The sequence below is a fragment of the Canis lupus genome, chromosome 1 (genome assembly GCF_011100685.1).
Source record: "Canis lupus familiaris isolate Mischka breed German Shepherd chromosome 1, alternate assembly UU_Cfam_GSD_1.0, whole genome shotgun sequence".
Classification (NCBI taxonomy): Eukaryota; Metazoa; Chordata; class Mammalia; order Carnivora; family Canidae; genus Canis; species Canis lupus.
Window position 1 is genome coordinate 37090846 of NC_049222.1, and position 144179 is coordinate 37235024.

At 37.6% G+C, this 144179-nt stretch overlaps 1 protein-coding gene and 1 pseudogene across 1 annotated transcript; one reads left to right on the forward strand and one right to left on the reverse strand.

The window, feature by feature from the left end:
• Positions 1-13926: 13926 nt before the first annotated feature.
• Positions 13927-111014, reverse strand: EPM2A (EPM2A glucan phosphatase, laforin). Its single transcript, XM_038526264.1, is given in 7 exon segments — positions 13927-14099; positions 15485-15735; positions 23901-24142; positions 76417-76591; positions 95596-95612; positions 98687-98688; positions 110709-111014. Coding segments are annotated over 7 exon segments (1083 nt in total). The 3' UTR covers positions 13927-14009.
• An 18159-nt stretch (positions 111015-129173) lies between these two features.
• LOC100688092 lies at positions 129174-129748 on the forward strand (annotated as a pseudogene).
• The last annotated feature ends 14431 nt before the right edge of the window (positions 129749-144179 follow it).

The following is a 144179-nucleotide window of genomic DNA, read 5'->3' on the forward strand; positions in this document are numbered from 1 at the left end:
AAATTCAAATTTGTTTCACTGACAGATTGAATTTTTGTCACATGTTTTAATGTGAAATCTTCATAAAGAATTCTGAATAAATATCTTACATGGAAAGTACATGGAGAAGATGATTTACACTCAATCAAGCCAGTTACTTAAACCCTACATGATTTCAGAGGCTGACTGCTGTGGCAAAGATGGCCATTTCATCTCTACTGGTTATGATCCTGCTTGTCTTTTAAAGTTCTTCTCACTGGGGACACCTGCATGGCTCAGCAGTTGAGCATCTGCCTTGGGCCTCAGGACGTGATCCTGGAGTCCTGGGATCAAGTCCCACATCAGGCTCCCCATGGGGAGCCTGCTTCTCCCTCTGCCTGTGTGTCTCTTCCTCTGTGTGTGTTTCTCATGAATAAATAAATAAAATATTTTTTAAAAGAAAGAAAAAAGTTCTTCTCATTGGAAAAACTAACCTCAGCTCACTCAATTTGGCCTCAGACAAGTTTATTGAAGGATTCCCGACACACATAATGTGAAACCCTCTACAAAGATACAGAATGTTCACACTTATTTAGGCTGCACATTCTCTTTATCCTGTCTTCTCTAACATCACTTGGAAGTGGTAAGAGCTGAGTGAGTATTCAGTTTCCTCTTTGAGCATCAAAGGAGTTTTGTGCTTTCCTCCCATGTCCTTTAGTTGTCTTAGTAAATGTTAATTTGTAGCTTTTACTGTTCAAGAAAAAAGAGGAAATTGAAAGTTGACCTAAATCAATAAAAATTTGAAGCATCGATTCTTATCTATGAAAAAGATCTCAGAAGTCATATGATCAAATTTTCCATCTAGTAATCAGTCCTCTTTAAAACATTTTTGGAGGGAAATTTTTCAACTTCTGGTTTAAACTAATTTAGTGATGGGAAGCTCATTATCTGACAAAGCAATCTGTTTTACCATCTTCCAATTCTATTTAGAAAGTCCTGTCTCAAAGGAAGAGGAAAGTTACCACCCTATAACTCCTGACCATGGATCTTACTTCTGCTCTCTGGGAACAGCAAGTGCTTATTTATACCAATCCCTCAAATATTTAAAGGTATTATTTCTTTCTATAGTCTCTTTTTCTCCAAGTGAATCCTCCTAAGCTCCTTTCCATATATTTTGATAAGTACATCCACTGAACAAAGCCACCATGATTGCTGAGTGAGTGAAGTCCCACCCAACACCTGGAAGACAGTAAGCATTTGCATGATTGTTCAAAATTTGGAAGTGATAGTACAAAAAGATCTGAGTCTTGTTTTCTCTATCTATACTTTGGAAGAAATCAGAAGTCCTTTTTGGAAAATTGTCTAATCTGGAAATGTCAATATCCTACTTCAAAGTTGACAGAACTGAAGATAATCCTTCAATTGATTAGTAGTCAGAGAAAGAGTTTTGCATTTTTTGTGGTCCGGACCTGAGCATTCCTTGTTTGTATGTTTTTGTGTATAACAAATGAGCTGTTATTTTGTCAGCCTTCTTAGCAGCAAAAAATAAAAAAAAAAAAAAAAATAGCTGGCTCATTTAAATAACCTAGATTGTTTTCACTTGAACAACCACTAATCCAGGTTTCTCCCTTCTGTATTTTTGCAAAATACTTTATTGATAACATTTCTACCATGAGCCACGGGAAGACTGACTCTGGACTAAAATGTGGATTTAGTTTATGTGTCCTTTATTTCTGTCACTAAAAATGATGATCAAAATTATATATCATAGGTCAAAAGTCCTTTTTTGTGATCTGAAAAAGAGACCACTGAGAGAGAAGATATATTCTGTACAAACCACAGCTATTTTTGTGAAAGTAATGCTTGGCGAAAGAAAATTGGCAAATGCTTCAAACTAAACTAGGACATTTGCTTAGGACATTTCAAAATCATCTTGCAGAAGAAATATGTTTTATATCATTTGTTATTGCTTATGCATATCCAGGACCACTTAGATATATAAATAATAAAATAGATAAATTTTCTTTGTACACAACTCCTACCCCTGCTTGCCAGTGACTGTAGGTAGGGTTCCTTTATCAATCTGGTTTGTGTATGTAATGATCCAGTATCTTCCAAAAAGTGTCACTTCCATTTTCTCATCATCAGCTTAATACATTGAAAATACTCAGGGTGCCTGTGTGGCTCAGTCAGTTGAGTGTGTTTGACTCTTGATCTCAGCTCAGGTCTTGATCTCAGGGTCATGAGTTTAAGCCCCACATTGGGCTCCTCACTGGGCATGGAGCCTACTTGAAAAACAAAAACTCACTAGGTATTATATGTAAGTGATGAATCACTAAATTCTACTCTTGAATCTAATATTACACTATATATTAACTAATTGGAATTTAAATAAAAACTTGAAAAATAAATAAATAAATAAATAACTTGAAACTAAATAAACAAAAAGACTTAAAATTTTCTGTGTACATAAATATAAATCGTTTCAAGGAATGAGTTAATTTTTTATTATCCTTGGAGGAAATAATTTACTATAAGTAGGGAAAAAATCAAAACTTGGTGCTAACTTTAAAAGAAAATACTGACGATGTAATGACACTCACTATAGAGTCTGCAGTTTTCTCTGGAAGAGAGCATTCCACTACTCAGACACCAAAAATGTAACAGGTCACTAGGTTTGCCTAATCTTTTAGCTGTGGGCTTTATTTATGACTTTCTGAGGCCTGCAGCTGTTTATATGCTCAACAATATATATGAAGGAAGAACAGGTGGTCACAACAGATTATTTACTCCCTGGATTATAAGAGAAATTATAGAAACTAGGCAAATTGTTGGATTAGTTGGAAAATACATTCCTTCATCTGTAAAATTCTAGATGTGCAGGAAACTTATGATGATGACCTAAATTCTAGCTCATCATCTTGCTCAGTCATGAGAATGCATCTATCAATCAAATTAACACATAAGTACGGAGACATTCTATAAGTTTGAGACACTGCTCTGATATTTGTGTCCATGAAGTGAAGGATAAAGGACAATACTATTTTCAGAGTATCTTTGTTTCCAAAAGTTAGAATTTTACCCTGAAAAATTTATGACATTTCACCTGGTTTTTTTACATTTGCACCAATAGTATTCATAATGTAAGCCTCTCTGTGGTGCAGGTGCTTCAATATGGCACTATTTCTTATATAAAATATGATTTTGATATTGCAAAATATACATATATCCACCCCTACAGATAGAAACAAGGGTTGGACTGAATATGACAAAATGTTAATAGTGTTTGTCTCTTCGTTATTCCTTTTTTGTTTCTTTGATTTTTTTTAATTTTTAATATTGAAATATAGTGATGTACAATGTTATATTAGTTTCAGGTGCACAACATAGTGATTTGACAGTTCTCTATATCATGCAACACTCACCATAATGAACGTAGTCACCATACAAAATTATCACAATATTATTGACTATATTGCTTAGGTTGTACTCTTCATACTTTCCATTCTCGTGACTTATTTATTGTATGACCGGAAGTTTGTACCTCTTAATCCTCTTCACCCATTTTAGCCATCGCCCATCCCCCCTTCTTCATTTTTTTTTAAATTCCAGTTAGTTAACATACAGTGTAATATTAGTTTCAGAGATTCCCCTCCCTTCTGGCAACCATCACTTTGTTCTATTTATGATTCTGTTTCCATTTTTTTGTTTGTTCATTTGTTTTGTTTTTTAAATTCCACATATAAGTGAAATAATACAGTGTGTGTCTTTCTTTCACTTATTTCACTTAACATAATACCCTCTGGGTTCCAACCATATTTTCATAAATGACAAGATCTCATTCTTTTTTGTGGTTGAGTAATATTCCATTCTATATATATATATATATACCACATCTTCTTCATCCATACATCTATGGATGGACACTTAGGTCACTTTCATAGCTTAGCTATGGTAAATAATGCTACAATAGCCACAGGGTGCATATCTTTCAGAATTATTGTTTTTAGTTTCTGTGGGTAAATACCCAGTGGTGGCATTACTGGACCATATGGTATTTCTACTTTTAGTTTTTTGAAGAATCTCCTTACTATTATCCACAGTGGCTGCACCAATTTATATTCCTACCAAGAGTACACAAGTGTTGCCCTTTCTTCACATCCTTGCCAACACTTGTTATTTCTTGTCATTTTGAGTTTAGCCATTCTGACTGGTGTGAAGCAGTATCTCATTGTAGTTTTGATTTGCATTTCCCTGATAATTTGTGATGTTAAACAACCTTTCATATGTCTTTTGGCCATCTGTATGTCTTCTTTGAAAGAATGTCTATTCAGATCATCTGTCCACTTTTTAAATTGGATTGTTCCGTTTTTTGGTATTGAGCTCTTTATATATTTGGGATATTAACCCTTTATCAGATATATCATTTGCAAATATCTTGTCTCAATCAGTAGGTTTTTCATTTTGTTGGTGGTTTCCTTTGCTGTGAAAAAGCTTTTTATTTTTTTGTAGTCCCAACAGTTTATTTTTGTTTTTCTCTTGCCTAAGGAGATATCTAGAAAAATGCTGCTATGGCGGATGTCAAAGAAATTACTGCCTATGCTTTCTTTTAGGAGTTTTATGGCTTCAGGTCTCACATTTAGGTCTTTAATTCATTTTGAGTTTATTATTTTGTATGGTGCTAGGAAGTGGTTTGATTTCATTCTTTGCACATAGCTGTCGAATTTTCCCAATACCATTTATTGTTAAAGGCTGTTTTCCCCCCTTGTATAATTCTTTCCTCCTTTGTCATAGATTAATTGACCATATAAACATGGGTTTGTTTTGGGGGTCTCTATACTATTCATTGATCTATTTGCTTATTTCTGTGCTAATATCACACTATTTTCATTACAACAGCTTTGCAGATATCTTAATAACTGGGATTGCGATGCTTCTGGGTCTGTTCATCTTTCTTAAAATTGCTTTGGCTATTTGGAGTCTTTTATGGTGGTTCCATACAAATCTTAGGATTATTTGTTCTAATTCTGTGAAAAATACTATTGCTATTTTGAGAGAGATTGCTTTGAATCTATAGACTGCATGGCAAGTATTTTATTTGTGTATTTATTTGTACCTCTCTTTCTCCAAAAGGAAATTAAGTATGATATTTTATAATGGATCAAACAATGTAGCAAAATGAAAATAAAATTTGAAATAAGAAAATGATGCAATGGGGTAAAAATGGATAGAAATACAAGGCAGGTCAAGGAGTATAGTTCAAAAACTTATACTACATGATCCCAATTGTTACTGAGAAAAGGAAAATATAATTATTAGTAACCTTCACAGTTGCATAAAGAATTGTTTTTTACTGCTCAGGAAAATAACAACTGTGCTTAATTCCTTGGCCATAAGGAAATTTCTTCCATGAGATCACTCACTGCGAAAATACCGTGGCAATGTAATACAATCAATACTCTTGGTGCACATAGTAATGCATTTCATAAGAATGTTCCTTTTGGAAGGCCATCTGTATTAGTGAATGATGGGAAACCAAAGAGGAATTGAATATAGCAACTGTCAGCAACAGATTGGGTTGAAAATGCAATTCAGTATTTTATAGGATCGTGGCTTTCTGAGGTTGATATATGATATTTGTTGTGATTAAATATCATTAAATACTGGTAGTATGTAGAGAAATAGTTATTAAAACGCTCAAAATAAAAAAAAGAACAAAAGAAAGTCTTTGATAGTATTTTCATTAAATAAATTACCCCAATCATTAACTTACATTTTAAAAGTTTTCATGAAATGTATTCCTCATATTTCTCTTAAAGTATAAATTAGATCTGGGCACAGGATCCAAAGAAGTATTTGACTTAAAGAATATGAGAGTGTACCAAAGCCCATGTTGCTAAACACTATTTATAAGTCCTACCACTATTTATAAGTCCTATAGTGCAGTGTGTTAAGTGCTTCAAGAGCAACCAACATGGGGTCCCATGAAAATGCCTGGGAGGAGCAAACTTGAAGACTCATGAAATATCTCAGAGAAGATCACCTTGGAGACCCATAGGTTGAATTCAATGCTGGCCAGCCATAGATGGGAGGAAAGAGGACTGCAGGCAGAGGAAACAGTAATGCGCAAAAACCAGAGAGTACAAAGGTCATAGAGCATTTAAGTAATTTGCCATCCTAAAGAGTACTCTTTGGGAACTTAGGAAAGACAAGAGAGACTGGAAGGAAAGGTGTGGTCTAGATCGTAAAGTGCCTTATATGCCACAATAAGAACTCCTTTACTTTTTCTCAAGAACAATAATAAGCAGCCATTGAGAAGTATTGAACAAGGAAGAGACAGTATCATAGTTGAGTTTTAGAATCATTTCTCTGATAGCAATGTAAAAAATGATCCAGAGAGGGATAAGGTAGAAAGATAAGTCAGAATCCCTTTAACAAACTGTCAGAGCTGATAGTTGGGAGTGGACACACTTAAGAAGTATGTAGGAGGTGTATTTGAAAGAACTTGTTGAGTGATTAGAAGGGGGTGAAAAATGGGAAGGGAGGTGGCAAAAATGACATTCCGTTTTCTGATGTGAGCAACTGGAGAGAAGGTGCTGCCACAGTCTGGCCAACAAACACAAAAACAATAACATGAGAGATTTGGCAAAAGAAAGAAAACTTCAGTATAAAAATGTGCAGGAAAAAAATTTGATACATAGCCCTAGTCCTCAAGACAGCTTTAGAATTGAGATTGAGCTTTGGGTGTCATTAGTTTAGATGATGATTGAGAAAATTCTGATTTAAAATGGCAAATACACTATTCCTCCTGACATATGAATGGAAATCACAACCTAAAATTTGAAGATAGAAATCCTCCTGCAACAATGAAGAGAAAGGTAAAAAGGATTACCCAGCAGATAAGATATTTCAGCATGAAAGAATGCTTTTGGAAGTGTGCTGATCAATGAACTAACTAAAGGAAAGAAAGCTGTGGCTAATGAGGAGATGCAGAACCCCAGGGGAAGTGGATAATAATATGCTCAGAGTGACTGGGCTTAAAGTTCTCAATTATAATGAAAGTTGGGAGACATAAGAAATCAAAAGTGGATGGAGTAGTCATTGTTAGTCTGGCAGTGAAGACTATGTCCTCACAAACATTTTCTTTGCAATCTCTAATAGATTTTTTTCTTAAAAGCTAAGAACAGAAAAGGGAAAGTATATCAAAAGCATCTCATAATTATCATTATAATAATGTCAGTATGAAGGAAGGTAAAGACCAGTGAATATAAGTCAATGTCAAAATTCTTTCCTTGTAAGGAAGAAGAAATAATTAAACTCAGTAATAAAAACAAGACAGGAGAAAAACAGAAAAAGCAAATAGAAATAAGATCAAATACATCAGTAATCACAATAAACAGAAAAGGCTTAAGTACTTGGAACTTGTGAGGTGCTGGGCAGATATAAGCTTTGCTTGAATACCACTCTGTAAGAAATAGAGGATGCTTACCTTGTTTGTCCACAATGGGTACAAAATCTTCACTGAAATTGTCTAGACCATAAATCCACTTTTGGACTTGTCATTTAACTTTAAGAAGGCAACAACAGAATTTCTATTGAATGAAAATATATTTCATTTTCTTCAACATCCATATAAAGCAAACTAAATTGCATTCAGTGAATTCTGAATTTTCACTAAGAACTCATGAAAGCCTTGATAGGTGTGACAATGGCAATTATCTATTCTGTTCTATTCTAGGTCCAGTTATCTATTCTTTCATCATCCATTTCCTTTTGAATTTCTCCTTTGTAATCCATACATTCTGACCCTATGCTAGACCATTTAATACTAATTGTTTACAGTTCAGGTTTTAAATGACAGCAAACCTATTCACTGAATGCTAAGCATTATTTACTGTAGTAATATTGGCACAATCCCTGACACAATTAAAGTACAGGAATTCATCCTGTCTTTTATTTGAATGGCCCCACATATCCTGTCTGCTTCTGACTACTCTTTCAGCTGTCTACAATTCATCCTAGTCTAATGAGAACTTCCAGATTGTACTAAGCTTAAAGTCTTTTCCACATGGACAGATTCTTGGAAATCCTATCATATCCTCTAACTACAGGAGCCCAATGCTTAACTATTCCATTCCTACTATAATGTATTTTAACCACATATTTCATGTCAACACCTAAATTAATGCTGAGAAATCAAAAATAAACAAACAAAAATGATTAAGAGAGTATCTTTAAAAGGTGATAAAAGAGCTTCTCAGTACAAGGTCAATGATAGGAAATATACAAACACATTTTTACCACACTCTGAATGACCTTACATGAGAAAAAATAGCTGATTATTCAACCAAAGAATGTTTTGAATGTGAATTGTACTAGATTTTTTAATATAAATTTTATTAGAAAGAACTTGTTCTGAGTTTATAATGTAAGTGTACAACTGGAAACACTGAACATTGTCATAGCAATCATCTTAAGTTTCTCTCATTTAAATTTCTACTTGAGAATTCTACTTTTAAATGTGCAAACCCAATTCATATGCTCAGGGGATAAGTAAGCATTCCATTTTTGAAAAGTCTATTATTTTTACTGTTTCTTCCTCTGCATACTACCTTTTTCTTCTTATTCTTTAAAAAAATCTTATTCTCAGTATAATTTCTGTCTAACGGTAGGGGAAAAGAAGTCATAAATGTCAAGCCAGCTCCATCCATTTCATTTTTTGTTAGCTTCTTGGCTAGATGCTAAGATTACCTATGTCATATAAGGCTTGGAGATTACCTGAAGGTGTAATTCTGTGGAGTGTATTTGTTTATTGCCAAGAATAAATGGAGAGAGTTTTCTCAGTATCTTCCATTTGAGGTTGGCTTTCAGCTAGCTAGATAAGAACTACTGCTTAAAGGACAATAACAAGAAATCACAAATATATACAGGTTCTGAAGTCTAATAGATTCACTACAAATTACTTTTCTCTGTCACAAAATTTGGATTTGATTATCATTCAAGAGCTCCATCTTCCTTTCAAGAACTATCCCCTGAAACCCACTTTTAGGCACTGTCCCCAAGAGAAGCAAAATGTAAAACATATGATGTTCAAATTATATCAGAAGACAATCAGAGAAAGATAATTATCATATGATCTCATTCATATGTGGAATTTAAGAAACAAAACAGAGGATCATAGGGAAAGAGAGGAAAAAATAAAACGAGATGAAATCAGAGAGAGAAGACAAACCATAAGAGACTTAATCATAGGAAACAAACTGAGGGTTGCTGGAGGGAAAAGGGGTGGAGGGATGGGGTAACTGGGTGATGGGCTTAAGGAGGTCACGTGAGGGAATGAGCATTAGGTGTTATATAAGACTGATGAATCACTGAACTCTACCACTGAAGCCAATAATACATTATATGTTAATTAATCGAATTTAATAAAAATTTTTTAAAAGAAATCAAAATGTGTTTTAATGCCACAAGTTATGACAAAAGTAGATACTGTTCTTAAAACTAGAATTTATGTATTGGTAGTGTACCAATGACAATGTCTTCCACTGTAAGCAATGGAAAGTACCACTCTACTGGCTCAAAACACAAAGAAGTGTCATCATACAAAACTAGAAGTCAAGAAAGTAGGCAGATTTCAAGGCTAACTTAACAAGGAACTCCAGCTTCCTCAGGCCCTTTCCTCTGTTGTTCTGTGTTGGCTTATTCCCAGGCTGGGAGGAAGATAGTGGGGAACACCCATCCACACACAATCACCACCAAAGGAAGCAAGAGCATCTCTTCCTATAGTTCTTTCTCCAGAGTGAAAAAACTGTACCCAGTAGCCCTCAGAAATTCTCCCAGTATCTCAGGGACCCCACAGAGAAAGTACATGTTTTTTCTACAACTAATCTCTGTCACCAAGGAAAGGCTTATTTTTTGGCCCAATTTTGGGTTCCTGAACCAAAAATGAGGTTTTCTGTCACTATTGTTTTGCTTCCTCAGTCACACTATAAATGTGGCCTGACATCAAGCTAAACCTGTAAAAAAGGAACCTGCAGCCATCCTGGTTCCTTCTTCCAAATTGCCACTCTACTCCAACCTACCTGGGTCTTTCACTCTCCATAGACTTCAGGTAGTTGTTGTTTGTAGTCTTATGGTTTGAATTATACCCCCCACCCTCCACCTCCAATTCACATGCTGAAGGTCTAACTTCCAATACCTCAGAATGTGACCTTATTTGGAAAGAAGGTCTTTGCAGATGTAACTAGTTAAGATGTCATACTGGAGTAGAGTGGACTCCCTAATCCAAAGTGACTTGTATCCTTACACAAAGGGGAAATTTAGACACAGACATACACACAGGGACAACACCATATGAAGATGAAGGGAGAGGTCAGGGTGACACTTCCATCAACCCAAGGAAGGCCAAAGATTGCCAGCAAACTAGGAGAGAGAGCCTGGAACATATCTCCCTCACATCCCTGAGAGGGAAACAACCCTGCTGATACCTTGACCTCACATCCGTAGCCTTCAAGACTGAAACAGTATAATTCTGCTGCTTAAATCACCCAATCTGTGGTATTTTAAGGTTACCCTAGCAAACCAACACATGTCCTATGCCCAGACTTTATACAGGGAGGTCATTAGGAGCTTACTTCCCCAAACCAGTGGTGAAATGGTCTTACTTGCCTGAAAACAAGTTAACATTTTTCTCTATGTCTCAAGGTTTCTTACCTGCAAAATAGGGGTAAAAATGATATCATAGCATTGTTGGGAAGACAAAATAAGCTGATATGTGTAAAGCATCAGAGAACAGTCCATGGAACATGTTTGCTCCCAGTAGTTATTAGCTATTCTTGTCCTGCACTCATTGGACTATATGCCAGGCACTCTAGGTGCCTCACCAAACAAAACAAATATAAATTTTGGCATTTCTGAAGTTTACATTGTAGTGAGAGGATGCAGACAATAAAACAAATAAGCAAATTATGTAACATGTTGTCCAGTACTAAGATCCATGAACAGAAATGAATCCGAGAAGGAGGAGAGGGAGGGCTAGGGTTGGGGATGGCATTTCTTTATAGGCTGGCCCAGAAAAGCATCATGGAGGAGGCTAGAGATTGAGCTGGTGCACACCAGGCAGACAGAATAGCAAGTGAAAGCGCCCTGTGGTAGGAGTTGGCTTGTAACACTCAACGAGCAAGAAGGCCAATGTGGCTACAGCAGAATGAGGTGGGAGGCAGTGGGAGAAGAGGTGAGAGACAAAACAGGGGACAGGTATATATGTCCTGGAAAGGCTTACACTTGCACTCTGAATGACACGGCAGGTCAGTGGAGGTTTTGAGCATAGGAATGACATGATCTGACATGCGTTTTTATAGGATCACCCTGGCCACTAGGAGAGAGTAGATTTGAGGAAGAAGAGAACAGAGAGACCAAGTTGGGATGCTGTTTCTGGAATCTAGTCAGTGGAGGAGGTAAAACATAATTAGGCTCTAGATGCTTTGACAAGAGAAGTGACCGTGTTTTCCTGATGGACTGAATGTGATGTTTGAATGAAAGGGAGGATTTAAGAATGACTCTGAGGTTCAAACCCAAACAATAGGAAGTATGTTTCCATTAAACGAATTAGGAAAGATGTTTGGAATAATGGGTTGAGGATGAAGAGGAGAGAATGAAGTTGTTATTATCATTGTCCTGACTCTTACCTTTAGTGTTTTGCCTTTATTATTAGAATGAATGAAGTAGTTACTGATATTATCCTTCCTCTTCCTATTACTGTTACTGCTGTTGTTAGAATGAATGAATTCTTTACTACAATTGTCCTTCTTCTTCCCATTACTATTATTACCATTATTATTATTGGAGTGAGGGGTAACTTAATCCACCCCTTCCTATTTATTCTCAATCCTGTCTTCTGTGGGACCTTTCTTTTTTTTTTTTTTTTTTTAACCTTCTTTTTTCCTTACAGGTAACAAGCCACTTGTGGTGAGCACATTCCATCCAGCTCCTCCTTTTTCTTCTCTTTTTTCTTAAAATTTTATTTATTTATTTGAGAGAGAGAGCATAAGCAGAGGGAGAAGCAGACTCCCTGAGTGTGGAGCCCAACACAGGGTTTGATCCCAACACCCCAAGATCATGCCAACTGACGCCCCCTCCACTACCCCTTTTTTAAGATTTCATTTATTTACAACTGATCCTTTTTCCTGATGTAATCTAGTCCCAAAGGGAAGTCAATGGCTACAGAACATGCCCCCCTCTAGGGAACATAATCTTGACTCATCCCTCGCTGTCATCACACCTTCCTTCTCAATTTCCCAAGGAAACCTTTGCCTTTTCTCCCTTTGAAAATTTCACTGTCATTTGCTTTTTTTCTCATTTTAGCCATTTTTCTTCCACTTACTTCAATTTCCATTAATCCTCACACCAATTCTTCCCCACTCTCAGAACTGGCTGTTCTTGTTCATGAATTCTGCTGTGGCCCCTCAGCGAATCTGAATAAATCCCCTGACATGTCTTCCTAGCTTTTCCCTCTCCTCTGGCCCTCAATTAAAACTCTTGCTACAGGAATTGTTGCTTGGTGTCTCTGGGTGTCAATTTGCTCCTCTGTAAATATAGGAATTAACTAGATTATCTGGAAAGATCCTCAGTTATAACTTTTGAACACATTGATTCAGTGTTTTTCCTGTGTGGAAAATTCTTGCTTCCATCTAACTCATCTTCAGAGCTAAGAGAGTAATCTTTCATTATTCTCTTAGTTTCTGAGGTCCCAATCATATTTTTTTCATCATTATCTCTTAGGCAAAGCCCAAGCTTTCACTCACACCTTAAGTTGGTCAAAAGAATGTGTTTATTTTTCTAGTTATCTCCTAACATTGCACAAAAAATATTTGAGGGACAATGACTCAAGTTTAAAGAAATAAACTTATTTAGATATTTCACAACCATGAGAGATTTCATGATTTTCTTTAAGAAATCTGTGACCTAAAAGTTTTGTTAATGCAAGTGACAAGCAGCTAATGGCATCATTTCTGCTTTGATTTTCTGTGACACCTTTTTGAGGTTTTCAGCCTCACTTCTTTGCGGGGCCCTCACCTCTGTCTTCCTTTTGCCCTGTAACTGCCAATTTTCATCAGCGATTGAGAAAATAAGAGTGCAAGGAAAAACAATTTAGCTCAGCTGACTACTTCTTCAAGGAAACACAGTTTGTTCTCCTAGATTTCAGACTAAGTTAATAAAATAAAAAAAAAGTTTTAATCCTATAATCAGAGGTCATTTTTAATGCTTTCATTCAGCAAAATTCCAGGTGGTTTTGAAATACACTGGACATCTATTTACTAAGAACATCTATTTACTAAGGTCATTTTTAATGCTTTCATTCAGCAAAATTCCAGGTGGTTTTGAAATACACTGGACATCTATTTACTAAGAACATCTATTTACTAAGAACTAAGAGAGGTTATTCCAAAACATTCTTTAATAGCCTTAAATTGATTTTGCCTATCAGAGGAAAAAGGAAAATCCACCCAAAAAGGTCTTTCTATAGTAGAGTTTACATAGCTGAGCTTCTTAGGCACTAAAGAAATTCTCTCTCTCTCTCTCTCTCTCTCTCACACACACACACACACAATCGTTAGAAATATTCCATTTTTAAGATTAAGTTCTACACAACACAGTATAACCATAAATGGGTTACTTGGATATAATTGTTATCTTTAGTTATTTTTAGTAAGGGAGCTATATTTCATAATATTCCATCCTGGCTTATAAATTTAACTTTGTAAACTTGCAGGAGAAATGTGAGCTGTTTAGCATTCCCTGACAAATTAAAAGCCACCCCCAACTCCCACAGTGAAGATATCTCTGCCTCCTCTGAACTCCTCTGGAGTTCAACTTACCTTGTGTCCTCCTTAGCCCCCATACTTCCTAATCTAGATCCTTTCACATCTATCAATAAACAAGTACGGAAGAAAAAAAGGAGCAGGAAAATAAGCAGGTATTACAGTTTAATAGAAAAAGCACAGGTGTTGAATTAGACGAATCCAGCTTTGTATCTCATTTCATCTATTTCTTCACCATGTGATGCTGGGCAGTTGACTGAACTCTCTGAACTTTGGTTTTCTCTCTAGGTATCGGAGGTAATGAAACAGCCTCATAGAGTACTGTGAAGGTTAAATTAAAATTGTAAAGCGCCTGGCACATATGAAGCACCCAATAAACCTACTTCTCCTTCCTCTATTCTAGCATAGCATTCATAGTTCAGTCCTGCGGTATGGTTGATTGAACCCTGGGCTGTTTCTGGGCTGTGAGCGTTTTGAAGGCAAAGACTTGTTCATGTCTATATTTCTTATGGAACCTAGGATAGTGAGCCACATATTCTGGAGGCACAGTAACTGTGTATTGTTTTAAATTGAGGGCTGAAACAGGATAGCTTCTAAGCTGTGCAACAATTATCTACAGATTTGGGCTTTCCTAGTAGGACAGCCCCTCTCATGAGCTATGTCTCAGACCACCTGGGTGTTGACACAGTCCATCATGTTTTAAATTAGGTTGCACAAAATATAACTACTTTCCTAAATTCCTTGGCAACTAATCAGAATGCTCTTCCATTTCTCACCATAGAAAGTGCTGCAGAAAAACTGACCTTACTCTAAGAGGGAGAAACACTACACTATGAATCCACTACATAATGCTGGAAAAACCATAAGTTGTGTTGAAAGCACTGAGTCACATAAACGTGAATTTTAAACACTGGCTGGTCCCTGACTAGCCATGAGACCTTGAGCAAGCTGTCTAACCTCAATGAGCCTCAATTAAACCAAAGAAAGGGACAATAACTCTACTGTGGTTGGCACGCAGGGTTGTGGGTAGAAAAGGTGATGCACAGGAACTGACTTGAATAAGTAGGAAGCAGGATGTCAACACAAAGTCTAGAAAGCCATCACTTTCAAGTCATGGGAGCTTCAGGCTTCTATCCATACTCCTTTCTTTGGCAACTGATCAGCTCTCATTTTATCATTTCAATTCAGCTGAGCAGAAAAGCTGTGCATATGTGTGTTTGTGTGTACATCAGTATGCAAGTGATCAAATCTACATATCCCCCCATCTTTTGTTCTGTGTGTCACATTACAATGCAATGAGAAGGTGCAGTCATTAATTCATAATCCCAAAAATGCAGCATCTGTAAAGCCAAGGGCTGGTCTGCCTACAGGCAGCAGGAACTGCACACATTGCTTTTCTATCCAATGCGAGAACACTGCACAGTCCAATTGCTTGTGGCTTTTTCTCGTGGGTCAGTCAGTCACAGCTTCCACTGCAAAATATTTCAAAGAAAAATACACCCCAACCAAAGCATAATAGAAAGCCAGCTCCAAACTCAAGGGGATGGGCTGTGGGAAAAGCCAAGTGAGCAGTCTTTTCAGTTCTGGTGGAATCATTGTTTCTAGGTCATTCTACTAATATCACCTAAGCAAATCGGGTTCCTAAAGAAATTGGGAGGGTAAGGAGGCAGACAGGCCACCTACACACTGCATACGGAAGAACGAACCTTCCCAAATTTCTGAAAAAAGTCTTCTTCTGCCCGGGCCAGTGCGTCTTCATCAATGTACACAGCTGGCCTTTTGGCCATGAGGAAGTACTGCACCTTCCTCAGATTCCAGCCCATCACATACTGGAGCCAGCCACAGACGGCCGCGGTGGACCTGCCGACCCCGGCGTTGCAGTGAACGTACACGGTGTGTCCATTCTCGAGCAGCGCGTGCAGGAGACAGACGGCTTGGGGCAGCATCTGTACTCGGCCTGGGATTGAGAAAGCACAGCACATACACATGAATAATGACACCCCAATATCACCACTAATAATAACTCTTCCGGTGCCTGGTGAAATTGGTGCCCTGCAGGGAGAGGCAGGGATATTGGGCTTGCTCCATCCCCTTGGTTCAATGGAAAAGGTGAGCCGATATCAAAGCCTGCAAGAATAAAGTAGAAAGAGCACTCCAGAGGCAATGGGTCAGCTTTGAGCCTTCCTTTGCTTTTGCTTTGAGTGACTCCTGCATCAGCGCAAATCTCCTTTCAAAGGAAAGTTAACCGTTGCCTATGGTCGGAAGAATGGATTCTTTCATCCATCAGAAAGGTTTGCACAGATTGAGCAGAGATTTAGAGGATTTCACCCGGACTTTCTTAAATCCAAACAGATCTTCCGGATCAATGCAAAACACACAATTAGTTCACACTGGTGAAAGGAGTCAATCTTATTTACTCAATGTATGCCAATTTTCATTTGGCCAATGGGATGGCAAACATTAAGTGACACACATGCAACAACCAATCACACATTCATTCTCTCACAATAGACTGAGTATTGGAATGATTCCATTTCTTCTTTTCTGGGCAATTGTGATTATAGTTATTTTTTTTAAGATTTTATGTATTTATTTGACAGAGAGAGAGCACAAGTAGGCAGAGCAACAGGCAGAGTGAAAGGGACAAGCAGGCTCTCTGCTGAGCAGGGAGCCTGATACTGGACTCTATCCCTAGACCCTGAGATCATGACCTGAGCCAAAGGGCAGATGTTTAACTGACTGAGACACTTATGGGCCCTGTGATGATAGTTGCTCTTACTTCATGACTACTATTTTGATTATTAGGTGATCAAATGTCTTCTCCTTTCCACACACTCAACACTCTGCTCCGGCCTGCCTGTCTCAAACTCTTAGATGTCTGGGATTTCTTCTGCACACAGGTTCTCAGAGCAAAGACAGTGGATTTTGGTGGGGAGTATGGACAATGGTCAATATAAATTACTTCAAAAGGAGATGAAAGAAGAAAACTGTACAGAGTCCTGGATTATGTGCCGGTGACTTTGTGACATTCGCTAGTTACTCTGTTCTTAATCCCAAAGGGGCACAATGGCACTTCACATTGCCATCCCACTGGATGATGGGAAAGGTGGGAAAAAAACCCTCAAATGATTTCACTGCAGATCCTAAGGCCTAGAATTCTATGGTGGGATGGAACCTGGAAGTTATGAGAGCCATTCAAGTAAATTTAGATTCCTCTCTTTGGATATCCTCTTTTAAATCCCCTAAGGGGCCAACACAACATACAGCAATCAGGCATAGCACTTTAGAAGGATGGATGTTGCAAGACCTCATCATGGTCTGAAGGCCCTCTCAGTTACCACTCCATCCAGGATGGGTCTCTTAGCTGCAGGCTCAGCCTGCTGTGAGTTAGTAGTAGAAAACCTACATGGAAGCCAAGATAATATTCTAATTTTGCTACCAGTGCTCTATTTATCTGTCTTCCCAAGGGACCTAATGCTACAGGTCCCACGCAGCAGTACAGAGACATTTTTAACTGAGATGCCTCTAGTCAGAGCACACCTCACAATTCCTCAGGCTCCATCTCTCCCTACTGCCTGTCGCCCTATGTTCACTGGTCTCTGAGTATATCTAAAGGAAGACACGCCAGCTCCTCTGTGCCACATGATTTCGCAGAGTCCAAACTCAGCCATAAACTATAACTGACTTGCACTTCCTTCCAGGTTGCAGGGACACTCTGAGGTTAGAGCTAGATGGACATGCCACATAGTCAGTTGCTCCTGGCACTCCTCTAGAGGCAGTAAAATGTCACCAGTGATGGAACAAAGTGTAAAGGCCCTATGTACCAGAGAGACATCTCACTATGTGTCTCAAGGAGCATACTGTATAGTTGATGCCACCATTTGAGCTGGGAGATTGGAGGAAGCAAACTTCCAAAGTATGTTTGAGCAACCCTGCCAGTAAGGGTGAGGCCTGCCCATGTGCAAGGCTTTTGCTCTGCTGAAGGGGTGTTAGAGGTAGAGTTCCCATAACATTGGCTTGAAAAGGAATGATCACTGATCAAACTGGGAACTGGTTCTTCCCGCCATGGCCCACATCACTGAACAAGCTCCCTGTTACAGTTGCCTCTCCAACTACCATATACATCTCCAGGGGGGGAGCAGGAAAAAAAAAATTCATTGAAATATAGTTGACATCCAGTGTTAGTTTCAGGTGTACTACATAGGGACTAGACAATTCTATACTGTATGCCATGCTCAGCACAGAAAGTGTAATCACCATCCATCACCATATAACGTTATTACAAGATTATTGACTCTATTCCCAATGCTGTACTTTCCATCCCTGAGAAGTATTTTTAACATGGATTTTCATTAAATGCCCAGCATACAAATAGACCACAGAGGCCATACGCATTAGGAGCTTCTAGAATCAGAGTCCCAGCCCCTGGTGTTCAGCGGCATCAGTGTCACCGACTTGCCCAAACCAGGGTTCACATGGACCCATTGGGATCCCTTCCCCCACCTGCTCTCTGGCCAGAGATTCCATGAGGAAGGGTCTCCATCAAATAGCCCAAATGATGCAGTATCTCTCCCTTTCCTTATCTGAAAAAGATTCTTTAAGAGGCATGTACATGGTTTAGAAGTTGAAAAGGGATGTGTGTGAGCTTGGAATTCTATGACCTCATACATGCAATCCATGCATAAATGACAGCTGCCACCAGGAAACTCCAGAAAGCTCCCAGCTTAAACATAGGTTTCACCTCACAGTGGTCTTCTCCTAGAATCACTTAGCCACCCCACTTAAGAACCATCAAACAAACATTTAAATAACATAAAGAATAAATAAATAATAGAAAAGAGCATCAGACAAAAAGACATGGTCCAGGATGCCTACCTGTTTCAGCCTGGCCTCAACTGGAGCTCTTGCTTATTTTGACGTCTAGGGACTATACATCACTCAGCTTTGATTGATGACTGAGTCCTTTCTACCCACCAAGTGCTGTTCTAAGCACTGTACATGCAATAGTTCATTCGTAATCACCTTTTAACAACTATGAGGTCAATACTATTATTATCCTCAGTTTATTTTTGAGAGAACTGAGGCAAGGAGATTTGCCCAGGGTTATTCCCCAGTGGCCATTCAAACCCAGCCAGCACAACTCCAAAGCCTCTGGTCTTAACCACTGTACTACTGCCCTTTTCTATCCTGCATGCTGGCCCCATTCTGTCAATCTGAATTCTTCATCAATCTCCACCACACCCTGCCCCCCAACCTAGTCACACTGTTGCTTTTAACCCAGGTGAAAGCAACATCTTCCTTGTGAGTTAGCCTCTGCCCTACTCTACAGGGGGCTCTCTCTGTGCCCAATGGGCCTTGTACCTCTGCTAGAAAACCCATTCTAGGGATCATGAGTTAGCTAATACATAACCCACCAAGGAATAAAAAATAGGGTGCCCAGAATCAGAGCTGGCACAATAAAGCCAGTGTCAACAAGACCCTCTAATTTTTTATGTTCCATGTATTTAGGCTCCATAGATAATTTAATTAGATAAAAAGTTTCCATTCATAAAAATCATAATACCTAAAGGCAAGACAGAAATTCAGAATTTTTATATAAAATAGTCCAAATTTTAACTGTTGGCAACTAAATTGAAAACTTTAAAACCTGTGCAAGTCTAACAGAACATTTTCAGTGTCTGTGATCCTTACTTTGGAATTTAAAACAGGCCTTGGCTCTCAGTAGATGCTCAATAAGCATTATTAAGTGCATGAATGAAAAATAAAATGAAACAAAATCCAGTAATACTGATTAGATCTGAGACACTACTAGACCCCTCTAATCTAACTTGCAGCCCACACTTCCTCTAGGCTAACCCAACTCTGGAATGATCAAAAGCTTCTGGAAAGCATGCATTGAGCAAACAAAGGTTGTAAGAAGGGGGAGAAGGACATGTTAGGGCAACCTGTGGCATTAGAACCTGAAATCAGGGAGAGGAGTGACAAGATGCCCTGTACCTAAGGTTGACCTTGAAAGAAATTATTTCTGGACCAAACTTTCAGCCTTTCCAACATACACACACACACATACATACACACACACACACACACACACACACACACACCCTTCCTTTTTTACTCTAGGCAGGTTCATGGCTGAATATATATTTTTTATTTGAGTGTATCTCCTTTTCCAACTTTGCAATGTAATACAGAAAAGGCCCATATTATCTAGCAGGTCCTTCAGTAAGAAACTTAAGAACTTAGGACCAAAAATAAAGCCCCGACTTTGTAATTTTCAAAGCCCTTACATATCAATCATCTTACTCTATTGTGATCCTGTAAGGCAGAAATGACTACCCCATACTCCAAATGCAGGAACTAACCTGCTCAAGATCACATATCTATGTGGTGGCAGCAAGGCTCAAGCCCAGGTGCTTGGAAGGTCAGCGTCCACATCACAGCAGAGCTGCACGCAGCTTGTTGAATCAGAGAGAACTCAGAGTGTGATGACACAGGGGTAGCCAAGGACTCTGGGAAGCATATGCCCTCACTTGGGAGGCTAGGGCAGACCATTTGTTATCACCAGCAGTGCCCTGACAGAGGTCAAAACACAATCTGAGTACTTCCTCTGAAGGAAAACTGAATTTTAATGAACAGATCTGTTTTGTTTGTTTGTTGTTTTTTGTTTTTTTTTTTCAGGTAAGGGCTAGATTTGGGAGCTTTGCATGTCTCAGGTGAAAAATACAAACCAAAATTTTTTTAAAAAAAGGAAAGAAAATAACCTAATTCCTCTGCATATGACAAAATGTACAAGAGTAAGGGATCGATAGTACAATTGATTGTAACAGGTCTGTGACAACTAGTGGTGACAGTCAGGCCTAACAAACTGTCTTCTTTCTCAGACTTTATCTGACAGCATTATGCTACAGCTCAAAACATTTCCAGATGGATTTTTCTCTGGAGTTCCAAAAATAGTCAGCTGAATTAATCTATATGCTCATTGTGCTAATATTGTCAGCCACACAGATTAATCTATTGGTCAAAACTTCCCCTGCAACTCAGGAATGGTCATTAACCCTTTGGTGACTACCCTGGTCATGCAGAACCAGAGAACTTTCATTTAGTCTTAGAGTTTGGTCTTTTCTCTTTTTTTAATATCTTATTTATTTGTTTGCTTGTTAGAGAGAGAGAGAGAGAGAGAGAATGCATGCACATAAGTAGGGAGAGGGAAAAGCAGACTCCCCCCACCCTGAGCAGACACCCTGACTTGGGGCTCAATCCCAGGACCCTGGGATCATGACCTGAGCTGAAGGCAGACACTTAACTGACTGAGCCACGAGGGTGCCCCAGAGTTTGGCCTTTTTTAGTGGGAACTTTCATTCTGCTGTCAGGTATGTTCCCAAACTGCCTCAGTGTGGAAGGTGCCCCACTGCTGTGGCTGGCTGAGATGGGACCTGGTGACCCTGTGACCCCAAAAAGATATTACCACAACTGCACCATGCCTTTGGGGATAGAGTTTTCCCTCAGGCTTCTGCATACCCCAAACTATGGAGCAAATATCTATTGGTCATGGGGTCCTTGGGCAGTCAGTGGAAAGCTGGAGTGGGATGCATGCCACAGTTAGCAGTTCAGCTACTTTAAGCTTCATCTCACATTTTACTCCATCAGGCAACATGCTATAAAATCAGAAGTAAAGAAGCAAAAATAAGAATGCCCTCTAGAAGCTACAGGCACGTGATCCTAACAATCTTCTCTGTTTTGAAACCAGAGAAACAAAGTGCTTTCATATCAATCATCTTACTCTATTGTTATGATCCTGTTATGCAGAAATTATTACCCCATTTTCCAAATGCAGTAACTAGCCTGCTTGATGTCACACAGCCACTCGGGAGCTCCCATTCTGCTGTCAGGGGTGCTGCCAAACTGCCTCAGTATGGAAGGTGCTCCATTGTATGGCTACAATGGGACCTGGTGACTGTGTGACCCCAAAAAGATTTTAGCACAACTACAGTGGGCCTAGATTCAACCAATGATCTTCCATGCAAGTAAAGTTATCTTTTTTCCTTGAAAACAAGCAGAGCTAAATCAAGTTTCTTTGGATCAACACTATCAAGAGGAGTAAACAAACTATCTCTTCCTCCAGGAACAAAATTTGTATCTCCTCCCCAGTGATGATTCAGTCCAGCTTGAAAACCACCTAAGACTCATAAAGGGCCAAAGTGGTCAACACCAGGCTCCCAGGTCTTCTGTCCCCACCCACATCTTGGACTGTTGACTCTGGAGAGATAAGCTACCACCCTAGCAACTCATGACTCTATCTCTAGGTGATCATGACTAGAAGGGATTAAAGTGGTCTGTAGAATATTCATGAAGAGCCCATATGAGCATGCAAGGAGAGGTGTCATAGCACAGAGTCTGTAGTAATGTTCTGAGTCTGACTGCCTGTGAAATCCAGGCTGTGACTCTTTCCTATGACCTTGACCACATTACTTCACATTTTTGTACCTATCCCTTCCTCTGCAAAATGGAGAGAACTACATCTGCCTGGAGTCTTGCTGTCAGAATTCAATGAGTTAAGGCATGGAATTTCTTAGCAGTGTCTGATATATTTTGTACTTTGAGGGGAAGAGAACTGATGGTAGAGATGTTTCCTGATGGGCAGGCACCATTGCCTTCCTTCCTTCCCCCAGGACTGTAGTTCACCAAATTCCCCTAGCCTGTGCCATTCCCACAGCTCTCTGCTGCCCCCTGCTGACCCTGGTTGATACTAGTAGTTGTAACTCCGTTCTCTCACCTTCAGATATCTCCTCCAATCCTTTCGCACAAGCACCCTCCTCTACCATCAAGCTGAAACAGAGCATTCCTGTAAAACCCCATGCCTTGGGACTTTAAGATGGTATTTCTTCCATCTGGCAAACCCTTCCGCCTTCCCTACTGACCTGTCAAAACCATGCCCACCTCAAATGCCATGACATTGATACAGCCTCCTTGTGCTTCCTCCCCCTACCCTATAACCCACCAGGAACACGACACTTCTTCATCACATCACATTGTTCTCTATACTGTAATTAGTTTGGAATGTCTCTTTCTGCCTCTTGCCATCAGATCAAAATGATGCCTTATTTGTCTCTCATTTCCCCAGCAGCACGCATAAGTCCTCTTCACAAAGACATGATCAGCCAGTACTTGTGCTATAACTACAATCTTGCCATTGCTACCTTGTCCCCTGCTGTGTCACCTCTTGTTAGCTCTCACTTAAACTCTTACCCCCTAACTGGTGTCCCCAGATCCACCCTGAGTCCACTTTCCATCCACTGCCCTCAGTGCCAACTGCACTTCTGAAGGAGGTAAAGAAGGTTATCTTGGCATATCCCAGCCTCCCCTCCTTTCCATTGCTTCTTACTACTTTTAAGGTAGAGTCTAAAATCCCTACTGTGGTCCAAATGTGCAGGTCGTTCCCTGACCTACACCGACACTGGCCTTCTTTGAGGTCCTGTAACACTCTACGTTCTCCTGCAGTGGAGACTACCCAAGCTGGGAGTGCCCTTACTGGGATCCTTCATCCCACTTCACCCCCTACCCTTCAGATGTAGCTCAAACATACCCAAGAAAACCTTTCTTGACGCTCTTCCTACTTCTGACTTGCCTGTGCATGCCTTCATAGCAATACCTTTCTAATAAAAATTTCATCACAGTTAAAAATTTCTATTTGTAGGCATTTGATTAATGCATGTCTTCCTTTAGGACTATAAGCTCCATGGGGACATGAGCTGTGCTTGCTTTTCCTCACCACTGTATTCCTAGCTGCCAGCATAATGCCACACATATATTAGAAACACAATAAATACATGTTTAGTAAACAAATCATGTTAAACAGAATCTTAGCCAAGGTGTCAAAATGGGTTAAATATATTAAGCCTAAAGCCTTATATTGATTCCGTTTCTATCATTCATATTTAAGTCATTCAGTTATAAACAGAAAGGTGGTAGGTAGGTAGGTAGGTAGGTAGGTAGGTAGGTAGGTTGGTAGGTAGGTTGGTAGGTAGGTTGGTAGGTAGATAGGCAGAGAGAAGAACAGACAGCAAGGACTTCTCTGAAACACATTCAACAAGAAGCCAGAAAGGTTCTTTTGGTGCTTACCTTCAGTGCTCATATCTGGTGTCGGCATCCAGATGTAGACCAAGCCTTCTTCCTTGTACAGTTTAATCATGGTGTCTGGAGTCATAGGTTCTGGGTAGCGGTTACAGCCTGAGGAATTCTGTACAATATCCCATTCAGTCTGGAAATTCATTACAGCTGTGATTCCCAATTCATGCTTCAGTTTGATGGTTATATGTTCCACTTGACGAGGGCAGCTACCCAGCCAGATATTTGGTAAAATTCTAATGAGAATATATAGAAGCAACAATTATTATTGTTATTGTTATGGTGTGAGATCCGAGGAGCTGCAGAAAACATGTAGTAATATAACGCAATTAACCTTTAAGTCTGGCACAGGAAAAGCTGCATTAACAATATTAGATGATACAACAATATTATTGATATAATAACAATGTTATTGAAAGAAAAAATACCGGTGGTATCATTTTTAGGGAAACAAATAATCCGGTTAACTAAAATACTAGGAAATAAGCATTAGCAAGCCAAATCTAGCAACATATTAAAATAAACCCACTATTTATTTATTCCTTGAATGTATATATGGTTTAACATTAGGAAACTCATCAAGATATTTCAAATACTAATAAGTTAAAGGCAAAACTCTAATGATTATATCAGTAAATCAGCCATTATTCCTGTTCAAAACTCTACATAAAAATTTCAAATAGTAGGAGAACTTTTAAACACCAGAAACTAAAAACCAACAACCTACAAGCTAAGAAGAAATATAATTATCTGGGGGGGTGGGGGGGACAAAGAAGACGTTGTCACTAATTTTTCAAATGTGTTCCTATATCTGATATCCCAAAGACTGGACCTCATCCTCAAAGTTTCTGAGTCAGTAGATCTGGGTCAAGAGTCCAAGAATTTGGACTTCTAATAAGTTCCCAGGCAATACTGATGCTACTAGTTCAGGGCAAAACCACTCCCTAAAGGATTCAATTACAAAAGCTATGCCAAGTATTAAAAGTATTAAGATATATAGATGAGGGGAAATGTACAGAAATCAAACAGCTTTTCTCTGTACTAGTAATAGCCAGATATAAATGGAGAGGTAGAAGTGAATCTCGTTCAAAAATAAAAACAAAATTATAAAACGTCTAGGAATACATTTAACCAGAAAGATTTATGAAATTTTATTGGACATTAAGAAAAAAAAAAACAAGAGATAAACAGGCATACCGTTCACTAGGTTCAATATAAAGCATTCAGATAACAGTTCATAAGTGATGATGGCAGACATCATTTGATGCTTACCAGTGTTCCCAGTTACCCTCCTTCAAGCATGGAGGACTAAACTAATTCTCTGCCTAAAAGTTAGCCCTCTCATTTATTTTTGTTCATAAAAAGTAAGCTGAAGTAACATGTGTCCCTTCTGGAGGGACATATTTAGGACCCCATAGACACTGCTTCATGCTCTGTGTCTTGCCCTGCTACAATGATCATGGAAACACATGTGGACATTGAGCCACTAAAAGACTAAAGTAGTTAAGAATGGTAAGGTACCCCAGGAGGCCAGCTGCCCTGGAAAGCCAATGGCTCATTGTATGTTCCCACTGTGTGTTCCCACAGCATAACCTGACTTGTTCTAATACAATGCCTAGAAAATTAATTCTTCAAAGTCCCTAATACACAGGAAAGAAGTTGAGCAGAGAGATTACACTTTTATTCAGTTACTTTCATATTAAGCTTAAAAGAAACCTTCTCAGTTGGAGACAATTTTGTTTCCCAAGGGATATCTGGCAATGATTATGGAGACATTGAAGATGATGACAGTGGCTGGTGCTAATGGTACCTCAGAGATAGAGATCAGGGATGCTTCTAAGCATCCTGCACAGGACAGCTTCCACAACAAAGAATTATCAAGTCCAAAATGCTAATAATTTTGGACTTGATAATAATTTTAAACCAAGGCTTTGATCAAGAAGCCTTGGTTTAGGGGAATAAAAGTGGAATAGAACTCCTTACTATATGGAGGAAGAAAGGGAATATAGGGCAGGAATAAGACCAACATATCTGACACACTTTGTGGTTCATCAGGTATATCATTCTGATGATAAAATGATATTCCATATCATATTTTAAAATGTATATGTATGCACATAAGAGAGAGAGGTAGAGAGTGAAGCAAAAGTCTATTATTACATAATCAAACAGTACGACAACATTTTAAGTGTGCTGTAATGGGAAGGGCATTAAAAATAATTCAGAAAAAAAAAGCCATTCACAGCATGATAATTTTAAAAGCATTTGGTAATAACTGTGTGACATTAGGCCAAGTTATTTATCATCTCTAAGCCTTTGGTGGGCTCATCTCTAAAATGGGTCTAAAAATAACTAATTTGTGAGAAGTAAAGACAATTAAATAAGGTATTTGAATAGGACTGATACTAGTGGATGTATAATAAATGCAAGTGCCACTTATGTCTCATTGTTATAATTTTCTTATTTTAGTAATTGATATTGTATTGTAATGACTATTCAGATAATTTTCCATTGTTCTGTGTATCCTTCATTTGAATGCTACAGAATTTAGAATACTCACTCTATTTTCTTAAATGCAATCTAGCTTGTTTTTGTGTTTTAGTTCTTTCTGTTCCTTTTGGCTGTTGTTGTTATCATTGTTAACACTAAGGTAGGAAGCCAAGTGACTAACACTCAAATAGGGATATTACTCCTCCTCAAGGAAAATATCTCTCAAGATCTAGCATCTCCTAAAACTCGAATCCTACTTACCCTCCAGGAAAAGATAAATTAACTTTTTATTGCTGCTTGGGCTCTAACAGGTTATTAGGCATTTCTTATGGGTTACTGAAGATGATTATGGAAAAAATAAAGACAATAAAATTTAAAATAAAGAAAAAATTTAGAAACACAGAAAAGACTTAATAGGATTGTGAAGAGAAGCATGGGATCCAAAAGCCTTTCACTTCATTCTTGACCCTAAAGAATTCTCAAATATCCCATTAGGCCAGTAGGCTAGCAGAAAAATCGTTAGTGGGGACACTTTTAGAGTGCTCAAGAGATGTGCTTGACCAGGACATTGTTAGCTGAGTATTCAGTCTTCACAGGATTAGAAATGACACACACCCTGGGTCACTGGCCCTTCCCTCTGGCTGTTGAGTGACAGCAGGAACCACCTCTACCTAAATGTTCCATCCCTCCTTTCACTATCCATTAAAGATTTCTCCTCCAGTTACCTGCTGACATCTTAGTGTGCGGCAGTGGTGAGCTGTCATACTATATTGTATGGTTTAACTGAACATACTAAAGTGTCTAAGCTGGAAAAGAGGGAAGTAGACACCCCAGTTATATAACCAAGAAATATAACCTTTTGGGCAACAATGGATTTTTATTGGTAAAATTGTGAAGTGGACTGGTAAAATATTAAAATGAATATTCATGACAGGCAAGCTAAATTCCAAACATTACCCAGAGTTCTCCTGAATATTGCACTCTTTGGGTGGGTAGCACTTAGTACATGGCTGGAGAAGAAATGCCAAAATAAGTGGCTGGCATGCAAGATGTGCATAAAGACAAAATAATAGTTCATAGAGATATACAAAGAGCAAATCATGCAAAATAACAAATCAGAATCCCAAACCAGAGTCAGTATATAGAATCACACTGTGTTCCTGGAGAAAAAAAAAAATATGGTGTTACTCTGCCATCTCATTCAGCCCTGGTCTTCAAGTGTATTTCAACTAATGGCGACTTTAAGAAACTCAGAACAAGTCAAAGGTAAACAGGCCCAAAGTTGATACCGTATATTTTCCACACCAAGATTCTAATGGACATAAGCCCTTGATATACACACTCATGCATTCCCACATACATATAAACGCATATAAACACTAGCTTCTGAATCAGATATTTCTAACCTTTTGATAATTAATTTTTCCTCTAGAAGTGCCAGAAATCAAAGTTCATATTTAAGAAATGAGTATAAATTCTTAAATTCCTGATTTTCTAAAGCAAGATATGCTGAACCTAGGAAATAGATCACTAAAGATAAATTCTGAAAACAAGTGCTGTGTTGAAGAACAGAGAATTAAAGTTATAAAGTAAATGGTACTGAACCATTATAGGAGATGTGAAACCAAAGGGTTGAGTTTGTTGGAAACACACAAATCAATGGATCTTGCCTCCTCAGACAGCTAAAGTGCCCTTTATATGCATCCTATTTCAGCTTGTTGTCTCTAATAATAGGTGATATATTTCTAGTTACATGATACATTGGAGGTAATAAGATGCATGATGTACTTTCTAAACAATAATTAGACTTTTACTTACCCACTCAAAAGAGAATGATTTGACACCATTAAAAATCAATTTTTATTCATCTCATCCTACTTTTAATCTTTTCAGCACCAGTGATACTTTAAACAATGTTAAAAATCAGTTGTTTTTAAGGAAAAAAGAAGCTTGTTGAAATATGGGATTTAGGAAATAAAAATTCTCTGTAAAGGTAGTTTCAATGCAAGACACACCAAATTTTGAAGATCTAATAATGAAATAAAAAATATATGGCTCACAATTATATTATAAATTACACTGTAAAACTTCTAAAGAATTACTTTATGAATAGCTCACTATTGATCATGAGTTATATCGGATTTCTGGCAGCTCAACTATAGATTATTTGGAAAGGTCAGAGGAATCCACAGTACCAAATGGGTATTGACACTCCATCAACCCAAAAGTTCCCAAATCTGACTTTGCATTCAAGCCACATAAATTTTTATAAAAACTTGTATTAACAACATCTTGTTCGGAGATGGTCATTAAGTGGCTATGGAGTGAGGCCTATGATTCTGTAGATTTTTTTTTTCAAGAAATTAACCAGGTTATGTATATTACATTTGCAGCCAGATTCCAAAGCCACTATCCTAACAGATCCCAATAAACATGTAGAAGTTTAGTATAGTGATCTCAATACCTTTTAACAGCAGCAAAATAAATATGGCAATGAGAGGGCATGGGTTGCTCAGCCCTACACACGCACAAGAGTTAAGTCCTTGTCTTTTTCCAAAAATACTTTCAAGACTAAAAATGATTCCCAGAGAATGGGGAATGGGAAACTATCTATTAGGAGATAGTAACTACGAGGATGTGTGTCTACGTGTTTAATGGGTAGTATCTTCTAAAGAGCCAAAACCAAATCTACTTCTGAGTCATGACAAATATTTAATATAGCAATATTCATTAAGAACATACTTTTGTAAAAAAAAAAACAAAAGAAGAAGAAGAAGAAGAATTTACTTTTGCAGATAAAAGGCTAATTTGAGTTTTGACTAGTGCCTCCATTATTCAACAAAATTATATTTAAATAAAATCCATCCTAGTAATATAACAGCTAAAGATGGGGGTGGGTCCAAGGGGTGGATGGATGGGTGGCATTCTGGAGCCTTACTTTGCTGGACTGCAAATCAAAATCAATTTCACTCATTTGGGTGAATCTGGATTTGTGGCTCCAGGTAATCACATCATAATACTACACTGTTCACTTCAGCCGTCAGACTAGGACCTATTTACAACAGCAACTGAAGCATATGAATCAGAGCCCTCTTGTTCCATCTCAGCTGTCAGTCAAAAGAGGCCTTACTGGCAATAATGAGTACATCAGACAGAATGAGCAAGCAAGCACTGCAAAAAATACCACTGGGTATTTATTAACAGGAAGAGGGGGCATGGGAAAAACAGAAGATATCAACAAATAGGCCAGTTGTGTGGACACCACATCACAAGTTCCATCATTAATGGCCTTGAAAAATGGCAGAATAACCTTTTCCTGAAGGTAAAAATTAGCATTATATTTTGTCATAAGAAAAAATGTTATGAAACACAAGATGATGGGATCAATGTATGACACAGGATTTGTTTATTTCTTATCACACCAAGAGACCACAACTATTGAAGGCAGTGCCCTCTTTCTAGCCAAATAAACACAGTACCATTTCAAAGAAGGAGAAAATAGATTTTACTGAGGTTCTTTATAAAACTAAGCTAATGATTTAAGAGCCAAAAAAAAAAAAAAAAAAAAAGATTAGTACATTTTCTAAGTTGGATAATTTTGCTGCATTTATCTTATTTAATATTTTATAGGCAATTCAATGTGAAATTAAAATGTGATCTGGCTTTTAAATAATGGGTAAAGAAAAAAGTCTATCAGCCCTATCATTTAGATCTCATTAGTGGGAAAGCAAGAGAAACGTTAAAATCAACCTCCAGTAAGCTCCAAGCTTCATTAGCACATGTAACTCCGTCTGCTAAAAATCTGTCCTCTAGTGTCAATTGTTATGTCATTAATACCAAATGTCTACATCAAAGGTTGTTTCTAACATACTCTAGTTAAGGCTGAATAACTGCCAAAGACAAATTTCAATTTAGAGAGTGATACTAATTTCTTTATTTAAAAAAATAGTTTTATTATAAGTTTGCTTCTAGGTTATATACAGTAGTATACAGAGAGCACATGCTAATTTCTACAGGTATCATTTCTTAGACTTTTTTTTTGATATGTTTTGTAGCTTATAGCCACACGAAGCAAATATTTTTGACATATGTTTTTATTTTCTATATTAAAAATACCATATAATTAATTATAGAGGTCTGTTATGGGTTGAATTGTGCTTCTCCAAAATTTGTGTTGAAGTCCTAACCCCCAGCACCTTAGATGTGAGCTCACTTGAGAGACAGGGTCTCTACAGAGATAATTACATTAAAATGAAGTCATTAGGGTATCAGTATACCTATTAATACTCTAATCCAGTATGACACATACAGAGAGAAGATGATGTGAAGATAAAAGAAGACGGCCATCTACAAGACCAGGAGAAAGATTTGGAACAGATTCTTCTCTCAAAGCCCTCAGAATAAATCAAGCCTGTAGACACATTGATCCCAAACATTTAGCCTCCAGAACAGAGGCAATAATTTTCTGTTGTTTAAAAGCCACCTGATTTGTGGTACTTTGTTAGAGCAGCCCCAGCAAACTAATACAAAATCTAAATATTCAGATTTAAAATACATACATTCAATCATCCAGATTCTTCAAATATCCATACATCAGGTATACTTAAAGTAAAACATTTTAATAGATATTTTTTCACCTTTCATCCTGATCTCTGAAATTCTACCATTAACTTTTGACTGTGGCATCCCAATTGTCCTCTCATACAACAGTACTACCTACTCTTAGTCCTTGATTCATGTTCTTCAGTCCATCACTTAAACATCTCCAACATGGCAGACAAAAATATCAGGCCCCTGTTGTGCTATTTGGGCTTCCTTCTTGATCTAATAACTCAGTTCTAAAGTTCTGAACTTTAGAACTAGATACCTAGTTTTGATAAATACACTATGTCTTGGGCCTTTTTGCTGGCTTTCAGAAAATGGATCTCAATGGACAATCACCTGAAATGCAGAAGAGCACAGGCTTCAGATTCACAACTTCTTAAGATTCTGAGTCCAAGGGGCCCCTTGGTGGCTCAGTCAGTTAAGCACCTGCCTTCAGCTCAAGTCATGATCCTGTGGTCCTGGAATTGAGCACCAAATAAGGCTCCCTGCTCAGCAGAGAGTCTGCTTCTTCCTTTCTCTCCCTCTCTGCCGCTTCCCCTGCTTGTGCTCACGCACTCTCTCTCTCTCTCTAATGAATAAATAAAATCTTTAAAAAGAAGAAGAAGAAGAAGAAGAAGAAGAAGAAGAAGAAGAAGAAGAAGAAGAAGAAGAAGAAGAAGAAGAAGAAGATGATTCTGAGTCCAAGGACTTTGGCTTTCTTGGTTTTGAGCATTTGTTGCCCTGAAATTTGGTTTATAGTCAAGGTAACACAAAGATTGAGGCGACTAACTAGGCTAAGCAGTCTCAGTTGGTTACTGTGATACAAATTTCAACAAAATGTTCTATTGAAATATCCTCTTGGCATGTTAATTTTGTTTCCAATGCTGAGCACTCCTTGAAAGAGTAAAATGTCATGTTTAATACTTTCTCACATAATGAACTTGAAAGGATTTGTTTAAAATTAATCACTTGCATAATGAACTAGGAACCACTGAAGATCAAGGAAGTAATTAAAAATTAAATGTAAGACTTTTTTTCCTGTATTTGTTTTAAAGTCATTCCATCTATTTAACAAATATGTAATGATGCCTGCTTTTTGCCAGGCACTTAACAATCAATGGTGAGCAAGACAAGTATGCCATCATTTAAGCCTACATTCTTTGAAGAAGACAGGCCATGAGCAAAGAAACACACAAAAATATATAAAATTTACTTGTAATGTGCTATTGAGGACACAAACAAGGAATTAAAATAGAGAATCATGGAAAAGCTAGATTTCAGATTAGACAGTCGGGAAGGTCCTCCCTGAAAAGGTGACATTACTCCCCTAATGTGGGAAAAGGAGTGAGACATTCAACATTCTTACAGTGAGAAAGAGTGAGGTATGCTTTTGGACCTGAGAGAAACCTAGAAACAGGGAGTGAGTGAGGTGAGCAAAAAAGGAATAGGGCACCAGTTAGACTGAGAAGACCCTGCCAGGCCTTATTGATGTGCTAGGGAATTTGTATAACAATACAAAAACCATGAAAAAGCAGTGACAGATTTTTAAGTAGAGTCGTCACTGGCACTTGTTTTAGCATTTTTAAAGGGTGACTGGAGCTGTTATGTGGGAAACATGGGCCAGAAGATAGAGCAGAAACTACAGAGGAAGAGGGAAGACCTTTGGGATAGTAATGGCTTGGAACACAGTTACTGGTGCAGAGAGAGAAGTGGATTAACTCAAAATGTAATGTAGTGCTGGTATTAGCAGGACTTGCACATTAATTAGATGAAAGAGTTGAGGGAAACTGAAAATTCAAAAATGATCCCAAGTTTACTAATATGATATTAAAATCTACAGGGCTTTTTTTTTTTTTAAGATTTTATTTATTTATTCATGAGCAACACAGAAAGAGAAGCAGAGACGCAGGCAGAGGGAGAAGCAGGCTCCATTCAGGGAGCCCGGACCTAGGACTCCATCCCAGGACCCCTCCCTCCCAGGACCCCAGCATCACAACCTGAGCTGAAGGCAGACGCTCAACCACTGAGCCACCCAGGTGCTCCAAAATCTAGTTTCTTAACCAGGTCTTCAGTGAAGCCTATAGCTAAGTTTGTTTACTATGTGTTTTTACAAGTTTCAGATTAACCAACATTTTCTGTACCAGGCATCATGCTAATGGCATCCACATGCCTAAAGGCTTGATGACATCAAACTATTGACACTTCCGGGAGGGGCACGATGGGGGAAGAGTAGGGACCCAAGTCACCCATCCCCACCAAATTACCTAGATACTTTCAAATCATCCTGAAAACCTCCGAATTTGGCCTAGGATCTAAAGAGAGAACAGCTGGAATGCTACAGTGAGAAGAATTCGGGCTTCTATCAAGGTAGGAAGACGGAAAAAAAATAAAGAAATAAAAAAGCCTCTAAGGGGGAGGGGCCCCGCGAGGAGCCGGGCTAAGGCCACGCGGGGAGAGCCCCCAGGACAGGAGAGACCCGTCCCGGAGAAGCAGGAGCTTCACCAACCTTCCCAGTCGGAAAGGCGCTCGCAGGGAGCTCGGGCAGAACCCCAGAAGGGGGAGGGTGCCCTCAGGCTCCCAGGGGCACTAACAGAGCACCTGCGCCCCGGGAAAGAGCAGGCCACACCCCGTGGCCGAGCTCCCTAAAGGGCCGCAGGGCACGCCCAGCTGGACCCGGGAGTAGCTCGGAGGCAGCTCGGGCGGAGGCTCCGCGGAGAGGGGGCTGTCGGGCCGGGAGCGATCCAGCTGCACAGACCCCGGAGCCCAGGGCACCGGGGGGACACAGCCCAAGATCTGGCACTCCCCCCAGGACAGGCGGAGGCCGGGAGGACACAGGGCAGCAAGAACGCTCCTGCCAACCGGCACCCCGGAGCTGTACAGATCGGTGCCCCCCACCGCCGGAGCGTCAGGCCCCCGCGGACCTGGAGACTGCGGTGGTTGCTCCTGGAGCTGACTCCAGGGGTGGAGAGCTGGCCTGCCACCACTGGTGGTATTCCTCCTGGTGTCACCTTGTGCCTGGGACTGAGCGGGGCTACCAGGGAGCAGGGGCCTCACAGGATAAACAGCTCCCACTGAGCCGTGCACCTGGCAGGGGGCGGGGCGGCTCCCCCAGGTGCACACACCTGAGAATCAGCACAGCAGGTCCCTCCCCCAGAAGACCAGCTGGAAGGACAGGGGAAGAGCAAATTCTTGACCGAGCAGCGCAGGAAAGTTCCAGGGGAAGTCTATGGACTTACAGTATATAGAATCAGAGGATACCCCCTTCTTGTTTTTTGTTTTTTGTTTCTTAACCCCCCCTTTTTTTTCTCTTTTTTTCCTTCCTTTTTCCAGTACAACTTGTTTTTAGCCACTCTGCACTGAGCAAAATGACTAGAAGGAAGAACTCACCACAAAAGAAAAAATCAGAAACAGTCCTCTCTCCCACAGAGTTACAGAATTTGAATTACAATTGGATGCTCAGAAAGCCAATTCAGAAGCACAATTATAAAGGTACTGGTGACTCTGGAAAAAAGCATAAAGGATTCAAGAGACTTCATGACTGCAGAATTTAGATCTAATCAGGCAGAAATTAAAAATCAATTAAATGACATGCAATCCAAACTGGAGGTCCTAAGGACGAGGATTAATGAGGTAGAAGAACAAGTGAGTAACATAGAAGACAAGCTGATGACAAGGAAGGAAGCTGAGGAAAAAAGAGAAAAACAACTAAAAGATCATGAGGAAAAGTTAAGAGAAATAAATGACAGCCTCAGAAGGAAAAATCTACATTTAATTGGGGTTCCAGAGGGCACTGAAAGGGACAGAGGACCAGAAACTATATTAGAACAAATCATAACTGAGAACTTCCCTAACTTGGGAAAGGAAACAGGCATTCAGATCCAGGAGATAGAGAGATTCCCCCACCCAAAAAAAAAATCAATAAAGCCATCCAACATCCTGACATTTAACAGTAAAACTTGCAAATTCCAAAGATAAAGAGAAGATCCTTAAAGCAGCAAGAGACAAGCGATCCCTAATCTTTATGGGGAGAAGTATTAGGTTAACAGCAGACCTCTCCACAGAGACCTGGCAGGCCAGAAAGGGCTGGCAGGATATATTCAGGGTCCTAAATGAGAAGAACCTGCAGCCAAGAATACTTTATCCAGCAAGGCTCTCATTCAGAATGGAAGGACAGATAAAGAGCTTCCTAGATAGGCAGAAACTGAAAGAATATGTGACCACCAACCCAGCTCTGCAAGAAATATTAAGGGAGACTCTGTAAAAGAAAGAGGAAGTCCAAGGAAGCAATCCACAAAAACAGGAACTGAATAGGTATTATGATGATACTAAATTCATGTCTTTCAATAGTAACTCTGAATGTGAATGGGCTTAATGATCCCATCAAAAGATGCAGGGTTTCAGACTGGATAAAAAAGCAAGACCCATCTATATGCTGTCTACAAGAGACGCATTTTAGACCTAAGGACCACTACAGCCAGAAAATAAAGGTTGGAGAACCATTTACCATTCAAATGGTCCTCAAAAGAAAGCAGGGGTAGCCATCCTCCTATCAAATAAATTAAAGTTTATCCCAAAGACTATAATAAGAGATGAAGAGGGACACTATATCATACTTAAAGGATCCATCCAACAAGAGGGCCTAACAATCATGAATATTTATGGCCCGAATGTGGGAGCTGCCAAGTATATCAACCAATTAATAACCAAATAACCAAACCATTAGTATCTAAATAACATACTTAGATAATAATACACTTATACTGGGAGACTTAACACAGTGCTTTCTACAATACACAGATCTTCTAAGCACAACATCTCCAAAGAAACGAGCTTTAAATGATACACCGGATCAGATGGATTTCACAGATATTTACGGAACTTTACTTCCAAATACAACTGAATACACATTCTTCTCAAGTGCACATGGAACTTTCTCCAGAATAGACCACACTGGGTCACAAATCAGGTCGTAACTGATACCAAAAGATTAGGATTGTCCCCTGCATTTTTTCAGACCATAATGCTTTGAAACTAGAACTAAACCACAAGAAGTTTGGAAGGAATTCAAACACGTGGAGATTAAATACCATCCTGCTAAAAGATGAAAGGTTCAACCAGAAAATTAGAGAAGAATTAAAAAGATTCATGGAAACTAATGAGAATGAAGATACTATCATTCAAAATCTTTGGGATACAGCAAAAACAGTCCTGAGGGGGAAATACATTACAATACAAGCATCCGTCAAAAAACTGGAAAGAACTCAAATACAAAATCTAACCTTGAACCTAAAGGAGCTGGAGAAAGAACAGCAAATAAATCCTACACCCAGGAAAAGAAGAGTATTAATGAAGATTCGAGCAGAACTCAATGAAATAGAGACCAGAAGAACTGTGGAACAGATCAACAGAACCAGGAGTTGGTTCTTTGAAAGAATTAATAAGATAGATAAACCATTAGCCAGCCTTATTAAAAACAAAAGATAAAAGAATCAAATTATTAAAATCATGAATGAAAAAGGAGAGATCACCACCAAATACCAAGGAAATACAAACGATTTTAAAACTTATTATGAGCAGCTATATACCAATAAATTAGGCAATCTAGAAGAAATGGACACATTTCTGGAAAACTACAAACTACCAAAACTGGAACAGGAAGAAACAGAAAACCTAAACAGGCCAATAACCAGGGAAGAAATTGGAGCAGTCATCAAAAATCTTCCAAGACACAAAAGTCCAGGGCCAGATGGCTTCCCAGGGGAATTCTATCAAACGTTTAAAGAAGAAACCATACCTATTCTACTAAAGCTGTTCAGAAAGACAGAAAGAGATGGAATACTTCCAAACTCATTCTATGAGGCCAGCATCACCTTAATTCCAAAAACAGACAAAGACCCCACCAAAAAGGAGAATTATAGACCAATATCCCTGATGAAGACAGAGGCAAAAATTCTCAACAAGATACTAGCCAATGGGGTCGAACAGTACATTAAGATTATTCACCATGACCAAGTGGGATTTATCCCCAGGATGCAAGGCTGGTTCAACACTTGTAAAGCAATCAATGTGATAGATCATATCAACAAGAGAAAAAACAAGAACCATATGATCCTCTCATTAGATGCAGAGAAAGCATTCGGCAAAATACAGCATCCATTCCTGATCAAAACTCTTCAGAGTGTATGGATAGAGGGAACATTCCTCAGCATCTTAAAAGCCATCTATGAAAAGCCCACAGAAAATATCATTCTCAATGGGGAAACACTGGGAGCCTTTCCCCTAAGATCAGAAACAAGACAGGGATGTCCACTCTCATCACTGCTATTCAACATAGTACTAGAAGTCCTAGCCTCAGCAATCAGGCAACCAAAAGAAACAAAAGGCATTCAAATTGGCAAAGAAGAAGTCAAACTCTCCCTCTTCGCAGATGACATGATACTGTACCTAGAAAACCCAAAAGACTCCACCCCAAGATTGCTAGAACTCATACAGCAATTCAGCAACGTGGCAGGATACAAAATCAATGACCAGAAGTCAGTGGCATTTCTATACACTAACAATGAGACTGAAGAAAGAGAAATTAAGGAGTCAATCCCATTTACAATTGCACCCAAAAGCATAAGATACCTAGGTATATACCTAACCAAAGAGGTAAAGGATCTCTACCCTAAAAAGTACAGAACACTTCTGAAAGAAATTGAGGAAGACATGAAGAGATGGGAAAATTATTCCATGCTCATGGATTGGAAGAATTAATATTGTGAAAATGTCTGTGCTACCCAGGGCAATTTATACATTCAATGCAATCCCTATCAAAATGCCATGGACTTTCTTCAGAGAGTTGGAACAAATCATCTTAAGATTTCTGTGGAATCAGAAAAGACCTCTATCCATCACAATGCCAGATTTCAGGTGATACTACAAAGCTGTAATCATCAAGACAGTGTGGTACTGGCACAAAAACAGACATATAGATCAATGGAACAGAATAGAGAATCCAGAAGTGGACCCTCAACTCTATGGTCAACTAATATTCGACAAAGCAGGAAAGACTACCCACTGGAAAAAAGACAGTCTCTTCAATAAATGGTGCTGGGAAAATTGGACAGCCACGTGCAGAAAAATGAAGCTAGACCATTCTCTTACATCATTCATACACAAAGATAAACTCAAAATGGATGAAAGATCTAAATGTGAGACAAGAATCCATCAAAATCCTAGAGGAGAACACAGGCAACACCCTTCTTGAACTTGGCCACAGCAACTTCTTGCAACATACATCCATGAAGGCAAGGGGAAGCAAAAGCAAAAATGAACTATTGGGTCTTCATCAAGATAAAAAGCTTCTGCATGGCAAAAGAAACAGTCAACAAAACTAAAAGACAACCTACAGAATAGGAGAAGATATTTGCAAATGACATATCAGATAAAGGGCTAGTATCAAGATCTATAAAGAACTTATTAAACTCAACAGCAAAAAAAAAAAAAAATCCAATCCTGAAATGGGCAAAAGACATGAACAGAAATCTCACAGAGGAAGACATAGACATGGCCAACAAGCACATGAGAAAATGCTCCACATCACTTGCCATCAGGGAAATACAAATCAAAACCACAATGAGATCCCACCTCACACCAGTGAGAATGGTGAAAATTAACAAGACAGGAAAGAACAAATGTTGGAGAGGATGTGAAGAAAGGGGAACCCTCTTGCACTGTTGGTGGGAATGTGAACTGGTGCAGCCACTCTGGAAAACTGTGTGGAGGTTCCTCAAAGAGTTAAAAATAGAGCTGCCCTACGACCCAGCAATTGCACTGCTGGGGATTTACCCCAAAGATACAGATGCAATGAAACGCGGGGACGCCTGCACCCCGATGTTTATAGCAGCAATGTCCACAATAGCCAAACTGTGGAAGGAGCCTCAGTGTCCATCAAAAGATGAATGGATAAAGAAGATATGGTCTATGTATACAATGGAATATTACTCAGCCATTAGAAATGACAAATACCCACTATTTGCTTCAACGTGGATGGAACTGGAGGGTATTATGCTGAGTGAAATAAGTCGATCGGAGAAAGACAAACATTATATGGTCTCATTCATTTGGGGAATATAAAAAATAGTGAAAGGAATGGAGGGGAAAGGAGAGAAAGTGAGTGAAAATATCAGTGAGGGTGACAAAACATGAGAGACACCTAACTCTGGGAAACAAACAAGGGGTAGTGGAAAGGGAGGTGGGCGGGGGGTTGGGGTGACTGGGTGATGGGCACAGAGGGGGCACTTGGCGGGATGAGCACTGGGTGTTATGCTATATGTTGGCAAATTGAACTCCAATAAAAATATATATATAAAAAAAACTATTCAAACTTCCTTTCGGTTTTCCACTCCAACAATTATTTCCATTTAAAAAGGGTTAATAATGTAGGGTTTTAGTGATGTATAAACTTTGTACACAGGATAAGTTGACCATCTACTAGATTTATCTTGTACCAAGGAAATATCCATTGCAGGTAAAGTGGTACAAACAAAATTGATTTACTTATTTAATCAATTCACTAAAGAGATAGTTTCTCAAATTTATTTTTTTGTATCCTGGGTCTTTATTTCAGCTCTAGACCAAAAAAGGAATTTATAACACATGACAGTAAATGAAAGAAAATCATGATTCTTCTTTTTTAACAATAATTCTTCATTACTGATCAATCATTTGATTGTTTAAAATACAAGGAATTTCTAGAGTGAAAAAAATTCTATTCAGTACTTTGAATACAATAGTTTTTTTCACTATAACTTTCTTGACAAAAACAAAAGTATGGGATAGTTATATGATTATTAATTTAGACCAATGCTTCTCAAATATTAATATGAAGACCCATCAACTGAGGATTATCTTAAGATGCAGATCGTGATTTGGTAAATCTAAGCTGCAGCCTACAATTCTGCATTTTCACAAGCTCCCCTGTAGTATCAAGGCTGCTGGCCCTTATAGCAAGGAGTATTCTAATAATGGTATTCAATCTAGATGCTATTATTATTTTATTATACTTCACAACAGTTCACTACAATTCAGTACTCAGTACTCAGATGCACTGATAAGTAACAGAAGTAAGATCGTCCTGCTAGAACAGAAACACAGCATTTTATCTGAACTATTGATGCTTATGTTAGAGGCCTAATATTAAGCATGCAGAGACTACCTTTTTTTTTAATTTGACTGATTATGGAACATTTTAAAATATTTTTTAAAATGTAAAAGCCCTCTTTCTTGATTGTCCAGTAAAGAATCTGTAAGAAGCCAAATGACTATCTTACATAACAACCTTCCTTGGCTCTAAGACATTCCTCTTGTCTCCATTTTATATTGCTCATCAGCTTCTTGATCAGTTTCCTTTCCCTTTGTATTATCTTTTTAAAATGTAGTTGGAGACTTTTTACATATACTTCCTGACAATTAGGGAAAATTCATATGAGACTTCAAATTTATGGATATCACAGGAATTAAATGATCAAAAACTACTGATGCCATTAGCAGTACTGCAGCCAGGGGTGTTAAAAATTAGATAAAACTCCAGAAAGACAAACAAACAATACCTCCTATTCCTCTATGAAATATTAGTAGTTAAGATGATAACAGAGGAGAGATGTTAAACTACAAACATTTTAATATTGAGACCTACAAAATCCCTAGGACATTTTGCTTCTTTCATTCAGCCTGACGTCAGGGCATATATATTTCACAATGTATAGAAAGAAGTCACGATAGCCAGTAAACCCTCCTGAGAATATGTAAATCAAAAAGGCCTCTATTTTAAGTTATCCAGAGATCCTGAAGATCCATAGATATGGGAAAAGAGTCCAGGTATTGGCAATATTTCTTCTCCTTATGTTATTCCTAACTATGAAAGGTCTTAAACAGTCAGACATGTAGTCTAATACAATTCACAAACAAAATAAGTATCGATCATACCCAAGCTAAAACTGTCTTATTTATTTATTTATCTATCTATCTCTTTATCTTGTAAAGATTTTATTTATTTGACAGAGAGAGAGAGCACTAGCAGGCAGAGCAGCAGAGGGAGAAAGAGAAGCAGACTCTCCACTAAGCAGGGAGCCCGATGTGGGGCTCAATTCCAGGATCCTGGGATCATGATCTGAGCTGAAGGCAAATGCTTAACCAACTGAGTCACCCAGGTGCCCCTAAAACTGTCATATTTAAATTAGTAATCATAAATAATTTTAGTCATCATGAGAGTGCATTCAGTTACATGGTGCTCTTATTTGCAGCTAATTTGTTCTGGCAAGACCTTCACAATACAATTTTATTTAAGATCATCCTTTCCACTGAGCACTCATTGAAGTGCTTAATTAATAGAAATTGGCCTTAATTTTTTTTTAAGCTAAAGTTGCCTCTTCCATGTTTCATAGCCCAGAACACTGTCATCTCTACCTTGTGTTATGCAAGTGCTTAGGTTTTTTTTTTAAAGACTATTGAAGATATTTATTCTGCATTCACAACTGGGCTTAATGGAGAAAGGTTTTGATCTCAAACTTTCGAAACATATCTGATATGTAAAGCATATGTCCCTTAAGCAATATGAACCACCCATGGGCTCCTATTAAGAGAATTCAATCTAGTGTCAGAGATCCAACACCTATCAAGTCCCATCTAGAACAACTGATAGTCACAGAGACAGTTTAATGTATTACTATTCAGTTCTATCTCTGTTTCAGATGGCATGCCTAGGTAGTAGCGTGCATCCTATTGATCACTTCCATTACCGCACATACATCCAGTTTATTTTTACTATGCTTCTCTCTCCTTCATAAACTCTGTGTCCTCTACAAGCCTTTTAAGTGTATTTCTCAGAGTCCCAGACTCTAAGTCATCTCCCTAATATACACTGCCATCTATAACTGCCATCTACATGCTGGTAAATTCCAGAACTATTGCCTGTACTCAGACCTCAGTGCTCTACTGGAATTTTCCATTCAATGTCCCATAATTACCACTGAACTCATCTTCACCCTCTTCCATTCTTTGCTCCCTACCCACAAATCTAATTTTCCTCTGGTATTCTTGATCTCTGTACATAATCTCACAGCTGCCCAGTCATCTAAGCTAGGAAACTACTTAATTCTTCTCTCTTCCCCTTCTTATAGTCATTAACCCATAGAAGTCAATCTCCTAAATAGCTGTAGAATTGTCCCCTTTTCTATGTTATCATTGCTTCCCTTCAGATCTTCAGCACTTAAGAAGTGAATTACACCAATGACCTCCTAAGTGACCTCCCAGTCTGTCTCCCTTCCACACTGGCTAGAGTAATCTTTCTAACACAAAAATCTGATCACGTGACTCCTCTGCCTAAAATAGTGAGAGGACTACCCATCATTTTCATATAAAGTCTGTAAGTTTTTGGCCTGATCTTTGGAATATGACCCCTACATACATCTCTGATTCCACATCCCCATGTAAACCCCACCTTCCAGGTTAGGAAAGATATTTGTTATTCTCCTAAAGGCCCTGTACTCTTTCCCTGCTGCTTAGCCTGCTATTCTTCCTCTTGAAATGCATTTTCAGTGTTCATCTATCTGATTAAGCCTATTCAGTCTTCTCTGATCCCCCATAGTCTCACCTAGGTCCTCCTTCTTTTTGTCCCTATAACAAATAAGTGACCACACACCTTTATTTCCAGCTCTAGCCTCTCTCACTTTGAAATGTTGGTTTTACTGAGCATTTCCTCCTCTGTACTGTGAACTTCTTGAGAGCAAGAATTATCTTATTGAGCACCATATTCCCAGAACTTAACAGTGCATCCGGTATATATCATTAGCACTTGAAAGCAAATAGGTGACTGACTGACTGAAAAAATGAATGAGTGAATGAACAACAATAGAAATGTCTTTACTTATTTTTTTTAATTTTATTTATTTATGACAGTCACACAGAGAGAGAGAGAGAGAGGCAGAGACATAGGCAGAGGGAGAAGCAGGCTCCATGCACCAGGAGCCCGATGTGGGATTCGATCCCGGGTCTCCAGGATCACACCCTGGGCCAAAGGCAGGCGCTAAACCGCTGCGCCACCCAGGGATCCCTGTCTTTACTTATTCATGATATTTGGTTCATTCAACTATATAAGGATTCATTCAACTATCATCAACTGATCAGAATTTCTATGATTTTTGCAAAACTGTGGTAAGGATATTTTAACTGTGCTATCCCAAAGATATATGTATTAAATTATTGGTTAAAATTAGTTCAAAAATAACAATTCTCTCTGCAAATGTGGAAGTCATTTTTAGCCAAAATGTACAACTATGTTCCTTAACGTGTTTCCTTTTTTTTTTTTTTTGCCTTTACTGCCAAAAAACCTAAAGACAAATTTAATATTTGATAGTAATAGTTACACCATCTCAAGTTCTGATAATTTCAATCCTATTTCATCTCATGGAGGTCTATTTCTATGCTAAACTCTTCTATACATTATTTCTAAAGTTTTCTCTCATAAATGATTACATTTGTAAGTAGTTGAAGAATGATAGAAAAACCCAATCCTCCAAAATACTTGTTTCTTCCACCATAAGTCCCAGGCATTAAACTATTTAAGCCATACAGACTTGTAGTAACCTACCAGAATCCTTCAGTTTGGAGTTAGTCTGGTTCTGCAGTTATGCATATCAATCTAAAGGTCCTACTCACATAAAATTGATTGAATATTATAGCTGCCAGCACAATTTATCTGCAATAATAAAGTTCCACTCATGCTTGGAATGTGGTCACATTTTTATTAATTATAACCCATGGCCCACATAAGTTTTGTTTCATTCCATGTAGTATTTTAAATGTTAGCTGATAATGTAGGTGGACAAATTTAGCAGACAATAACAAATGTGATTCTAGAGCAGTGATTCACAACCCTGGATATACTGGAATCTCTTGGAGACATCTTTAGAAATATTTAGGTCAGATCCTCAATTAAAACAGAATTTTGGAGCATGTGGGTGGTTTAGTCAGTTAAGCATCCAATTCTTGGTTTTGGCTCAGGTCGTGATCTCATGGGTCATGGGTCATGGGTCAAGCCCCATGTTGGGCTCTCCATTCAATGAGGAGTCTACTTGAAAATTCTCTCCCCTTCCTGCTCTCCCTCTACCCTGTGCTCTCTCTCTAAAATAAATAAATCTTTAAAAAACAACAACAACATAATTTCTAAGGTGGTGGGGTTGGGGCTCAGCATCATTTTTTCCAAGGATCCCAAGTGATTCTGATGTGCACTGAGTCAGGAATGCTGATTTGGAGCCTGAGAGAGAGATGAGAGAGACAAAGATTTGCCTATCCTGTTTTTTTAAGTGAAAATAATTCCACCTTTTAAAAATCAAACATTTACCTTACTGAAATGGAACTTGCTATAAAAACTTGAATTGGAAAAAAAAAAAAACTTGAATTGGAGAAAGGAAATTAGAGGTGATTACTCATTTTAAAAAGGATTTTCTGTCTTTATAAAGGATTGACCTAAACATTTCTTCAAGTGACAAGCAGTAATTTAATTGATTTGTAGACTTATCTCAGTTATTAATTATGCTTGTGACCCTTGCAAAGTCACTGGAATCTCTCTAGACCTCACTTTTCTAATGTATAAACTGAAGGAATTGGAGTAAAGAAGCACGTTCCTAGCTTACATGGTACTACACATTGGTGTCCAGATGTTACATGGAGGTGTAGCAGCCAGGGCACAGACTATGGAACCAGGCTGCCTATCTTTGAATCCCAGCCACACTAATTATGTTATACCTTGGAAGGTGCCTAGTTTAATCGACTATAAATGGCATTAATAATACTCTATATCTCACAGGAAGATTAAATGAAATAATACATGTCAGAGCATTTAGAACCATTTCAGGCACATAGTAAGCACTATTAAAACATTAGTTAGCTTTCCTATTAATAATGTTACACCCTGAAAAAGAGTCAGGGCCTTTAGTGTATTAATGCATTGGTGAGCCTTTAAGAAGGGAAAAATTATGTAGCATTTCAAAAATATATTTGACCAATTAACTTTGATGGCAGGAGTACCACTCTCTATGGAGCACATTTTTAGGAAAACTGTACTACATGATTGTTGTGTCCCTTTAAACTCTGATAAGGTATGATTCATCTGTCTTGGAGACCCAGAAAACTGTGGCCCATGGACCAAACCCAGCTCACCATCTGTTTTTGTAAATAAAGTTTCAATAGAAAACTGCCATGTTCATTCGATTACATATTGTCTATATCTACTTTCACGTTACAACAAAAGAGCTGACTACCTGCAACAGAAACCATACGATACAGCAAGCCTAAAATACATACTGCCCAACCCTTTACAGAAAAGCTTACTGAACACTGCCTTACATATGTAATGTATTGGGAAGCCTACAGCTCTACCCAGAATAACTTAATCATCAAGACAGACAAATTTGATTTTATGAATGGGCATATTTAGTACATAAACTCATTTGGCTGAAGGAACAAAGGAAACGTTCATCAATGTGGGATGGAAAGAGAGAGTGGCTATAAGGGTAGGAGGCTCTCAATAATTGGCTAGAAAGGATAAAAAGCAAGGATCACAGAGGAAGAACTGCTGATGGGAGACAAACAAAGCAATTGGGAAAACAGAAGGTGTCTTGAAGGTTTTGACCCTGGTTGAAGGTGCTAATGTATAACAGGAACTTTCTCCCATGTTCTCCCCCAAAGCCTATACATCCTCCCCAAAATATTATATTTCATTTATAATTACCACTATTAATCACATAAAATCCTAGAAAAAAATGTTTTTGTTAGGCTGCTTGATTTTTTTAGGATAGGTATTATTACAGGATAGGATAGTTTTATAGATGAATAAACCAAGCCATGCAAAGTTTAAGCAACTTCCCCATATCTAGTCAATGGTTGAGGCTGTAGTCACACCCAGTTTTTTGGTCTCAGATTTTCCATCACGCCTCAACTGAAGATTTTCAGTTCTAGAACTTCTCTTAAGTGAAAAAAAAAAAAAATGCTATCTAAAATTCTGATGACCAGGATTTCTTAGGCATGGTGCTAGGCCACTGTTCACCACTGGGCAAAGCTTTACTATTTCTACCCATACTAATAATCTGTTGCTTTCCACAAGTTTCATTCTTGGGTAGAGGTGAGAGACAATAGGAGATGAGGGGGCAAGGTGACTTAAGGCATCTTCCTATGTCCTGCATCGATGGCAACCCTGACGAAATTTATCTTGCCAAGAAAGATAAAGAAGGGGATTCATTCAATATGAATAAAAACACAGGAAGCTATTAAAGAATAGACAAAAATGACTGTTTGAAATGGCAGCTGCAAACCTTATCTCTTATACTTTGTTGCTATAAGGACTCGCCAGCTTTTCTTAGCCAAATGTGAATTAGAAGAAATATAATTTAGTGTTTAGAAAATATGCCTAGTTTTCCACCAAAGCTATACAATTTGTCTTGAAGTAAGGAATTCAACATCAGCTTTTTAAAATGATGGTGATTAAGTAGACTACAATATACTTCCAGTGTTCTGTTCTTTTCATTATTTGTGGCACCCTGATGAAAAGTAATTATGCTTGGGCGAATTTTCCTCTTAGATGTAATTTGGACCACTTATCTGAGATTCTCAGAAGGGAGCTGACTTGACAACTAAAAAAGAACACCTGTTTCTATCAATGTAAAGGAAGCTTTCCTGAGAGCCCTTACCTCTGCCTAGCAATGCATAGCATGTCTGCAGTGAGAAATATTGAGTGATACATTAATGAATTGCCTTCTCTTTCCAGCAAACAGAATCAGGAATTAAGTGGTGGGATTTTTTACATTTACACAAGGAAAGGAATAAGAACGGTCATGAATATAAAATAACCACAACAGAAGAGGGTGTGTGGCAGTGATTGAGAGCTCTGAGTAATATTGATGCCCACCCTAGTGACCAACACACCTGCTATAGTATGTCCCTCAGCAACTCAAGAGCTTTTTAAAAAAATTTCATAATTCGGGATGGTTATTTTATTAAATAGATCAAAGGGATCTGCAGAAAATGTTCATGTATGTTTTATTGTTTCCAACGCAAATTACGGAAGTGAAAATTCTATCCATCCACTTCTTGTTGATATTAAAAGTAGGCATGCAGCTGGCATGATACTTATAGTGCATAAAAGGATGATGGTCCCATGGCTTTATTGAATCACTAAAGAATTTCATTTTCTGACTAGGACCCATGAAGCTCCAAATATACTTTTAAGAGGCTTTGTTTCTTTTATGATCTATAAAAGGTTATACTGCTATTATGTTGGCTTTTCCAATGTGTTTTAGCAAACACTGGAAAGCACTTTAACAAATACAACCAATTGGCCTATCACATTCTTGAGATAAACATCAATAAGTAAAATAAGTACAGTATCACAGATCTAAAACACAATTTAAGTAGATCTACTGAAAATCAGTTAATGGACTTCAAAAAAATTTTGTTTTACTCTGCCTTTTATTTTACCATCCCTACTTGTTTGCTTTGAATGGGAACCTAATTTTCTGATGGAAACTACTGAAATGTTGCAACAAGTCATTTTGGTTGTTTATCTTTGTAACACATTTGGATTTTTTTCACTCTGTCAATTTTTTAAGTATTTGCAAGACTGGCTACATGAACTTTTAAAAACTTCCTATTGAAAATAGCATACATTAAAAATACATATAAGTCGACTGCTCAATAAATCTTTTTACAAACTGAATATAACCATATAGCCAGCACCCAAATCCAGATATTTGAACTAGAAACTACAAACCCTAGAAGACTTTCTTCTTACTGCTTTATAATCATTAGAAAGATATCCACTATCTTATCTTTCAGAATAAGAGAGATAAGGAGTTTACCAGACAAACAAAAGCTAAACAAGTTCATGACCACTAAACCAACCCTACAAGAAACATTAAAGGGGACTCTGAGTGGAAAAGAAAGATTATTAAGTAAAAGTAAGAAAAGTAGGAAGCACAAAAGCAGTAAAAGTAAGCATATCTATAAAAATCAAAGAACTCACCAAAAAAAGGACATAAAGTAAGACACTATATACCTAAAATGTAGAGAGGGGAGGAGCAAATAAATAGGTTCAAACTTAAGTGACCATCAACTTAATATAGACAGAAGATGTTATGAGACACCTGGGTGGCTCAGACCATGATCCCAGGATTCAGGATTGAGTCCTGCATTGGGCTCCTAAGAAGAGCCTGCTTATCCCTCTGCCTATGTCTCTGCCTCCCTTTCTGTGTGTCTCTCATGAATAAATAAATAAATCTTAAAAAAAAAAAGACAGAAGACGTTATATACAAACCTGATGCTAACCACAAACCAAAAACCAGTTAAGAGACACTCAAAAAATAAAGAGAAAGGAATATAAGTATATCACTAAAGAAAGCCAGCAAACCATAAGAGAAAACAGTAAGAGAAAAAAAGATCTGAGAAAAACTACAAAAATGACCACAAAACAGTAAGAAAATAGCAATAAATACCTATCAATAATTACTTTGTGTGGAAATGGCATTTAATTCATTCAAAGTAATGTAAATGGACTAAATGCTCCAATCAAAAACATAGGGTGATGGAAGGGATAAATAAATAAATAAATAAACCTATCTATATATCTAAATAAACAAACCTACAAGAGACTCATTTCAGACACCTGCACATTGAAAGCAAGGGGTTGAAGAAACATTAATCATGCAAATGGATGTCAAAAGAAAGTCAGAATAATACTAATAGTGGACAAAATAGAGTTTTGCAAGGACTCAAAATAGAGTTTTTTTACAAGGACTATAACAAGAGACAAAGAAGGACACTATATAATAAAAAGGAAGACAATCCAACAAGAAGATGTAACAATTGTAAATATTTATGTACCTAACATGGAAGCACTGAAATACATAAAACTTAATAACAAACATAAAGGAAGTAATGGATAGTAATACAATAATAGTAAGGGACTTTAACACCCCACTTATATCAATGAACAGATTATCTAAACAGAAAATCAACAAGGAAACACACTGGACCAGATGGATTTAACATACAAATTCAGAACAGTCCACCCTAAACAGCAGACTACACATTCTTTTCAAGTACACGTAGAACATCCTCAAGATAAAAAAACAAGAGAAAAAAGAAAAAAAAAAAAAGAACATCCTCAAGAACAGATCACAGATTTTCTGCACAGCGAAGGAAACCACCAACAAAACAATCTACCAAATAGGAGAAGACATCTGTAAATGACATATTCAATAAAGGGTTAATATCCAAAATATATAAAGCACTTTTACAGGGGCACTTGGGTGGCTCAGTCAGTTAAGTATCTGACTGTTAACTTCAGCTCAGGTCATGATCTCAGTGTCCTGAGATCAAGCCCCCAAATCAAGCTCTGTGCTGAGGGTGGAGTCTACTTAAGATTCTTTCCTCCCTCTCTCTCTCTCTGCCCCCCTCCCCCTGCTTGTGAAATATCTCTCTCTCCTCTCTCTCTCTCTCTCAAACAAAAAAAGAACTTACACAGCTCAATACCAAAATAATAATAATAATAATATCATTTAAAAATGGGCAGAAGACATGAACAGACATTTCTCCAAAGAAGACATCCAGATGGCCAACAGACACATGAAAAGAGGCTCAACATCACTGTAACAATGGCTAAAATAAAAAATACAAAAAACAAGTGTTAGTAAGAATATGGAGAGAAAAAGGAATCCACATGTACTGTTGGTGGAAATGCAAACTGGTGCAGCCACTGTGGAAGACAGTATGGAGTTCCCTCAAAAAGTTAAAAATAGAACTACCCAGTAATTGCACTACTAGGTATTTATGCTAAGAATACCAAAACATTATTTCAAAAGGCTATATGCATCCTATAGTTATTGCAAAATTTACAATAGCCAAATTAGGGGTGCCTGGCTGGCTCAGTCAGTAGAAAGTGAGACTCTTGATCTCAAGGTTATGAGTTTGAGCCACCTATTGGGCATTGAGATTACTTAAAAATAAAATCTTTTAAAAAACTAACAAATTATGGAAGTAGCCCAAGTGTCCATCAAAAAATAAATCTTTCCAATTACAGCAACGTGGATGATCTAGAGAATAAGACGCTAAGCGAAATAAGCCAGAGAAAGACCAATACCATATGATTCCACTCATATGTAGAATTTAAGAAACAAAACAAAGGAAAAAAAGAGACACAAACCAAAATACAAATTCTTAAATATAGAGATCAAATAGATAATTGCCAGCGGGGAGGTGGGTAGGGAGATGAGTGAAATAGTTGAAGAGGATTAAAGTACACTTATCTTGATGAGTACTGAGTAATATATGGAATTGTGGAATGACCATATTGTACATCTGAACCTAATATAACACTGTATGTTTACTACACTGGAATTCAATTTTTTTAAAAAATTATTTTTAGAGCATAGCCACTTTTTGGACTTTTAATGTATAGATTAGTTTTGCCTCTTTTGGTGGGTTCATGAACTTCTATTATCTTTGCTTAATTTATAAGCAGAAACGGAGGCCCAGTAACATAGGCCTATTTGTATAATGCCATGCAACTCTCGGAGAGTGAAGTCTAGACTTTTCATCTAATGTTTTCCAAAGGACTGCTTATTATTTCTAAAAGCCTCCTAATAACCAGTCAAGAGCAAAATCCATATGAGAAGCATAGCTTTTTTGTACATTAATCTCTGACTGCTTTAAACATAGGAATTAAAGGTTACTCTCCCTCAATGTCTTTATCCAAACTGCCCTTTGATATTGTTTGCACTGATCTCTAGGAGCTCATCATCTAGGAAGAAAGATTAAATACGGGAGAAGGAAGGAAGATATATATGACACTCAATCTTACAGCTAATTTTTTTTTTCAGCTCAAGTCACAGTACTTAATGGCCATTGGTACTATAGTGTTCACCATTCTATAGAGAAACAAAACAGAATTAACTGCATATGCACATAGAGAAACAGATTTATTCTCTGAAATCGGCTCAAGCAGCTAGAGGTGGGCAAGTCCAAAATGTACAGGGTAGGCCAGTAGGCTGGAGACTCAGAGAAGAGACAATATTGTAGTTAAAATCCAAAGGTCATCTGCTGGCAGAAGCCCCTCTTCTGGAAAGGTCAGTCTTTTTCTATTAAGGTCCTCAACTGACTGGATAAGGCCCACCCACATTGTAGACGGTAATATATTTTACTCAAAGTCTCCTGCTTTAAATGTTAATCTCATCTAAGAAGTACCTTCACAGAAATATCTAAAATAATAACTGACCAAATATCTGGGTGCTGTGGCCCAAGATACGAAATCCAATACATACGATTAATAATCACAGATGTATATCACATGCTACCTCTAGGAGCAAGTCTATTGTTCTCTTAACTTGTTTAATGTATACATTGTTACTAGAATGTTCAGACATTTAATGCCTTACCATTCCAATTGGGTAGTAAGCTCCAAGAAGTCAAGGAGCTTTTCTTTGGTCTTGCATCATTCTGATCTCAGAACCCCCTATATTTTTGTTGATCAAATGATATACTCTTAAAGTGTCAATTTTACCATTTTCTGCACAAGCTATGCAATTCTAATACTGCATAAAAGCACAGACAAGCATAAAATCATTTCAGGACCAAGAAATAATTAACTAAGAAATAATTAACTTGCTATGTTATTAAAAATTTTTGATTGTAGGAAATACAGAAAAGGTTTTGATCTACCATACTCAGAGCTCAACAGAAATTCCTGGCTGCCTTAGGAGCTTTACAAAGTTGATTTATCAAGTTTATCACCACCTGACCTAGATTCCAACTCACTTCTTTATTTTCCCAGCACTGGAAGGTATATGTGATCTATTCTCACTGATACCACTTCCTGATTACTCAAAGTTTAAAGGATAAAGTGAAGCAGAGAATTTGGCTTATAGTTTAACTAGCTACTGAATTGCTAAGATTAAAACCAATTTGGGATGCCTGGGTGACTTGGCAGTTAAGCCTTGGCTCAGGCCATGATCCTGGAGTCCAGGGATCTAGTCCCACATCAGGCTCCTCGTGGGGAGCCTGCTTCTCCCTCTGCCTATGCCTCTGTCTCTCTCTGTGTCTCTCATGAATAAATAAAATGTTTAAGAATAAAAATAAATAAATAAAACCAATTTCTGCTTAGTTTGAGTCTCAGGTGTCAATAGAATTGTTTTCTAAAGTTCCTAAAGTTTGGGGCAATCTCCCTGTTTCCATAATCCCTTACTTTACTTGTTTAATGTTAGATTTTTGCCATCACTGATTGGATGTTTATAAGTCTATTTCCTCCTTTAAACTGTCAGCTTCTTGAGGGTAACATTCTTACCATTGTGAGTTACTTTGTCACTACCCAAGACTGGATGGATTTCTTGATTTATTAGGTTTGATTTATTAGGTTTGATTAGGTTGTATGCACACACACATACACGCATGCTATTTTGATACTAAAGCATAACCGGACTTTTGGAAGTTCCAGGAACTTGGTATTCCAAACAGCAATGTTCCACTGTGAAATGAAAACAGGACTGGCCTTCCTAATGGTTTATTACCATTATATTCTATCATACAGTATTATTTAAATGCCTAAACATCTATTCCTGTACATACTAGAAACTGTCCAAAGCAGCTAGAGAAGTGCAAAACAGCTACTAAGTAAAAGCTACTCAGGTATAGCTACAATGATCAAGAAAAAAACAATCCAAGGAACTGCTTAGCATTTTAGACTATGTACTTAGTACCTAGTCACTGAAATGGGTTGCAAAAATATGGATGTAAATGAGGTAGAGTTCTTAACATGAAAGAACTCTCAAAACAGTGACACCCACCAGTCCTCTAAAATAATATTTGAGAGGTGGAAGTCATAATTTATTTTCAAGTTTACAAAACAAAATTACTCTAAAAATCATAATAACTTGAAATCTGAAGGACTCAAATATGCAAGAAATATGCTACTTGATGAAGATGTTGCTTGTCAGGCTTTAGATCTCCCTAAATCTTTAAAAGAGAATTTCTTCAGGGATTGGCATAGGTAAAAATCTTATGTCTATTGAAATGGTTCTGATGAAACCCAAAACACTACTTTAAAAAGAAGGAAAATAATAGAACATTGGCATTTACTAATTCAAAAGTTGTTTAAGTTGTTACAAATATATAAATTTATCTAATTAAAATTAACTATATCATAAAGCCAAAAACCAGCTTAATCCTTCATGTTGGGAAGATGTTTTTAAGAGTTGCTACTGCTGGATATCTTTAGGTTTTTGACTCAAAAATGCAGTCTGAGGATATAGCTAAGACCTATTTTTCCCACAATAATTGAAAAGGAAATGTTCCGAGCAAATCCAGAAATTTCCTAATATGCAAAAGAGTAAGGAAGTTATCAGTTAAGGTGTTAGACTTCAAAAGTCTATAATGATGATAAAAGTTAGGCCACAGAAACCACAATAAATTCTGCTACAAAAATCTCAGAAAGTATGACTTTAAAAGTCATAAAGTATGACTATATATGCTTTTAAATGAGCATATATAGCAAACATAGAGGTCTTCTTTCTTATCTCCTAATTTTCATTTCTGAAATTAGAATTAGTATTGACTTTCATTATGTTTTTCATAATGAGATAGCATAATACTTGGACAGTATTTAAGGACAGCAGTTCTTAAAACCAAGAGTCCTGTGTTTGAATCCCAGTTCTGCAATTTAGTGGCTACCTAATGTAGTGAATGGATTTAACTTGTCTTTGGGTTAGGGTCTTTATCATTAAAATATGGATATTAATATCCATGTTATAAAGTGTTGGAAGAATAAGATGAATTAGTCCAAGTAGTTACTTAACATAATAGTAGGTAGCAGATGCTCAGTAAAATTTTGTTTACTTACTTATTTTTATGTTTTCAATCATTTCCCTGCTACTAATGAACTAAGAAAAATATATAAGAAATAGAAGACTAATTAAATGTCAGCACCTTGTAGTTTCATTTATGGTATCAATTTTGAACATTTAAAAGTAGATTGATTTCCAGGAAAAATGGCAGCATGGACACAGGCTTGCAAAACCTGCCTCCAGAAACACAACTAACCCAAAGCCAATAGAGTGAATATATCACAGGTCTGCAACTAATAGAAGAGCCCAACCTTACACTACTAATCACAGGAAATGGTTGAAATAGAAAACCACTGAGCCAAGCCAAAAGAATCAGCACAATACTTTATCTCATTTCAGCTTGGCAATAGGCTATTAAAGTAAGTTTTATTATTATCATTATCTTACAGATGATGCACTACAGTTAAGTAATGTATCCAAAGTCCTACTGCTAGGAAATAGCAAAGCTGGAACTCAAACCTTGGCATCCCAACTCAGAGCCCATGCTTTTAATGCCCACGTTATAAAAGCAGAAATTAATTTTAAAATATAATGAAAAACCCACCTACACATTACAGGCACATATGTACCTTGGATTCATACTAGCTGACCAGATACTGGTCTAAGGCAAAATGGCTACCTATGCCCCTACTGATTGGTGGTGATGAGCCTTCTGATAGCCTGCAGTCATGGTCAGGACTGGCTCAAGACATTAGCTGGACTGGGTCCTACAGATTAGAGGTGCCACTCAAGACCATCGAAGGTTCTATGATTTGCTAGAAGATCGCATAGACTCAGCATATAGTTGTACTCACAGCTGAGATTTATTGCAATGAAAGGATATAAAACAAAATCAGCAAAGGGAAAAAGTGCACATGAGTTTGTCTAACCAGGTGCAAGATTCCAAGAGTCCTCCGCCCTCCTTATGCTTTATTCTTCTAGCAACAAGCTGTGACAATAAATAAGAAGTATTATCTACTAGAGTAGCTCATTAGAGACACTGCCAATGGTTTTTACTGTGGGGGGAGGGCGGGGACTGCTATGTAGGCACTCCCTGCAAAGCACAAACCAAAATTCTGGACTCCCAAAAGGAAGGCAAGAATTAAACATAAACACATTCTTTGCATATTTTAGGCACAGTGAGTACCACTTTTATTTAGGGAAAGTTTTCAATCAGTCCAAGGTACCATTTACTAGCCAAATCCTCAGAGAACACCAGAAGGGCCAAACTTGAAAGCAGGTTTCTCTAAGAACAGGCAATCTCAGGCCTACTCTGTTTTTGCACAGTGAACATGAAATATTCAACCACCTTAATCTGAGTTTCCCTCTATGATTCTGTAACATTGCCCCATAACATTCTAAAATTCTTTATAATTTTCTTATAATTTAGATTTCTTCACCCTTCTCTATGCCCATGGGCCCACTCTATCCACAGAAATTTGTACTCATCATAATTAAGCTACTTCTGAAAAAGATCCCCTCTGAATTGCCAACAATAGCAGGGGAGACTCTCTGGCACTGAGGGAAAAGAATCAAGGATGGGGAGAAGGCATTGGGCCTGATGATGGCCATGCTATAACTTTGTAACAATTCATTTGTTTTCCCCTCCACCCCACTTTGTGGCACCACATAAGACCTACCTATGAATTCCCAAAGTTTTGGGTAAGTTCCTAGATGGCAAATAATAATGATCCATTAAAGTTCATGAAGTTCACCGTTCAATCTACACATATAAAGTTATATGCAAGGCATTGTATTAAACGCAGTGAATAAATGTGAAGCTGAATTCAGACACATCCTGCACTGAAGGAGTATATTGTATTCCTGTCAGGATGCATTTTTAAATAACTTTCCCGTAAGATAAGAAGTGATCAACAAGCATATGTAACCAAAGGATAGGGAATACAAGCAAGGCTGGGAATACAATAGTGGATGAAATAGGCAGGTCTCTACACCCACTACCAGAGAAGGATCCGTGGGAGGTGGCATCAGAGAAAGGCCCTGGTCAATATCTAGATATATATATGTCTGTATGATGACATAATGTCAACATGATGGGAAATAGTTGATATGGTTACAATGCTCTTACCAAAGAAGCCATATGAAGTTGGATGGAACAATTTCCTGATCCAGGAAATTGTGACTACTGATGTTCTTATTCATAAAACGTCAAGCATGATATTTGATGTCTTAAAAAAAAAAATCCCTGCTCTACAAGGCTCTTCAACAATCCTTTGATAGCCTGGCAGCATGAAATTTGCCCAGTTTTGTAGATAAAAATGGACACAATTCAATATTGCACTGATGGGGTAAAATATTCTCTTGGATCTTAGGTTTATTACCTTACCTATTACCTTATTTAGTAGGAAATGCTAGAAATTTTTTGTGTCTACTAAGAAAATAAGGCAGGATTCATTTTAGAGAATGTCTCTAATAGGTTTAGAATCAACAATAAAATTTGAACAGTGATAAATTATAATAAACAAAAGAATATGCTCCATTTTTTTTATTTGAGAAACTGAATCCTTCTGATTCTAATTTTTCCAGGTATGTGCTGTAGTTTTTGTTGGAATTTTCTTTATGGAAGCTATACTTCCTGACAGATAGGATTTATTCTCATCATTAGGATATATTTAGTTTTTCTTTCTGTCCTTTGCTTTTTCTCATTTACATTCTTTTCTCTTCCCTTTCTCCCATTTGCTCCTTCTCTCTCTATGCTAGCTTCTTCTAAACACTTGATCCATAATCAAGGATCTGAGTTGCAACGTAAGTGGAATTTTTGTAAAAATTTGTTTGGTCAGTTGGATTCTGAGGCTGCTATAGAGAGGGTTTTTATTAGAAGTGGAAGAACAGGAAGTGGCCTTTTGTTAAGATTTTCAAGTTCATTTTAAGGACCAATGTCATGCTCTAATCAAAAGACTGTCATTTCACTCTTAAAACATCTGAAGATTTACAATCTCTGTGCCCAGCATCTGCTGAACTCAGACATATGGGCACACAGGTGGCATACTTCACTGGACTACCCTTCAACTTTCTCCAAAACTGATAATACCAAATTCCCACCAGCTTAGTATATCCTAAAACTCTTTCCTCAATTGTTTGCTTCATTTCCTTAATTTTGCTCAGTACCCTAGATACCTTGATGTGTATACACTCTGTATTTACTATTTTGATTTTCCAAAAACAACAAAAAAAGTATTTGCATTAGCAAGAAAGCATCCAAAAACAAACATCTTTAAATAAACTGAAGAAATTAGTCAACAAAATGAAACACTTTAAGCCATACTTGCATAGTAAATACTGTCTGCATCCGTCCAAGCATGCAGTCATATTTTACCCCTCTCTTTATTTTGCATTTTATTTATAGATATGTTCCATTAAATAACTGACCTTTTCTGCACTCTATAGAATTTTAAAATTTTACAGCCTTCTTATTTCTTCATGAAGATCTGTAGTTTGGACTCACCATTTACAACACCATAGGTGACTTTTGCTCCCAAACTCATTATTTCTCCTTATTACAATTACTAGAACTCTGAGATAGTTTCAGCCAGAGTTAGTTGTTTCTTACTTTTATTTCTAAAAGCAAAAATCCCAGCAGATGCCTTTCCTATTCTTTTCATTTAAAATACAACTAAAATATCTTATTTCAATCATATTCTGTAATGGCACAGTTCACTGAATTCCAGATGAAAGTTAGGTTGTTTCCATTAAAATCCAATTCATAATTAAGCAATAAAAAATTTACTCTGGGATGACATGTGCATTATAAGGCTATTTCAAAATCCTAAGTATTAGAAAAATCTATTTTGCCTTTTATAAATTAAAGCAGTGAAAAGCCATAATAGCTTTCTAAATTCAAAATCCAGAAGTAGTTTTGATTTTATGAAACTAATGTTAACTATTAATCTTGCCAATAGATTAAGTAATGTATTTTTTTAATCTCCATTTTCCTACAGTATTTAGAAACATTCTCTAAATGTTTCCTAGATATTTCTAGGTTTAGATACTTTTCCTATACAAGCTGCTGAATAATTTTTCAGACTGTTATTGTAAAGGAAAAATTTTTTCCTACTACCTTTCTATGTTATCCAGCTAGGGCTCTATAAATTAGACTGACAAAAGGCAGATTCACAGGAGAAAAGTGTACAAATATATCTCTATATTAATATGACTTTTTATATTTAATATAATATTTAATATGTTTTTATGACATAGAAGCCCTCAAAAGGAAATTAGGACCTACATAAAGTAGTTAAACCTGAGCATTTCACTACTCATTTTGATGAAGAATGGAAAGTGGTACGAAAATGTGAGGGCAAAAGGATATGAGGCAATGGTAAACTAGGAGAAACCTAACAAGGCCTATGCATTTGGAGTCCTCTCAGACTTCAAAAACAGATGCTCCTTTCCTCCAGGTGTAAGGAGGACACCTCTCACACAAGGGTCTTACGATCTACTTGGGGGGGAGATCAGAAAGTCCTTTCTGTACATGCTGTTTCTCAGATTTTTCCAGCTTAAAATATTCAATATGCTAGGGCACCTGAGTGGCTCAGTGGTTGAGTGTCTGCCTTCGGCTCAGGTTGTGATCCCAGGGTCCTGGGATTGAGTCCTGCATTAAGGTCTCTGTGGGGAGCCTGATTCTCCCTCTGCCCATGTCTCTGCCTCTCTCTCTGTGTCTCTCATGAATAAATAATTTAAACTCTTAAAAAAAATATTCAGTATGCCACGGTGGCATATTTTGGGTAGTGTGTTCTAAACCTCATCAATGTGAAGTTGGATATGCCTACAGATTAAATAACATAAGAGGCGTTAGCTCAAGCAGAGTCCCAGAGGAAATATGATGAACTATCAATCACTTGACTGACAATCTAAAACATATTAATGCAGGTAACTTCTTAGAACTTATGATATCTTGGGCCACAAATCTACTATAAAATTTTAAAGTATATATCAACCCAAAAGATAGACAAGGCCCACCAACTAGATCTCTATATGGTGTCTAAAATTATTACTGAACCAAGCCCTTTACCTACAGCAAAGTAGTCTTCACAAAGCACAAAGCAAGTGGAGCAAGAAAGTGAGGTCACATAGACTATGATATGAATCACATGCTCTGCCCTTGTGCAAGCCAGTGATCCTCTACCCAACCCTCTATGAAGTTTTACTTTTAATAATGATAAAAATTGAAAGCACGATTTTAAGCCAGCATTGTGCTTTACCCAGAAGGCATTTTCTATAACTCAGCAGTGTGATTACTGAAAAGATTTTATTAGGATGAGAAAGTAAGAATGTGAGGTAAATAAAACTGTAACTAATTTCCTTAATTCATAAAATGTTAAATACCATGGTCTCTCCCTATTAAAAAAAATAAGATTTTGTAAGCAAAGTCCCATTTTAAATGCAGTTCATCTGAGCCTGAATTTCAGCTTAAACTTCTCATTACTCATCCTTGAAATATAAATTCACTGGCTAATAACTGTTTACAGTTTTGAAACTTTTTTTTCTTTCTTACTTTCTCCCAGTCATAGTGACAGTGACCAGGACATAAACATCCCTTGGGTGCTATTAATTCAGGCCAGGGAGTGATGTGACACTTGGCTCTATGCTGGGAATGTTTTCCAGTCTAAATGTAAGGGAATCTTTTCACAAAGTGAAGAATGCTTCTGTGATATAAATAAATGCCGTATAATTTCATTATTATTTAAGTAGAAAATTTTTAACAGTACATAACACAGTACAGGGCACATGGTATAGAATCAAAAAGACACTTCTAAATTCAGCTTTTTGGGTTTGTTTCTTTTCAAGCAGGAAATAATGTTAAACAAGATCATAAAAAGGGTATTTTGGAATTTGGTCTTCTAATGTTTAAATCTATTTCTATAATCAATTAACCACATGTATTTCCAAATCTTGTGATACCATTTTTATTGACTCTGCCCTGACTTAATTAACAATATCTAATTTGAATATCCCAAATTAAAGAACAGCTTTCAAAACCCCAGCAACTGTAAACAGTGATTATTCTGGTGGAGAACCATTGATCAATGCATTGCTGATCCCTCTGAGAATGCATCTTCTTTCACTGCATCCCTGGGCTTTGTTTTCTTTGAAAAGACCTCACCATGGCTGTAAGCAGTAAGACAAATGAGAAGCCCTACTCCCAAACCTCTAGTAACACCAGAAACAATAGATTATTCAGAATGAACTTTCAAGGGACAGAGCATGCTTCAGAAGGAAATGGGATTGAAAAAATAATCCATGTTACCATCTGCTACCCTAGAAAAATTGAATGAAAAGTAGCCAAGCCACCCTCTCCCCACCCAAAAAAGTCAATTATATTCCTTCTTCCTTCCCACTATCTTCTCTGCCCTTCTTTCTTTTTTCTTCTTTTCTAATTTTTCTAGGATATAACTAAACATACAAGTAGCTTTACTGATACAGATACTTCACTTGCACAACAAAATGGCTTCTCATAATGTGTGTAAATCTATTTTTATAACAACTTCACCATGCTTCCTGTTGATTTGTCATTTTTGAGTTAAGTTTCACTCCTGATTGATCATTAATTTTAGCTTTAGGTTTCTCTTCCCTCCTAAAACTAAGCCAATAAATAAATAAATAAAACCTAGAAATAAACTCGTAAATCCCTGGGAAGATCACCATTTAAATGAATTTTCTGGTGACTTCCTATTAAATGTAAATATGTCTCTTTGAGCTTTGGGACTTTATATACTCAGTTTCCATAAAATTTAGCATGAGGAATCAGACCTCAATAATTAAGTTAGAGTAGCAGTAGAAAAACGAGACATAGTTTATACTGGAAGATCCTCTCATAAAATGCCTTCCTCTAAAACCAGAACACCTATTCATAATGGCAAGTGCAATAAACATTCTGAGGAAAGGGTGTAGCTATGGGAATGCTAGCAACTAACTTTAGAAGATTAATAATAATTGCCCAAGAAAAACAAAACAGGCCAAAAAAGGAGTCTTAGGGAAGAAAGAGGCGTTGGGACAGGATCTGCAATCTAGGAGAAGAAGGAATGAGATAAGCAACTGGCACAATAGTTCAAGATAAGGTGGAAAACGATAAGCAAGTGAGTTAAAACTATAAGGCAAAGAGGTGAGTAAATATCACTTTTCAAAAAATGGCATGAAAGTACTAGGAAAAAAAGAAAAGTTTTCAGGTTCTTCTTATAATTAATTTAACTTATCTAGATTTATGTGGACCATATAAACTTTAGAATTTGATTAGCAATGGGTGACGTAGTTGGTTAAGCATCCAACTCTTGATTTCAAATCAGGTTGTGATCTCAGGGTTGTGGGACTGAGCCCCATGTTGGGCTCCATGCTGAGTGAGGAGCCTGCTTGAGATGCTCTCCCCTCTCTCCTTCTGCCCCTCCCCCACTGCTTGCATACTCCCTCCCTCTCTCTAAAATAAATAAATAAAAGATTTCAAGACAACAAAATAAAATTTGATTAGCAAAAATAAATGGGCTTGTTTTGGTCATTTGTTTGCATTCCAAAATGTGTTTTGATCAGAAGTTGACAGTAAAATGCTCTAGCACAAGAAAATGGAGGCCCTCTCTTATGAGGGGAAGACAGCTACATGGAGGAGAATCTAGGAATGAAGTCAGCTATTATACAGCTTTGGTTCCTACTATGCTTCTCAGTAACATGAGATCATGCTGGGTAAGGTTCCCGTTCTCTCACACTCAGAAGTTGTCAAGGGGTTATAAAGCATTATGTTGGTTTTACTTGCTCATTACAATCCTTGTGCAACATCTAAAACTTGCTCTTATTACCCTGGGTCTTAATGTAGTCCTGTCCCAGCACTCTGTCAAACACGTGTGGCCTGCAGGTAGAAAACAATGAAGAACCTTTCCAAGTATACTTGTATGTGGTGTGTGTGTGAGTGTGTGGGTTGATACACCTGTATTTTTTCAGAGTAATGTTTACACATGCTAATGAATTAAGTTAATATGTTTGTTATTGATTCATTTATCAAGAAGCATAAATCTATATGACATTCAAAGAAAAAACTTTAAAGGACTTAGAAAAAGAAGAATGAGGATGGCATTTTGTAATTTATCAAAGTGTGAAAATAAAGATCTCATTTTTCAAAACAGAGGCTGTGAACAGAAAAGTCATGATAGAGTCTATATGATATGAAAATAGCCAACAGCAAAATTGATTCTCATATACAGTAACATATGCATTTCGACTATTTCTTTTTTTTTTAAGATTTATTTATTTATTCCTGATAGACATAGAGAGAGAGAGAGAGAGAGAGAGAGGCAGAGACACAAGCAGAAGGAGAAGCAGGCTCCATGCTGGGAGCCCTGACACGGGACTTGATCCTGGGACTCCAGGATCACACCCTGGGCCAAAGGCAGGCGCCAAACCACTGAGCCACCCAGGGATCCCCTTGACTACTATTTCTTAACTGAACCCTCCTCCATGGATTTGATAACCCTTCTATTCTGTTCAGCAAAGATGAAGCTATCATCTGAGAAACTAGTCAGTTACGACAACATGATCTAATATTCCAACCCCCTGACAACAAATAGAATTCCCTGATGTATTCACTGATTCTAATATAAATACATTCACTGGTCTTCCTGAAGTGGACCTTCCATAATGGCTAAACATAATAAATTTAATTATAGTTCTAAAAAACATGGTATATAATCCCCAACCTACCAAGACTCCATTTTAATATGTTAAATAGATTCCTTTCTGATCTGGCTAGAGTCACACAGAAACCATAAAAAAAAGTTTATCTCAGTTTGTCAAAAATATTCTGTCTTCTGTATTCACTTATTATGAGAGAATAACCCTTCTTTGGTTGTCATGGCCACAAGAATACTGGAATTGGGAAAGTCTTGTAAAAATTAAAATTCATGAATCAGTACATTTACATTCCATTAGTTACCTAGTGTCTATATCTCATCCAAAGCCAAAATTCCTCTCTCTTATCACTGTCATCTGATGACCTTGCTTCCTATTTCACTAAGAAAATAGAAGCAATGAAAAATTGAACTTCCACATGTTTTCACTATTACACTGACCTACCTGCACCCATGCCCAAACACTCTGCCTTCCTCCCATGACCATGCATGAACTGTTTGTTCTGGATTCAATTCACTCCTGCTTACACAAAGATTTTGTGCCTACAGCTCTCCTTTTTTGTAATCATTACTTTTTCTCAAACACCTATGAGATGCTCTCTAACATTGAAACATTCTACAGTAGCACTCATCTAATAAATTACTGTCCCTGGAGCACCAAGGTGGCTCAGTCAGTTAGGCATTGAGTCTTGATTTCAGCCCCAGTCATGATCTCAGGGTTGTGAGATCAAGCCAGCATCAGGTCTACACTCAGCACGGAGTCTGCTTATCTATCTCCCTCTGCTCCTCCCCCTGCTTTCTCTCTCTCTCTCTCTCTCTCATATAAGTAAAATCTTAAAATAAAATAAAATAATAATTACGGTCTCCTGCCCTATATATCCTCATTTCTCTGCTCTTTGGTGTAAAAATTCATATTTTTAAAGTAAATTTTTCATATTTTACCCACATAATGACTTAGTAATCCAGTTTGCTTAACTAGTATAACAGAATATTCCTCCTACTACAATTCCTACCATTCAGACACAAACTGAGATCTGACAACAGTTTCTTCCTTCAATCAAGCATTTCTCTCATTCAGTAGTGCTCAAGACATTTCAATCATAATTTAACAATGCTGTTGATAAAATTCAAGGCAGCACGGAATCCAGCTACATTTTTTAAAAAGACTTTATTTATTCACTCACGAAAGACACAGAGAGAGAGAGAGGCAGAGACACAGGCAGAGAGAGAAGCAGGCTCCATGCAGGGAGCCAGACATGGGACTCGATCCCAGGACCCCAGGATCATGACCTGAGCCGAAGGCAGCACTAAACCACTGAGCCACCCAGGCTGCCCAGAATCCAGCTACTTTTGTTATACTTGTAGGATTCCACAACAGCACACCAGCAAGAAGTTATATTACTAGATATGTTTTAAGTGACTCCTAAACAAGAATTAAGGAGTATGTTTGTATTTGTCCATACTATCATTAGAATGCTATTATCTGGGACGCCTGGGTGGCTCAACGTTTGACTATCTTGCCTTTGGCTCAGGGCGTGATCCTGGGATCCAGGATCCAGTCCTGCATTGGGCTCCTTGCAGGGAGCCTGTTTCTCCCTCTGCCTGTATCTCTGCCTCTCTCTGTGTGTCTCTCATGAATAAATAATAAAATCTTTAAAAAAAAAATAGAATGCTATTATCTATCACTAATATTTTTTGATATGACGTTGAAAAATAAATCATCCCAGTATAAATATACATATAAAATATCTATTTTATTTAACATATTTAAATGTTTCATATAAAATATATTTTAATATTAGAAAAAGAAGATATCCACCAATTAATTTGACCTTATAAAATATGAACAATTTTATTTATATAGAAAAAAGGAATTATTCGAGCCGTCTCACATATTCAGTTAATACTCAATAAAAATCATTGCCTAATCAGAAGAACTCAACAGAAAGGAAGATTATGCTTTTTTCTTCTCCTACTAGGATGAAGGCAATCTTGGCCTCAATGTTTAAAAAAATCTCAAATCATTCAATCAGACGTAAATGCCAAGTGAAACTAGATTCTTCCCTTAACCAATAATGTCTTGATTATGAACTACAGAAGTAGGACAATGTGATTGATCCTGTTGCGTACAAAATATTGTGGCTATTCTTTATTCCGAAAGAGATTTATTGTCAAAATTCTATTATAAATGTAAGCAATGTAAATATATTATTATATAAGTATATACATACTTGCTAATGAGTGTACACAGGCTATAAAATATGTGTATTTCTAAACATAGCTTCTGGAATTGGACTGAACGTACATCCTGGGCTACAGAAATTAGAGAAAGTACCACCTAGAGGCAGCAGTATGTTGCAGGTATTTGGTCTAAAACCAGAGAAGCTTATATTAAATGTAGTCATTGTTAGGCCAATGTAATATATTGGCAAAATGCTGCATAAGCCTTAGTTTTTAAACTTAATTTTATTCCTTGTTTATTTGCAGATTTGCCTTTAACAGTCATCTAGTTCAACGAGCTCACTTTGCAAATCAGGAAATTGAAATCCACAATTGTTACAATTGTTAGGATTGTCCTAAGGTTACCCAGCAATAAATGAAAGAGCTGGGCTGGCACCCAAATTCCTCACTCTCTCTCCAAAGTAATTAATTTCATTCATTTTAGAAAATGTGCTAGATACAACAGCATTTTTTAAAGTGCAAAATTATTGTTCTACAGTGTTTAAAATAATTTTGAGTTTTGAAAATCATGGTATATCTTTTCTTTATAAAACAAAGCAGCTACAAAGTAAAAGCATGCTTTCATAATATATTTTCTGAACCATAACTTTTTTAAAAGCATGTAAAGTGTGATTTTCATAAAGTCTAATTTATGTCTCCTGAAATGTGTTTATTTGGCAATAAGTCTTTTCAAAATACAGAAATTACAATCCCTTTCCACTAAAGCTTCATTAAATTAGTTATCTGTGTCTTTAATGAAAATATTCATTCTTTTCCATTGAAAAAAATCTATTGAAGATGGAGATATCGGTTGGTACCAAGTATAGCCTGAATGTGGCTGATTTTTAAAATCTTATTCCAGCAAGGTAGAATCTTACATGGACCAGAAGAACGGAATACAACCTAAATCCAAGAAATAATGAATGAATTTAATATTTATTGAGCTACTGTTTACCAAGTTTTATGTTCAACAAGTTGGTTCCACATATGTAACATGACATTTTCACCAAATCCCTTTAAAAAAAGAATCTAAAGAGATTTTGTGAAAAATTAAAAACATAAAGCCACAAGAAAGAAGAGGAAGAAAAAATGACAAGTTCGAAATTCTGGAAACTACAAAGCCAACAGTTAATTACTGAAAAACTTAGAAGACCTAAAAACACTAAATCCTAAGGCCAAGAGTGGAAAAAAGCTAAGAACAGACTGGAATTACATTACAGAATCCCCAACAGGTTCAGACACTGGTATTACCAGGCATTCTGGATGCAGGTGAAAGGAATAAAAACTAGTTGCAAGTTGTATGAGAAGCAGCTGGACCATCAGATTCATTTTCCCACTTTCCTCAGCTGGAAAACTTTCTCTCCCTAGTCCTGAATAAGACTGACAGTTTATTCTATGGCAAAAGTTAAACAAGTCTCTCATAATTGAATGAAGAGCTCCTAAAAAAAAATAAAATAAAAACTAAACAGCAGTGATAGAAGATAAAATGGATTGAAAGAAATATATTAGAAGAGAAAAAAAATAGACAAAGATATCCAAAATATGAAAGACTCAGCCCAGGGTTCCAATATTTGAATGATAGGAGTTCTAGAAAGAAAGGAAATAGAAATATTTCCTTTCAAAGAAAGGAAAGAAAAGAAATAACTCAAAGAAAAAAAAATAACTCAAATTTACTTTCAAAGAAGTATCTGAGTTTACAGAATTCAAAAGTCTACTCAATGAGCACTCAGCAAAATAGATAAATTAGACCTGTATCAAGATGTACCATCATGAAATTTCATAATATTAGAAATGAAAAGATTCTATAGGCTTCTCGGGTGGGGGAGGGAACAATTCAAACATAAAGGATAAAGAACCATAATGACTTTGACTTCTCAATAGCAACCATGAAAGCTCTACATCCTTCAAAGGAACTGTATGTATTTGTGAAGAGTTAGATGTGTTAAATAGCATTTACACAGGCATACAAATAAACATGTAAAGTACTGATTTTATCAAAATTATTGTATAACTATATTGGGAAGACAACAATAGAAGAGATGTCACTGAGATTTGTCGGGGGAAAGAACCAAAAAAAGATCTAAATCTTCACATTTTGTAGTGTGAGATCAATTGGTAATACCTAAAACTAAAACCAAGAAGTAGCAATATAATGACATTATCATTTACCTGAAGGTAATTAGCAAATAATTAGCTTAAGGATGTGAAAATGGTTGCCTGTACAAGACCAAATTGGGGGAGATATAGGGATATAGGAAGACTTCTTTTCATAATAAACCTTGTAGATCTACTAAATTTGTTGAATATGTGTATAACTTTGTTAAAATTGAAAACCAAGATGTACGACATATACTCCCTAAAAACAGATATATTACATAATGCATGTGGATTTCTATAAAAGAATATCCATAGTCCCAGAGTTTTTATCAGTGTATCTCTCTGGATCTGAATATTAAGAGGTACCAGAAGGTTCTCTTCTGGATGACATGTTCTTCAGGTTGCCCTATATTCTGGTGTGCCCAGAAGAGTCCTATTTTAACATGTTGTGCAGGCTAAGTATTAAAAGTACCTCTTTTTACTCTCAAAATTATCCCAACTGGATAAAATTATTTGGTCAGCTGAACATTATTCTCATACCTGCATATATTTGCACATGCTATTCTTACTTGACTTCCCTCCCCTAAATGTTCTCCTTCACGTTTCCATCTTTTTTAAAGATTTTATTTATTTATTCATGAAAGACATGGAGAGAAAGAGGCAGAGACACAGTCAGAGGGAGAAGCAGGCTCCCTGAAGGGATCCGAACTCAGGACTCAATCCCAGGACCCTGGGGTCACGACCTGAGCCAAACCAGATGCTCAACCACTGAGCCAACCAAGCACCCTTTCATTCAAGTTTTATTCATAAAGATTTCCTTGAACTAAAGACTTCTCCTCCCATCCTTCATTACACCACATATACAACTTCAGCAAAACAAGTTTCTCATTGTATTGCACCTGCTTACATTTTCATAAGAACATGAGTTTCTAAAAGCCGGGACCATAGGCTCTCCATCTTTGATTATCTAGCACTGAACATAGGGACTACACAGAATAACCCACACAATTTTCACTGGGTGAATGAATTTGCCACATTATGTAAAATTTAACTGTTAGATATTTGTATTCTTGAAAATCTTGTCATTATGAAGAATAGTGACAACTCAACAGTCTAATAAGATTTATCCCAACCATAAAAAAAAAGTACAGGCATAATTCCACTCCCATATTCAAACTAATGGATGATCATTTGAGATTACAAAATTACTAGGTAAGTTTGAGGATCTCTATTACATATGTTCAGACATATATTGTATCTATCTCAACAGCTATAATAAATTCACAAATTACCTTAGCATTATACATAGATGAATATAGTAAGCAAATAATTAGATGTTTTGAACTTAATAATGAAATATATGAATGTCTTTACAACTCTTATAAACTGAACTCACATCTTTATCTTGTCCAGTTTCACATGAAGATAAATGGTGGCTGGAATTAATTCATAAGGGCAGTTGAACTAAAATGACTGAAGATACATAAAACCATCCTTTTTTAAATTCTAAGTTACTGGGACACCTGGGTGGCTCAGTGGTTGAGCACTGGCCTTTGGCTCAGGTCCTGATCCCAGAGTGAGTCCTGGGATCCAGTCCTGCAACAGCCTCCTTGTGGGGAGCCTGCTTCACCCTCTGCCTACATTTCTGCCTCTCTCTGTGTCTCTCATGAATAAATAAACGAAATCTTTAAAAAATAAAAATAAATAAATTCTAAGCTACTGTCATTATTGAACTAATAACACATATTCTCAAACTTTTATGTCTAAGAGAATCATATGGAGAATTTAGAAAGAAAGATTCCCAGGACTCAGGGGACCCACAAATCTATATTTAAAAAAAATAGGGACAGGGGATCCCTGGGTGGCTCAGTGGTTTAGTGCCTGCCTTTGGCCTGGGGCATTGTCCTGGAGACCCGGGATTGAGTCATCGGGCTCCCTGCATGGAGCCTGCTTCTCCCTCTGCCTGTGTGTCTCTGCCTCTCTCTCTCTCTCTCCGTCACTCATGAATAAATAAATAAAATCTTTAAAAAATAAAATATAATATACAAAATAAAAAATAAAAAAATAGGGACACCTGGGTGGCTCAGCAGTTGAGCATCTGCCTGCAGCTCAGGGCGTGATCCTGGAGTCCTGGGATCGAGTCCCACATCAGGCTCCTGCATGGTGCCTGCTTCTCTCTCTGCCTGTGTCTCTGTCTCTCTCTCTCTGTGTCTCTCATGAATAGTCTTTTAAAAAAATAATGAGGCAAGTTCAGGATGGCAGTGTAGGAAGACCCTGAGCTCACCTCCTCCTACAGACACATCAAATCTACAGCTATATACACAACTTTCTTTGAAAAAGCCCTGAAAACTGGCTGATCAGCTCCTCTACAACAAAGGATTAAAAAGCCAAATTGAAATGGGTAAGAGAGGCAAAGACCTAGTCCTATAGGAGCTACACCTCTGCACAGCACAAACATATGGGATTTCACAAATACCAAGCACACTGTTCAAGCCCTACTTCAGTTTACACCAACCCTTGGGATCTACACTAGAGAGAGGAGCCTTCCAAACATCCAGCTTGGAAACCAACAGTTACATCCAGGAGACTCAAAGGGCTGCTGGAAAATGAGATTCTTAAAGGGGTCGTGCACAGACTCACTAACCTGGAGCCCCTAGTGAAAAAGTATCAGGGTGAAACACATCTAGACTATATGTGAAGGAGTTTCATTGGCTAATCTTAAAGCACCTGCCAAAGGGGCAGTTGGCTATTGGAGCTCTCTCTAGGGACAGAGGTGCTAGCAGGCATCATTTGTGCATTCTCCTTTGAACTTGACAATGCTGGCACTGGCAATCACCATTTTTGCACTCTCTCTCTCTAACTCACTAGCACCACTCACTGGGCCTGCACACTGTCCTGTGACCCTGCTCCACTAAATCCAGTTGGTAGGCATGCCCCAGCTCAATGGTCCCCTACAATTCTGTCCCGTTAGGTCTGGCAGATGAGTAACCCCAACCCAGTGCTCCCCCAGAGCCCTGCCAAAGCCAGCCATGCATGCAGACCACACAGAGGACTTTCTCCTGAATTCTGGCACTGATGGCTAGGGAAGCTTATATTTGTGAGCCCCACAGAGATGAAACATCAGAGAGATAGTTCTTGGCAGGTTACTACCTAGAGATAACTGCACGGAGAGCAGATTTAAACACACGACCGATCTTTCTGTGACCATGCCTTCAAGACTAAAAAAGATATCTGTTTCACCTAATACATAAAAACAAAAGAGAGTCAGGGCACCTGAGTGGCTTAGTTTAAGTGGCCAACTCTTGATTTCAGCTCAGGTCATGATCTCAGGGTCTGGAATCAAGCCCTGCATTGGGCTCCATGCTTAGAGTGGAGTTTGCTTGAGATTCATTCATTCTCTCTTTTCCCCCCATCACTTTCTCTCTCTCTCTCTCTTCCTCTGTCCCTCCTACCACTCATGTGTGCTCTCTCTCTCTCTCTCTCTTTTTCTCTCTTTCTCCAAAATAAAAAAAAATAATAATATCTTTTAAAAAATGAAATTGAGTCAAGCAAAATGAAGAAACAAAGGAAGCATGTTCCAAACAAAAGAACAAGATAAAATCCCAGGGAAAAAAAAAACCTTACTGAAATAAAGACAAGTAAATCACCTGATAAAGAGGTCATAAGATCCTCACCAATCTTGGAAGAATGAATGAACATAGAAAACTTCAAGTAAGTGATGGAAAATAGAAGAAAGTACCAAACAGAAGCCACAGAGCTACAGAATACAATAAATGAAGTGAAAAATACACTATTGAGTGGCTCAATAGCAAACTAGATGAAGCAGAAGAAAGGATCATTGACATAGAAAACAGAATAGTGGAATGCTCCTAAACAGAGCAGAAAAAAAAATTTTTTAAGTTTAAACAGCTTAAGGTATCTATAGGACAACATCAAGAGGAACAACATTCTTCTTACAGTGGTCCCAGAAGGAAGGGAGGTAAAGGGACAGAACCTATTTAAAGAAATAATGGCTGTAAACTTCCTTAACCTGGGGAAGTAAACAAACATCCATATCTAGGAAGTCAAGAAATTTCCAAGAAGAACTCAAAGAGATGCATAGCAAGACATGTTATAATTAAAATGTTAATTAATTTTAATCAAATAACTTATAATCAAAAGTTAAAGACAAAAAGAGAATTGTAAAAGTAACAAGAGAAAAATAATACAAGGGAAACTTGTATTATTACATACAAGGGAAACTACACACACTCACACACACACACACACAAACACACACACACGACTATCAGCAGATTTTTCAGCAAAAACTTTGCAGGCCAGAGAAAAGTGGCATGATATATTTAAAGTCCTAAAAGCAAAAAACTTCTAACCAAAAATGCTCTCTACCTGGCAAGATTATTCACTCAGAATTAAAAAAAAGATTAAAAGTTTTACAGACAAGCAAAAACTAAACCAGCCTTATAAGAAATGTTAAATGGACTTCTTTAAGCTAAAAATAAAGGACATTAATTAGTTATAAGAAAACATATGAAAGTAAAAATCTGTTAAAAATAAATATAGAGTAAAAGAAGTGTACTAATCACTTAAAAAGCTAGCATGAAGTTAAAAAGACAAAGGTAGTAAAAGTAATGAAAAATTAGTTAAGGTATACACAAAATAAAAAGGTGTCAAATGTGACATCAAAAACATAAACCATGTGCAGTCCGGTGGCCCAGAAGTTTAGCACTGCTTTCAGCCCAGGGCGTGATCCTGGAGACCCGGGATCAAGTCCTGCATCAGGTTCCCTGCATGGAGCCTGCTTTTCCTTCTCCCTCTGCCTGTGTCTCTGCCTCTTCTCTGTGTTTCTCATGAATAAATAAATAAAATCTTAAAAAAAAAAAAACATAAAACATGGGGGGCAATAAATTATGTAGAGTTTTAGACTGCATTCAAACTTAACTCACTATCAACTCAAAATAGACTGGCACAAATATAGATAGATTGATAGATGTAAGCCTCATGGTTATCACAAAGCAACAACCAATAGCAAATACACAAAAAATAAGAAGGGAACCTAAACATAACACTACAGAAAGTCATCACATCACAAGAGAAGAGAGTAAGAAAAGAAAGGAATAGAAAGAAACTATAAAACAGAAAACAACTGACAAAAGAATATCTATCTATAATTACTTTCACATAAATTCTCTAACCAAAATACATAGATTAAAAATCAAGACCCATCTATTTGCTGCCTACAAGTGACTCACCTCAGATATACAGACATACACAAACTGAAACTGAAAGGATAAAGATATTTCATGCAAGTGGATACCAAAAGAAACCTGAGGTAGCTCTATTTACAGCAGATAAAATAAACTTTAAAACAAAGAATGAAATAAAAGACAAAGATGGGCATTACATAATGATAAAGGGAAAAATCTGGCAAGATAATACAATAATAATAGAATTTAATACTCCACTATATACAGAATATTCCATGCAAAAGTAGCAAAATACACATTCTTCTCAAGTGCACATGGAACATTCTCTGGGGTAGATCATAATCCAGCCACAAAACAAGTCTCAACGAATTTAAAAAGATTGAAATCATACAAAACATTTTTTCAGACCACAATGATATGAAACTAGAAATTAATCACAAAAAGAAAACTGAACAAATGAGTCAACAAAGAAAGAAAAGGAGAAATAAAAAAATACCTCGAGGCAAACGAGAATTACAATACAATATACCAATATCTATGATCTATAGCAAAAGTAGTTCTAAGAGGAAAATTCATAGTGATATAGGCTAACCTCAAGACATAAGAAAAATCCAAATAAGCAAACATTACACCTAAGTAATTAGAAAAAAAAAAAAAAAAGGAAAAATTGAAACCCTGAATTAGTAAAAGGAAGGAACTAAAGCTCAGAAAAGAGATCAATGAAACAAAAACTAAAAAGACAATAGAAAAAAATAAACTAAGAGTTGGTTCTTTGAAAAAAAAATTTAATTTGATAAACCCTTAGCTAGACTCACTTTAAAAAAGAGGGAGAAGTCTTAAATAAATAACTTCTGAAATGAAAGAGGGAAAGTTATAAATGATACCAAAGAAATATAAAAAATCATAAAGGACTATTATGAAAAATTATATGACAACGAATTGACAACTGAGACAAAGTGGGTAAATTCCTTGAAACAGAATCTTTTAAGACTGAATCATGAAGAAATAGAAAATCTGAATACACTAATTACTAGCAAGGAGATTGAATCAGTAATCAAAAACCCCCCAATTAAACAAAGTCCAAGACCAGAGGCCTCACCAGTGAATTCTACCAAACATTCAAAGAAATTTTCATATCTATCCTTCTCAAATTCTTCTAAAAAATTGAATATGAAGATTTCTTCCAAGAGCATTTTCCAAGGCCAGGATTATCCTAGTACCAAAATCAGACAAGAACACCACAAAAAAAGAGAATTACAGGCCAATCTCTCTGATGAACACAGATGCAAATCAAAATCACAATGAGATATCCTGCTAACATCTGCTAGAATGTGATGAACACAGATGCAATCGAAATCACAATGAGATGGGCAGCCTGGGTGGCTTACTGGTTTAGCAGGGCCTTCAGCCCAGGGTGTGATCCTGGAGACCCAGGATCAAATGCCGTGTCAGGCTCCCTGCATGGAGCTTGCTTCTCCCTCTGCCTCTTTCTCTCTGTGTCTCTCATGAATAAATAAATAATTTTTAAAAAATCACAATGAGATATGCTAACAGGTTAGAATGGTTGCTATAAAAAAGACAAGAAATAACAAGCGTAGTGAGGACATAGAAAAAAAGGGGACAGCGCCGATGGCGCAGCGGTTTACCGCCGCCTGCAGCCCGGAGTGTGATCTGGAGACCCGGAATCGAGTCTCACTTCGGGCTCCCTGCATGGAACCTGCTTTTCCCTCTGCCTGTGTCTCTGTCTCTCATGAATAAATAAATAAAATCTTTAAAAAAAGAAAAGAAGGAAAGAAAAGAAAGAAAGAAAGAAAGAAAGAAAGAAAGAAAGAAAGAAAGAAAGAAAGAAAGAAAGAAAGAAAAGAAAGAAGAAAAAAGAGAAAAGAAAGGACCGGAAAGAAGGCAAACGGCAGTAATGACCGGCAAGGAACGTCAAGCCACGACAAAGACAGCATAAAACAAGAACACCCCAAAAAACCACCACGACAGCACATAACCCCCTACCGCCCACCATACAAGCAACAGAAAGAATAAAGCCCGAAACGCACACTACCGCCCCGAAACGAAAAGAAAAGAAAAGAAAAGAAAAGAAAAGAAAAAGGGAACCTTGGGACGCCTGGGTGGCTCAATGGTTGAGCATCTGCCTTGGGCTCATGCCAAAGGGCATAACTCTGGGATCCGAGACAGAGTCTCACATTGGGCTCCTTGCGAGGAGCCTGCTTCTCCTCACTCTGCCTCTCTCTCTCTCTCTTTCTCTCTCTCGTGTCTCTTGTGAATAAATAAATAAAATCTTTTTTAAAAAAAGGAAAAAAGGGAACCCTCATTCACTGTTGGTGGGAATGCAAATTTGTGTAGCCACTGTGGAAGAAAGTATGGAAATAACTAAAATAGAAGTACCATATGATCCAGCAATTCCACTTCTGGTTATTTATCTAAAAATATGAAAACATTAATTCAAAAACATATATGCATCCCTATGTTCATTGCAGTATTATCCACAATAGCCAAGATGTGGAAAGAACCAATGTCTACTGATGGATGAATGGAAAAAGACATGATTATCTCACATACACATACATACATACACACAGATAACACACAATGGAATACTACTCAACTATAAAAAAAGAATCAAATCTTCATTTGCGACAACATGGCTATAACTTGAGAGTATGCTGAGTGAAATAAGACAGAGAAAAAGACACAGTATGATTTCACTTACATGTGGAATCTAAAAAACAAAACAAACAAAACAAAACATAACTCATAGATGAAGAGAACATATTGATGGGGAAGGGTTAGGAGGTAGAGTGATATGGGAGAAAAGAGTTAAAAGGTGCAAACTTATAGTCATAAAATAAATAAGTCATAGGGATGTAACGTACAGCATGGTGACTATAGTCAATATTATCATATATAGGGATGCCTGGGTGGCTCAGCAGTTGAGCATCTGCCTTTAACTCAGGGTGTGATCCTGGAGTCCTGAGATCGAGTCCCACCCACGTCAGGCTCCCTGCATGGAGCCTGCTTCTCCCTCTGCCTATGTCTCTGCCTCTCTCTCTCTCTCTCTGTCTCTCACAAATAAATAAATAAAGTCTTTAAAAAAATAATATCATATGTTTATTATGTAACTTCTCCAGTGACAAAGGAAACTAGACTTACTATGGTGATCATTTCACAGTGTATACCAATATTAAATCATGTTATACACATGAAAGTGTATCCTTTCCAATAATAAATACGAACAACTAAGAATTTCAACTTATATTTAAAACTAACAACAAAAATGGAAAGGTCAAGCACCTGGATGGCTCAGTGGCTGAGTGTCTGTCTTTGGCCCAGGTCGTGATCCCAGGTCCTGGGATCAAGTCCCACATTGGGCTCCGCGCAGAGAGCCTGCTTCTCCCTCTGCCTATGTCTTTTATAGTTTGATGATTTAACCATAAACCATGAAAATGTGAAAATAATGCAAAACAGGAGTTAATAGGTAGAAGTAGATGTGGAAGAAAATACACAGGTATTTTCCTGGGTAATACAGGAACTTACCTAGTAGGAAATCAAGAGGCACTGTCAAAAATTTATGGGTCAAAACATAGAATTTCTATGAAGTTAAATAACAAAGAATGTTTTTAATAAGTTGGTAGGAATTGGGACTGGGGAAAGAAAATAAGTATAAGTGAGCTTAATATCTTTCATGCCATAGATGGGAAACAATAGCTATCTTTAAAATTGATACATTAACAAATAAAGTATATGAATATTATTTAAGACTTGGAATTAAACTCCAGAAAAACTAACCATAAAATCATTGGAAATAATTACTTCTGATGAGCAGTAATGAAGAAGAGTGTATTGAACCTTACTTTGCAGTTAGCATCCTTTTTGTTTGAATTTTTATTATGGCACATGTTGCTGGCATAACAAATAAAATAAAAAATATATATATACTACTAAATAATAGAGTAAATGGTCATATCTAACCTAGTTTTATGCCTACATTTTCACAAATATATCTGAATAAAAGCTTAAAAGAGACACCAGTTTTTGTTTCCATGTTCATCAGTAGCATAAAAAAATCAATGCTGATCTAGGAATTACTATGTAAATAGAAAGACTGACTAACTGCAATCTGGTCAAAATAACTTGATGCCAGAATATGTAATTAATAAAAAAAAATTCTATACAAAGGATCCTTCACATCTAGAACCAGAAAAGCTCACATACTGATTCACTGTAATTTATCTCCTTAAAATACTGCAGGCCTATAACCCCTCCAAAGGGAGACACTGCTGTTTTGAACACAGTCAACACTTCCATTGTCCTAATACTACCTCTTGTCCTACTTCTATGCTTATAAACATGGCACTATTTTTACCTTGAATAATGCATGGCTTGGTGGCCTGCAATATTAAAATAGAAGTCTGTGGTGTGCTTCATCTCATTGGTGTGCCCAGTGGCCTCAATCCAGTGTCCTATTGGGAGACAGTAAACACCATCTACCAAGTTGTTTTCATTATAAGTACAGCAACGGTCGTGGTGAGGTCCATTGCCTGGAACAAGAAGAAAGACAAACAGAGCAATTCAGTGAATGTTTTGCTTAAATAGCCACAAAGTAACTGATGCAAAATTAATAGGAAGAAGAAAATAAAGCTGCTTAATCTACACATTTCAGTATGAACAAAGAATGGACTAGAGGAGAAAAACAGACAAAAAATTGTAGTTACATACAAATTTCATAGAGCTCTGTGCTCCCTTTGAATACATGCATATTTCTAAAAGCATTAACTCTCAGAGTTTAGTGATACCTCTCAGTACCCTAACCACCCATTGTGAGTCATTTTGCAGCCTTTTTATCTTTCTGGTATGCAAATTCATAACTAAAATCAGTAATAAAAAGAATCAGTAATAAACTATTTCAGTATCAGCTCAAACAAATGAATTATTAAAATAAATACATTAATAAATAATAAAACAAATGATCACATCCAACCTAGTCTGCATGAAAATTAGTGGTTAGTACTATTTTCAGTTGGGAAACTAAGTATCACAGAGATTAGCTACCTTGTTCAAGGTCACAAAACTGGCAAGTGCTGGGCTAGGAGCAAACTGATACCTTTAGTTCCCCATCTTTCAGGCATTTGATGCCTTCATGCTGTTTTATGCCTACTTTATAAGCACCACCACACACCATCCTCCCTCCACGGAATGAACCAAAAGAGACAGAGAAGGAAGAGCACACCTCTGAAAACACTATTTGCCTATATCACATTCTGCCCAGTATCTACTACACTAGTAAACAGATCCTTTATTTCGACGAAATTATAATTCATAAATTATTTCTATTTGCCCTTCTTATGTGACCACACCATTTCAAATCATTCCTTTCCTTAAACTACCTAATTTCTGAATATAGTCTTTAATACAAAAAACATGTAAGCAAAATAAAGATAGGAATAAGTCACACTTGTTACAAATATGAAAATCTGACTTATTTGTTCCTTGCTCTGTCTTACAAAATATTTTACCTAAAGTTATTTGGCATAAAATCTCAAAGGCAAAAAATCCTTAAGTCATTGGACAATTCTTTAGGATATAACTCCCTTTCATCAGGTGGGAGATACAAGATGGTAGCTCCCTTAATAAATCATCACTGATCTTCCTTGATCAGACTCTTTCTCTTGATGGCTACAAGGCACTACACCGACTAGTCCTTTACCCTTTATATTTCATAGATGAAAACAAAGCTATACCAGCAACCCCACTTCTAGAAACATATCAAATAGAAATATAACAAGAATTTTAAAAGATACATAGAGATACATGTGTGTAACAATACTATTTTAATAGCACATACTCTAAACTATGAAAGTTCATCTATTCATTTTCCCACAAATACTTATTAAAAGTTAACTACATGATCTACCTTGTTCTAGGTCATGTTAAGGATTTCGGTATTTACCATAGGAAAAACAAAAAAAATGAAATATTTTAAGTAGGCAGGTAACATGACTAAATTTTTGTTTTGAAATTATCTCTCTGGTTACAGAGTAAAAACTTAATTCAGGGGCAGCCCGGGTGGCTCAGCAGTTTAGTGCCGCCTTCAGCCCAGGGCGTGATCCTGGAGACCTGGGATCAAGTCCTGCGTTGGGCTCCCTGCATGGAGCCTGCTTCTCCCTCTGCCTGTGTCTCTGCCTCTCTGTGTGTGTGTGTCTCTCATGAATAAATAAATGAAATCTTTAAAAAAATGTTAATTCAAATGCAATGAGATTAAAGCAAAAAGTCCATTTAGGAAACTAGTGCTCTAGCCTAGACAGATGATGAAAGCCTAGAGGTAGTAATGGAAAGGAGTGGAAAGATTTAAGAAGGAAAAACCACAGGGCATGGTGATTAACTGGACATTAGAGGTGAAGGAGAAAAAGAACCAAAAATAACTCTAGGCTTATGGCAAAGAGAACTCAATATATAGTGGTACCATTCACTAAGATATGAAATATTTGTATGAAATAAATGTATGAGTTCTCTAAGTGTAAATGGCAGTTAAGGCAAGGATATAGATGAGTCACAAAGAAAAACAATAGTGATGTAGAAGAAAAGGTTTCTAGACCCAAGTTTGAAAGCATCCCAACATTTAATAGCTGGATAAAGAAGAATGAGCTTACAAAGATTACATTGAAAGAGAAAATGGAGAGAAAGACTGGTAGTGAGTAAGTGAAGTGGGGAAACATGATTGAAAGTGTAAATAAGGGACACATGGGTGGCTCAGTGGTTAAGTGTCTGCCTTCAGCTCATGGCCTGATCCTGGAGTCCCAGGATCAAGTTCCACATCGGGCTCCCTGCATGGAGACTGCTTCTCCCTCTGCCTATCTCTCTGTCTCTCTCTCTCTCTCTGTCTTTCATGAATAGATAAATAAAATCTTTTTTTTTAAGTGTAAATAAAGACTAAAACTTGGGTGAATGCATGTCTGACTGTTAATAGTTACATCTGGAGAATGGAACTGGGATGAAGAGGACCAATTTATTCTGAATTTGTTGGATTTGTCACAAAGCACAAGTATTTATTACTTTTTGGTTTAATAAAAGAATATCTGCAGCTCCCACTGTTCAGTATAATATCAGTAAAATAGACTTACAGCAATTTATTTGTTTGTTTACTTTTAATTTTAAGTAGGCTCCATGCCCAGTGTGGAGCTTGAACTCATGACCCTGATATCAACAGTTGGGTGCTCTACCAACAGTTGGGTGCTCTACCAACTGAGCCAGCCAGGTGCCCCTAGACTTATGACAATTTAAAATCTTATTTATTTATTTATTTATTTATTTATTATTTATTTATTTATTTATCTATTTGAGAGATAGCAAGACCAAGTGAGGAGAGGAGCAGAGAGAGAGGGAGAAGGAGAATCCTAAGCAGACTCCATGCTGAGCACAGAGCCCAATTGTGAGGAGGGTGCAGGTCTGATATCTCAAAATCCTGAGACCATGACCTGAGTTGAAGCCAAGAGTCAGATGCCTAACCAACTGAGCCACCTAGGCACCACTAGACTTACAATTTAAATGTAACAACTTAAATAAATACTACTTTTGAGGAACTCAAATACACATAAATTATGATGTTCAAGAAAAATTATTTACATAACATCAACTTCTTAAGAAGTCTTCACTCCTGGAATTAGGTTTTTGAATTATTCATTTTTACACATATATGTTTTAGGAGAAGTAACAAAACACTTCTATTTCTTTCATCCAAGGAGATATCAGTGGAGGCCTAATGGAGAGCTGGAATTCCCACACCACTCAGTAGTAATAGTTCAATCCCTTCAGTTGTCAATGGATGGGGAACCTGGGTAATGAGGTAGCACTCCCACTCTCCTCCTGGAGCAGTGCTAGAGGAATCCAGTTAAACCAGAAGATTTGAATAAGATTCAGGGTCACATTATACAATACTCAAAATGTCCAGGTTTCAACAGAGTCATTCATTATATCAAAAATCACAAACGTCTCAAACTGAAAATTTTTAAATGCTTGAAAGATGCCAACATCAAGATAACAGAGATGTTAGAATTATCTGAAAAAGATTTTAAGCTTCAACAACCCATTAAAACACATTTGAAACAAGTGAAAAAATAGAAAGTCTCGGCAAAAACTAGACAACATAAAGAAGAGCCAAATGGAAATTTTAGAGCTAAAAAAGACAACAATTGAAATAAAAACCTCAGTGGATAGGCTCAAGAGTACAATGAAGGAGACAGAAGAAAGAATCAGCAAGCTGCAAGGTAGAACAATAGAAATTACTCAAACTAAGCAAAGGAGAGAAAATAGGCTGAGAAAAGAATAGAAATTTAAAGACCCATGGAACTATAACAAAAGATCTAACATTCATGTAATTGGAGTTCTGAAAAGAGAGAAGAGTGTGAAGTGAAAAACATTTGAGAAGATAATGCCTAAGAACTTTCCAAACTTGCCAATAAACATAAACCTACAGATTCAAGAAGCTGAGCAAACTCCACACAGGAAAAACACAAAGAAATCCATGCAACTACATATCATAATTAAGTTTATGAAAACTAAAAATGAAGGAAAAATTGTGAATGTAGCCAGAGAAAAATAACAATTGAGGAGAACAACAATGCTAACATCAGTAGGTTTCTAAAATGAATGAGTAGCAGGAGATCTCTAAGCAGAAAGAAAATCATTAAACATCAGGAAGGACAAAAAGGGTAAGCAAATATATGAGTAAAAACAACAGACTTTCCTTCTCCTTTTGGGTTTCTAACAAAAATTATAATGCTACCTGATGTGGTTCTACGTGTATTGGGAGGAAATATTAAGACAATTATATGGAGAAGTGCAAAAGGATAAAAAGGAAGGTAAGATTCCTTGACTTTATTCAAATGAACAAAATAATGACACCAGTCAATTCTGTTAAGTTAGGTATGTATAAATGTAGGTAAATCAAATTGAAATTCTAAAATAAATGTTCAAATATGAACTATACATGCCAATATAAAGGTAGGAAAAAACCCAGAAAACTAAAACAAACAAAAAAAAGACAAACTTGTCCTAACATAATCAATAAATACATTAAACATAAATAGTCTAAATACACCAAATAAAATATAGAGTGCAAAAAAAAAAAAAAAAAAAAAAAAAAACAGAGAGTGGCAGAGTAGGCTTTTTTTTTTTTTTTTTATTTATTTATGATAGTCACAGAGAGAGAGAGAGAGAGGCGGAGACATAGGCAGAGGGAGAAGCAGGCTCCATGCACCAGGAGCCCGATATGGGATTCGATCCCGGGTCTCCAGGATCGCGCCCTGGGCCAAAGGCAGGCGCTAAACCGCTGCGCCACCCAGGGATCCCCCAGAGTAGGCTTTTTAAAAAATTATGTCTAGAAGAAACTCACTTCAAATTATAGGCAGGTGGGGAGTAAAAGTGTAGAAAAAGATATACCATGAAAAAAATTTTTTAAAAAGCACAGTGGTTCCATTAATATTATATAAAGTAGAACCTTCATAGCAAAGAAAATTACTAGAGATATATAGAGAAAATATATGATGTTAAAAGTATCGATCTGTCAAGGTGCTATAAGAATTCTAAAGGTGTACATACCAAAAAACAGAGCTGCAAAATATGTGAAACAAAAACTAAGACAACTGAATAGAAAATAGGCAAGTCTTGAATTATAGTTGGAAACTTCAACACCTCCCTTACAGCAATTGATGGGACAACTAGACAAAAAATCAACAAAGAATAAAATAACTCAATATTACCATCAGCCAATGGAATCTAATTGACATTTATAAAACACACCACCCAATAATAGTAGAATGCATGTTTTCAAGTGTGTACAGAACATATACCAAGATAAATCATATCCTGGACCATAAGAAAATATCAAAACTTTAGAATTAAATCACACATGTTTTCTCCAACATCAATAGAATCAAACTGGAAACCAATAACAGATAATCGGATAATATTCAAATAATTGGAAATTAATACACATACTTCTAAATAATCTATGGGTCAAAAGGAAGTCTCAAAGTTATTAAAAATATATTGGAATGAGTGAAAATCAAAATAATGTATATCAAAATATTGGGGCACAGCTAAAGCAATGCCGTAAGGGAAATTAATAGTACTAAATGCATACAGTAAAAATAGGAAAAGTTTCAAGTCTATTATCTAAGCCCCACTTCAAGAAATTAAAAGAAGAGCCAAATAAATCCAAGGCAAACAGAAAGAAAGAAAGAATAGAGAATGGAAATCAATGAAATTAAAAGCAGAAAAACATCAGAGAAACTCAATGAAACAAATAGCTTATTTGTTGAAAAGATCACTAAAACTGGCAAATCTCTAACAAGACTGGCAAAGGAAAGTGAGAAAAGGCACAAATTATTAAAGGAAGGAAGAAAAAGAGAGAAAGAAAGAAGGGACATCACTAAAGACCTTCCAGGTATCAAAAGTATAAGAGAAACTATTGAAAAAAAAACACACACACATAATTTAACAACTTAGATGAAATGAACCATCCCCAGGGCACCTGGGTGACTCAGTCAGTTAAGTGTCTGCCTTTGGCTTAGGTCATGGTCTCAGGATCCTGAGATCAAGCTCCATGCATCTTGGACTCTTTGCTCAGTGGGGAGTCTGCTTCTTCCTCTCCTTATGCCTCCCACTCCCCAGCCCCCACTCATGCTCTCAAATAAATAAAATCTTAAAAAATAAATATACAAATAAATAAACCATCTTCAAACCACAAATTACCGAAACTCATTTCATATGAAATACATAATTTGAATATCCCTATAACTCTTAAGGATATTGGACACGTAATTTTAAAACCCCCAAAAGAGAACTCTCAAAGCGCATGTAGTTTCAATGAACAATTCTACCAAATGTTTAAAGAAGAATCAATACCAATTCTATACAATCTCTTCAACATAGGGCATTGATATAAAGATAAACGAAATAAAGAAAGAAAACTGTACTTATTTACAGATGACATGATTGTCTATGAAGAAAATCACAAGGATTCAATAATAATTTTTAAAATCTCCTAGAATAAGAGTTTAGCAAAGCCACAAGTTAAAGATAAGCATGCAAAATAAATTGTATTTCCATATACTAACAATGAACATTTGGCCATTAATATTAAATAAAATACCATCCATTTAGACATAACTCTTAGAAAAACATGTACACAACTTGTATGCTTAAAACAACAAAATGTGGTAAAAAGAAATCAAAGATCTAATAAATGGTGAGACATACCATGTTAATGGATTGGATGACTCAACCTCTACATCTTATACAAAAATTAATTAAAAATGGATTGTAGACTTAAATATAAAAGGTGGAACTTAAAACTTTTAGAAAAGCAAATAGGAAAAAAAAATTAGTATTCAGTTAGAAGACTTCACACTAAAAGCACAATTCAAAAAAAATGTATAAATTTGATTGCATCAAAATTATAAACTTTTGTTCTGCAACAGACTTTGTTAGGAGAAATACAAGTTATAGATTAGAATAAAATACTGCAAATCATATATGCCCCAACAAAGAACTAGCATCCAGAATATTAACTCTCGAAATTTAACAGTAAGTAAATCAAAAATCCAGTTAGCATTGGGAAAAAGATAAGAAGTGACATTTCACCAAAGAAGATATACAGATGGCAAATAAGTACTTGAAAAGATGTTCAATATTACTTGTCTTAAGGAAAATGCAAATTAAAGCCAAAATGAGGATCACTATACACCTATAATTTTTTTTTTATTTTTATAAAATAAAAAATAATAACACCACCAAATGCTGGATACAAGGCTGGGAGAAACTGGATAACTCATACACTGCTAATAGAATATAAAAGAGTACAATCACTCTGGAAAAATGTTTAGCGATTTCTTTAAAACATTAAACTTGGAAGAACTATACAACCCAACTCTACTCCTGGCCTTTATCTCAGAGAAACCAAACTTTTATCCACACAAAAACCTGTAGAAGAATCTTACAGTAGTTTTATTCATTAAATAACCTAGAAACAACCCAGATGTCCTTTAGTATGTGAATGTTTTCACAAATTATAATACATCAACACCATGATTTAGCCATAAAAATGACTGACCTATTGATGTGTGCAACACCCTAGGTGAATCTCCAATGAATTATGCTAAGTGAAAAAATGACAATCTCAAAAAATTACATACTGTAAGATTCCATGTATATAACATTCTTGAAATGAAAACATTTATAGAGATAGAGAACAGATTAGTAGTTGCCTAGGGTTCTGGTGGAGGAGGAGAAGTGGGCGTGGCTATAAGAGTAACCTGGAGATCCTTGTAGTAATGAAAATGTTACCCTTGAGGGAAATAATAAAAGCAACACAGTATCTTTCCCTATTACTTCTAATAAATGCTTGTGAATATACAATTACCTCAAAATAAAAAGTTTAATAAACATATAACTCTTGGGTGTTTTTGTTTTATTTTTTCCAGAAAGACTGGAACATTTTTAGGCTTCCAATTCATTTTCTGTTCCAGAAGACTGGCCTAAGAATACAATATATATAACACACTGTTTAATGCCACAGTGATGATTTATGACTAGAAGTTCAGTTAACTTTTCCAGCTCTCATCTACCCTTATAAAAGAGCCAGTTGGCTGTGCTGTACAAGGTTAAAGGAATAACTTTGTGGCAGGAGAATGAATGGGGGGGGGAGAGTAGGTACGAGTAAATTATCTGTCCAGATTAGAGCTAGCCTTTGCCAGTTATTCATTAGCATTAATTTAAAATAAATAAACATACAAACAGCTCACTGAAGTAGGATAAACTGATCTCTTATTGGCAGAAAGGGTTGATTTAATTAACATTAAGCACCTACTTTAGCAAATTTGGCCATCATGTTATTTGTTCATCAAGGCAAAGTAGGTAAGTTAAAATAAAGTGAAGAAATGTGAAGAAAGAAGAGGCCTGCTCCCTGACACTCCAATAAAAACCAAAGAGTAAGAAACCAACACATGACTTCGAATAGTTGTATGAGTTTGAAAATTCAGCTTAAAGTAAGTTTACTTTTTACAAAGTTAGAAGTTTTGAAATTATATTGCATAAGCAAAATCTACTGGATAGTGTAGTCCACTTAAAATTAAAATTCTAATTATTATTCATGTTATTTTATTTTAATCTATCCTCCTTGTAGTTTAATTGCTTTGAAGGTTTGATTTCTAGCACATGAACATAAAATCTGAACCTGACACATTAATCTCTAGCTAGTAATTCACCCAAATCAAATCTCTCTCATGCCCCAGCTGTTACTACCTCAGAAGCTATTGGTGCATAAAGTTGTACAAACAAGGTATAATCATTGCCAACTCTTTGGCATTTTGATATTCGGTTCTAATGGCAAATGCAAAACAAAATAAAACACAAAGAAATATTTTTGTTCAACCAAATGCCTCTTGAGAGTAGACTGTTCCAATTGTTCAGTTTGATGAATTGCAATATGCAATGGTAGAAATAGCTGAGTTTGGGGCTAGTAATGGGAGACAGCTGAACTACTTTATAGACTAGGGGACTCAGATGAAATCAAGGAAAGAGAGGATGGGGGAAAAGGATGTGAAGATTAAGAAGGAAAGGTAAGATGGAGAAAGAGGAAAGAGAAGACTTAGCTGGTAAACTACATAAGGTGAAGCAGATAATCAGAACAAGCTGGTGATGAGAACACCAAAGAGCAGGTAAAGGCATTTTGGGTATTTAATATGAAGCTGTCTGCCCTTCTGTAACATCCTCTCTTCTCCCTTTCTCCAACTCTCAATATAATCTATGACATTCACATCAATTTCTTGTGTGGAGAGAAGATAATCCAAGAATAAAAATTTATTTAAAAATTGGATTCCTGGGCAGCCCAGGTGGCTCATCAGTTTAGCGCCGCCTTCAGCCCAGAGTGTGATCCTGGAGACCCAGGATGGAGTCCCACGTTGGGCTCCCTGCATGGAGCCTGCTTCTCTCTCTGCCTGTATCTCTGCCTCTCTCTCTCTCTCTCTCTCTCTCTCTATCTGTCTCTCATGAATAAATGAATAAAATCTTTAAAAAACAAAACTGGATTCCTTGCCTACATTGACTTGATGTAGAATAGGGTAGCCTAAGCAGTGCCACAAGAAGGCACATCTGCTAAGCAGAGTGGAAGCAGGAAACCAAAGTCAAGGACGACCATGAGGATGTAAGCCTTCGTTGCTTACACAGGCAAATTAGAGAGGTTCCAAACTCCCAAATCTTTAGGAATAGGGACTGATTACATTTATATAGTAAAATAAATATCTATATTCAGAACCTGCACATGCATAACAGAATGAAGTGTTAAGAAATAAAACAATGAGCTCTAATAAGAAAATGATAAATAATACAACTTCAATAGAATATTTTTAAATATTTTTATCTTATTTCATTAAAGAAATGCACAAATATTAAATGAAAAATGTAAGTAGACAACACTTCCTGCTAATGGCAAAAACAATGTTATCTGACAAATGAAGACTAGGAAATCAATGACTACCTGGGGATATGAAGAAAATTCGATACTAACTCAGGCAAAAGGGGACAAAGCCCCATTCCTGTATTGTATTCCACTAAAATAATAGGAGGTTTACATAGTTAAAGCTGAAATAACTCCTAAGAAAAATCCAACACAAAACAATCCAATAAATTCAGGAAGAGCTCTGAGGGTTTTGATTAAAAATAATAATGAGTACAAACACAAGTAAGTGGCCCACTTAGCAATGATAAAAACAGGAATTAGAGATAACAACACTTTGCTATGAAAGATATGAAAATATTATTTGTTAAGGAGGCTAGAGTCTAGAGAACCAAGAAAGACAATATCAAATGTGACACGGTGATTATGGTAATAAATCAAACACCTAGCTCAGGTGTGTGTGTGTGTGTGTGCACGCATGCAAGTGTGTATGCACGCATGTGCATGCATGCATGCACTTGTGTATACATGTGTGTCTGTGTGATTGTCTTTCAAAGCACAAGACTGATGATTAATGATGCTTGCAATTTTTATGGCAAATGACAAGTTGAAATGTGGAATACATAAATATCATCCTCTCAGTACATAGGGACATAGAAACTTACCTAACCCTTTTAGTCAAAAATGAGTCATTCAGCCTAAGACAATTACTTGATGAAACTCTAAGTCAGCAGGCTCATACCTTTGTCCATAATAGGCCTTGACTCATTTTTTTCTCATTAATAATCAGACTTAAGACCATTGATACATGCTTCAAACTCTATGGGATAATCCACAAAAGTCCTTGAGACAGCTGTCTGGTAGCCAGATATGATGTGTTGGACCTCTCAAAGGTGAGCTTGCAGTGTGCAAAAAAGAGGAACAGCAGGAGTGATTAATAAAGCTTAACCTTGGACCCACTCTCTGCCAAGCCTCCACAGGGAATCTTTTAAGTAAATTCCTAGAAAAACCTTGATCAGTTCCAGCTAAGAATTTTAAGAAAAAAATTAACACCTGCCCAACCATACAAAGCAGAAAACATTAGAAGGGGAAACTTAAATGATTACAGAAAGATATGGGTGAAAGGGAGGCTTACATCAAGCTAGGTTGAAAAAATATATGAGGGGGGGAAAAGAACTTCTAGAAAAAGAAAAATTCAATAGTTCTTTTCTTAAAAGATTTATCAATATGTAATATCTCATTGTTATGAACTAAATTATGTTCTCCCCAAAATTTATACATTGAAGCTCTAAACCCCAAGGTGGACTGTATCTAGATATAGGGCCTTCAGAGAAGTAATTAAAGTTAAATGAAATCATAAGGGTGAGGCCCTAACCCAATAGGACTAATGTCTTCACAAAAAAGGGAGGGGACACCAGAGATGTCTCTCTATGCAGGCCTAAAGGAAAGACCACATGAAAACACAGTGAGAAGGCAGCCATCAGCAAGCCAGAAGGGGTGCTCACCAGATTTGACAGCTCTCTGATCTGGGACTCCCAACTTCCAGAACTGTGAGAAAATTAATTTTTGTTATTTGTCATCAGTCTTTAATACTTTGCTATAGCAGCCTAAGCAGACTAATGCACTCATATATACATGAAATATTCTAGAGTTTAATCCAGTTCATATCCAAGTATTATTGAGAGCTTATATATCCAGTCCTGCAGTAAAGTGAGGTTGACAAATGAAACTGAAAATATGATTCCCACAATGAATAAACCCTGTTCATTAGACAAAGATTACACAAAGCAATTAGTGAATGAAACAAAGCTACCTTAAGTTATGAAAATAATTGTAAAACCACATGATAAAGTACTAACACATAAATAGAATATTCAAGAATGGCAAATAGGTTTCCTTTCTGATGCCACTTTCAACGTATGGTGACTGGAATGTTATGTTGAAATGTATTGTAAGGAGCAACTGGCTCACTAGGAAAGAAGCCTATGATAGTTTCCCAAAGTGTACATGGATGTAGATGGCTGAAAAATGGGGATGGTTGGACCGGTATGAGCCAGAATTACCAAGAAAGGATTTGTGATGGAGGGGATGACCCTCAAGTTGTGACTGACACCAGGGTATGTTCTGGATACATAGCAGAGGGCACAGCAATGTATGAATGAGTATGATTCAAAGCAGAAAATAGATAATAGCAACAAATCTGTTTATCCCAGTGAGTAAAGTGATGACCTAATAGAGTCTAGGTGGGTTCATATTACTTACCAAATTCTAAAGCAAGCACTGTAAAACAACTGACTTGGAAAAGCAGAGAATAGAGATACCACTTCTCTAGCTATTATTTAAGAAGTCTGATTTTTTTTAACGTGGAAGATTCACATTAATTAGTGATTCATGATGATACACACATTTCAAAATGGAAAGCATCTCAAGGATTGAAGCTTTTCTTGAAAAGTATCCCAAACAATGGCATAACCGGAACTTACACTTCGATTTAAAATTAAATACAGTAACAGAGCTCTCCTTATATAATTTTAAAGGAAAATCTGAACCTTAGATAGCTCTTATTAGGCTTGACTCAAAGCACCAAGACTAAAATATTAATAATTCACTTAATGTGGTGATAGTCAAGAGCAAAGCCAAAGATTTGACCATCTGATTTGAAGCGATCAAATCTTTTGGTAGCTAATTATGCCATGACTCAAGAGCTTAAACAAGAAGATAGGCATATTAAAATGCTCCATCTCTGGATAATTGGATATATTTCCTGGATACTGCATTTACTTTCTATGTCACATGCAGAGATGTTTATTCATGTGTTTAATAAATTTTTGTTTATTGCGCTAATAATGTTTAATGTTGATTTTCCCCACTGTCATTTAAACCATTTTTATGGTAGTGTCTAGACTTTCGTTGTTTTTAAATTGGTAGGTCAATTTTTCTCTCCATAGCACTCTTAGAATTGACTAGAAATTTCACTGTGTTTCATCATCTGAACACAAATCCAAGTCACACTCTAAAAATAGATAAAGCATCTATATAGTATTAGACTCACTATAGATAGAAAATCCTTCCAACCAGTTTTCACTAGTTCATTTTTCATACCTTTATGCCCACTACAAAAGCTCCCATGTCACCTATCTTTGCGTACTTTAAGCCAAACAATGCCGAGTCAGAAGGTGATAACCTTCCCTAGCAGCCATATTTCAAGAGTGTGAACGTTTAGATGCAAAGAACACAAAATAATCCTATTCATCCCGGGAACTCGGAAGAACATTGAGGATTATTTTACATTTAACCTCATGCTAACCAGAGAGACACACATTTCAGCAGTTTCATAGTAAGTAAATGTTTAGGTACAATATCTCTCTTCAATTAAGATTTTCTAGAATGTGAGACAAAGGGTTTAATAAAACATTCCCTTGAACTGATCTAGTTCTGAAGTGAAAACCATCTCTAATGTCTTTATGCTTTGGTTTCTTTCACAGCACAAATATTTTCTGATACTATAGAGTTGATGCAAACATAATGCAGGCACTACTCTAGTTACTTGAAAGAAACTAGAAATGCACAACTAACTGAAATACAGGCTAGAGTGGTCAAATATAATTTTTAAAGACTAAATTGTTTCTGAAATGGATAAGCCATATTGTTTTCAACCCTTTTAATGAGACATTACAGGTTGTAATGAGGGTTGATCAGAGAGATGGTCTTAAACATTACCATAACCATAAACCACATCCTTATAAGAAACAGCTGAAGAAGGATTTTGCTGGTCTTAGGACTTTGATGCAAGCAACACAAAATCTGACCAACAGTGACTTGAGTGAATACAGGTCTATCTCTCACATAACAAGAGGAGCCCAGAACTGATGTAACACTAAGTGCTTTCTAAATGTCTGCTTTGCCATCCTTCACATAGTGACCTTGTTGTCATACTTGTCGGCTCATGTTCAAAGGTTGACCCCTAGGCATCATGTCTGGACACTCCACTTCCTAGCCATGAGAAAGGGCAGAGTCTCTGTTCCTCTTCATGAGAAAAGTGAAAGCTTTCCTAGGAGCCTAACTTGAAAGACTTCTTACATCTCATTAACCAGAACTAGGTAACACAGCTATCCTTAGACCAACTGCTAGCTCGGGGGAATAAGAGCACCACACAGATTAAAGTAATAACGATCCATCCCAGTGCTATGAAAGTAAATCAAGATTCTGTTAGACAAGAAAAGTGGGGGTCGGGGTAGGGAAAAATGCTAATTAGGCCACTGAGAGTAATTGTGATGAGTCTAAGCATGTCATCTTTCTCTAGCAAACCATTTTAGAGGAAAAACAACATTTCTTAAGGTATCAATGTCTTTACCTAATTTCATTCAAAAGTACCCAATGCATGTATTGGGTAAACTGTAAAGTATCTTTAAATAAATCAAAAGTAAAACTAAAATCATTTTTTAAAGTTTATTTTAGTGAGGAAGAGAGAGAGAGAGAGAGTGTGTGTGTGTGTGTGTGTGTGTGTGTGCGCGCACACATGAGTCGGGTGCAGGGGGCAGAGGAAAAGGGAGAGAATCTCAAGTGGACTCCCCTGCTGAGCACAGAGCCCAGCATAGGCTCAGCCTCTTGGCCCTGAGATCATGACCAGAGCAGAAGCCAAGAGTCGGATGCTTAACCGACTGAGCCACCCAGGTGCCCCAAAACTAAAACCATTTTAGTGTACTTTATGTTGAAAAACTGAAACTTCCCAAAAGACAGTTGAAAAGAGAACAGATTATTTGTATAGTTCCTGATATGTTTGGTTTGTAGAACCTCTTTACTGTAACAGAAAATGTCCTTCCATTTCTAGCCATAAAACTCCCCATGCCTCTGCTTCCAGTTTTCCTGTTGGCTGCCTGGCCATGATCTCTTATAACTTTATCTTTCCCCTGACTAGCCCTGTCCTCACCAAATACACCCTCCTTCAATATTTATTCTTCAGAGCACTACAATTTGACATCTGCCCTCAACAAGTCACTGAAAAAAACTTGAAATGAAGTTATCCCCTGTCAGATTCATTTTTCATCTTTCTTTACCTGCCTACAGCATATAAAGATAGTGACCACTCTCTGTTAAATCTTTCCTCTACTGGCTCCATAATACTTCTCTTCTAGAAGGCAGTATAGTAGAGCAATTAAATGCAGGGGCTCATGATCCAGACTGGGACTCCATTCCAAGCCACACTATTTACTGTCTGTAAACAGTAATGAGAAATTCACGTAAGCAATATCTGCCTCCGTGGTCTCATTTGCGAAAAAGGAATCCTAGTACTATCTACCTCACAGGGTTGTTGTAAGGGAATTCTATTAGATAATCCATATGAAGGATTTAACAGATGACCTACCACAGCTCGTGTTCAATAAGAACTCTTAACTGCCATTTTCCCCTCTTACATCTCTTCCAGTCTTTCTTGTCTTTTTGCAAACTGTACACTAACAAAACAGGTATATTCCAAAATGAGCTCAAATTGTTTTAAAACAGCTTTGTTCAGACATGTATGTTTCAAGACAAGACTACAATAACAGTAACTCCACATGGGCTCATGTTCCAAAGACAAGGCCACTGATTTTTCTGGCAACTCACCGACTTTATAAATTCTGACCAATTTCTTCCCAAACAATGCCAGCTTCGTCTCCCTAAAATCAAAACTAATCAAAACTCCCAAATCTTTTCACTTTGAATTGTTATCAAGACAAATTTCTCTAGTTCTCTATTTTTATAAAATAACTTACTAACACAAATATAAGACTTGACTTGTATTTTCTTCTTTTTGGTTTATTCCTACTTTGGGGACTTCATATTTTGAATACTGCTTCTCTCAAGCGAAATAGCCACTATCTCTCCCAGTTATCTCTTATCAGGAAATTTGATAAGCATGCTTCCCAGGTTACCGATATAAAGATTTAGCAGGAAAAGATCTAGAATAAAGTAAAAAGTGGCTGTGTGTGTGTGTGTGGGTGTGTGTGTGTAAAAAGCCACTTGCACTCTCCCTTATGTTGTATTGGTTCATCAATCAGAGTACATTAGGCTCAGTTGTTCAACTGCATGAATCCACCTATCTCATCTATTAGTTAGCTGTCACTTTCTAATTTGTGGACCAAAACACTGGGAGATTTTTCTAAAATTCTTTACTCAAACCAAGATGTGCTGTTCTTCCATTTTTCCCCTCATATAAATGAGGACTATTATTTGATGAGGTAAGACTTCTAAAGCAATTTTAAAGCTACTTAAAAATATGTAATGATGGTGAACCATCAACGTTCTTTTTTACTTTCTGTGTGTCCTAAGTTCCTTTGAGAATAAATGCAAGGCTATGAATAATCTTCCTCAAAAAAATGCTTTCAATGCTCATGCACACAATGCATACAGCTTATCATATTATGTATACTAGAAAAAGGAATTGTGCTTTATAATTATGGCCATCAGAGAAAGAGATGAAATTTTCATTTACATATCAATTCAAATTTAGACAACCATTTTTTTAACTTTTTTTTTTCTCTCCCTGAAAACAGCAAAGACTTACTTGGCACAAAATTAAAATTTGCTATCAAATATCACCATTTAAAAATGAATATTTCTCTATATCAAGTTTTATAAACAGCCTAATTTTTTCAAAGTAGCTGCTTTCTCTGGTACAGAATGAAATAATTTCGGACATTTAAAAATTTCATCAATGATCTCCTTACAAATGAAAACTAGCATCCTATTATGTTGCTAAAGAACTGTTATGTTTTCCATGCTACGGGACAAGACCATGCTAGTAGATCTTGCCCATCACTTACATTGCCCACCACTTACATTGAGGCCTCAATATCAACAGGAGTAAGCGAGGAATCACTTACCAAGCTTTATAAAGGTAATTGTCTTATTTAACCCATCTTGCAGTATTTATTCTCTAAGAAATTCTGGCATAAAGTTAACTGATATGGAACCATGATGAATGTTTCCAATAGACATCAAAGGAATTGGCATAACGACCTTATGATCTTATGATACAGAGGATAAAATAAGCATCCATGGTATTATCAATCAAAAATGTCTACCTGAGTTTATTGAAAAAAAAAATCATTTTTAAAGCATTCACCAAAAAAAGCCAACTGCAAGATTTTTGTAGGTGATTTTTAACTGGTTTTAATTACCTACATTAAAGTAATTTGCTTACATCTAAGCAAAATTAAGCTATCTTAACACTTCTTCCCAAATGAAGCAAAAGTTCTGGATAAACTGCTTGGAGTGACTGTCTTCACATTTATGTCATTAAATCTTTTTTAAATGAATGGTAACTGTCTTTTTCAGAATTGTTTTGGGAGATAGGGAATACAGAGGATGCGAAAGTGGAAAGATAAGGTTTGGTAGAGAATGAGATTGTGATTAAACTTTTTTCTTTAAGCTTATGCACCAACTATAGGATCATAGTAGAGTACAAGTGAAATACTGCCACCCAGTGGAATTACAACATCAATGAAATCCTCAAATTTGAAAAGATTGCAAGAATTTCCTATCAATTTTCAATTGGAATGATAATAATTTTATAATTAATAATTTTAATTATAATTAAAGCTTAATAATTTTCTAAGTACTTTCAAATCTTTTATTCCTCAAAAATAAAATCCAGTAGGACAGATAGCAGTTGTGTGAGTACATCTTTTTCAGAGGTTCTAGTCAATTAAATGACTTGACAGAGTCCTATGCATATTTAGGAGCAAAGCAGACACTGGAGCCCAAGGCTGCTGGTTCCTAGGTCACTGCTGTTTACACCATGTAGCCCCTCCTAAAGGGTCTTTGACTACTCTCATCTAATTACTGTATTTTAGAGAAGAGAAAACAGAGACTCAAAGATTATCAAGACTTCTCCAATCTTTTCAAGGGGTTTCAGAAACATAGCTTGATCCAGTACCCCACTGTCATGAAAATTATTGGAAGGCTTGTATTTTTCCTTTAAAAATTCCTGTGAGGTTTGTGTTATGTTCTATATTATTTACATGTCTCCTTCGTGAAATAATGTGGTTTTTTTTTTTCCTCAAATGTCTTTTAGAAAAAATGTTGTTTGAAGACAATGGTGCATTTCTAACCTAGGCTACAAAGTCACTAGTCCAGAAATACAATGAAGATGGGAACACAGAGAGTATGAGTATACTAAGTTGAGACACCTGGAAAGTGCCTTGCTCAAGAGTTCATTCATTCATCAACCATTTAATGAAAATTTGCCAAATGCTAGCATTGTTTTAGATCATAGGACATGCTATGATAATAAATACCCAAGTTATCAGGTGGCATAGAAGAGCAAAAGTCTACTTCTTGCCCATGGTGGCATTCACTGTAGACTGGTTAAGTCAGGGCCATTCTTCACATTTTCATCATCTTCATGCTGGGATCATCAGACAGAGCAGTTACTATTTGGAACATCAATAGTAATCTCTTGGCTGAGAGAAAAGAGTGCACAAAGCAACACCATTTCCTCTTATGTTCTATTGGTCAAAATAAGCCATATGACAAAGATATTCTTCTTCAGCAGGCCAAAGAAGAATAATTCACCCACAGGGAAAGGATGTGGACACTGGTAAACAATAGCAGTATGTCATACCCCATGGGAAAGGTGGTTCTGGGTTACAAAAATAAGTAAAATCTCTTGGTATGTCCATTGAGAACTCAAGCATTTTTAAATAAATGGTTCAAAAAAGAGTTATCATAGAAGGCTGGAGGACTTAGGCTATGTAGGTATCAAACATGTGAGATACACATAAGTATGCATTAAACAAATACAAAGGTATTTAGAATGTTTATAATTTTGAATTATGGCTCTAAGTCTCAGTACTGATTTAGCATTTTGTCGATATAAACTCATGAAAGTTGCCTGTGTCCAGTGAAGGATACCACATCTGATCAGAAGCAACATGTCTGGATTGCTTAATGTACATATAAATAAAACTGAAGCTTCATCAGAGCCAAATGCATACAAATTATACCTTGGATCAACACATTAGAGTCATCCAACTTAAATCTATATAAAAATCACAACCATTGAATGGGGGCAATGGAGACAGCATGTGCACTAATCATATATGTGACCAAACCATGTGAGTTCACTAAACTGCGTGCTATTTTCATAGCTCAATATGACATACTCCAGCTGAAGGAGTGAATACTATTCCCTCCCTCTGCTAATGCTGGAAGGATAAGTCTCTGATCAGAAGCTCTAATGAAAGCCTTCACACAGAATCCAATCACCACTGATGGCCTCGGCAGCTGCCAGAGAAAAAGAAAAAGATCTTTCCTACAATGCCACTAATGGACCATGACAGACACCCATGGAGATTAAGATACTAATCCTCTGTATCCCTAATCCAAAGAAATAGGTATGTGCATGTGTGAGTGTTGTGCATCAATCAGAAGGTTTGGTTTCAATAAATCCAATAGCTTTATATTATATAATCATTTGTTGTATTTAAGAATTGTATAATAAATATAAATTATCTGAAGAAGCTACTTCTGATTGGCTTTCATATTATTCCACCAAAGCCAATGGAATAATGTAGCATGGTTCACTGCAGATCTAAGACTGGCACAGTTGTGACACAAATCCAAGAAAAGGGCATAGCACTATCAAAAAGTTCCATAAAATGTTGGGGGGAATAAGAGTCTGGGTGGCTGAAACATAGACTGTTTTCAGGGAGTGGCAGAAGTGCAGACATAAGTAGGTGACTGACAGATTGTTAGGAGCCTCAAAGTCATAATAAGAAATTTAGATTTATCTTACAGGAAATAAGAAATCATCAAAGAATTTTTATTTGCACATGCGACACTGTCCAATCTGTATTCTAGAAAGATAATTCTGGCAAGAGCATGGAGGAAGTATTGAATAGAGAAAGGACACAAAGGAGTTAGATCATGCAAAAAACCACTGAAACGCCAAAGAACCAAAACGTAACAGAGGTAACAGAAAATAAAAAGAGATAGTTTGGAGGCAGAGTGGGGAGAGAACTAAAACATTTCAACTTATAGAATCTCTTACAATGATCTCCCAAACCAGCTGGTTATCAAAAGCACCTGGGGAAATTGTAAAATTCTTATTCCCTGGCCAATCCTAGAACAATTAAATCAAAATCTCTTAAGGATGTGGACTAGGAAATGCTTGGCATACCTCAAGGGTTCATCATGCAATCAGCTCAGCCTAAGAAGTTATGCTTCCACATACTTAAGTGACTGAGCTAGTGTCTTTAAATCAGGAACACAGGGGAAAAGAAAGCTTCGTGAAGGTTGACCAGTAGTTGAGGTTTGGATATATTGAGTTTATAGTACTTACAGGACATCCAGATGAAAAAGTCTTATAGACAATAGAATAATGGATCAGTCCAGAAGAGAGATTAGAGCTAGGGCTATATCATCACAAGTATGGAGACAGTCCTTCAAAGGAAGAATGTAGTTTAAGATAAGAGGTGATCTGAAGAAAGAAGCTCAAAGGGCACTTATATTTACTGGTGGTGCTCAGAAAAATAGAACTTGGTAATAGTAGGCCAAGGAAGATAAATGTATTTAACAGACAATTCCATTAAATCACCATTAAACCATATCGCCTTACTTGTTTACAACAAAGTACTATACAAAACCAATTCATGCATTTCAAAGTAAAGACTTCAATGTTCAGCCCAAGTTAGGTGTGTCAGCTGCCTACCAGCGCGGTATAGCTGGTAGTATTTATCTGTATAGCCACCAGAAGTAGATTTTTAAAAAACATGGACTCTTACAACAACAACAACTGAAAGGCAAATAACCTAACTAAAGATGGTCAGAGATATAAATAGATATTTCTTCAAGAAGAGACACTCACACATGATCTTCTGATTGACATATGGCCAATAAGCACATGAAAAGTTGTTCAAGGGGCAGCCCCGGTAGCGCAACGGTTTGCCGCCGGCCTGCAGCCCAGGATGTGATCCTGGAGACCCGGGCGGGATCCAGTCCCACGTCAGGCTCCTTGCATGGAGCCTGCTTCTTCCTCTGCCTGTGTCTCTGCCTCTCTCTCTCTCTCTCTCTCTCTGTGTTTCTCATGAATAAATAAATTTAAAAATCTAAAAAAAAAAAAAAAGAAGAAGAAAGAAAAGTTGTTCAATATTACCTATCGGTTACAGTCATTAGAGAAATGCAAATCAAGACCATAATGGGATGCCACTTCACACCCCCTAGGATGGTTAAAATTAAAAATACAGGCAATAACAAGTGTTGTGAAAGATATAGAGAAATTGAAACTCTCCCACAACGACAACGTTGGTGGAAATATAAAACGATACAGTCACTTTGAAAAAGTTTGGCAGTTCTTCAAAAGGTAAACCATGGAGTTACCATGACTCAGCAATTCCACTTCTGGATATATACCCAAAAGTAGTGAAAACAAACAAATAAATAAAAGAAGTGAAAACATATGTCTACACAAAAGTTCACAGCAGCATCATTCAAAAAGTGAAAACAACCCCTATGTCCATCAACCGATGAGCGAATAAATTGAATGTGGTATATCTATACAACAAATTGTTACTTAGCAATAAAACTATGAATGAAGCTTGAAGCATGTATAGTCAGTTACAAGGAGCCATTTTGTATGGTTCCATTTATATGAAACATTCAGAATAGACAAATCCATAGACAGAAAGTACATTACTACATTAGCCAAAGGATGGGTGGAGGGAAAAATGGGGATCGATTAGTATAACACAGGGTTTCCCTTTGGAGTGGTGAAAGAAAGAAGGCCCTACTCACCACCCCAGAAGCACTGCCCTTCTGTCTCCTGAAGTCCTCATTTCCACATTTCTTACCAGCTGCCCCTCCAGCGCTCTCCCTCAGCATTCCTTCACCAGAAACTCTACAACTCAGTCACCCACCACAGGACTCCCAGGAGACCTACCACAAAAAGCTTAAATACTAAATGCCTTTGAATCCCCAGACTCTGGCTTTTCCCTTGTCACTTCAATAAAACCATAATTCTCACTCATAGAAGGTAAAGTCAGAGCACCAATTTCCTCTTGGATTCACATCAGACAGATTTTTAAGAATAATTGTGTTGCTCTTATTTTCATAATTACAGAAGAAAAATAATGAGGGAAGATCCTGTTTTTCTTTAAATACCAAGTTTAAAATACTACCCCCTCCATAAAACTTTCCCAACCCCTCTTCCATTCCTGAATTATTACAGGGACAAATTTCCTCCACTACACTGTGCATAGATTTTCAGGTTTCTGTTATATTCCTTCCTTGATGATAAGCCTTTTATTTTCCTCAGCTAGAATATAAATCTCTTAAATTCAAGAGCTGTGAATTTTTCATCATTGTTTCCCAGCACTTATCACAATGCCAGGTGGATAACGGAACCTCAAAATTGTGTGTAAAATGGGTTGAATAAATGAACCCAACACCTATTCTGATTTATTAGGGTTTTTTATTTTCCTAAATGAGGAAAGGAAAGTTATAGACATCCTCTCTCAATGGCTAATACCAAAATAAGGTTTCAAACAATACTAAAATGTGACATTTAATGAAATTAATACATTTTTATTTTCATAGTATTTTTTCACCTTTGTAATAGCAGAGTACCTAAAAGAGTTCCCTTTTTTAAGTTTGATTTGGATTATGTCTCTCTATATTCCTCACACCTAATTATATTGATTCACTAATGAATTCTAAGTGCATCTCTCTGAAAAATAACAAAACCTCATTTAATCATAATCAAAAAGTATCATCAAGTAAAAACTGCAGATTCAAATTTCTAAACAGATTAGTAAGTGAAGACTGAAGCCTTTGCAGAAATATATATACAGCTCAAGGGTAAAGTGCTTTTCTAATAAAAAATTTTATGGGATACTCCTTCATTGCAAATAAATGTGAAGTATCACTAAAAAAATGATAAACATAAATAAGCCAATGACAAAACCTTGTCAGTATTTTTAATACAAAATAATTATGACATCCATTTACAAAGAATGTTCACATGTATTAGCTCAACACTTCCTCATAATTATTCTGAACTAGTAAATGTTAAAGCAACACTTTAAACCAACGTATTTTTGTACTCAATACTCAGAATTTGTCCAACCTCAGAATTCAATAGATATTAAGAATATTTCTGAACCTAAGATTGTGGGAAAAAAAACCAGTGTAACCCCAAATACAGTTTTCTGTGTATGGGAGTTCAAAATTTCTCCAGCTCAGGAATTGTTCTGGGTAATGGTTGTCATGCTCATCAAATAGATAGATTTTTAGTGATTTCAATCAAATGAAGAAGGTAATAAATTGGTAATTTATGACAAAAGACATGAATTTAAATATTATATTAACTTTTACAAAGGTACAAATAGTTCATAAAATCTACAAATATAACATCCAGAAATTTTAGCAATCATAGGTGAAATGATTAAATTTGTCTTTGCTCGTGGACATAATATAGAGCCTTTTACGACTAAACTGAAAAGGAAATGATTTCATCATAACCATTCCTCTAATCCTCTATGGTTTAATTAACTAAAATTCAGGATAAAGCTCTATGTTATGTTAATGTGACATTATGATTTAACATTTAAAAACACGAAGGTCATAGGACTGAAACTGTCAAGCTTCTCACTCAGCATATACTGGCTATAATACAGCTCTGAGCTAGCTGGACACAGCCCAGGATCCCACCATCGGAGCAGAAAACAGAAAATTTTCCAGATAACAATATTCAAGTTGAGGATGATCTTGGAATAATAGAACATTTTAATGAGCTTTCCTGTCCAGAAGCACTGGCACCAGTGCCATTACAAAGACACAGAGCCATCTCTCACACCCAGTGGAAGCCCAGCTAGTCAGACCTGACCGGCCAGCTGAGCCCTTCTCTGGCACAGAAAGTTGAAATCTCCTTATACTTTTCTTGCCTCATTAAGCTATCCATCCATTCTCTGGTTTTCTACAAATCCAATTTGTAAACCTTTTCCTCATTTGACACTCACATCCCAAATACTCAGGAGCATTATCTTTACACAAAGAAACATTTAATGAAGCATAAAATTTCCAGTATATGCATTTTATATCTCCAAATTAAACACCATAAAATATGTTATACTTGTTTAAACTAATGCTTTATCCAGCTGATTATGTTATCTCTATAGGAGCACCAAAGAACATTGTTAAGACTGTAGTTGTTTTACCACCTTTTGAAAAAAAAAATGTTCATAACTTTTTTCCCTCCCCACTGTGTGAGCATGCAACAATATTTTCTCCAACTTTCCCTAAAATTAGAACCTCATTCTGCTTCTAGGAGACATGAACAAATCCTCTAAAAGCAGCAAGCACTTTCATTTCTGCTCCCATTAACTCTCTGGTAAATGATGGAGGATCAGGTACTGGGGAGATGGAACAAGAAACTGCAGTAATATTTACTCCTGGATTATTTTCCTCCATCTGGTACAACTGGTTTTGATCCAAGAGGGGAAAAAATGCTTTTTATTTTGGTTTGAATATCCTCCTTGATGGTGTTAAAACTTTAGGTCATTCTGGCTGATGGAACATATTAAATGAATGCTCTGAAGAGAAAGGAGTAGGGAGGCAGGATGAGAGAATGTGAGGAGAAGGATCCTTTGGAGTAAAGAGAGTATCAATTCACTTCTCTATTTTGTCTCATTCTCTGTCAATTCCCTTCTCACTGATAATACAGAAAAATCCCAGATCTTTTTTTTTTAATATTTTATTTATTTATTCATGAGAGAGAGGCAGAGACACAGGCAGAGGGAGAAGCAGGCTCCCTGCGGGGAACCTGATGCGGAACTCGATCCCAGGACCCAGGGATCATGACCTGAGCCAAAGGCAGATGCTCAATATCTAAGTCCTGGATATCCCAGATCTCATGCAAACAGCATAAACTCCTCCTCATCTATGAAGTCCTAGAGTTAGAGTTCATGTATGGAATACTATAATTCACTTACCAAATTTCCATGCCCTGCCTAGTGCCAAATCATGTCACCTGCCCAAAGAAGGTGTTTCCCACAGCCTGTGTTTCCCACAGGCTAGCATTGTGTGTGGGCTTAGGTTATTTGCTAAGCCTCTCTGGGCCCCACTTTCTCCATTATCATATGATATCACCATACAACAATTGCCACTGACCTAGAAATAGTAAAATTTCATTTATCATAATTTTTAGTTAGAATTTTTCATACAACTGTAATAAAATATTACTAAAATAAATCTTTCTTGACCATGCCATATGTCACTCTTCAAAGTCATCTTTATACTTGTCATTCATATCTCATTCAGCTATTCTCGCATAACTCTCTGCCAGATCCTTCCACTTGTATTGCCTTTTGTACATGTCCAACTATCCTCCACTCAAACCCAGTCTTCACCAAGGTATATTACAGCTGGAGTAGAAAGTACAAGTAGTGGGACGTCTGGGTGGCTCAGCAGTTTGGCGCCTGCCTTTAGCCCAGGGCGTGATCCTGGAGACCTGGGATCGAGTCCCACGTTGGGCTCCCTTCATGGAGCCTGCTTCTCTCTCTGCCTATGTCTCTGCCTCTCTCTCTGTGTCTCTCATGAATAAATTTTAAAATCTCAAAAAAAAAAAAAGTACAAGTAGAAATGGGTAAGGCAAATAATTATTGGGAGATTGCAGGATAGTCTAAAATATATTTGGCAAATACTTTGGGGTCAGTGTATGGATTAGTCCAATATTATATAAAACTGTTGCTGCTTCTATGAACATAAACTATCTTTAAGATCAATAAATTTCATCTTGAAAATGGAAAGACCAAGGAAATTCAGCTGCTATAAATTGTTGGCTATCTTAAAGTCACAGCTACTACTTTGTTACAGGCATTTTATAAACTAGTCCTCATAACAACCTTAGTGTGGTTACTAATTATCCCTTTTAGAAGACACTCTCAAAGAAAACAACCTAATTTTAACAAGAGACATATAGACTAGACTGTGTATGTATGTATGAATACATGTACATATATACACACACATATACATAAATATATTAGAAATAAACAACAAAATCAGGAATTCTTTTACAAAATTTTTAAAAATATGCTGGAAAAATACTTACCTGCAAATGTTTAAAAATCAGTCCAAGACTTCTCCTGCCTATAAAAGTAACAACTAAAAAAAAAAAAATGGCACAATATATAAAACACTTTTTAAATGTTGAACAAAAGGCAGCATATGAGTATAAGTTCTGACAGAAGAAAAAGAAACAAGGTGAACAATATGAATGTCATGAATTTCTACCTGTAGAGAATTTCTGAACCATGATACAGGGATGGGATTCCAAATAGAACTCAATAGTCTCAGTGATTGAGGAACTAGAAATCCAAATTTAGGTTGATTAGAATTTGTAAGGCCAAATTCCAGAAATGAGAAAGCCATGAAAGGAAAGACTTCCATAAATCTACATAAAGATATCTTAGATTCTTTGGCTTCGTGCCAATCTGTGGATACATAATATGAAATTTGATAGAGCCATACAAAGAACAAATGGCAAGCCACAGAAAAAAAACAAATAGAATACATTTCTGAATACTGAATGCCAAACAACTTGCAGAGCTCACACAAAACCAGGAAACATTTGCATTTCCATCAGAGTGAGGAAATCTTATTTAATACACTGAGGCATTCAAAAGAGAACATAGGAGGTCCACTGCCTAGTAGTAGGGCTAAATTAGCCCTACACTAAAAACTATTACAGATTTGCCTTTTGAACCTTCAAGATAATCTTCAAAAGTAACAAACTAATCCTCAAATAACTACCAGAAAAGAAATTCCAAACTCTAAAATAATGAAAAGCTAAATGTCCAGCATCCAAACATCAATAGATATGAAAGTGAATCTTTCTTATATATCAGCAATAAACTACTGAAATTTAAAATTAAAAAGTTTTTAAATATGCCACTTAAAATAGCACACATACCCCCCAAAATGTAAAAATCTAACAAAACATGTACAGATCTGTATGTGGAGAACTATAAAATACTAATGAAAGAAATCAAAGAAGACCTAATTAAATGGAGATGTATTCCAGGTTCATAAACTGAAAAACTTGATATTGTTAAGATGTCAATTTTTCTGAACTTGATAGATTCAATACAATCCCAATCAAATCACAGCAAGCTATTTCATAATATCAACAAATTGATTCTAAAATGTAAATGAAAAGGCAAAACACCAAAAAGAGACAACACTATACTGAAGAAAACAAAGATGGAAGATTCATACTACTAATATTTCAAGTTAACACAAAGCTATAGTAATCAACACAGTGTGACATGAGTGAAAGAATGGGCACAGATCAGTGCAAATATCGTCAAATGAATTTTAATAAAGGCACATGAAAAAAAGGAAGGAAAGAATTTTCAACAAATGGTGCTGGAACATTGGATGAGCATATGAAAAAAAGAACTTAGACACATAAATAAATAAAAGTTAACACAAAATGTAACATGCAAGAGTATAAAAAGCTTCTAGAAGATAGCACAGGAGAAAATCTAGATGACCTTGGATTTAGAAATGAGTTTTTTCAAAACAAAAAGCATAATCCACAAAAGAAAAAAATGGTAAGTTGGACTGCATTAAAAGTTTTACATTGTAAATAACACTGTTAAGAGATGAAAGACAACTCATAGTGAGAAAATACTTGCAAATCACATATCTCTTTAGAAGTTCTACCCAAATATTCAAAGAACTCTTCAAAATCAAAGAACTCTTCAAAGCAAACAACCAAACTAAAAAGTGGAGAAAAAATCTGAGCAGACACCCAACTAAAAAAGATATTCGGATGGCAAATAAACATGTAAAAAGATGCTCAACATCATGTATTATTAGGGAACTGTAAATTTAAAAAATCAGATACCACTGCACGACTATAAGAATAGTTAAAACTCAAAAAAATGAACAAAATCAAGCACTGATGAGAATGTGTAGCAATAGGCACTCTCATTCCTTGCTGGTGGGAATGAAAAATGCTATGGCCATTCTGGAAGATGGTTTGGCAGTTTCTTTTCTTTTTTTTTTTATAAGAAACAGACTTTTTTTTTTATTTTTTATTTATTTATGATAGTCACACAGAGAGAGAGAGAGAGGCAGAGAGAGAAGCAGGCTCCATGCACTGGGAGCCCGATGTGGGATTCGATCCCGGGTCTCCAGGATCGCGCCCTGGGCCAAAGGCAGGCGCTAAACCGCTGCACCACCCAGGGATCCCGGTTTGGCAGTTTCTTACAAAGCTAAACACAATTTCATATGATCCAGTAAACCCATTCTTAGGTATTTACCGAACTGATTTGAAAACTTTAGGTTTACATAATAACTTGCACATCAATGTTTTATAGCAGCTTTATTCACAATTACCAACTGAAAAGAATTATGTGTGTTGTGGGGAGGAGAGTAATCTGCTGAGGTTACCGCTTTCCAGATAAAAGGGATACCCATGGTTGACTTTTCTACTCTTCTCTCTGCTCCCCATATTCCACTGAATGCAGATGTGATGACTAGAGTGGCAGCTGTTGTCTTGAGGAAAAAGCCAAGAAGATGCAATGATACCTCTCCTGACATCCATGAGCTGTGGAGTATTATTACCACCATCTATCTATGTACATTAAATAGCAGAAACATTAAATTTGTTTAAGCAACTGTTTGTTGTGTTTTTCTGTTAACTTACAGCCCTCTGCATTCTAAACTGCCCCTGAAACAGTACACATTTTGTGGAGAGAAGTGTTTCTCCTCTGCTCCAAGAAGTGTTTGCTGTTGGACATGCTCATTGTGCTCCCACCTTCCTGGCAAGAATGATTAGTTCAAGGAAGGTAAACTCCAGGTTTTCCCCACACATTTTTCTAACTAGAGCTGTGAGGGAAGAATATATTTTCTTCTCTGGCTTTGAATATGTAAGCCTGGAGCTCCTTGTTGGGAAGTCTAGCTTGGTAAGAGTCCACATGAGGGAATGAAGTCAAGCATTTGCTTGACTGGAGTAAAGCAAACCCAAGGGGAAGAGAGACAGCTGGAGAGTGAGTGAGGAAGAGAGAGGTTAAACTCTATGCTTCTTTTAGTTTGGTTATATGAGTTAATAATTTTTTAGGCTGGTTTATACTCTGTTTCCATTACTTGTGATCAGAGTCTAGGTTAATATAACTAATGTAATTTTAAACTGTGAGATGAGGTATGAGGGAAAGAAGAGGCATTATGAGAAAGACTGAGGGAAGAGTTAGAAAAGACTTCTAAAAAACAGCAACAGGTGGGATGCCTGGGTGCTCAGTGGTTTAGCATCTGTCCTCAGACTCAGGTCATGGTCCTGGGATCCCAGGACAGAGTCCTTTATAGGGTTCTCCGTAGGGAGCCTGCTTCTCCCTCTGTCTATGTCTCTGCCTCGCTCTGTGTCTCTCATGAATAAATAAAAAATAAAAATTTAAAATTTAAAAAAAAAAAAAAAACAGGTAAGAAGAGACCTAACAAATACACAAATGCCTGGAGAAGACTGTAAGGAAAGGTTTCCCACACACCTCCTTCCAGCCCACCCTATCCTCAACATGAATTCAGTATGCTCTAAACATAAGAGGGAAAGGTCTTTCTGGAAAGGGCCCCAGTGGGGTACAGGCTAGAGATCTAGGTGAAACAGATCTTGAGATATATGGACCCACCCAGTAGAGGTGAAAGTAAAAAAGAAGAGAAAGAAAAGGTAACTCCATTTAGGAATAAAATATGCTAAATATTTTTCCCCATAGTAAGATTTCATTTGCTTGTTTTTCTGGTTTTACTTTGCTAATGGTAAGCACCTAGAGCCTGCTGGCTCCCCAGCCTCATACCCTACGGAGGGAAACCTCTCTGCAAAATCTGCCAAATTACACAGTATCCCATGCATGTCCTCCCATTTAGAGGGGATTTGGGGTAAACATAAGCAACTGAAATAAGAAACTAGTCCAACTACCTATGCTAATCAATATATTCTTTATTCATAAAAATGAATGGTCATCCAAAGATTGTCCAATATTTGAGGGAAAACCTATAGTATAAAAAAAACAAATGCCCATAAAGGAAAAAAAAAGTTAATGCAAGACAGAATCAACTTTTAATGTCATTGGAAAGATTCAGACATTAATTGTATCCATACAGGAAAAACAAGCAACTCTGAAAAACAAACAAACAAACAAATCAAAGAACAACAGGAAAATGCAAAGACTAAAAATATGATTGCCAAAAATAAAAAAAAAAATCCAGTGTAATGACTAGGTAATGGAATAGCTAGTATTAAAAACCATACAGTGATCTGGGAAACACTGTCCAGAAAATGCATCCAAACACAAATCATGGAAAATATAAGACAAAACTTAAAAGATACTCACATGTATGCAGAAGGTACATTACTTGGCTAACAGACATTTCAGAGGAAAGAACAGAGAAAATAGGGGAGGAAATGAAATAATTAAAAATCTCTCTGAGTTGAAAGACACAATTCCTGAAATGGAAAGAGCCAGCCCATTGTCAAATGATATAAACAAAAGAGAACTCAGATACATCCTGGTAAACTAATTTAAGGAAAGATTGTAAAGCCTCAAAAGGGGAAGAAAAAAAACATTGCATATAAAGGAATGGGCTTAGTTTGACATCATAATTATACATTTCATTGGGTACTACAAGGTACTGAAGCAAAGCCTTCAAAGGGAAAATTAATTTGAGACTAGAATAGTCTACCAAATGTTCAGTCAAGTGTGAGGGCAAAATAAAGACATTTTCAGGCATTTAAGAGCATGGATATTTTATCTCCCATTTACTGTTTCTTCTAAATTATTTTAGGATACAATCCAACAAAATGAGTGAGATATTTAAGAAAGAGGAAGACATGAAATCCAAAACAATGTAACTAACACAGGTATTCAATTAAAAAAAAAACAAAAAAAAAGTCCCAGATAGCTGTTCTCTGAAAGCTATACATCAGTGAAAATGAGAACAAGAATCCCAATTTTTCAAGGCAAAAATTTCTCAAAAAATGAGAAATTTGCATTCATCAAATACCACAATCAAACTAGGAAATTTTGATGATCAATGTGTTGCTTCTGGTAAAATAAAAATAAAAGATAAAAAAAATTAAGGAGAATTTTTTTAAGAGATTTTACTTATTTATTCATGAGCGACACAGAGAGAGAGGCAGACACACAGGCAGAGGGAGAAGCAGGCTCCATCCATGCAGGGAGCCCGATGTGGGACTCGATCCCAGGTCTCCAGGATCAAACCCTGGACTGCAGGCAGCACTAAACCTGCTGAGCCACCCAGGCTGGCCCTTAAGGAGAAATTTTTAAACAAGTTGTAGAAGAACATTACCAGCTAAATATGAAGTAAAACAAACCCTGGTATCATTTTAAGTAAAATCTGATCATGGTTTATGGTGAAGAGAAAAAGAATTTTTCCTCTTGGTAGCACAGGTTCCACATCACAGAATTACCTTTCCTTTTTTAGGAGTCTAATTGCACTAATTGGTTCTGCAATAATTATTTCCTAATTGTAACAGTAAATATAACGACGACTAACACTTATTTAACACTTAATATAAGTCCCATTCTAATTCCTTTAGACTTATTAGCCAGCTTAGTTCTTTCAGCAACAGCACAGAAAGGTGAAGTAACCTGCCCAAGGTTATACATGGGTTGGTGACCTCAGGCATCCTGTTCCAGAATCCTTGCTCTAAACACTGACTAGGATGCTTCTCATGATGCTCTTTGTTAATTTACCATTCTTAGAATCAACCTGTCAATTTAAAACAAGAAAGGATAGCCACAATTATAAAACAAAATATAAGTTATATTAAACTTACCAATGTAGAGAAAGTAATTAGCCAAAGGAAGGACAGGGAGAAGAATGTGTAGGTAAGATATTTTTCCTTATCCTCTTAAATAGGACTTTCTACATAATTGAATCACTGTAACAGAATTTTCTATATAATAGCAAGTCAACAATTATATACATATATAGTTTTTATATAAAATAAAAACTAGAAAAATCAGCAGGGACGAAGAGGTGGTGAACTTAATTTCCTCATATTTCACTGGAAGTATGATGGTTAAATTTATGCATAAATAGCTGCTGTCAATAGATATGTCTAATTTTAATTTTAAAATGTTATTTATAATTTATATAGTAACTCAGAAATCTAAGAACAGAAAAGTTAAACTTGATACATTAATAGCAAGATAGGCAAATTACTTAGAACTTTGGAAGGAATATCAGAAAAGCTAAAAATAGAAAAGGAGAGGTCTAGGGAAGGGGAAGTCCTTAACTTTTATTAAAATTATCAGATATTTTATTGTGAAAAATTATATAATATTATCAATAAAAGTAGTGTCCTGTAAAGAAGGGCATAAACTGGCGAGGATACCTTCCCTTTCTGGCATAGTAATACAAAATGACAATGAATGCCACCTGGCCCTAAAACCCAGTGGGACAAGGATAATATATAAATGCATTATAAAATACTCAGACTCTTGGGGCACCTGGGTGGCTCAGTGGTTGAGCATCTGCCTTCAGCTCAGGTGCTGATGGCAGAGTCATGGGATGGAGTTCGGCATCAGGCTTCCCACAGGGAGCCTGCTTCTCCCTCTGCTTATGTCTCTGTGTCTCTCATGAATAAGTCAGAAAGTCTTTAAAAAACAAAACAAAACAAAACAAAACTCATGTTCTTTACTGATGGTTTCCACATCATTATGGATTAAATGGCCCATTTTTGTCATATAAACTTCTACAGAGACATTCATTTAATCAGCTTTAGACAACTACGGAGTCACACAATTCCAATCCTCTACTTTGCACACCACATTTAAAGAGCTAAGTTCACATATGGCAGACGCGAGCCTACACTGGTATAAACCTTTCAAGGTATAATTTGGCAGTCCTTATTGAAATGTAAAATAAGGCCATACTCTGACCTAACATTTTTCTCTTCTCAGACTCTACCCTACAGCAACACTGCCAAATACTCAAAGGTAACTCTATACACGGACTTTCAATTAAGCTAATTATTGTTTTTAACAGGGAAACGAAAACCACTTAAAAGTGTACTTAGATGCACAATATTTTGTTGCCATTGCGCAGCCCGTGAGGCTCTAGCGGTTTTGCACCGCCTTCAGCCCAGGGCCTGATCCTGGGGACCCGGGGTTGAGTCCCACGTCGGGCCCCTGCATGGGGCCTGCTTCTCCCTCTGCCCGTGTCTCTGCCTCCCTCTGTGTGTCACTCATGAATGAATAAATAAATAATAAAAATTCTTAAAAATATATTTTGTTGCCATTTAAAAAATGAAATACATCTATACAAAGTGACACTAAAAGGTATCCACAACATACCGTTAAGCAAGAAAAGGCAAGATACGGACTAATATATAATCTGTGTGTGAGATGGATGCGGGATAGGTAGGTGGACAGACGTACACGTACTGGGCGGCACCAAGTGGGCTTAAGGTGTGTGGAGGAAACAAGTTTTTACCTTGAAATTTGATTTTATTTTTTTTTTACAACTAGCTTATATAGGCTTTTTTAATCTTAGGAAATCAGAGTATATCCCAATACATTTTTTTAAAAACCCAAAAAGAGATACACTCAATGTCTTTGCATTTCGTTCACTCCCCAATCTAAGAAAAAGGACTAACTACCATGCAGGAAGTAGCAGCGGCACCAGCCAAGAGGCGGGCTTCGCGGGCGGGGGATTCCTCAGCGCCCGCGGGGGCGGGCGGGGCGGGGCGGGGGAAGGGGCGGGGGGAGGGGCGGGGGAAGGGGCGCGGGGAGGGGGCGGGGGGGAGGGGGCGGGCGGGGAGGGGGCGGGCGCCGGGGAGGGCGCGCGCGGGGTAGGGGCGCCACGGTGGAGGGTGGAGGGGCGGTGGAGGGGCACGGGGGCGGGGGGGAAGGGGCTGGGGACGCGGGGGGGACGGGGTCGCCGGGGAAAGAAGGGTGGGCGGTGGGCGGGGAGGGGTGGGGGAGGGCGCCCGGGGAGGGCGCGCCGGGGGTGCGGGGGGCGGGGGGCGCAGCGGGGACCAAGGCGAAGCGTGGCGGCCGAGCGCGGCGCCGGGAGCCGCGGGCCCGTGCGGCCGGCAGCCCGGGGGAGCGGGGGCGGGGGCGAGGCCGTGAGGCCGAGGCCTGGCTTCGGCGGGGTGAGCGGCCGCCCCCGTACCTATCCCTCCCAGGAGAGCGCTTCACTCCCGGCTCGCGCTTCAGGAACTTGTACCAGAAGGTAGTCCACTCGGGCCCGGCTCCGCCCGCGCGCCGCCGCCTCCCCGGGCGCAGCTCCACCTACGGCGAGCCACGAGGGCCTCCACCTCCCGAGCCCAGGCCGGGCTCCTGCAGCGCCCGCGCCCCGCCGCCCGCCGCCGAGCCCGCCGGCCTCAGGCGCACGGCCCCGCGCGGCTCCCAGCGCCCCAGCTCGGGCCGCGACCCCACGACCAGCAGCTCCGGCGCGGCCCCGGCGCCCGCGGGCGGCACCACCACCCCGAAGCGGAACCGCATGGCGGCGGGCGGCGGGCGGCGCGGCTCCCGGCTCCCGGCTCCCGGCTCCCGGCTCCCGGCGTGGGTGGCCCCGGGCCTGGGCAGCATCACGCGGGGCACACGTGTCCCCCCGCGGCAAGGACGCTGCCCGCCCCCGCCCCCCCGCGGCGGCCTCCCGGAGCCCCGCGGCCTCCAGCCCTCTTCCCCGGACTCGAAATTCTGTCGGTGCGGGTCGTGGGAAAAGGGACTGGCGCGTGGAAGGCGGCCGGCACGGTGAGGAGGCGGGGGGCCGGGGCGCCCGGGCCCTCCCCGGCCCTCCCCGGCCCCCCCCCGGCCCTCCCCGGCCGTCCCCGTGGGCCTCCGCTCGTTGCGAGGAGGGAGTAGAACAGTCCCCTCGGAAGACCCCGCTCGCCCCGAAGGTTTCTCCGGTTGGTGGGCCCAGGGCTCCTGCGACAAAAGCACCGGTTACTTTTCCCGGGCCTAGTCCAATTCGATGCCTGAAATAGCACAGGCTCGCTTTCTTTTTTTCAAAAACTGTTATAGTTTTAATATCTGTAAAACAGGTTCGGAGTAAATACTTCCAAGACCTTTCCAAAGTAAAACAAAGACCATTCTACGATTATAAATGTATGTCAATCATTATTTTTGGATGGCATTAAAATAAAACTTGTTTGAAATTTACTTTCAGTAAACAACTTAAAACCTTTTTATGTCAAGAAATACAGATTTACAGCTGTTGGGTCAAAAAAAAAAGCCTACATGGGTTGGGAGAGGTATTCAATTTTTGTTACTGCCTTAAGATGACCATCCGTCCTGTTTACATATTTGTTACTTTTTGATTCTTTGATAAAGTTGTTCTCCTGTTCTTACATTTGTATGTTCATCAACACGTAACACAGCAATCTGTTATCCAAACTAGAGACATATAAAATATCTCTTAAGTCACATTTTTACAAGTATTTGAAACCCTGTGAAAAATGGGGGAGGGGGGGACCAAAATTTCATGCATTCAGAATATCATAAGTACAAAAAGAAGAATAAAAATGTAAACCATACAAACTCGATCTCTCAGTGGAACAGTCAGTAAACTAATCTGCTTCACTCTTAAATATTGATATTCCACTCACTGGTTGGTTGGTTGCTAAGCTAAGGATAAACACAAAGAAAAATGTGAAGACAGCAAGGCTGGCCAAACATGGCTGATTCAGTACCAAAGCACACATTAAATCACAGTGGCATGTGAGTCAGTTTATTCAAATTGCTGTTACAAAATATTCTTAGACTAATTTTGGGAAATTAAGAGTCATTTGGTCATGCAGGAATCCTGGGAGCTGACAGGTCAGGACTTTATTGTGTTGTGCTATGCAGCCTGTGCCGTATACTTTCCAAATGGCATTATTCCCACCAGCTCGTCCCAAGTGAGTACTGCCCATTCCGTGGATAAAATAGCAACAAGAAGAAGGAGAGGAAGGAGAAAAGGAAAGAAGGGAGGAAGGAAAGAAGAAAGGAGAGAGAACAGGAAGCAGGAAGAAAAAAGAAAGGAGGGAGAAAAAAGAAAAGAAAGTAAAGGAAATGAAGGAGGAAAAGGAAGAATCCTTCTGTCCTACTTCCTTCCTTCTCCTTCTCTTCCTTCCGTCCTCCTTCCTCGCCCTCCCTCCGCCCCTCCCTCCCTCCCCCTCCCTCCCTCCTCCCTCCCTCCCTCCCTCCCTTCCCTCCCTCCCTTCCCTCCCCCCCCCCTCCGCCCTCCCCCTCCCTCCCCTACGCACGACCCTCAGGAAAGCAGATAACAGAGAAACAGGAAAGAAGACAAACCAAGCAGGCAATATATTTGTTCAAGAGGCATTATTTTCTTTCCTTTTCTATCATAAAGGAGTAATTTTAACAGTTGGAAGTACCCCCTTTAATCCCTTATAGAGAATATACTTCCAAGGCCTTTCCAAAGTAAAACAAAGACCATAATTCTATGATTACAAATGTATCTCATTCGTTATTTTTAATGGCATTAAAATAAAACTTGTTTATGTTTAATAAATAAAGCTTATTTTATGGCATAGATTGAAATATAGTACAAATATGATGGCTACATTGTGAATTAAGTAAGATGCAATTGGAAAGAAGAACAAGACCAGAAGGACATATTCCAAAGCCTCAATCATATTTTGTCAATCGTTTGTCAAAAATTGTAATAGCCATTGAGCCCTTATTATGAACTAAGCATGTGGTTTTCAAATTCATATTATCTCATTTAATTCTCTCACCAATCCTATGAAGTAACAAATATTATATTTCCATTTTAATATTTGAGGGAAAGGTGCAGAGTTTTAGTAAGCAGCCCACAGCAAGGAAGGGACAGAGCCAATGCTGAAAGTCATTCTTTCCACTTACAGTTAAAGGGATATATAATACACATAATGTATACATAATTTGATTTCTAGGAAAATCACTTACAGAATGCCTTTATTTTTTTTTTTTATTTTTTTTTTTTTTATATATCAATATTACTTTGTTTTTTTTTTTTTTTTTTAAAGGTTATAGTTTTTATTTTTTTTTATTTTTTTTTTATTGGTGTTCAATTTACTAACATACAGAATAACACCCAGTGCCCGTCACCCATTCACTCCCACCCCCCGCCCTCCTCCCCTTCTACCACCCCTAGTTCGTTTCCCAGAGTTAGCAGTCTTTACGTTCTGTCTCCCTTTCTGATATTTCCCACACATTTCTTCTCCCTACCCTTATTTTCCCTTTCACTATTATTTATATTCCCCAAATGAATGAGAACATATAATGTTTGTCCTTCTCCGACTGACTTACTTCACTCAGCATAATACCCTCCAGTTCCATCCACGTTGAAGCAAATGGTGGGTATTTGTCATTTCTAATAGCTGAGTAATATTCCATTGTATACATAAACCACATCTTCTTTATCCATTCATCTTTCGTTGGACACCGAGGCTCCTTCCACAGTTTGGCTATCGTGGCCATTGCTGCTAGAAACATCGGGGTGCAGGTGTCCCGGCGTTTCATTGCATTTGTATCTTTGGGGTAAATCCCCAACAGTGCAATTGCTGGGTCGTAGGGCAGGTATATTTTTAACTGTTTGAGGAACCTCCACACAGTTTTCCAGAGTGGCTGCACCAGTTCACATTCCCACCAACAGTGTAAGAGGGTTCCCTTTTCTCCGCATCCTCTCCAACATTTGTTGTTTCCTGCCTTGTTAATTTTCCCCATTCTCACGGGTGTGAGGTGGTATCTCATTGTAGTTTTCATTTGTATTTCCCTGATGGCAAGTGATGCAGAGCATTTTCTCATATGCATGTTGGCCATCTCTATGTCTTCCTCTGTGAGATTTCTGTTCATGTCTTTTGCCCATTTCATGATTGGATTGTTTGTTTCTTTGGTGTTGAGTTTAATAAGTTCTTTATAGATCTTGGAAACTAGCCCTTTATCTGATATGTCATTTGCAAATATATTCTCCCATTCTGTAGGTTGTCTTTGAGTTTTGTTGACTGTATCCTTTGCTGTGCAAAAGCTTCTTATCTTGATGAAGTCCCAATAGTTCATTTTTGCTTTTGTTTCTTTTGCCTTCGTGGATGTATCTTGCAAGAAGTTACTATGGCCGAGTTCAAAAAGGGTGTTGCCTGTGTTCTCCTCTAGGATTTTGATGGACTCTTGTCTCACATTTAGATCTTTCATCCATTTTGAGTTTATCTTTGTGTATGGTGAAAGAGAGTGGTCTAGTTTCATTCTTCTGCATGTGGATGTCCAATGTTCCCAGCACCATTTATTGAAGAGACTGTCTTTCTTCCAATGGATAGTCTTTCCTCCTTTATCGAATATTAGTTGCCCATAAAGTTCAGGGTCCACTTCTGGATTCTCTATTCTGTTCCACTGATCTATGTGTCTGTTTTTGTGCCAGTACCACACTGTCTTGATGACCACAGCTTTGTAGTACAACCTGAAATCTGGCATTGTGATGCCCCCAGATATGGTTTTCTTTTTTAAAATTCCCCTGGCTATTCGGGGTCTTTTCTGATTCCACACAAATCTTAAAATAATTTGTTCTAACTCTCTGAAGAAAGTCCATGGTATTTTGATAGGGATTGCATTAAACGTGTATATTGCCCTGGGTAACATTGACATTTTCACAATATTAATTCTGCCAATCCATGAGCATGGAATATTTTTCCATCTCTTTGTGTCTTCCTCAATTTCTTTCAGAAGTGTTCTATAGTTTTTAGGGTATAGATCCTTTACATCTTTGGTGAGGTTTATTCCTAGGTATCTTATGCTTTTGGGTGCAATTGTAAATGGGATTGACTCCTTAATTTCTCTTTCTTCAGTCTCATTGTTAGTGTATAGAAATGCCACTGACTTCTGGGCATTGATTTTGTATCCTGCCACGCTACCGAATTGCTGTATGAGTTCTAGCAATCTTGGGGTGGAGACTTTTGGGTTTTCTATGTAGAGTATCATGTCATCGGCGAAGAGGGAGAGTTTGACTTCTTCTTTGCCAATTTGAATGCCTTTAATGTCTTTTTGTTGTCTGATTGCTGAGGCTAGGACTTCCAGTACTATGTTGAATAGCAGTGGTGAGAGTGGACATCCCTGTCTTGTTCCTGATCTTAGGGGAAAGGCTCCCAGTGCTTCCCCATTGAGAATGATATTTGCTGTGGGCTTTTCGTAGATGGCTTTTAAGATGTCGAGGAATGTTCCCTCTATCCCTACACTCTGAAGAGTTTTGATCAGGAATGGATGCTGTATTTTGTCAAATGCTTTCTCTGCATCCAATGAGAGGATCATATGGTTCTTGGTTTTTCTCTTGCTGATATGATGAATCACATTGATTGTTTTACGGGTGTTGAACCAGCCTTGTGTCCCGGGGATAAATCCTACTTGGTCATGGTGAATAATTTTCTTAATGTACTGTTGGATCCTATTGGCCAGTATCTTGTTGAGAATTTTTGCATCCATGTTCATCAGGGATATTGGTCTGTAATTCTCCTTTCTGGCGGGGGTCTTTGTCTGGCTTTGGAATTAAGGTGATGCTGGCTTCATAGAACGAATTTGGAAGTACTCCATCTCTTTCTATCTTTCCAAACAGCTTTAGGAGAATAGGTATGATTTCTTCTTTAAACGTTTGATAAAATTCTCCTGGGAAGCCATCTGGCCCTGGACTCTTGTGTCTTGGGAGATTTTTGATGACTGCTTCAATTTCCTCCCTGGTTATTGGCCTGTTCAGGTTTTCTATTTCTTCCTGTTCCAGTTTTGGTAGTTTGTGGCTTTCCAGGAATGCGTCCATTTCTTCTAGATTGCTTAATTTATTGGCGTATAGCTGTTCATAATATGTTTTTAAAATCGTTTGTATTTCCTTGGTGTTGGTAGTGATCTCTCCTTTCTCATTCATGATTTTATTAATTTGAGTCTTCTCTCTCTTCTTTTTAATAAGGCTGGCTAATGGTTTATCTATCTTATTAATTCTTTCAAAGAACCAACTCCTGGTTCTGTTGATCTGTTCCACAGTTCTTCTGGTCTCGATTTCATTGAGTTCTGCTCGAATCTTTATTAACTCCCTTCTTCTCTTGGGTGTAGGTTCTATTTGCTGTTTTTTCTCTAGCTCCTTTATGTGTAAGGTTAGCTTTTGTATTTGAGTTCTTTCCAGTTTTTGAATGGATGCTTGTATTGCGATGTATTTCCCCCTTAGGACTGCTTTTGCTGCATCCCAAAGATTTTGAACGGTTGTATCTTCATTCTCATTAGTTTCCATGAATCTTTTTAATTCTTCCTTAATTTCCTGGTTGACCCTTTTATCTTTTAGCAGGATGGTCCTTAACCTCCACGTGTTTGAGGTCCTTCCAAACTTCTTGTTGTGATTTAGTTCTAATTTCAAGGCATTATGGTCCGAGAATATGCAGGGGACAATCCCAATCTTTTGGTATCGGTTCAGACCCGATTTGTGACCCAATATGTGGTCTATTCTGGAGAAAGTTCCATGTGCGCTTGAGAAGAATGTGTATTCAGTTGAGTTTGGATGTAAAGTTCTGTAGATATCTGTGAAATCCATCTGTTCCAGTGTATCATTTAAAGCTCTCGTTTCTTTGGAGATGTTTTGCTTAGAAGACCTATCGAGTATAGAAAGAGCTAGATTGAAGTCACCAAGTATAAGTGTATTATTATCTAAGTATTTCTTCACTTTGGTTAATAATTGATTTATATATTTGGCAGCTCCCACATTCGGAGCATATATATTGAGGATTGTTAAGTCCTCTTGTTGAATAGATCCTTTAAGTATGATATAGTGTCCCTCTTCATCTCTCACTACAGTCTTTGGGGTAAATTTTAGTTTATCTGATATAAGGATGGCTACCCCTGCTTTCTTTTGAGGACCATTCGAATGGTAAATGGTTCTCCAACCTTTTATTTTCAGGCTGTAGGTGTCCTTCTGTCTAAAATGAGTCTCTTGTAGACAGCAAATAGATGGGTCCTGCTTTTTTATCCAGTCTGAAACCCTGCGCCTTTTGATGGGGTCATTAAGCCCGTTCACATTCAGAGTTACTATTGAGAGATATGAGTTTAGTGTCATCATGATATCTATTCAGTCTTTGTTTTTGTGGACTGTTCCACTGAACTTCTTCTTAAAGGGGAATTTTAAGAGTACCCCTTAAAATTTCTTGCAGAGCTGGTTTGGAGGTCACATATTCTTTTAGTTGCTGCCTGTCTTGGAAGCTCTTTATCTCTCCTTCCATTTTGAATGAGAGCCTTGCTGGATAAAGTATTCTTGGTTGCATGTTCTTCTCATTTAGGACCCTGAATATATCCTGCCAGCCCTTTCTGGCCTGCCAGGTCTCTGTGGAGAGGTCTGCTGTTACCCTAATACTCCTCCCCATAAAAGTCAGGGATTTCTTGTCTCTTGCTGCTTTAAGGATCTTCTCCTTATCTTTGGAATTTGCAAGCTTCACAATTAAATGTCGAGGTGTTGAACGGTTTTTATTGATTTTAGGGGGGGATCTCTCTATTTCCTGGATCTGAATGCCTGTTTCCCTTCCCAGATTAGGAAAGTTTTCAGCTAGAATTTGTTCAAATACATATTCTGGCCCTCTGTCCCTTTCGGCGCCCTCGGGAACCCCAATTAAACGTAGGTTTTTCTTCCTCAGACTGTCGTTTATTTCCCTTAATCTATCTTCATGGTCTTTTAATTGTTTGTCTCTTTTTTCCTCAGTTTCCCTCTTTGCTATCAACTTGTCTTCTATGTCACTCACTCGTTCTTCCACCTCGTTAACCCTCGTCGTTAGGACTTCTAGTTTGGATTGCATCTCATTCAATTGATTTTTAATTTCTGCCTGATTAGCTCTAAATTCTGCAGTCATGAAGTCTCTTGAGTCCTTTATACTTTTTTCTAGAGCCACCAGTAGCTGTATAATAGTGCTTCTGAATTGGCTTTCTGACATTGAATTGTAATCCAGATTTTGTAACTCTGTGGGAGAGAGGACTGTTTCTGATTCTTTCTTTTGAGGTGAGGTTTTCCTTCTAGTCATTTTGCTCAGTGCAGAGTGGCCAAAAGCAAATTGTATTGGGAAAAAGAGAAAAAGAGAGGAGAGAAAGAAGGAAAGAAAAGAGAAAGAGAAAAAAAAAGGGGAAGAAAAGAAAAAAAACGAGAAAAAAGAAAAAAAAAAAAGAAGAAAAAGAGAACGAAAAAGAAAGGAGAAAAAAAGGGGGTGGGGGAAGGAAACAAATCAAAAAGCAAAACAAAACAAAAACAAAAACAAAAACAAAAAGAACCACCGGGGAGTATCTTCTGATTCTGTGTACTTTAAGTCCCTTGGCTTCTCCTGGAAGTTGTCCGTCTAGCTGATCTTCTGGGGGAGGGGCCTGTTGTGCTGATTTTCAGGTGTTAGCAGTTGGGGGAGCTGCTGTGCCCCTGCCTGGTGCAGGGCTCAGTGGGGGTTGTTTACCCCGTGAGGCCGCAGGAGGAACAGCCCCAGTGGCGGGGCAGCTCTGGAAACCTGGATTCAGCTCCGGCAGGAACTCCGTCTGCAGGGCCTGGAGGCTCCGGGGCGGGGCCGCTGATCTGCTCAGCTGGGGCAGGAGCGTCCTTGGTGTCCTGGGCCCTCCCGGCCTCTGCCTGTCCCGGGGGAGGCGGGATCCTGGGCTGTGTCCCGGCGCCCTGTGCTCCGGAGCCTGCGCTGGTGGATTCGCGCTCCCGGGCCGCGCAGCCCCCTCCGCGGAGCTGCCGCCCAAGCCCCTCCGAGCTGCTCCTGGAACCGCGCAGCCCCCTCCGCACGGAGCCTCTTCCTCTGCCCGAGCCCCTCCGAGCTGCTCCCGGGGCCGCGCAGCCCCCTCTGCGGAGCCGCCCCCGAGCCCCTCCAGCTGCTCCGGGTCCCGCCGTGCGCGCTGCAGCCCTTAGGGAGCTCGGCGCACTCTCCTGGGCGCGCAGTTGCTCTGTTACTGTCCCAGGGAGCCCGAGGGCATCCTCGCCCTCCTGGGTCCTGCTCCAACTCCCCGCGAGCCCCTTTCCCCCGGGAAGGTCGGTGCAGCTCCTGCTCCTCCGGGACGGGGCTCTCCTGTCCTGGGGACACTCGCCCCGGCCTCAGCCCGGCTCCTCGCGGGGCCCCTCCCCCTTGGAGGCCTTTGTTTCTTTATTTCTTTTTCCCCGTCTTCCTACCTTGATAGAAGCGCGAACTCTTCTCACTGTCGCATTCCAGCTGTTCTCTCTTTAAATCTCAGGCCGAATTCATAGATTTTCAGGATAATTTGAAGGTTTTCTAGGTAGTTTGGTGGAGACAGGTGATTTGGGGACCCTACTCTTCCGCCATCTTGCTCCTCCCCCCCCTACAGAATGCCTTTAAATCCCACCATACTTAAGTGAGGTATTCTCCACTAGCTCTTAAAATGAAAAATAACTTCCTATAATTATTTCCTATAACCAATTTCATCCTTAGAAATGATGAAAACAGATGAATCTAAAATAATCCAAGAGTCTATAAAGACACAGATATCGTGGTATTTAGAGTGGATTTGACCTCAGACCCCAGAAAATAGTCATTGTTACTCCTTTATACATCTACCTTGTTGACAATGGAAACACAAATTTGAAAAGTCAAGGTGAAAACTTTCACCAGTTATTAAGCTGCATTATTCCCAGCCTTTTTTTTCCTGGTTGAGTTTCTCCATGTGATATTTCTTTTTACATCTCAAAGAATCATGGTATTTAATAAAAGTGATTATTTATGGAATCCATTTGAGGTCAGATTCTTAATGCTCTGAAGACAAGCTGAATTTAGAGCAAGAATGAGCTCAGTAAAGTAACATAATTCTGATAATAATTTTTGGAAGACCAAACTAATTTGTTGTCATTGAATTTCATTTCTATAGTGCTATCTTATATATAGCCATGATATTTCTTAAAGAATGGGTGATAAATTCACATTTACAGTTTCAGGATCCAATTCAAATGTAAATTCTTTCAAAGCTCCCTCAGGGAAAGCTATTATTTGCAACTATGGTAATTTATGTTTTCTGAAGCAATCTTTCCACTAGTCAGTGAGTTATCATAAATCTTCCTTTATAATATTGTATATGTATACACACACTCACTGATGCAAACCATATTTCACCCAAATAGTTCAGGGACCGTTATAAGCATTACTTTATTACTTGTCAGAACATACTAAGAGTTAAATGTGCCACATATACTATTTCCAATTTTGTAGCTTAAAAAAAGTAATAAAAACAAACAAAACCTTCCTTAGAGAATTTGATTACAGCTCAGAAATTTTGCATATTGCAGCTTACTTCTTTCTGAGTTGGAAAATTGTAGGTTAAGCTACTTGAAAATCCCTTTGAGGATCTGGAGCAATAGACAGATTTGAACTATACCAAGTCTTTGTCCAAAAATTCCACATTTCTCAACTATTTAAAAAATCCATGTCCTTTGTTAATACATATAAAAATCTCCTATCTGCAGGAGATTCCAGCAATTCCACTTCCCACCCCATCCCACCATATAGACAAGTACTGCATTTTTATTGTATCACCAAGAGTCAGTTTAGCCATGCATTTTTCCTGTAATTTATGCTATAGAAATATTGATTTTTTTAAACAGTATAAGTATAAAATTACATTGAAGCATACACCTTTTCAAAAGACATTGACTTGTCCCTTCCCTGGCACATCCCACCACCCTCCTACACCTGCTGGTGTCAGCATTATAATACCCACACCTCCTCTGGGCACTTCCCAACAGGTCGATCAAGCCTGGATTCTGTTAGGCAATGACCTCAACTGGCTTTTCCTAGGGAAAGTAGAGGGTCAAGCCAGGTGGCTGGACCTTGAGATTAGAGACACGGTTTAGAGCTCCCTTCAAATTGAAAAAGATCCTCCTAGGTCTGTGGGAATTTGAACGGCAGGCTAGTTAGCACCTTTCTCAAAAAGGGTAGAGGGCTTGATAACCCTTAGGAATAAAAGAGTGGTGGCTGGAAGGGATGATTTGAAACTCCCAAGGGACCTTTCAAAGAGTTTGAGAAAAAGGAAATAGGTTAGCTAAAAGTAGAGCTGGCTCATTTATACTTAAATGGGGAATGGAGAATAAGGTTGGGAAGGACAGCAGGGCAGAGGGGCAAGGGGTGGGGGAGGCAAGCCTGGCAAGTACTTTTTAAGAATTTGAACACTTTCTAATCCACCCTTTGCTTATTTTCCTAATCATTGTATGTGTTTATATCAAAAGTAAAAAATATTTTAAAAGTGAGACTATTTAGGGTGCTTACTTCTGACATGGAGAAAGGAGGACAAACAGGTTGGTTTGAAAACATTGCTTTACTTCAACTGGACACTGATGAGGATCCTGCAAAGGAAAGCAAGAGTTGATAGTAACTGGAAAGGAGAAGACTGAAGTGAAATAGAAGACCTATTGACCTTTAATAGGAAAGAAAGGATAAAGCAGGAGCTGAGTAAAGACTATGAGCTTCCCTGGAAATGCAGAAATAGTTGAGGAGGAGGAGGTGTACTCATACTTTAATCAGTGGAACTAGCCACTTACTCAAAAGTATATACTTGTCCAAACATGCACTATGGACATTGTCAAAGTATAATTTTCCAAAATGGCTCTCATATAAATTAAAGAGGGAACCAGAAGGATGGTAAAAATATTTCAAAAAGAACTACAGATCTAATGTATATAGACTCTGAAAGACTGCTAGATTACTAGATTAAATACAAAAGTGATTAATTTCCCACTGAGCAATAAAACTGTAACCTTCGGATTTATCTATCCTACCTCACAGAAATCACTTGCATCTTAAACAGATAAACATCTACAATATTGAATATATAGCTTTGGGGGTGAGGGCCCTAACCAATAGTAAGTAGTAACATAAAGCAGGCACAAATAATCTTGTAGAGAATGAAATAATTCGAATGGACCCGGAGGACACTGTTCCAGCGCGCAGGACAGGCAGTCACCCTCAGTTCTAGGTTTTGGATACTTTTTCTTAACAATGTATAATAGGGGCACCTGGTTGGCTCAGTGGTAGAGCTTCTGCCTTTGGCTCAAGTTGTGATTCCAGGGTCCTGAGATCAAGTCCCGCATCCGGCTCCCCACAGGGAGTCTGCTTCTCCCTCTGTCTCTCTTTCTATGTCTCTCATGAATAAATAAATAAAATATTTTTTTAAAAAAGTATAATAATAACATCTTGATTACTGAACTCCTATCTACCATGGGCTAGGCACTGAGCTGAGTGTCAAACACATCTTATTTAATCTAGTCCGCATTTTTATGACATAGTTATAATCTCCATTATCCAGAAAAGAACACAAATTGTTTGAACAGTAACTGATTTGCCTAAGGCCATACAGCTAACAAATGATGAAGCAGGAATTGCACCAGAAATTCCTGACCCAGTAGCCTCTGCAGGCAAAGACTCAGCACATAGTTGTGTAACTCATATCCAGCACAGAAGCCCTGGGAGGAAGGGATGAGGGGTGCAGGAGCAGTGCTGAAACTCAGTCCATACTGCACTTGCAAACCTTTTGTTCTGGGTCCCTCTTTCCTCCCATAAAATATCTGCTCCTGGGTAAGCCTAGTGCCACCAGGCAAATCTACATATAAAGTCTTGGGGGCTGAGATTGCTCAAGGCTAACAAAATTCACTATTTCCTTCTGCTGGCAGGGAATTATTCCAATTCTCAAAAAGGCATATATAAGCTACAGCCCTACTCTAAAAATGTAAAAACAAAAACAAAAGAAAGCAAAACCAAAACACACACACACACACACACACACACACACAACTGTTTAGATACAGTTGGTACATCTCAATACTATTCATTGGGACAGATCCTTAGTGAAATTACAGCTGTAAACAGCATATATGCAGCAGCCTGGACAAATACAGAGGTCTCTAGGTTTAGAACCTAGGGACGCCTGGGTGGCTCAGCGGTTGAGCGCCCCCTTTTGGCCCAGGGGTGATCCTGGAGTCCCGGGATCAAGTCCCACATGGGGCTCCCTGCATGGAGCCTGGATCTCCCTCTGCCTATATCTCTGCTTCTCTTCTGTGTGTCTCTCATGAATAATAAATAAATAAATAAATAAATAAATAAATAAATAAATAAATAAATAAATAAATAAATAAATAAAACAGTGACCTAGACGTTATATACATCCACTATGTCGATATCGTGGGCCTTTGGGCTCTGCCCTGTGGGAGAGTCTGCACTCCCTGCTAAGACTCGGTTATGCAGGAACTGCACCAGACACTCCACAGCCCTTCTGTAGCTCAGGGAACTCCAAGAGATGAACGAAACAGGAAACAAAAATTCAAATGCTTCCTTCCTTAGAAGGAGGCCAGAGACCGCTATTATGAGAGAAACAGTTTTCTTAACCTGACTTAGCACATTCCCCTTTAATTTCAGGTAGAACTGTGACCAATAGAGTGAGGCATTATTCTCCCTATGCCTCCACATTAAAAAGGGCTTGTAGGATTTACAAAGGGAGGTGGAGTGGGATAAGGGTAGGGAGGAGTTCCTCTGGATGGAAAAATTGTAACAACAGCAACTGTTGTTCCCTCTGAGGGAAGTAACATAGTGGCGGCAACATCACTGGACCCTGATCTTAGACACTTGGGGGTACTCTCTGTAGCAAAGGGCACAAAACAGCAGACCACAACTGTCAGGCATACATGACCTTTTATTTAATTCGTTGCCAAAATATAAATATTAGAAAATTTCACAGGAATGTCCAAATTTTTGTCTTCTCTTGAAAAACTAGATTTTGCAGGAAGGGGCCACAGCTTCCAAGGCACAATGGGCTGGAGCTGAGAAAGGTCTGCCTCCCCCTTTGGATGCGCTTGAACTCCTGACACTCCAGTCTCCACCACGCCCACATTGTCTCCCTGAAATTGGGGCCAAGTTGCTGTTCATCCTCATACACCAAGAGTTGTTGTTGTTGTTGTTGCTGCTGCTGTTGTTTTTACTGGTTTTCATGATAGCATTAAAAAGAAAGTATCAAAGATGTGGACATATTGGAAACTTCCTTTGTTGTTAATTAAAATGTAAAATAGTGCAGCCATTTTGGAAAAAAATTTGACAGTTCCTCCAAAGTTTAAACATAGTGCTGCCATATGACCCAGCAATCCCACTCCTTCACAAGGTATGAAAAAATATGTCCATTCAGAAATCTGCAAGTGAATGTGCATACCAACATTATTCTTAATAGCCAAAAACTGAAAACAACTCAAATGTCTATCAACTGATGACCAAATCAACTAAATGTGCTATATCTGGCCATTAAAAGGAATAAAGTAAAGGTAAAAAAAAAAAAAAAAAAGAATAAAGTACTGATGTATGTTATAATATGGCTTGACTTTGAAAATGTTATGCTGTGTCAAAAGGCCAGTCACAAAAGACCACTACATATATTTCTTTAAGATTTTATTTATTTATTCATGAGAGACACAGAGAAAGAGGCAGAGACACAGGCAGAGAGAGAAGCAGGCTCCAGGCAGGGAGCCCGATGTGGGACTCGATCCTGGGTCTCCAGGATCACGCCCTGGGCCAAAGGCAGGAGCTAAACCGCTGAGCCACCCAGGCGTCCCAAGACCACCACATATTATGTGATTCCATTTATTTGAAATGTCCTGAATAGGCAAGTCTACAGAGATGGAAAGGAGATTAGTGGTTGTTCCAGGTCAGAAAACAAGGGGAGAATGGGGAAAAGTGAGGAGTAACTGGTAAAAGGCATAGGGTTTTGGAGAGGGAGTGTTAAAAGTATTTTAAAAGTGGTTGTGGTGATGGTTGCACAAATCTGTGAATATACAAAAAACTATTGGATTATACACTTTAAATAAATGACTTATATGAATAATATCTCAATAAAACTATTACCAAAAACAGCAAGTCAACTATTAGATCAGCTGTGGGTCTCTTTAAGTCATTTGAGTTTTGAACTCCTGTTTTTCAAAGGAAAATGCACATCAACCTGGTTCCTAAGAACCGAGGAGGATTTGCTCCCTCCAGCATACTCTAAGGTACTGATTTGGTTAGGTTAGGAAGGTTAGGAAGAATAACCTTTTTATTTTTTCAAATTCTTCCAAAAAGGACAACTATTTCACAACAGACAATCAACATACAAATACTTTTGAAGATTTATTTATTAATTTGGGGGGGGTGGGGAGCGGAGGGAATGCAAGCACAGGGGGAAGAAGCAGAGGGAGGAAGAGAGTCTTAAGCAGACTCCAAGCTGAGTGCAGAGCCTGACATGGGGCTCCATCTCACAACCCTGAGGTCATGACCTAAGCCAAAACCAAGAGTTGGTTGCTCAACTGACTGTATCACTCAGGCACCCCAATATACAAATACTTTTGAGGTATACAGCATTGGTTAGGTGACTTGATATGAACAAATATAAGATGTGATTCTTGCTCTCAAAGAGTTTATTGGTATAGTTGCTGGAAATAAATACCACTTGAAAAGCCAAATTATAGCACAAAAATTAATTTCTTCAAATTTAACAATACTAAATTACCTGTCACCAAGCAGCCACTGACAACTAGCCACAGGCATTGTAAATGTCAGAAGAGGACTGAAGCCCCAAGGACCTGGATGGGTTGGGTCTGATATCAGATCATGAAGGACTTTCAACCAGAGCTTGTAATGGACAGAAAACAAGAAAGAAGTGGAGGTGAAAGAACACTGGTATTCCAAGTCAAGTAACCTGCATCAAGAAAAGCAGAAAGAGAAAATCTCAAAGCATGTTTAAGGTAATGTTAGATTAACACAGGTAAGGATCCCAGAAAATGTTTTTTCTAAGATAACTATATGACATATTTTGCATTGATCAATTACATGTTAAACTAGATATATGCTCTCACATGTTTCACAATTTTTAATAAAAATAATAAGGAAAAAAGCATATTATAATGACCATATATTATTATTATATGTTATATAATGAAGAAATGGGAAATAGAGAAATGAAATTATCTTGGGTGTTCACTGTCCAAAGAGAGGATATCAAATTTATTAAAATCAAGAGGTGAACCATTTCATACACTTTAGTTCAATATGAAGACATGAGCTCAATTATGCTATTTCATAATAGCAAGAATTAGTATATTGTAAATTGTTCTTTTTTTAAGATTTTATTTATTCATGACAGACAGAGAGAGAGAGAGAGAGAGAGAGGCAGAGACATAGGCAGAGGGAGAAGCAGGCTCCATGCAGGGAGCCCGACATTGGACTCGATCCCAGGTCCCCAGGATCATGCCCTGGGCTGAAGGTGGTGCTAAACCACTGTGCCACCCGGGCTGCCCTATTGTAAATTGTTCTAATCTATTTGCTATATTAGCTGTAGCAGTGAGTATATATATGAGTGCACCACCCACAAGCTTAGCAGGCAAACAGTATTAATCATGGCAAGGCTAATATATATTTAATATTCTCATTTAGCTATCAAACTTCCTGAAGTATTATTACATTAGGTACATGAGATTGCTTTTTTAAGTAAATATCTTTGGGCTGCAATAATATTCTTTTTAGAAAGTATGATTTATTATCACTTTGGGGAAAGGATTGATTTTCCAGAATCTTTAATTTTCAGTAAGTGTCCAGCTCTGACATAGTCACTGCAGGGCCAGTAAATTCACCTGGAAAAAAAATACTGTGGTTTAATTAAGTTTTTATGTGCCAGGTGGAGGAGCAATTGATTCTATGATCAATGTAGAAATTCCTCCACAGAATGAATAAATGAAAACATAATTTATTTCACCAGATTAATGCCTTGAATAGTCACTTTCATAGAATTGGTTTACCACATTGCCCTAAGTTAGAAAATTCAAAGAAAGAACAATTGTATTTAGGATGGCAGAGTTTTAAAAGCCAGAAGGAGCTCCATGTTCCAGTCTCTTTGTTTGATACATGAGGAAACTGGGACTCTTATAAAAACATTTTTTAAGTTTCTCATTTATTTGTTTTCATCTATACATCTAAATTTCTAAAACATAAAGGATTATCAGAGAGACACACTTCCTCTTGTTCCCATGCTCTTTCTCTTCATTCTATGTGGTAACTTCAAGTGTTAATGGTTCATCCACCAGAACATACACCATCAATGACTGAGAAAAGTTATTTTCTTCAAGAAAATAAATATTAGTGATATTTTGGTTTTGTGAACAGTAAAATTATAAAGCTTTTTAAGAATATCTTCTACTATACTTTAAAGGTTATAGTTCCACATATCATCAGCATTTTAAACCTACTTCTTCCCTTGAGATATTCAAGGAAATAAATACCACTTGAAAAGTTACCATGTAACTTATTGTCCAAAGCAGATAAATTTTGAGAATGAAAAAAGATGGTAAAATAGTTAACAGTGTTAATTGATTTACAATAGATATGAACTAGATTCATCTCAGGCAAACCAGAATGGACTGTTGCCTTACTCATATTACATTTTATTTAATGTGTTCTCAAAACAAATAAAATGTTTCTGGAAATTGTATTGTCCTGGGTTATGTTCAAGAGCAATCTTAAAATTCTTTAGAGTAGAGAAATTTATTATCCTACCTTCTTTCCAGGTTAACCCATCCAAAAAAGGAAGAGGATCTTTGACCCTTTGCAACAAAATACACTGATCCCTGTACTCAGGAACTGGAGGTGTATCATTCTCATATGTTACTTTACCTTCCAGTGGGAGGACAATCTCCCTCCCCACCAAGGACCTCAAAGTAAATGGGGATTGATCTTGATGCTGTTCCTTATCTCCCCAGCCAGGAGACCACTAGTCTTACACCCCACTTACTTAAGATGAATCTCTCCTCCCAACTTCCAACCTATGAAATATTCCCTATTGTTTTCTCTTTCTCTACACACTCCCTTCAAGCAGCCTTTTGGGAAAGGCTGAAGCATTAGGTGTTCAGTCAGGACGAGGTGATGATTTGGTCACAAAAGTCCTCAAGATATCTATGACCTAAAACCACCAGGGTTTATGTCCCTCTCATATTACATGTCCTTCTTGGGTTGGCAGCACATCTGCCCTACATCGTATTTACTGCATGTCCTCTCAGAAAAAAGAATAGGAAATGGTGTATAAATATCTTACCTTCCTTGCCCCTAAAATAAGTTAATTCTGGTATGTCCAAAATTCTGGCTCCCTTGAGTTTCCCTGATGGGATTAGGCTCTCGTCATCCACAGTGGTAACTGGCTTGAAAATATACCCTGTATCATCTGCTTCTGTTCCTTATCTATTTCCCCACCTCTACTGCATTTTCATTCCCTCCCAAATAAACTCTTTCACTGAACCATATTTGCCATTTGTGTAAATCACAAACGATTGAGTATCAGTTAGTTTCATATGTTTCAACTTAATACTTGAACCTAAATCCTTGATTTAGGATTTGCTTCTGGAGCACCCATATAAAGAAACTAGGTTTCACCTATTTTTTTGAATTTTGTAGAAATGAAACCATGTTGCATGTTTTCTTTTGTAACTTAAGCCTTTTGCTCAACAGTGTTTTGGAAACACATACATATTGTGGCATGTGAGTATATAGTTCAATTATTTTTGTTTATGTACAGCATATTTCTTTGGTTAAATATCCCATATTTTATCAATTTCATTGTTAATAGATGAATTATTTTCAGTATGGCCCTATTACAAACATAAAGCTTTTGGGCGTCTGCCACGGAAACAAGATGACAAAGGGGACGTCATCGTTTGGAAAGTGTCACAATAAGAAGCACACGTTGTGCCACCGCGTGGCTCTAAGGCCTACCACCTTCAGAAGTCCACCTGCAGCAAATGTGGCTCCCCTGCCAAGCGGAAGGGAAAGTATAACTGGAGGGCCAAGGCTAAAAGCTGGTACGACTAGCACCGGACCAGTCGAATGAGGCACCTTAAAATTGTATACCGCAGATTCAGGCCTGGATTCCGTGAACGAACGACACCTAAGCTCAAGAGGGCAGCTGCTGCAGCATCCAGTTCATCTTAAGGATTTCAGCGATTAGTCACTATAAACATTCCGGGTTTAAAAAATTAAGAAAAAAACATAAAGCTATTAACAGCGTGATATGTACATCCTGGTGTACATTTGCACAAGTGTCTCTGGGAACCAAAACTATATAAGTAGTTCTGTAAAAGTAGAACTCCTGGGATCCCTGGGTGGCTCAGTGGTTTGGTGCCTTCAGCCCAGGGCGTGATCCTGGAGTCCCGGGATCGAGTCCCACGTGGGGCTCCCTGTATGGAGCCTGCTTCTCCTCCTGCCTGTGTCTCTGCCTCACTCTCTCTGTCTCTCATGAATAAAAAAAAAAAAAAAAAAAAATAGAACTGCAACCATAGAGTATGTTCATAGCTTATTTGTTCTTTAAGTAATATTCAAAATAGGAAACAATAACCTTTATTGGGTGCAATCCAGCATGTACATCTTCTAAATCTCTACTTTGTATACAGCAGATCTTTAATGTAGCAGTTTTAATTCTATGCAGACCTGAGTTGGAAAGCAGACCAAGGCTTTTGATTCCTCTTAGAGTACCTTCTTCTGTATTTTCTCATTGAAGAGTATAATCTCCCTAAGTTTACCCTTTTCTTCAACCAATAAATAAATCTAACTCTTTTATTCATTTCTTCATAGAAACTTTTCCTATGCCTCTAATTATTTCTATTGCCCTCTTCCAAACTGCCTCCAAATTTTTCAGATCCAGGGTGACCATGTAACTTATTGTCTAAAGCAGATAAATTTTGAGAATGAAAAAAGATGGTAAAATAGTTAACAGTGTTAATTGATTTACAATAGATATGAACTAGATTCATCTCAGGCAAACCAGAATGGACTGTTGCCTTACTCATATTACATTTTATTTAATGTGTTCTCAAAACATTAAATGTTTCTGGAGGACTGGCACATATTAGGTATTAAAGAGGCCTGGTTGGCTGCACAACACATTACCATTTACAGCCACTCTCAGAAACTTTATTATGAATTTATTATGCATAAGTAACAACACATAATGATATTTCTAAGTAGGAAGGGTAAAACATTGGGCTTTTAGTGGTGATGAGGCAGTATAAGCTAGGTTCCAACTGTGTCCTTCAGGGAAACTATGATTGCATATTTGATCTTCAGTTTGGCTGCAGAAACAAATTTCAATGGTAATTTAGTATAAAAAGGAGGTTTTTCTAAAGTATTAGCTGGTTGCTAAGTAACAATGGGAAAATGGTAAAATCAGGAAAATTTTACTAAATTCCCTTGTATTTACTGGCTTCAGAAAACAGCTCTCTTTTAGATAGGACCTGTTTGACAATTTGTACTTGGAAAACTGAAAGTGTGACATTTTTCTACAAGCAGAAATATGCAAAACAAAACTATTTTAGGCATAAAGAAATTTCACAGGGTTAGTATTTGTTTATACAGAACAGTCTAAATTGCACCTCATTGTTTAGATAAGCAAAACATCTGAATAAAAATGCAAAATATTTAGGAAAATGTCTAATTTCTTCAAAATACTTGAATGTTCTTAAATAGTTTGGTAATAATAGAAGTGATAATTTAATAGGAGCTACATTGTGGCAGTCACTGAGCTTCAGATTTTGGTTACATTCTCTAATAAAATCCCCTTAACTAGAAATTATGATTCCATTTTGCTGGTTAAGATACTGAAACTTAACTGGTTACTTAATTTTTTTCTCTGTTACAAATTAGCAAGTGGCTGAGTTGATACTTGAATCCAAAGCTTTTGACTCTAAAGGCTTTATACTTTTTTATAAAATATTTGGAGGCTTTGATTTTATTGCTACCTCATAAAAAATGCTACAGTTCAAATGACATTAAATTAATTACACAGCAAATTAGTCCTGAGAAGTGAGGAAATCAAGGTTATCAAAACAATTCAAAATTATATAAGTAGAGATTTAGGGATCAACTTTTAAAAATAGAAGCCAGGAGCAGCCTGGGTGGCTCAGTGGTTTAGTGCCTCCCTTTGGCCCAGGGCGTGACCCTGGAGACCTGGGATCAAGTCCCATGTCGGGCTCCCTGCATGGAGCCTGCTTCTCCCTCTGCCTGTGTCTCTGCCTTTCTCTCTCTCTGTCTCTCATGAATAAAATATTTAAAATAAATAAATAAAAATAGAAGCCATACCATCCTTGAAAATGTATTTCTAACCTAAAAAAGTAATTATTAATATTTAATACTAAAAAGGTTGAATTAAACTAAGAAGTACAAAAAATACTATTTTCTTAAATGTTGATTTCACATTCTTGGGAATCAATTTAAGCAATTGGAGGGGGGGGGATATGTATTAATTAGTGCAATAATGTAGATAATCAACAGGAGGAATTTAACTCCCAAATTCACAGAGGTAAGATCTTTTCTGGTTGCCTCTCAAGTCTATCCATTTTTTGCTATGATAAAGATACACTTTGGTGGAGAAGTTTTTAATTCATCTTGTATGAGTTTGATATTATTCTGAAGCAGAAAACTTGAAATCTTTGGAGTAATGCTCCTGTGCAACCTAACCTTTTCAAGATACACCTAACATTTTCAAGATATGAAAGTAGAAGCTTAAAAAAGCATTCTTTATCATGGTTTTCATTGCCTATCATGCACAGGAATTCTTTTGTTTTCTACTTGACTCTTCCATCTAATTTCCATAAGCTAATTACTATTTCATCTAATCATCTTACCCTCTGACCTACCTTCTTTTATTTATCTTAGTTTTCAACTTCTAACAAATTCTTTTGAAATATCTGAACCACGTTAGCTATCTTTCTTCCTTCACAGTACATTAAGAGTGATCCATTATTAGGAAAAAAAAGTTATACTTTAAAGATCTAAGATCTATATGTATAATGAATTCTAGCCTTGCTGAGAATAAATACAAAACTAATTACTATGGTATGAGGAAAAAAAGTTTTCAATAGTCAGAGTACATATAAGTTCTCAAACATAATACAAGCTACATCTTCAGTGGAAAATATTAAAAATATCAAGATAATGTTTCTTTTTTTTTTTAAGGTTTTATTCATTTATTCATGAGAGGCAGAGAGAGAGAGAGGCAGGGACACAGGCAGAGGGAGAAGCAGGCTCAATGCAGGGAGCTGGACGTGGGACTCAATCTCGGGTCTCCAGGATCACACCCTGGGCTGAAGGCAGTGCTAAACAGCTGAGCCACCCCAGCTGCCCCAAGATAATTTTTCTACTCACTATCTAGATGTGATTCTTTTTTTGGAACTAAGCTAAAGATAACATGAAGAAAACTGGACAATAATTCTGACTTAGTGTCTCAAAATCAAGAATGGATATAGATTTCTAAGAAACTTATATGACTTTAAAAAGAGGTGAAAGGTAGCGTTTTTCTTGACTTCTGAAATTTGTAAAGTAATAAAATAAATTGTAGAGTACTATAAGGAATATCATTTCAGTGTCTGACCAGACAAAACGATTTTGAATGATTTAAGGATTTGCTTAAACTACAATATCATAATATTTGGATTCACAAATCCTAAAGAGAATTAGTGAGTCTTTTTCAATGAAATGAAAAACTGTATCTGTTTAGTATGTGTATGTGCTGAGTAATAATGTTAGGATAAAAATGGGGATCCCTGGGTGACCCAGTGGTTTAGCGTCTGCCTTCGGCCCAGGGCATGATCTTGGGGTCCTGGGATCGAGTCCCGCATTGGGCTCCCTGCATGGAGCCTTTCTCCCTCTGCCTGTGTCTCTGCCTCTCTTTCTGTGTGTGTGTGTGTGTGTGTGTGTGTGTGTGTGTGTGTGTCTCATGAATAAATAAATAAAATCTTTTAAAAAAATGTTAGGAGAAAAATAAACCATTAGATGGATAATGAGGTCAATAATAAATAATCACCTTGTGGGATCCCTGGGTGGCGCAGTGGTTTAGCACCTGCCTTTGGCCCAGGGTGCGATCCTGGAGACCTGAGATCGAGGCCCACGTCGGGCTCCTGGTGCATGGAGCCTGCTTCTCCCTCTGCCTGTGTCTCTACCTCTCTCTCTCTCACTGTGTGCCTATCATAAATAAATAAATAAAAATTTTTAAAAAAATAATCACCTTGCAATGTTGTCTGGCTGTGTGTATGTGTGTGTAAGACCACTAATGGGTCTGGGTATGGAGGAAAGAGATCACTCTAGTCATGGGGAAAAGTAGACATGAGAAGCCCCAAATTATGAGGATGTGGATAGGAACAGTGGCTACTAAGAGGTCATCTCATGGGGAAAAAGTGGCAAGAAGATATTTAATGTTTGAGATAAAAAAAAATAGGTGACTTACTTAGAATTATTTGTCTGGATTTGAAAGTATTCAGTAAGCACCAACTAGGTATATAGCCAACATTTAACAGGCATGCAGAGGCTTTAATCATGGTTGTCAACTATAATAAGTCCAAACTCTGCTTCCAGAAAAAGTAAAGGATTCTGTTAGATCATGGGCCAGGAAACTGGTCAATGAGACATTCACCTGTTTTTGTAAATGATGTTAGTTAGAACACTGGTAGGTTCACTCATTTGCATGTTGTCTTTGGCTACTTTCATACTACAATGGTAGAGCTGAGTAGATGCAACAGAAACCAAATGCCTCCAAGCCTAAAATGTTTGCTATCTTATCATTTACAGAAAAGCTTTTCACCACTGCTCTACACCAGCACTATTGACCTATGAGGCCAAATAATTCTTCATTTCGTGGGGCTTTTCTGTGCTTTGTGGGATGTTTAGCAGCATCTGTGGCCTCTGCTCACTAGATGTCAGTAGCATATCTGCAGTTATGTCAACCAAAATGTCTCCAGATGTCACCCTGGGTTGTAATAGCATTCCTGATTGAGAACCACTGCTCTAGACAAATATCATTTTTCTAAGCTCCCTACAAATTTCTGACACAAATTGCTCTTTCACGTTGACTTACATAGCAACATATGAAAAAGCCAATTTGAAGAAATTTTTATTGAAAATATAGAAATAATAAAAAAAGAATAACACACTCTTGCTGCTACCTTTTCTACCTAATAAAACATGTATGAACTCGTCCTTCTTTAGTACATGTCAGTCCTCCAGTCTAAGGCTAACTCCAACTCTGCATAATCTCAGCCCCTCTCATCTATTCAAGGGCATGCTAACAGCCCCTCCCCAATGTGCCACCAATTTTTCTTTCTTTACCAGATCAGATACATCAGTAACTACCTCTCTCATTTTGAAACAAACTAACTAAACCCCTCTCTTTCTCCGCTTCCTTCTATTTACCGTTCACATTTCTTTGATGCCATTTATAGTATGTCTTCTTGAGAGATATAAATCTTCAGATTGAAGAATTATGATGAATCTCAAATGGGATAAATAAATAATCCACACCTAAATCTATCATAATGAAAACAAAGAACACCAATAATAAAGAGTTTATCTTAAAAGCAGGTTGAAAAAAAAAAAAAAAAAAAAGGAAAGAGAACTAGACTGACAGCTGTTTTCTCATAGTAGAAATGGAAGCCAGAGAATGGCCAAATACCTTTGAAGCACTTTGGGGAGTACTACTTACTCATCAGACTTCCTCTAAAGTCTCACCTGCTAAGGAAGGTAAGGAATCTTCTGTCATGTTGATTCAGTTGTATCATCTTGAATATAGGGACAATGACAGTAGCAAAGTACTTACCCTGCCTACCTCACAGCACAATGAATAGATGCTCATTCCCAGTCATAGGATTAATTTTGTTCTTCATTGATCATGACTCCCTAATTATATACCCACTTTTTGCATTTTTATAAATATATTTCACATTAAATAAATGCGGTCATATAATTACTAATCTTTTAATTTTTTGGCTTTGATAGTTGAGTATCAAAGCAAAAAAGCCATTGAATAAATTAAGATGTAATAGTAAAACATCCTAGGACCGATGATATATTTGAACTGTTCATTGTACAAATCTATAAACTGTGAACAAATTTACTTTTTTAAAAAGATTTAATTATTTATTTTTGGAGAGAGAGAGCAGGGGAAGGGTCAGAGGAGAGGATCTTTCAAGGAGACTTCCCACTGAGCATGAAGCCCCACACAGGGCTCAGTCCCAGAACCCATGAGATCATGACCTGAGCCAAAACCAAGAGTCAGACACTTGACCAACTGAGCCACCCAGGCACCCCTGAAAACATTTACTTTTTACTTAAACAAGTAAGTGATAAAAACTTTGGGTATATTAGTATTAACCCAGTGGTTATTTATAATCAATATCTAAGGCAATTCTAGACAAGCAGATAGGTCAATGAGATATAACTGAATAAGTTTTAGAAAGTGAAATTATTTAGGGACACCTGGGTGTCTTGGTTTGTTAACTGTCTGCCTTCTGCTCAGGTCATGATCTCTTGGGGTCCTCGGATGGAGCCCAGCCCCACATCCAGTTCCCTATGCAGTGTGGTGTCTGCTTCTCCGTCTCCTTCTGCCCCTCACCAGGCTCATGTTTTCTCTCCCTTTCTCAAATGAACAAATAAAATATTTTTTAAAAGGAAAAAGAAATTACTTAGCAACCACCAATTTTCAGGAGCTAGTAATATGATTGTAATATAGACTTACTACATTTGTGCTTGAAAAATTTTTAAATCTTTTGATGCTCAGTATCTATCTCTAGATACATAAAAATATTTTTTCTAAGATTTTATTTATTTATTCATAAGAGACACAAAGAGAGAGAGAGAGAGAGAGAGAGAGAGGCAGAGACACAGGCAGAGGGAGAAGTAGGCTCCATGCAGGGAGCCCAACGTGGGACTCAACCCCGGGGTCTCCAGGATCACACCCTGGGCTGAAGGCGGCACTAAACCACTGAGCCACCAGGGCTGCCCTCATAAAAAGATTTTAAAATGTATTTATTTTATTATGTGGCAAAATGTAATTTTTCCTCTTTTTTCTTATCATAATTTTTCACATAATGGAACTCACACACACACACACACACACACACACACACACACACGTACCTTTCCCACTGATTCCTTCAGGCTCTAGTCCATCCCAAACTAGAATAATCGAAGAAGGAATCTAAGGCTTTGGCAAAGAGAAAAAATTCAGAGACTCACCTAGCTTATGCTATAAAAAGGGAGTCTATTGGTAAGAAAAAGATTTGTCTCATGAATGTTTCTCTTTGAGGGCCAAAGGTAGCAAAGCACCACCCAGGGAGCAACTAAATGGGAACAGAGATAGTCTGGCCTCAGTATCTAGGCTGTTAACAACTGATCAATACTCTTATAAAGGAGTGTTTTTGGCAGGAGAGATGAGGAAGGCTTTGTACATGCGGAACTGTGGTATGTGCAGGCCATTCAGGAGATGTTAACTGGAAGACAATTGGCTCAATCACTACAGAGTTTAGAAGAGGTTTAGATATGGAAGTTACCAAATCTAGAGTATCTGAAGGTGAACAACAGTACATGGGATTTTCCAGTTAAATGGGCAGAATGAGTGAAGAAAAGAACCAAGGATGAAGCTCTGGTGTGCCCTGGTGTTAGGGAAGAGCCTGGAGATGGAGAAAGAGTATTTATTCATTTATTTGACAAATATTTCTGTGTTTGCTCTGTCTGATGCACCAAGATTGATAAAGGGAAGACAAATAAGATGTGGTCCATGCACTTAAGAGAAGTCCAGCTAAGAGCAGCCAAAATAAATACAGGAAAAGTAGGAGGATGTAGTATAAGGGGAGATTTAGGAACAAGAAAAAAAAATTAGGAACAAGAGTTTCAAATACCCTAATGGAATTGAAAATTCAAATTTTCTGGGGCACCTGGGGGCTCAGTCCATTAACAGTCTGCCTTCAGCTCAGGTCATGATCCCCGGGTCCTGGGATTTAGTCCTACATCAGCCTCTTGCTCAACGGGGAGTCTGCTTCTCTCTCTCTCTCTCTCTCTCTCTCTCTGCCCCTTGCCCCTGCTCCTATTCTCTCTCAAGTGTATGTTCTCTTGCTCTCTCTCTCAAATAAATAAATTCTTTAAAAAAATTTTTTTAGTCTTTGCTGAGAATGATTTATTTGCCTTTGTTGAAGGGAAGTCAAATTGCTCAAGGTGCTTAGTGATTGAGACATGAGCTAATGCAGGGTGAGAGCAAACTGCTCTTTCAAGAGGCTCAACATAAAGAGTCAGGAGATAGGATGGGATGGATGGAAGGGAGGTGGACAGTGAAGCACATGTGGAGCTTTCTGCTTTGAAATGAGAGGGAGAAGATAATCATATTGGCACACTGAGGGAAAGTTAGTATGGAGATAGAATTTGGATGTACAGAGCAATAAATGCTGGTCAATGGAGCACATTTCCACTGAGGGCTAGGAGAGAAAGATGGAATCCCAAACACTAGCTCAGTGGATTAGCTTTGTTATCAAGGAGGAGTGTTTTAAGGAGAAAAAAGGGGGGGATTGAGGAACTAAAGATGGTACACATGCAGAAAAAGTTGGAATAAGTATGGGTAGGAAAATGCTTCTTACCCAGTCTTCTATTTTCTGTGAAGTTAGGACCAAGTTTTCCTGCTAAGAAGGAAGAGATGGAGATGCTCCAGACAGGTCAGGAACACAGCATGGCTGGGTGGCTCTGCATTCCTTTCAGTGTTTTGTCTAGAAAATACTTTTTTGACATTCAGTGTTATCAGCACCCTGACAGCACTCAATGAAAACAATGAGCTAGAGGTCCCCACTCACTCTTTGATATCAGGACTTCCTAAGGCCCATCTTTACCTCCCTAAGGTAGCAACGGCAACTCCAAGAAAGCACTAATTAAAGGTGAAAGCAGAGCTGAATAATGGTAGAATGGCAATATGAACATAATAATCCAAAAAAGAGATACTATATATTTAGGAGGCTATTTCAGGAGGCTAATATTTCAGTAACCTAAGACTTGCATTGTTCTCAAATACTCACCTCCAGCATCTCTTATAATAATTTCTATTAGTGTCAAAGATCTTAAGTTTGACAGGAACACTGTTTAAAGTTCATCCCTGTACAAACGTCCTTTCCACACATTGGCTTTCCAGAAATGTTTGGTTGAGTGGGCAAGAATGGAGAGGATGTTAGAGTTAACATGAAGAGAATGGTAAATACCCCAAGTCTATTTCTGCGCCACACTCACTAATGGGGGACTATGGCAGCTGAACCTTTTACTTTGCAAGAATAATGAATTATTGAAAGTGCTTATGAGTGGTGATGTTGTAATCAGTTTTGTTTTATTTTTAATTTTACACATGGATAAATTTTTAATGCAGATAACAGCAAAGATAAATGAGGAAATTATGAGTGGTAGATCTACTCTGCGGCAAACAAACGAGATTCATGCTCTGAACACTTCTGTTTGTAACAACACACAGTGTGAATGGATCAAATTAAAAGCAGACAAAACAAAGCACAGGCAAACTTTTCAAAACTCTCTTTACATTAACAATATTAAACTGTGAATTTTACATACTGGATATTTATTTATTTATTTATTTATTTATTTATTTATTTATTTATTTATTTATAAGAATTTATTTATTTATTCATGAGACACACAGAGAGAGGCAGAGACATAGGGAGAGGGAGAAGCAGGCTCCCTGTGGGGAGCTCAATGCAAGACTTGATCCCAGGATCCCAGGATCACGCCCTGAGCTGAAGGCAAACACTCAACCGCTGAGCCATGCAGGCATCCCTATTTTTTATTTTTTAGAGAGAGCAAGACAGCCGAGGAGGTGGGGCACAGAAAAGCAGACAGAGAATTCCTTTTTTTTTTTTTTTTTTTTTTTTGAGAATTCCAAACAGACTCCATGCTCAGCACAGAGCCAGACACTAGGCTCTGTCCCCTGACCCTGAGATCATGACCTGAGCTGAAACCAAGAGTCAGATATTTAACCAGCTAAACCACACAGGCACCCCCTATATTGGATATTTTAAATTGAGACACATTTGTAAGATATGCCATAGAATGCATTCTTTTTAAATGTAAAATTCACTGCTTTACAGTATATTCACAAATATTTTCACCATTCCCAAAACCCCATACTCATAAATAACTGTCTATAAAGGGTAACTGTCTATACCCTTTATTACCTCAGCCCTGGAAACCACTAATAAACTTTCCTTCTGTATGGATTTGTTTATTCTGGACATTTCATACAAATGGACCAATGCAATAGTGGCCTTTTGCATGTGGCTTCATTTTTCACATAACACAATATTTCAAGATGCAGCCAAGTCATAGAATGCATTAATAATTCATCCCTTTTTATCACCAAACAATATTTCATTGTATGGATATTCTGTATTTTGTCTATCCACCTCTCACTGACAGACATTTATGTTGTTTCTCCTTTTTGGCAAATACGAATAAAGCTCCCAGGAACACTTGTGCACGAGTTTTTGTGTAACCATATGCTTGCAACGCTCTCAATATATATGCTTAAGAGTGGGATTACAAGGCCATATAGTAAGCAGCTCTATTTTTTAACTTTTTAAAATTAAAACACAATTTTACTATTTGTGAGGTGGCTGCAGTATTTTCCATTCTCATCAGTAATGTATAAGTGTTCCAATTTCTTCACATCCTTGCCAATGCTTGTTATTTTTCTACTTTTTAATTATAGCTACCCTAGTGGGTGTGAAGTGCTATCTCATTGCAATTTTGATTTGCATTTCTCTAATGACTAAGGAAGTTGAGCAGCTTTTCATGTGCTACTGGCCATTTGTTTATCATCTTTGGAGAAGTGTCTATTCATACCCATTGCCCATTTTTTATTTGGGTTGTCTTTTTATAGTTGAGTTTTAAATTCTTTATATATTCATGATACTGCAGATATCATATATATAATATGCAAATATTTTCTCCCATTCTATAGATTGTCTTTTCTCTCTCTTGATAATATACTGTGACATGAAATTTTCTCATGGGTGTGGAGCCTATTTAAAAAAGAAAGAAAAGAAAGGAAAAGAAAAGAAAAGAAAAGAAAAGAAAAGAAAAAGGCATACCTATAGACTCTAACATGATTTGAGAAAAAGCAAAATCAATATATGACAACTTTAGATAAAAGCAAGGTGAAGAATCTAAAGCTGGAAAATATAATGCCAGCAAAGGATGATTTAATAATTTTAGAATGTTTAGCTTCTAAAATGTCAAGATAAGACATGAAAATTTTTTTAATTTTGATGAAGGCCAATTTATCTGTTTTTGATTTTGTTGCTTTTTTTTTTGATGTCATATAAAAGGAAACATTGCCTAATCCAAAATTACAAATATTTATGCCTATGTTTTTTTTCTTCTAAAAGTTTTATAGTTTAGCTCTTACATTTATATTGTTGCTCCATTTTGAGTAAATTTTTGTGTGTAGCATGAGGAAGGTGTCTCATTGTCCCAAAATCATTTATTGAAAAAACTACTTTGACACCCTCACCCCATTGAATTGTGTTGGCATGCTTGTTGAAAATTTATAAATGTAAGAGTTGATTTCTGGACTCTTAATTGTACTCTCTTAGTCTATATGTCTATCCTTATGCCAGGACCATACTGTCTTGATTAATGTAGCTTTATAGTAAGCTTCAAAATTGGAAAAGGTGAGAAAAAACTTTTCTTTTTCAAGATTGTCTTGGCTATTCTATTTTGGCATCTGCATGCAAATTTTAGGATCAGCTTGTCTATTTAAGTAAAAAAGACATTTTGGAGATTTGATAGGAATTATATTGAATATATAGATCAACTTGGGGAATATTGCCATCTTAACAATATTAAGGCTTTGTTTCCACAAACAAACTATTTTTCAGTTTACTTAGATCTTCAATTTCTTTTAACAATATTTTATAGCTTTTAGCATATAGGCTGAAATTCTTTGGTTAATTTTCTTAAAAGATTTTTTAATTTATTTTAGGAGGTGGGTAGAGGGAGAGGGAGAAACTCAAGCAGACTCCATGCTGAACATGAAGCCCAGTGCAGGGCTCCATCTCATGACCCTAAGATTGATCTGAGCTGAAACCAGGAGTCAGATTGATTGAGCTGCCCAGGCACCCTGGCTAAATTTATTCTTAAATATTATTTTGATGCTACTATAAATTAAACTGATTTCTTTAATTTTAATTTCTTATTTCTATAAGAGATAAAATTGATTTTTAAAGTTTTTATTCAATTTATTTAAACTTGATTATGTATATGCAAACTTGGTGAACTTTTCATTAGTTCTAATAGTCCTGTAGTATATGCCTTAGAATTTTTTATATACTAGATCTTATCAGTCTGCAAATACAGTTTTCCTTATTCATTTCAAATTCAGATTTTTTTAATTTTTTAAGATTTTATTTATTAATTCGTGAGAGACACAGAGAGAGGCAGAGAGAGGCAGAGACATAGCCAGAGGGAGGAGAAGCAGGCTCCATGCAAGGAGCCTGAGGTGGGACTTGATCCCAGAACTACGGGATCATACCCTGAGCTGAAAGCAGACGCTCAACCACTGAGCCACCCAGGCATCCCTCAAATTCAGATTTTTTAAAACTTAATTTTTTGCCTAATTGCTCTGGTTGGAACATTTGATACAATGTTGAATAAAATGGTGAGAAGACAGATCAGAATGGCTAAAATTAACAGGACAGGAAATAGCAAAGGCTGACAAGGATGCAGAGAAAGGGGAACTCTCTTACACTGTTAGTGGGAATACAAGCTGGTACAGCCACTCTGGAAAACGGTATGGACGTTCCTCAAGAAATTAAAAATAGAGCTACCTTATGACCCAGCAGTTGCACTACTAGGTATTTACCTCCAAGATACTAATGTAATAATCAGAAGAGGCACCTGCATCCCAATATTCATAGCAGCAATGTCCACAATAGCCAAACTGTAGGAAGAGCCAAGATGTGCATCAACAGATGAATGGATAAAGAAGATGTGGTATATGTATATATACAATGGAATCAGCCATCAGAAAAGATGAATAGTTACCATTTACATCAGCATGGATGAAACTGAAGGGTATTAGGCTGAACAAAATAACTCAATGAGAGAAAGAGAATTATATGGTTTTACTCATATGTGGAATATAAGAAACAGCACAGAAGATCATAGGGGGAACGTATGAAAAACTGAATGGGAAGTCATCAGAGAGGGAGAAAAACCAGAAACTGAGGGTTAGTGGAGGGGAGATGGGTGAGGGGATGGGGTAATTGGGTGATGGGCATTAGGAGGGCACATGATGTGATGAGCACTGGGTGTTATATGCAACTGATAATATTGAACATTACATCTGAAAATAATGATGCACTATACATTGGGTAATTGAATTTAATTAAAAAAGAAAAAAAAAGAAATGGTGAGAAGAGTTATCATTGTCTTGTCTCTGAACTTAAGAAAGCTTTCAGTCTTTGCCATTAAGTTTAACAGTAGATGTGGATTTTCTGTATACACCCTTTAGCAGGTTGAGAAAGTTCCCTTCGATTCTTTGCTTGATGAATGGTTTTATCAGGAAAGAGTGTTGTATTTTGTCAAATGCTTTTTCTGTGACTATTTAATCATGTGGGTTCTATCCTTTATTCTATTAATATGGTTTATCACATGAAATAATTTTCTTATGTTGAACTAACCTTGAATTCCTGGGATAAATTTCACATGCTATGGTTCATATTTTTTTACATGTTGCTGGAGTTGGTTTGTTAGCACTTTGCTGAAAATGTTTGCACTTATATTCATAAGGGATGTTCAGCTATAGTTTTCTTATGATGTCTTTATTTGGTTTTAGTGTCAGAGTAATACTGGCCTCATGATGCTCTCCCCTTTATCTTTTGGAAGAGTTTGTGAAGGATTATTGTCAATTCTTCTTTATATATTTGGCAGAATTCAATAGCATGGCCATATAGGACTGGGATTTTTCTTGGGGGAAGTTTTAAAATAATTAATCAATACCTTGTACTTGTTATAGGTCTATTCAGATATCCGATTTTTCTTTAGTCATTTTTAATTTGTGTCTTTCTAGGAATTTGTCCATTTCATTTAGGTTTTCTAATTTGTTGCCATAAAATTGTTTAGTATTACCATTATTATGTTGTTTTTATTTCTATAAGGGAGGTAGCAATGTCCTTTCTTGCATTCCTTGTTCTGGTAATTTGTCTTGTCTCTGTGTTGCTTGATCAGTCTAGCTAGAGATACATCAATTTTGTTGATTTTTTAAAAATATTTTATTTTTGGGGGGCAGCCCCGGTGGCGCAGCGGTTTAGCGCTGCCTGCAGCCCAGGGCGTGATCCTGGAGACCCTGGATCGAGTCCCGTCCCTCGTCAGGCTCTCTGATGCCTGCTTCTCCCTCTGCCTGTGTCTCTGCCTCTCTGTCTCTATGAATAAATAAATAAAATCTTTTTTTAAAAAAGATTTTATTTATTTGAGAAAGAGAGAGAGAGCAAGTGAGAGAGAGAATGAGCGAGTACATGAGTGGCAGGGAGGGGCAGAGGGAGAGGGAGAAGCAGACTCCCCACTGATCAGGGAACCAGATACGTGGCTAGGATCCAAGACCCTGAGATCATGACCTGAGCCAAAGGCAGATGCTTAACCAACTGAGCCACCCAGGTGCCTGAATTTTGTTGATCTTTCTAAAGAAATAACTTTTGAGTTGGTTGATATTGCCTATGTTTTTTTCTATTTGCCATTTCACTTATTTACTCTCTGGTCTTTATTTTTCCTCTTTTCTGTTTGTTTTGAGTTTAGTTTGCTTTTTTATTTTTTCTGAAGTTCCTAAAGTAGATTGGGT